This window comes from Coregonus lavaretus (assembly GCF_964263955.1).
Source record: "Coregonus lavaretus genome assembly, contig: HAP1_SCAFFOLD_200, whole genome shotgun sequence".
Taxonomy (NCBI): Eukaryota; Metazoa; Chordata; class Actinopteri; order Salmoniformes; family Salmonidae; genus Coregonus; species Coregonus lavaretus.
This window is the reverse complement of record NW_028166063.1, coordinates 112,965-257,143: the sequence shown is the minus strand read 5'-3', so window position 1 is coordinate 257,143 and position 144,179 is coordinate 112,965. Positions and strand designations below refer to the sequence as shown.

Below are 144,179 nucleotides of genomic sequence, written 5' to 3'. Positions count from 1 at the left end.
GTAAGAAGGGCTATATAAAATAAAATTGATTGATTGATTGATTGACCAATGCATTAGCAACTAGGTCTGGTCTGCTAAAATCATTAACCATGTATGAACCAGAAATAAAACAGGTAGTGGGATGTCTCGCTTCCTCTTCTGTCTCTGCTGAGGCGACAATGCAGAACACTGCAGCCTATCTTGTAGTGCTGTTTGAGTCAAATCAGAGACGGTTAGGGAGCTGATCCGTCATCAGTATTGTGGAATAATTCTAAAATGTTAAGTAGGCGGCAGCATGCACATAAAATGTTTGAATGCCAATATATCAAAGAAGACGTTTTCCTATCAGATGTAATGACTTATTGAACCGACTGTTTCCCCACCCCAAAGTCTAGTAAAGCAGGGTTTCAACTGGAGTTTGGGAAACCCTGTAGTAAAGGATGGCCTCCTCTCTTCTACCTCTTCCTACCATCCTCCCCTCCCAGACTTCCTCTGTACTTGGAATAGATGCTGCCCTGGTTCTCTATTCCACTGCTCCTGTCATCTCTGTACCACTACTGCCCATATCAGTCCCTATGGCCTCTGCCTTGCTTATTGAAATCTCCACATCCACCTCCCCTCAGGCCGTGTTTAGCCAGCACATCAACTACCTCATTTCCCTCCACCCCCACATGGGCTGGGACCCAAGCAAATCTCACCTGTATACCCATCGGTCTCTCTTCCTAGAGCTGGCCGCCCCAGCCAGAGCCTGGACTTGAACCCGATCGAACATGTCTGGAGAGACCTGAAAATAGGTGTGCAGCGACGCTCCCCATCCAACCTGACAAAGCTTGAGAGGATCTGCAGAGAATAATTTATTTATTTATTTATTTTATTTCACCTTTATTTAACCAGGTAAACCAGTTGAGAACAAGTTCTCATTTACAACTGCGACCTGGCCAAGATAAAGCAAAGCAGTGCGATAAAAACAACAACACAGAGTTACATATGGGGTAAAACAAAACAAAGTCAAAAATACAACAGAAATACATATATATACAGTGTGTGCAAATGTAGCAAGTTATGGAGGTAAGGCAATAAATAGGCTATAGTGCAAAATAATTACAATTTGTATTAACACTGGAATGATAGATGTGCAAGAGATGATGTGCAAATAGAAATACTGGGGTACAAATGAGCAAAATAAATAACAATATGGGGATGAGGTAGTTGGATGGGCTAATTTCAGATGGGCTGTGTACAGGTGCAGTGATCGGTAAGGTGCTCTGACAACTGATGGTTAAAGTTAGTGAGGGAGATAAGTGTCTCCAGCTTCAGAGATTTTTGCAATTTGTTCCAGTCATTGGCAGCAGAGAACGGGAGAAACTCGCCAAATACAGGTGTGCCAAGCTTGTAGCGTCATACCCAAGAAGACTTGAGGCTGTAATCGAGTAAAGGGTCTGAATTTTTATGTTAATGTGATATTTCAGTTTTTAATTTTTAATACATTTGCAAACATTTCTAAAAATCCGTTTTTGCTTTGTCATTATGGGGTATTGTGTGTAGATTGATGATCATTTCTTTTTTAAAATACATTTGAGAATAAGGCTGTAACTTAACAAAATGTGGAAATGCGCCACTCATGTACTCCTGAGTGGCGCAGTGGTCTAAGGCACTGCATCGCAGTGCTAACTGTGCCACTAGAGATCCTGGTTCGAATCCAGGCTCTGTCGCAGCCGGCCGCGACCGGGAGACTCATGGGCGGCGCACAATTGGTCCAGGGTAGGGGAGGGAATGGCCGGCAGGGATGTAGCTCAGTTGATAGAGCATGGCGTTTGCAACGCCAGGGTTGTGGGTTTGATTCCCACGGGGGGCCAGTATAAAAAATATATGTATTCACTAACTGTAAGTTGCTCTGGATAAGAGCGTCTGCTAAATGACAAAAAATGTAAAAAGTCAAGGGGTCTGAAAACTTTCAGAAAGCAGTGAATATCTTTCTTTAAAGGAACTCAGTCCGGCTTTAAATTTGCTCTTGAAGGTTGTAATAGTAGGATGCACAAGGTGCAATTTCGAAATTGAGTAGCGCATCTTGTCATGTTAGTCATTGCATACCTTAGAGAGCTTTTTTTATGTCCAGATCAACTATCCCATGTCAGCTAATGTGTTTTTTTATTTTGTTTTTTTAGCCCATAGATATTGTTGTAATTTTTTAGTCACTCAAATATCACATGAATACATATTAGACATGGCAAAATGTGTAGAATTGCAAGAAAATGTGCTTTAGAACAGCAACATTTTCTTTCACCCCATGACAAAATGTGTAGAATTGCAGGAAAAACAGAAAGGAAAACGCTGCACACTGCTGCTCATGCTCCCAGGTGATATTTATTTATAACAACGTTTCCACCCTTAGGTCTTCATCAGGCATCCATATCCCAGGTGCGGGTGGAAGGTCCTATATATAGGAGCAGTACTCAGTGACATCACTTCCTGAAACAAGAGGTAAAAAATGCATAACATAGGTTCACAATATTAACGTTCAATGTATCAAAATATATGATCATATACAAGGAATGCAATCAATATTTACTGTAATATACATACAATATTCATACAATGTTGAATTAGGATTTATCATTTTTTTACACACAATTTGGACATAATGAAACTATAAAAACGGTTTCAAGTCAAACTCCTCGTCAAGGCCAAGAGGAGACAGTGTGTTGAGCCTGTGGATTCAGAAAGATTCCCTTTGAAGAAGTTTCCTCTCAACAGTTAAATGTTGATCTACAAAAGCAAGATCACCGATAAGGACAAAAGAGAGAACATTTTGACCAATGTGGAAAACATTCGTGATAAAGTTGCAGAGGAGACAAAGAGAAACAAGCGGAAGAAGTTTGAGCGTGACACTGCGGACTACAAGGAGCAGAAGGTATATTTCTGGAGGGATGGCCGGGGACAGCTAATTGGCTAATTTCCCTCACGACTAAACTGGAAGGTTAAACGCCAGCCCAGCCGTAATCCTAGAGGTCCGCTAATGTGGCGATCAACCAACTCCCTCACATCTGACTCCAGTGACCAATCCAGAGCCGGAGCGTCTTCTTTTTTGGGGGAGAATCCCAATGGACGACGTCATCGACCACCGCCCACCCTGCTTCCTGGCAAGAAATGCAGGAGAGGATTACGTAGGAAAACGGCAACACCCGAAGTCTCCGCCACATACACGGAGCAAGACACGGTAATTAACTTGTCCAACAGGTCTGACACATGTTCGTCCGCCCTAGGGAAGGGACTATCATTTGTCCCAACATCACAGGCCAATGACTTTGATACAGTTATAGAGAATTTCAAAAGTTTTTCCACAGTTTGAGATTGACTGAGTTTTTTTGGAAATGGGTTTGCTCCCTATACACCTGCCAATGTTAATCTATTGAACGATATTAGTAACCAGACAGGTAACGGTGCGAACGTTTTTCCCCATTGATAACCTGATTGACAATGAACCTGACTCTCGGCCTGAGGACATGACTCAACACCTAAAATAAATCCCTCTCTTGAAACATATTGCCGCCTAGTTGAGAAAGATTTGCACAATCTCCTGGCTAAGAAAAAAGAATACAAGGTATTCCACAATATGTCCAAAGCAGAGAAATAATCTCTTATGGAACTCTAAAATAACCCCAGTATCATTATAAAACCTGCCGACAAAGGAAGTGCAATAGTGATGGTAAATGCAGCAGACTATGAAAAGGAAATTCTGAGACAACTTAGTGATGATGAATTTTACAACAGACTCCCTAAGGACCCTACTAATCAATTCAAGTCTCTGATCCATGATAAATTGTCCCAAAAAAAAATCGAATGAAGGGGAAATTACAAAGACAGAATATGAGTATATGAAAGTTAACTGCCCAACCACACCTGTCATATACGCTGTCCCCAAAATCGACAAGAGCATGACACCACCTATACCAGGCAGGCCCATTGTGAGTAGTTACGGATCTCTGACAGAGAATATCTCTACCTTTTGTAGACTATGTTGTGAAACCCTGGGCGATCTTCCTCCCCAAGTATACAAGAAACTCCATTGTTATATATATATATATATATATATACAGTGGGGAAAAAAAATATTTAGTCAGCCACCAATTGTGCAAGTTCTCCCACTTAAAAAGATGAGAGAGGCCTGTAATTTTCATCATAGGTACACGTCAACTATGACAGACAAAATGAGGAAAAAAAATCCAGAAAATCACATTGCAGGATTTTTAATGAATTTATTTGCAAATGATGGTGGAAAATAAGTATTTGGTCAATAACAAAAGTTTCTCAATACTTTGTTATATACCCTTTGTTGGCAATGACACAGGTCAAACGTTTTCTGTAAGTCTTCACAAGGTTTTCACACACTGTTGCTGGTATTTTGGCCCATTCCTCCATGCAGATCTCCTCTAGAGCAGTGATGTTTTGGGGCTATCGCTGGGCAACACGGACTTTCAACTCCCTCCAAAGATTTTCTATGGGGTTGAGATCTGGAGACTCCAGGACCTTGAAATGCTTCTTACGAAGCCACTCCTTCGTTGCCCGGGCGGTGTGTTTGGGATCATTGTCATGCTGAAAGACCCAGCCACGTTTCATCTTCAATGCCCTTGCTGATGGAAGGAGGTTTTCACTCAAAATCTCACGATACATGGCCCCATTCATTCTTTCCTTTACACGGATCAGTCGTCCTGGTCCCTTTGCAGAAAAACAGCCCCAAAGTATGATGTTTTCATTCCCATGCTTCACAGTAGGTATGGTGTTCTTTGGATGCAACTCAGCATTCTTTGTCCTCCAAACACGACGAGTTGAGTTTTTACCAAAAAGTTATATTTTGGTTTCATCTGACCATATGACATTCTCCCAATCCTCTTCTGGATGCACTCTAGCAAACTTCAGACGGGCCTGGACATGTACTGGCTTAAGCAGGGGGACACGTCTAGCACTGCAGGATTTGAGTCCCTGGCGGCGTAGTGTGTTACTGATGGTAGGCTTTGTTACTTTGGTCCCAGCTCTCTGCAGGTCATTCACTAGGTCCCCCCATGTGGTTCTGGGATTTTTGCTCACCGTTCTTGTGATCATTTTGACCCCACGGGGTGAGATCTTGCATGGAGCCCCAGTATCGAGGGAGATTATCAGTGGTCTTGTATGTCTTCCATTTCCTAATAATTGCTCCCACAGTTGATTTCTTCAAACCCAGCTGCTTACCTATTGCAGATTCAGTCTTCCCAGCATGGTGCAGGTCTACAATTTTGTTTCTGGTGTCCTTTGACAGCTCTTTGGTCTTGGCCATAGTGGAGTTTGGAGTGTGACTGTTTGAGGTTGTGGACAGGTGTCTTTTATACTGATAACAAGTTCAAATAGGTGCCATTAATACAGGTAACGAGTGGAGGACAGAGGAGCCTCTTAAAGAAGAAGTTACAGGTCTGTGAGAGCCAGAAATCTTGCTTGTTTGTAGGTGACCAAATACTTATTTTCCACCATAATTTGCAAATAAATTCATTAAAAATCCTACAATGTGATTTTCTGGATTTTTTTTCCTCTCTTTGTCTGTCATAGTTGACGTGTACCTATGATGGAAATTACAGGCCTCTATCATCTTTTTAAGTGGGAGAACTTGCACAATTGGCGGCTGACTAAATACTTTTTTCCCCCACTGTATATATATATATATATATATATTTATATTTTTAATCTGTGGACCATATACCTGAGAATTCTATTCTGTGTACTTCTGATGTTACCAGTCTATATACTAACATGCCCCATCAGGGTCTCCTAGAGGCCCTCAAGTTCTACCTCAATGAACGTCCCCCTAATGCTCTTCACAGCACCAGTTGTATTGTGGACTTGGGCTGAACTGGTACTTACCTCCAACTATGTCCTCTTCAGAGGATACTTTTTCCTCCAGACCAAAGGCACAGCGACGGAGAGCACTATGGCTCCTAATTATGCTAACCTATATCTAGGAATGTTTGAAAAACAGGTGGTGCTGAATCCAGACCTGAACCCTTTTCTCTCCAATATTCTCCTAATTCTGAGATATTTGGATGACATTTTCGTGATCTATACAGGGACCCCAGGAAGAACTTTTGGAATTCCATGCTTATCTAAACTCTATGAATGAACACCTTCATTTCACCGTTAACTATGACCCATCACAAATCAGTTTTCTTGATGTGATGGTTATTAAGGACAAAACCTCCCTCTCTACAGATCTCTATAGGAAACATACAGTCAGGAACACCCTCCTTAGAGGCGACAGCTTTCATCCACGTACACTTATTAAAAGTCTCCCTATAAGTCAATTCAGTCGCATCAGAAGAATATGCAGCTCGGATGCTTCTTATCAGAAACAGACCACGGACCTCACACGGAGGTTTAAGGAAAGGGGGTACAAAGACAATTGGGTAAAACATGCCAATGATCGTTCTGAAGGACTAACACAGCTGGAAAGCCTTCAACCAGAAGTTAAAGAAAAAGCAGAACATGTCCCCTCATGCTTTACCCAATACTCACCATTGGGGAAAGCATTTAAGGACATTATCAAGAAGCACTGGTACATAATTGATACTGACTCACAATAGAAAGCCATTTTTAAATATCCCCCACGTATGGTCTTTAAAAGACCCCTCAAACGTGAGAGACGTGGTGGATGAATCGGATTACCCACCAGAGAAAAGGGAAACGTCCTTGGACAAGGTTCCGGAGGGTGATTACAAATGTGGCCAATGTGCTCGATGCTGCTTCACGGACAAATGTAGCTGATTTACCCATCCAGGACAAAGACTTAAGATCAAAGGCCTGGTTACCTGCATGTCCCCCAATGTTGTTTACATGTTGAAATGTCCTTGTGGTCTGTCTTACATAGGGAAAACCCGCAGAAGCCTTAAGACACGGATCTGTGAGCACCGCAGCAATTTACGGACAAGTGAGATAAAACAAAAATCAGGTTGCTGTTCATTTTGTACAAGCTGGACATCCTATTAGTTCTCTGAGATACATTGGAATAGAACTGGTCAAGATGTCACGCAGGGGAGGGGACATTGAGAGGAAACTTCTTCTAAGGGAATCTTTCTGGATCCACAGGCTCAACACACTTTCTCCTCTTGGCCTTCACGAGGAGTATGACTTGAAACCGGTTTTATAGTTTTATCGTCCAAATTGTGTGTTTAAAAAAAAATCCTAATTGAACATTGTATGTACACTGCTCAAAAAAATAAAGGGAACACTAAAATAACACATCCTAGATCTGAATGAATGAAATAATCTTATTAAATACTTTTTTCTTTACATAGTTGAATGTGCTGACAATAAAATCACACAAAAATGATCAATGGAAATCAAATTTATCAACCCATGGAGGTCTGGATTTGGAGTCACCCTCAAAATTAAAGTGGAAAACCACACTACAGGCTGATCCAACTTTGATGTAATGTCCTTAAAACAAGTCAAAATGAGGCTCAGTAGTGTGTGTGGCCTCCACGTGCCTGTATGACCTCCCTACAACCCCTGGGCATGCTCCTGATGAGGTGGCGGATGGTCTCCTGAGGGATCTCCTCCCAGACCTGGACTAAAGCATCCGCCAACTCCTGGACAGTCTGTGGTGCAACGTGGCGTTGGTGGATGGAGCGAGACATGATGTCCCAGATGTGCTCAATTGGATTCAGGTCTGGGGAACGGGCGGGCCAGTCCATAGCATCAATGCCTTCCTCTTGCAGGAACTGCTGACACACTCCAGCCACATGAGGTCTAGCATAGTCTTGCATTAGGAGGAACCCAGGGCCAACCGCACCAGCATATGGTCTCACAAGGGGTCTGAGGATCTCATCTCGGTACCTAATGGCAGTCAGGCTACCTCTGGCGAGCACAGGGAGGGCTGTGCGGCCCCCCAAAGAAATGCCACCCCACACCATGACTGACTGACCGCCAAACCGGTCATGCTGGAGGATGTTGCAGGCAGCAGAACGTTCTCCACGGCGTCTCCAGACTCTGTCACGTCTGTCACGTGCTCAGTGTGAACCTGCTTTCATCTGTGAAGAGCACAGGGCGCCAGTGGCGAATTTGCCAATCTTGGTGTTCTCTGGCAAATGCCAAACGTCCTGCACGGTGTTGGGCTGTAAGCACAACCCCCACCTGTGGACGTCGGGCCCTCATACCACCCTCATGGAGTCTGTTTCTGACCATTTGAGCAGACACATGCACATTTGTGGCCTGCTGGAGGTCATTTTGCAGGGCTCTGGTAATGCTCCTCCTGCTCCTCCTTGCACAAAGGCGGAGGTAGCAGTCCTGCTGCTGGGTTGTTGCCCTCCTACGACCTCCTCCACGTCTCCTGATGTACTGGCCTGTCTCCTGGTAGCACCTCCATGCTCTGGACACTACGCTGACAGACACAGCAAACCTTCTTGCCACAGCTCGCATTGATGTGCCATCCTGGATGAGCTGCACTACCTGAGCCACTTGTGTGGGTTGTAGACTCCGTCTCATGCTACCACTAGAGTGAAAGCACCGCCAGCATTCAAAAGTGACCAAAACATCAGCCAGGAAGCATAGGAACTGAGAAGTGGTCTGTGGTCACCACTTGCAAAACCAGTCCTTTATTGGGGGTGTCTTGCTAATTGCCTATAATTTCCACCTGTTGTCTATTCCATTTGCACAACAGCATGTGACATTTATTGTCAATCAGTGTTGCTTCCTAAGTGGACAGTTTGATTTCACAGAAGTGTGATTGACTTGGAGTTACATTGTGTTGTTTAAGTGTTCCCTTTATTTTTTTGAGCAGTGTATATTACAGTAAATATTGATTGCATTCCTTGTATATGATCATACATTTTGATACATTGAACGTTAATATTGTGAACCTATGTTATAAATTTTTTACCTCCTGTTTCAGGAAGTGATGTCACTGAGTACTGCTCCTATATATAGGACCTTCCACCCCCACCTGGGATATGGATGCCTGATGAAGACCTAAGGGTGGAAACGTTGTTATACATAAATATCACCTGGGAGCATGAGTAGCAGTTTTTCATGAGTTCAGCTACAACTCCAGCACCCGCGGAAAGTACCTGGACGGGCCTATGTTCTTCAGCTTTTGTACAATTGCAGGAAATAAGATTTCAAGCTGCAAAATTCTCTCCACCAACAAGAGGGGTGTGAACGGTGTGTGTCATGAACAGTGCTCATAGAAATAGACGTGGCGGGGGTTTATGTGTAAACCATGTATCTGATGTTGTCTGGACAAAAAGTAGTGTGGCATGTCATACATACATATAGTAAGACAGAGGGGCGCTGTTTCGCTGGCTAGTTTCAGCAGAGAGGAATAGGTGAAGGGAGAGGGCTCACTCGCCAAAATCTGTCCTGAATAAGTCCAATGCGTTTCTATATGCATAATATGCAGACCTAAGCTTGTCGCTTGCATTCCCGCATTTGAGACAACGATTCACATTGTTAGGGTGGAGACATGAGCATCTCGTCATTATTTACAGATCTCTGGTTTCAGCCACTTGCTAATTAGAAAGGTAAATTGGCAGGTGCACAGTTTGGATGCTGGCTTCCCCTAAAGTAATTAATTAATTAATTAATATTAATTAATATGCCATTTAGCAGACGCTTTTATCCAAAGCGACTTACAGTCATGCGTGCATACATTTTTGTGTATGGGTGGTCCCAGGGATCGAACCCACTACCTTGGCGTTACAAGCGCCATGCTCTACCAGCTGAGCTACAGAGGACCACGTAAATGTATATTTTGTCAAAATTATATAATTACTCCTGTCTAAATAAAACCATTCAAAAGACTTTACCAGAGAGCTTGACTTAGCCACAGAAGGTTGTAGCTTCTTTAAAAAAATAGCTGTGGATTGTTTCAAATCACACGTGCATAGGCCGGAAGCCAGCAATATGGGCAACACGCGTGGCAATGGGCCTTGCCGAGTATTGAGTTGCGGCTGTCAGTGAAAAGCATCTCAAAATGTGTGAAGATGATGCGTCTTGAGTATCATTTAACATGTTGAGTAAAAGAAAAAGGGGAGGGGGTGTGTGGGGAAAATATGGACGTCTCTCTACAGAATGTGCTCGGTGGTCTCCTGCCAATTCTTGCACATTAATTTTATTCACTGTGTCAATTGTTTGCCCTTTGATTCTGTTTCTATCTATTTCCCAATTGCATCAAATCAAATGTAACCAGTAGGCCTAGTAAATGTACAACTAATCCCCGTCATTTGGTTACATCCATTTCTGTTAATGCACTCATTACAGTCATTTACTGTTCTCATTCTAGGAGTGGAAACGTTGTTTGCAGAGTTCACAACCTGCTACACTTGTGAGAAACAAGTTTTGGTTTAGTTCATAACCATCATTTAAGAGTTTAGTCCATTTTTTCCATTGTCTTTTGTTTGGAGTGCTCCATGTGAGCAATGGGCATGTGTGCGGTTTCTCTGCCCTGATAATGCAATGAGCATGTGTACGGTTTCTCTGCCCTGATAATGCGGAGGGAGCGTGCAAACCTGCTGAGTTGATACAATGTTGCACTTCACTAGCAATAGCTCAAGTCAAGACAGCAGTGGCGATTTTAGCATGTCAATCTTGGTGGGGCAAAATGTGTATTTATTTATTGGGGATGCATGCCAGCAAAGCCACTACACAACACAACACAATACTAAACAAGAAATGAATTGCACTATAACGGTGACAAACTGCCCACAAACTGTTAGGGCCTACATAAAGCTGTCCCAACAGCAGAGGTTTCTTTTCAGCTCCATGGAGTGAATCCTTACCACTGCTACACCTGGCTATCAGCGGAGCCTTGTCTGGCAGCGAAACAGTTCATTCAGCCTCATTTACTGCCTTTAAAAAAAAACATCGCTGATATGGCTGACTTGCTTAAACAAATGTGGTTTCTACTGACAATTGAGATGTACAAACTATGACATAAGGGGACGACAAGCGGATAAGAGGCTATCCGTAATTTCGATTAAGACATTGATGAGCGAGCTAGGACGGACATGGTCAATATAACTATTTATTCAGCACTTTTGAAATGTACAGCGACAGAATTCAGAACATGGGCCGTTCTTACAGTGTTCTCCCTGTACACCAAGTCAGAACCGTAGGATAAATAAAGAGGGCATATAAGCAGACAATGAAGGCTCTTACAATATTCGATGATGACATTTCTCTAAAACAGGTTATAGGCTACATGGGCACCACCAAGTCAGAACAGTAGGCGAAATTAAGACCAAATTAGACCAAATTATTAGGGTGAGGCACATGGGCTTGTAGTATCTAAACAGTTTATGATTTTGCTGACGTTTGCAAATGGTGTGTTAGAGGAAGTTGGCTCTGCTTGCGGAAACATCTGGAAAGCATTACTATAGGGGCCCCCTAAAACAGAGGAGAGTCTGTTATGTGTAAAGGCCAGGGATTGGTCAAATGAAAAACCACCCATATTATATTACATATTATAAATACCATGGTTGGAACAAAGGACGGGGAGAAATAACATATTTGAGATTGGGTTGGTTGTTCTCCGGATTTTCTGCAGAACTCTGTAAATTGACGCTGAAATCTTTGATGTAATAAACCATTATAATCAAGGACAGTATCAGCGGATTTCTTGTCATCACAGCATAATCAGCATCGTTGTCTCGGACAGCTTACTACACAACATACACTTAGTATTACTTTCTTAGCTACAGTATACATATCTCCCTGACATATTACATAATTTATGCAGCAGCATACAATACATTTTTGGACTCACCTTGTTGTGCTGTGCTCACTTGAACAGGAAGGTGGCGCGGCGGTCCTTCGTGGGCAAATTTTGTCATCAAACTTTGACATCAAAAGTCTGGCATTCTCTAGATTTATGGTGCTTTCAAGACAACTGGGAACTCGGAAAAAAAACAAGGACGAATCATGATGACGTCAGTGATCTTCAGGTCGTAGCTCAAGAAAGAGGCCCAAGTTCCCGACAATACCGAGTTGGATGACCGCTCAAAACGTATTTTCCCAGTTGGAGCTCGTTTTTTCCTGAGTTCCCAGTAGTCTTGAACTCACTGAAGTCAGATTTCCCAGTTCTGAGTTGTTTTGAGTGCGGCAGAAATCATGCTGGATTGACAGCATGGCCAATGTTGAATGTTTATAATTTTAAACTTGGAAAAGATAACCTTAAACCGAGAATTGGGACCACAAACCCACTCCAATGAATAGCAGGCTAGTGATTGCTTTGCAATGCTTGCAGTTAGCCACTTGTTCCTTCCAAACCACTCATTGTTGAATTTGCGATTTCCAACTTGTTGTGTAATGTTTATGTCCAATGGCCAATGAGCACAGATACGTTTTTATCTATAATTTCTCTTCATTATTTTTCTTCATATGGTAAAGGATTTGCCAGTAGATTGAAGACTTGATTCATGATGACTGTTAGCTAAGATTTTGAAAGTATGACGTTGACATGATCAGTCCAATCAAAGCTACTGTAGATATAACTTGATTTGATGTCATTTTATCTGTGGCCAATGACATCTAGCCTTCTTGGATGGGCACTTCTAATGTAACTCTATGGTAGCACACAAGGCGCTTCAATTTTCGAGCTCTACCCTTAGATTAGGCAGTGACGTAGTGTCCCCATAAGTGACAGAACACTGAGCCATCACGGCACTACTAGAGAACATTACCAACCCTTACGCTCTGTATTTCCGCTGGCTGCCCCACCACCACAGAAAGCACTGAGCTAGGCTGAAACACCTGCATTTTGGAGCTGCCTTATTCAAGAAAGCAAAAAAGAGACCAACTTAATTTAACTCTATTATATTTTCTTTTACATTGTTTGCAAACTGATGTCACACGTATTAATGCCAAAATAACATGCAAAACAGGCAACCCCCCCCAAAAAGGAAATATATTTTACAAAAATGCTAAAAATGTGGGGCTTAAAACAGATGGGGCTCTGCCACACCTTCCCTGAATGTCGGGTCGCCACTGCAAGACAGAAAGAAAGGGAGGCTGACAGGCAGAAAGAAAGGGAGGCTGACAGGCAGAAAGAAAGGGAGGCTGACAGGCAGAAAGAAAGGGAGGCTGACAGGCAGAAAGAAAGGGAGGCTGACAGGCAGAGTACAGTAGAGATTGTGACTGAAAGAACCTGAATTTATCAGGATAATTTTTTTTTTTACTGTTGTTTGTCTGCTTTAAGGCCGATGTATTTTACTCAGTTGACGATGGAAGTTATAGGCCTACTGCTGCATTGGCCTATAGAGGCCATCTATGAGTTCCATGCACTCATTTCTTTAGCCGCCAATGGATCACGGTGTATCAATGTGTCCATATGGCAAAGGCTGGTGCTCTAGCATTAGTTTAATTTTAACTTTTAGATTTTTATAATTTGAATTCCGATTAACCACGTGACAATTATTTTGAGAAACGAAAAACATATTGAAATAGAACTGTCCCACGGAAAGGAGCATCTAAAATAACCATAAGTGGCAGGCAGACACACTGAACAAAAATATAAAATGCAACATGCAACAATTTCAAAGATTTCACTGAGTTAAAAGTTAATATAAGCAAATCACTTAATTGAAATAAATTCACGAGGCCCTAATCAAAGGATTTCACATGACTGGGAATACAAATATGCATCTGTTGGTCACAGATAGCTTAAAAAAAAAAAGTAGGGGTGTGGATCAGAAAACCAGTCAGTATGTGGTGTGACCACCATTTGCCCTAATGCATTGTGACACATCTCCTTCGCATAGAGTGAGTTCAGGTGTGGTGAGTTGGCGGGAAAGGGGGTAATGATCGGAGTGAGTTAAGCAAGCAAACTGTTTATACCGGGGCAGAGCAAGTAGGTCAAGCACGTGCAGCCAGTCCGGATGAGCTACTTTGTTTTGCCCGCGATATTTAATACGGCTTCTACTTTTAACATGATGTGCTTTGGCACCCTCATTGCCACAATATGTCTCTGTCAAAAAAGAGAAAAGTGGACGCAGAGTGCAGAGTGTTCCAAGAAAAATGGTCATCCTCCTATTTATTCACAGAATTGAATGGGAAAGCTGTATGTTTGGTGTGTTCACAGCATGTTGCAGTGCTGAAAGAATATAACCTTCGTTGCCACAATGTGAGTCTTCATGCCGACAAATATGACAACTTTCAAGGACAGCGGAGAAGAGAGAAGGTGAATGAACTGTTGCCGGGTCTGATGAAACAGCAGTCTGTGTTTACTCACAACCGAGACATCAGTGACGCTGCAGTGAAAGCTAGCTACCTCATTGCTAATGAAATCGCAGTGGCTTCAAAACCATTTAGTGAGGGTGAATTTGTAAAAACATGCATGATGAAGGCAGCCGAGATTGTGTGCCCTGAAAAGCGTCAGGCTTTTGTAAATATCAGCCTGACAAGAAACACAGTTGCAGACAGGATTTCCGATCTTTCAGTGGATTTGGACACCAGTTGAAGCAAAAAGTAAAGTCATTTATTGCGTTTTCGGTTGCAATTGATGAAAGCACGGACATTACAGATGTTGCACAACTGGCCATTTTCATCCGCGGAGTTGATGACACATTGACCGTCACCGAGGAGTTCGTGCCGATGACAGATACAACGACAGCAGCTGATATTTTCACCGCACTCGTTGGCGCGCTGGACAGGGTCGGAGTGGACTGGTCCCGCGCTGTCAGCCTGGCTACAGATGGTGCGCCCTCAATGATCGGGAAAAAAGCAGGCGTTGTGACAAAGTTCAGAGAGAAAGTGCAATCTGTAAATGGAGGACGTGATTTTTTGACTTTTCACTGTATTTTGCACCAGGAGGCTTTGTGTTGCAAGTCATTAAAGATGGATAACGTCATGAAGGTGGTCATCCAAACTGTTAATTTCATCCGATCCAGAAGCCTGAATCACCGTCAGTTTGACAGCCTTCTCAGGGAGAAAGACCACATCTATGGCCTGCCATACCACACTGAGGTAAGATGGTTAAGCCGAGGTGCTGTGCTGAGGCGTTTCTTTGATTTACGAGAAGAAATTGAACAGTTCATGGAAGAAAAGGGCAAACCAGTGTTAGAATTTCATTCCGCAGAATGGATGCAGGACCTTGCATTTAATGGTGGATGTTACAGAGCACCTGAATAACTTGAACAAACAGCTGCAAGGGCGCAACAAAGTTGTCACGCAGTATTATGACAGCATACGTTCTTTCAAGTTGAAGCTGTCATTGTGGGAGACGCAACTCGCCGGTGGTGATGCAGCTCACTTCCCCTGTCTGAAAAATTTGTGCGCGACCCAACATGTGGCAGACATGAAGCGGTTCAAAGATAAAATAACGGGACTGTTACGGGAGTTTGAGCAACGCTTTCAGATTTTTGGTGAACTGGAGAAAGACTTAAACGTTTTTTGCTCGCCATTCACAGTGAATCCCTCTGATCTGCCAGTCAGCATCCAACTTGAAATAATAGACTTGCAGTGTGACTCGGATTTGAAGGGCAAATTTGCCGCAGCTGGCTTGGACACATTTTATCAGAATCTCTTGCCAGGTTACCCCAACTTGACAGCCCTCGCTGCAAAACTGTTGTGCATGTTTGGAACCACATATCTTTGTGAGCAAGTTCTCTGTAATGAGCATAAATAAAACAAAGCTGTGCTCAAGGCTCACGCACAAGCACTTGAATCACATCCTGAAGTTGGCTGCCACTCAGGATGTAACGCCTGATATTGATGCGCTGGTGAAAGCTAAAAGATGCCAGGTATCAGGAGTCAAATAAACTATGCTACCCCACTTAAAGTGCTGCATGAGACACCCTGATATAGTTCTGTGATCTGTGATATACTTCTGTGAATCACTGAGGTATTGTGTGTTCTTTGTCCTCAGAACTTTCAAATAACTTGGTGTTTTATGATTAATAGTGATGTTGTGCTTTTGGACACACTGTCCTCAGGCTCCAGCTTTATGTTTTTATGTTGATGTGCTATTGTTTTTAATTGTTTTTATTTTATTTGTATATTTAACCTATTCTTGACTCTGTGGTTCTTGCACTTGTTTGGGGAACAGGATTTCATTATTTGTATCTACATTTCTGCCTGAGAAATGACCCCCTGATATAGTTCTGTGATCTGTGAAACAGTTCTGTTAATCACTGAGGCATTGTGTGTTTGTGTGTTCCTTTTCTTTAGAATTTTCAAATAAACTTGGTGTTTTATGATCAATAGAGTGATGTTGTGCTTGTACTATTTTGGACACACTGTCCTCAGGCTCCAGCTTTATGTTTTATGTTGATCGTATTAAAACATAGAAAACAATCTGAAGTTGTTGTTTTTAAGTTATATATACCATGATTTTACCGGTCCGGCCCACATGGGAATAGATTTTCCTCCATGTGGCCCCTGAGCTAAAATGAGTTTGACACCCCTGGTCTAGAGGGTAATGATCCTTCAGAACAGCCATAGTTTATTACAGATCGAATCAGTGCTACATACATATTCCTCAGTGAGGAACAGCCAGCCCCTACACTGCTAGCCTTGTACAGTGGGGAAAAAAAGTATTTAGTCAGCCACCAATTGTGCAAGTACTCCCACTTAAAAAGATGAGGGAGGCCTGTAATTTTCATCATAGGTACACGTCAACTATGACAGACAAACGGAGGGAAAAAAAATCCAGAAAATCACATTGTAGGATTTAATGATTTTATTTGCAAATTATGGTGGAAAATAAGTATTTGGTCACCTACAAACAAGCAAGATTTCTGGCTCTCACAGACCTGTAACTTCTTCTTTAAGAGGCTCCTCTGTCCTCCACTTGTTATCAGTATAAAAGACACCTGTCCACAACATCGAACAGTCACACTCCAAACTCCACTATGGCCAAGACCAAAGAGCTGTCAAAGGACACCAGAAACAAAATTGTAGACCTGCACCAGGCTGGGAAGACTGAATCTGCAATAGGTAAGCAGCTTGGTTTGAAGAAATCAACTGTGGGAGCAATTATTAGGAAATGGAAGACATACAAGACCACTGATAATCTCCCTCGATCTGGGGCTCCACACAAGATCTCACCCCGTGGGGTCAAAATGATCACAAGAACGGTGAGCAAAAATCCCAGAACCACACGGGGGGACCTAGTGAATGACCTGCAGAGAGCTGGGACCAAAGTAACAAAGCCTACCATCAGTAACACACTACGCCGCCAGGGACTCAAATCCTGCAGTGCCAGACGTGTCCCCCTGCTTAAGCCAGGACATGTCCAGGCCCGTCTGAAGTTTGCTAGAGTGCATTTGGATGATCCAGAAGTGGATTGGGAGAATATCATATGGTCAGATGAAACCAAAATATAACTTTTTGGTAAAAACTCAACTCGCCGTGTTTGGAGGACAAAGAATGCTGAGTTGCATCCAAAGAACACCATACCTACTGTGAAGCATGGGGGTGGAAACATCATGCTTTGGGGCTGTTTTTCTGCAAAGGGACCAGGACGACTGATCCGTGTAAAGGAAAGAATGAATGGGGCCATGTATCGTGAGAGTTTGAGTGAAAACCTCCTTCCATCAGCAAGGCATTGAAGATGAAACGTGGCTGGGTCTTTCAGCATGACAATGATCCCAAACACACCGCCCGGGCAACGAAGGAGTGGCTTCGTAAGAAGCATTTCAAGGTCCTGGAGTGGCCTAGCCAGTCTCCAGATCTCAACCCCATAGAAAATCTTTGGAGGGAGTTGAAAGTCTGTGTTGCCCAGCGACAGCCCCAAAACATCACTGCTCTAGAGGAGATCTGCATGGAGGAATGGGCCAAAATACCAGCAACAGTGTGTGAAAACCTTGTGAAGACTTACAGAAAACGTTTGACCTGTGTCATTGCCAACAAAGGGTATATAACAAAGTATTGAGAAACTTTTGTTATCATTTGTTATCATTTGCAAATAAATTCATAAAAAATCCTACAATGTGATTTTCTGGATTTTTTCCCTCATTTTGTCTGTCATAGTTGACGTGTACCTATGATGAAAATTACAGGCCTCTCTCATCTTTTTAAGTGGGAGAACTTGCACAATTGGTGGCTGACTAAATACTTATTTTCCCCACTGTATATGGTATGAAAGTGACCCGTCGTTTTCCGGGAAGTAGTCTTATAGTCTATGAACTTTTGTAGGCGTTTGGAATGGTCTTCAGTGTAAAAACCTCATAAAAGGCATCTGGGAGAAGTAAATTCATCCACAAAACAAGAATGTAATCTATCTGAATGCTGATTAGCTGACAGCCTTGATATATTAAAGCAATAAGGCCCGAGGGGGTGTGGTTTACGGTCAATATACCACCCAGGTTATTTGTGGTCCTCTGTAGCTCAATTGGTAGAGCACGGCGCTTTTAACACCAGGGTAGTGGGTTCGATCCCCGGGACCACCCATACGTAAAAATGTATGCACACATGACTGTAAGTCGCTTTGGATAAAAGTGTCTGCTAAATGGCATATTATATTTATTATTACAATCTTAAATGACCGTGTTTTCACAAATTTGATGATATAATTTGTCAAGCCCATTCAAAAGATTAGGGGACAGGACCCCGGAAGTATGACGTCACAGGCACATGGTACTACCAGACTGATTACTGCTGTAGCGAATCAGAACGCAAGCTCACGAGACTGATTACCGCTGTAGCGAATCAGAACGCAAGCTCACAGACTGATTACTGCTGTAGCGAATCAGAACGCAAGCTCACGAGACTGATTACTGCTGTAGCGAATCAGAACGCAAGCTCACAGACTGATTACTGCTGTAGCGAATCAGAACGCAAGCTCACGAGACTGATTACCGCTGCAGCGAATCAGAACGCAAGCTCACGAGACTGATTACCGCTGTAGCGAATCAGAACGCAAGCTCACAGACTGATTACTGCTGTAGCGAATCAGAACGCAAGCTCACGAGACTGATTACTGCTGTAGCGAATCAGAACGCAAGCTCACGAGACTGATTACTGCTGTAGCGAATCAGAACGCAAGCTCACGAGACTGATTACTGCTGTAGCGAATCAGAACGCAAGCTCACGAGACTTCTGGATGAACAGAAACCACAATATGTCGAGAGGTGTTGTAATGGTGACGTGCCATGGTGTAAATGTTATCAACGACACGTGCCGACTCTTGACAATGAAAGTACTACTAGTTCGTACACTATCTTCACTTTTATTTCTATTGTTCACTTAACAAAGATTACATTCTATCCATATCAATATTCCACAAACACCTCATTCTGAAATGATTGTCCACACACAGACACACTTCTTTCAGCAATATCTGAACTATCTTGACTTTCTAAAATAACTAACAGAATTTGCTAAGATAATGAACAATGGATATTAAAGACAAGTTACTATAAGTGTTTAAAAACCAGGAAGAAGGGTTATTCTATTGACTACAAACCTAATATGGATTGGATTGTTGCATAATTAGCATTTTATCACATTAATAGAAATAACATTGATAACTTTATTAAGATGTTTATAGATACCACTAGCTAGTTTGCTCATTTCATTTCTTACCTTGGATTGATTGTGTATGTTAGGTAGTTTGCCTGCTTTATATTGTTCAGTCTGCTGTCTTTTTGCACCTTTTCATAATTTTTTATATTGGGGGCGCTTCTAATAGTTTGAATGTATTTGATACAAACTGCAACAACCTTGAAACCATTAACCTTTCACAAAAACACAATTCTTGGAAACATGCATCAGTGTGCAGATATAGTTTTTACATTATGAAGTCATCATTGTTCATTGTTCCCAGTCTAAACCGACACCTCGTTTTGGAGACCAACAGTCATCAGGTGGCACTCTTTTTCAATCATCACGATTATCCAACCTACTAGCTAGCATCCACTAACTGCAGAGACTCCTCTTCACCCTACTAGCATCCACTAACTGCAGAGGCAGGCTCCTCTTCTTCATCATCAATACTCATGGAATCCTCTTCACTCTTCACATCTTTAGTCAGAGCCTCTTCAGTGTTTGTGCTCGGATGGATCTTCCTGTGTCGTCCCAGCTTCATAGAACTGGCGAAGCACTTACCACATTCAGCGCAGCTGTACGGTCTCTCTCCTGTATGAGATCTGATGTGTATCGTCAGTTCAGAAGCTCTTCTGAAGGTCTTCTCGCAGACTGAGCAGGGGAAAGGTCTCTCTCCCGAGTGCGTCCGGAGGTGTTCTTTCAGGCGCCCTGCTTGAGAGAAACCATTCCCACACACAAAGCAGCAGTGGGGTTTCTCTCCTGTGTGTAACTGCTGGTGTCTTTTCAAGGCTGAGGAGAAGCTGAACCGCTTGTCACATTCGGGACAGGGGTATGGTTTCTCTCCAGTGTGTACTTTCTGGTGGTCTTGCAGATGTCTTTTCTGAGTGAACTGCTTCTCGCACACAGAGCAACTGAAGGGCTTCTCTCCTGTGTGGATCCTCATGTGTAACTTGAATGCCGACAACTTCTGGCAAGGTCTCCCACATATGTTACAGGTATAAGGACTCTCCCCCAGGTGGACTTTGCTGTGGGTTTTGAGGTACGACGCAGTAGTGAAGCGCTTCCCACACACAGAGCAGGAGTGCGGTTTCTCTCCTGAGTGCGTCGGGAAGTGTTCCTTCAAACGTGACAGTTGAACAAAACCTTTCCCACACACAGTGCAAATGTGAGGTTTCTCTTCTCTGTGTAACTTCTTGTGTCTATTCAGGGCTATGTTGGAACCAAACATCTTGTCGCAGTCTGAGCAACCGTATGGTTTTTCAACTGAATGTACACTCTCGTGTCTTCGCAGATGGCCTTTGCGATTGAACTGCTTCCCACACACAGAGCAGCTGTACCTCAGAGTTGTAGTGTGGTTCACCTGGTGTTGTTGTTCAGGTTCTCTTGATGTTGACGGACTCTCTTCTTCCTCAGAACCCGGAGGATCGAAGTCCAATCCAACTTCTTCTCCGTCAGAATTGATCAGAACACCAAATACCTCCTCCTCCTCATCTTCCTCCTCCTTCAGTGCTTCATTTGTAGCGTTCATCTCAGGTGTTTGGTTGTGGTTGTCAAACTCAACAGGTGGGAGTAGTCCAGGCAGTAGATGTGTCTTCTGATGTTTCCATAGGTTGTGGGAACTGGTGAAGCTCTGGCCACATTCAGCGCAGCTGTAAGGTTTCTCTCCTGTGTGCTCTCTGTGGTGTACTTTAAGGTCTGCAGGTCTTGCAAAACTCTTCCCGCATACAGAGCAGGGGTAAGGTTTCTCACCTGTGTGCGTCCGGAAATGTTGCTTCAAACGTGACGATTGGGTAAAACGCTTCCCACACACAGAGCAGGGGTAAGGTTTCTCTCCAGTGTGTGTCAGCAGGTGTATTTTCATGGCTCCCAAATGGGCGAACTTCATCCCACAGGTGGGGCAGGGGTAAGGTTTCTCTCCAGTGTGCGTTTTCAGATGTGCTTTCAGGTGTCCCTTCTCACGGAATTGCTTTCCACACAAAGTACAGGGGTAAGGCTTCTCTCCTGTGTGAATTCTTATGTGTTTTTGTAGCGCCGATAACTTTTGGCAGTCTTTTCCACACACTGAACAGTAGTGAGAGCTCTTAGTAGCTGTGTGATTCTCCTGGTGTTGTTCAAGTTCTCCTGATGTAGAGGGACGCTCTTCACTGTCAGAACTCTGACTGGGATTATATCCTGTGTGAAAAATATGGAATGGGTTAAACAAAGCAGCAGACAAGTCAAGACAATGGTTGAAAAATTCCAGAAGCTTTAACAAAATTCCCAGGTTTTCCAGAGATCCTGACTGAAGGGTTCCGGATGCTTATTCCCTCCTGATTCCAGGAATCTTCCAACCAGGCTTTCAGGAAAATCTGGGCATTATGGAAAGTTACATGAATTCACAAACTCATCTATTCCACCTCAATTTACCAAGAAGAGAAGGATCCCAGTCCATTTCTTCTCCATCAGAATTAATCAGCCCAACAACTTCCTCCTCTTCATCCTCTTCATCTTCTTCTTCATCATCTTCCTCTTCTTCTTCTTCATCTTCTTCATCCTCTTCTTCATCATCCTCTTCTTCTTCTTCTAGTTCTTCAGTTTTAATCTTCAGTCCAAGTGTTCGATCCTCCTCCTCCTCCTCCTTAACAGTGATCCCAGCAGTTTGAGTGGAGGCTTCACCATGGCTCTGATCAGAAGGCAGGGACTCTGTGGGTTTGGGCTCAGCCTGGTGAGAAAATAATATAAATGTTTTTTTTTTAGGATGGAGAACTTTATTTTCAAACAAATACTTTACTCGCTGCTTCTAAAAACAAATATTTTGCGCACAGCACCCAGCCAGGCAGTGTTGCAGCACGAGGTGGGATAGGCTATAGGATTCGTAGTTCTTTGACTTGTTCCAGTTATGAAACAAAACGGCAGAAATACCTTGAAAACAGCTACGGCAGCATTTATTTTGCTATAAATGTGATCATACTTGACTATTTCTATTCACAAATGCGAGTGAAATGCTGGCACAGTGGAGCCCTTGCCACCCGCCAACGTGGCTTGTGAAATAGACATCTTACCCGCGAATTTCCAAATCTACCGGCGTTTGGCAGATGGCGGGTGTTAAGTTCAGGCCCTGGCCACCAGAATGATCAGACCAGTCACTTTCCCAGACACAGATTAAACTTCTGTGTTCTCAATGTCTAGAGGGTCGGGCAACGAGGCTCATACTGTCTAGGGGGTCGGGCGTCGGGCAACGAGGCTCAAACTGTCTAGGGGGGTCGGGCATAGAGGCAACGAGGCTCAAACTGTCTAGGGGGGTCGGGCATAGAGGCAATGAAGCTCAAATTGTCTAGGGGGTCGGGCATAGAGGCAATGAGACTCAAACTGTCTAGGGGGTCGGGCATAGAGGCAACGAGGCTCAAACTGTTTAGGGGGTCGGGCATAGAGGCAACGAGACTCAAACTGTCTAGGGGGGTCGGGCATAGAGGCAACGAGACTCAAACTGTCTGGGGGGGTCGGGCATAGAGGCAACGAGACTCAAACTGTCTAGGGGGTCGGGCAACGAGGCTCAAACTGTCTAGGGGGTCGGGCATAGAGGCAACGAGACTCAAACTGTCTAGGGGGTCGGGCATAGAGGCAACGAGACTCAAACTGTCTAGGGGGTCGGGCATAGAGGCAACGAGACTCAAACTGTCTAGGGGGTCGGGCATAGAGGCAACGAGACTCAAACTGTCTAGGGGGTCGGGCATAGAGGCAACGAGACTCAAACTGTCTAGGGGGTCGGGCAATGAGGCTCAAACTGTCTGGGGGGATCCGGAATATAGGCTCAAACTGTCTAGGGGGTCGGGCAACGAGGCTCAAACTGTCTAGGGGGTCGGGCATAGAGGCAACGAGGCTCAAACTGTCTAGGGGGTCGGGCAACGAGGCTCAAACTGTTTAGGGGGTCGGGCATAGAGGCTCAAACTGTCTAGGGGGTCGGGCATAGAGGCAACGAGTCTCAAACTGTCTAGGGGGTCGGGCAATGAGGCTCAAACTGTCTAGGGGGTCGGGCATAGGGGCAACGAGTCTCAAACTGTCTAGGGGGTCGGGCATAGAGGCAACGAGGCTCAAACTGTCTAGGGGGTCGGGCAATGAGGCTCAAACTGTCTAGGGGGTCGGGCATAGAGGCTCAAACTGTTTAGGGGGTCGGGCATAGAGGCAACGAGGCTCAAACTGTCTAGGGGGTCGGGCATAGAGGCAACGAGACTCACAACTGTCTAGGGGGTCGGGCAATGAGGCTCAAACTGTCTAGGGGGTCGGGCATAGAGGCTTAAACTGTCTAGGGGGTCGGGCATAGGGGCAACGAGACTCAAACTGTCTAGGGGGTCGGGCATAGAGGCAACGAGACTCAAACTGTCTAGGGGATCGGGCATAGAGGCAACGAGACTCAAACTGTCTGGGGGGGGTCCGGAATATAGGCTCAAACTGTCTAGGGGGTCGGGCATAGAGGCTCAAACTGTTTAGGGGGTCGGGCATAGAGGCAACAAGACTCAAACTGTCTAGGGGGTCGGGCAATGAGACTCAAACTGTGTAGGGGGTCGGGCATAGCGGCAACGAGACTCAAACTGTCTAGGGGGTCGGGCAACGAGGCTCAAACTGTCTAGGGGGTCGGGCATAGAGGCAACGAGACTCAAACTGTCTGGGGGGATCCGGAATATAGGCTCAAACTGTCTAGGGGGTCGGGCAACGAGGCTCAAACTGTCTAGGGGGTCGGGCATAGAGGCAACGAGGCTCAAACTGTCTAGGGGGTCGGGCAACGAGGCTCAAACTGTCTAGGGGGTCGGGCATAGAGGCTCAAACTGTCTAGGGGGTCGGGCATAGAGGCAACGAGACTCAAACTGTCTAGGGGGTCGGGCAACGAGGCTCAAACTGTCTAGGGGATCGGGCATAGAGGCAACGAGGCTCAAACTGTCTAGGGGGTCGGGCAACGAGGCTCAAACTGTCTAGGGGGTCGGGCATAGAGGCTCAAACTGTCTAGGGGGTCGGGCATAGAGGCAACGAGACTCAAACTGTCTAGGGGGTCGGGCAACGAGGCTCAAACTGTCTAGGGGATCGGGCATAGAGGCAACGAGACTCAAACTGTCTGGGGGGTCGGGCATAGAGGCAACGAGACTCAAACTGTCTAGGGGGTCGGGCATAGAGGCAACGAGACTCAAACTGTCTAGGGGGTCCGGAATAGAGACTAACTGTCTAGGGGGTCGGGCATAGAGGCTCTAACTGTCTAGGGTATCGAGCATAGAGGCAACGAGACTCAAACTGTCTGGGGGGTCGGGCATAGAGGCAACGAGACTCAAACTGTCTAGGGGGTCGGGCATAGAGGCAACGAGACTCAAACTGTCTAGGGGGTCGGGCAATGAGGCTCAAACTGTCTAGGGGGTCGGGCATAGAGGCTCAAACTGTTTAGGGGGTCGGGCATAGAGGCAACGAGGCTCAAACTGTCTAGGGGGTCGGGCATAGAGGCAACGAGGCTCAAACTGTCTAGGGGATCGGGCATAGAGGCAATGAGACTCAAACTGTCTAGGGGGTCGGGCATAGGGGCAATGAGACTCAAACTGTCTAGGGGGTCGGGCATAGGGGCAACGAGACTCACAACTGTCTAGGGGATCGGGCATAGAGGCAACGAGACTCAAACTGTCTAGGGGGTCGGGCAACGAGGCTCAAACTGTCTAGGGGGTCGGGCATAGAGGCTTAAACTGTCTAGGGGGTCGGGCATAGGGGCAACGAGACTCAAACTGTCTAGGGGGTCGGGCAACGAGGCTCAAACTGTCTAGGGGATCGGGCATAGAGGCAACGAGACTCAAACTGTCTGGGGGGTCGGGCATAGAGGCAACGAGACTCAAACTGTCTAGGGGGTCGGGCATAGAGGCTCAAACTGTCTAGGGGGTCGGGCATAGAGGCTCAAACTGTCTAGGGGGTCGGGCATAGAGGCAACGAGGCTCAAACTGTCTAGGGGGTCGGGCAACGAGGCTCAAGCTGTCTAGGGGATCGGGCATAGAGGCAACGAGGCTCAAGCTGTCTAGGGGATCGGGCATAGAGGCAACGAGACTCAAACTGTCTGGGGGGTCGGGCATAGAGGCAACGAGACTCAAACTGTCTAGGGGGTCCGGAATAGAGACTAACTGTCTAGGGGGTCGGGCATAGAGGCTCTAACTGTCTAGGGTATCGAGCATAGAGGCAACGAGACTCAAACTGTCTGGGGGGTCGGGCATAGAGGCAACGAGACTCAAACTGTCTAGGGGGTCGGGCATAGAGGCAACGAGACTCAAACTGTCTAGGGGGTCGGGCAATGAGGCTCAAACTGTTTAGGGGGTCGGGCATAGAGGCAACGAGGCTCAAACTGTCTAGGGGGTCGGGCATAGAGGCAACGAGGCTCAAACTGTCTAGGGGATCGGGCATAGAGGCAATGAGACTCAAACTGTCTAGGGGGTCGGGCATAGGGGCAATGAGACTCAAACTGTCTAGGGGGTCGGGCATAGGGGCAATGAGACTCAAACTGTCTAGGGGATCGGGCATAGAGGCAACGAGACTCAAACTGTCTAGGGGGTCGGGCAACGAGGCTCAAACTGTCTAGGGGGTCGGGCATAGAGGCTTAAACTGTCTAGGGGGTCGGGCATAGGGGCAACGAGACTCAAACTGTCTAGGGGGTCGGGCATAGAGGCAACGAGACTCAAACTGTCTGGGGGGGTCCGGAATATAGGCTCAAACTGTCTAGGGGGTCGGGCATAGAGGCTCAAACTGTCTAGGGGGTCGGGCATAGAGGCTTAAACTGTCTAGGGGGTCGGGCATAGGGGCAACGAGACTCAAACTGTCTAGGGGGTCGGGCATAGAGGCAACGAGACTCAAACTGTCTAGGGGGTCGGGCATAGAGGCAACGAGACTCAAACTGTCTAGGGGGTCCGGAATAGAGACTAACTGTCTAGGGGGTCGGGCATAGAGGCTCTAACTGTCTAGGGGGTCGGGCATAGAGGCAACGAGACTCAAACTGTCTAGGGTATCGGGCATAGAGGCAACGAGACTCAAACTGTCTGGGGGGGTCCGGAATATAGGCTCAAACTGTCTAGGGGGTCGGGCAATGAGGCTCAAACTGTCTAGGGGGTCGGGCAATGAGGCTCAAACTGTCTAGGGGGTCGGGCAATGAGACTCAAACTGTCTGGGGGGGTCCGGAATATAGGCTCTAACTGTCTAGGGGGTCGGGCAACGAGTCTCAAACTGTCTAGGGGGTCGGGCAATGAGGCTCAAACTGTCTAGGGGGTCGCGCATAGAGGCAACGAGGCTCAAACTGTCTAGGGGGTCGGGCATAGAGGCAACGAGGCTCAAACTGTCTAGGGGGTCGGGCAACGAGACTCAAACTGTCTAGGGGGTCGGGGCATAGAGGCTCAAACTGTCTAGGGGGTCGGGGCATAGAGGCTCAAAATGTCTAGGGGGTCGGGGCATAGAGGCTCAAAATGTCTAGGGGGTCGGGGCATAGAGGCTCAAAATGTCTAGGGGGTCGGGCTTAGAGGCAACAAGACTCAAAGGTGAAGGCGTGGAGCAAATAGAGGCTTTCATTAATAAAAAGGAGAATGAAATCCTGGCTCTTCCAGAGCTCTACAGGGTCACACTTAACATTTAGGAAAACAAAAGCAGCAAGTCGACAGGACGAGCCAAAAGCTGCAAATCATATCCGTCCCTAGCCACACCTCAAGTGATGTGTGCTCTCCAGAGTGCGTGCTGCAGACATTGAAGTTTATAGGCATTCCATTAGAGGGCTGCCACACCCCCGTTAAGGGAACCGTGCTCAGCTGGAGCTTGTTCTCCTAACCAGCATTCCTCATGCTATCTAGGCTTGCCTGCTGCACCACAGTTCAGACTAAAATGCATGCTCAATGGGGAATCTCCCAATGTAGATTTTATCAATCTCTCAATGGAGAAAATGCTTAGTGCAGGACTAGTCTTAATCTGCGTCTGGGATATGGGCCTTTAGAATCAATTGAGAGGACCACTGCAACTTTAACAAATGTTTGGTTGACAGGATAATAATTTCCACCTACATTGATATTCTGGAAGGCAGCAGCATCTTGTAGTTGTAGCATCCCACTCCCAGTAGCCTGATGAAGGCTCACAACACTACAGATCCCTGAAGAGTTACGCTGGTGTCTCAGTAGGTTCTCAGAGAGCGAGAACCTCATTCCACAACCGGAGCACTGGTACGGTTTCTCTCCAGTGTGAACTCTCTGGTGTTTCAGCAGCTTTGACTCAATGGTGAAACTCTTCCCACACTCGGTGCATTGGTATAGGTTCTCCCCAGTGTGGATTCTCTGGTGTTCCTTCAGCTTGGTTGAAGTGGAGAAGCTCTGGTCACATTGGGAACAGGTGTAGAAGTTCACTCCAGTGTGTGATTGGGCGTGTATCTTCAAGGACACCAGTTGAGCAAATCCCTTACCGCATTCCCCACATTGGTACGGTGTTTCTCCGGTGTGAAGTCGTTCATGCTTCACAAGTGTCCCAGATAGTGCGAAGCGCTTGGGGCAGTAGGAACAGCGGTAAGGTCTCTCTCCGGTGTGCACTCTCTCGTGGTTCTTCAGCTTGGCCGCGGTGGAGAAAGTCTTCTCACAGTGAGCGCAGAGGAAAGGTTTCACCCCTGTGTGTGTCTGCTGGTGAGATTTCAGGTGCGCCAACTGAGAGAAACTCTTACCGCACTCGGGGCAGCTATGAGGTTTCTCCCCTGAGTGCAACAACTGGTGTCTCTTCAGGTCTCCCATGTGAGTAAACCTGCTCCCGCAGTCAGAGCAGGGGTACGGTTTCTCTCCACTGTGCACTTTCTGGTGCGTCTTGAGGTTTGCGGCTTGGGAGAAGCCCTTCCCACACACCATACACTCGTAAGGCTTCTCTCCTGTGTGTGTTCTCTGGTGTAGCATTAGTTTATAGGAGCTGGAGAGTTCTTTTCCACACGTTGAACAGATGTGAGGGCCCAGAGCTTTGTTCTCCTGGTGTTGGTCAGGTTCTACTGATGTAGAGGGACTCTTCTCACTGTCAGAGCAATGTTGAGGTCTCTCTGCTGTGGTAAAGCGGTAGTATGGATTAACAGGCAAATAAGTAAACTCCTTAAATATGTGAAGATCTGAGACTGAGCCAATAATATAACCCACACCTTACCAAAGTAACCTTTGAACTCACCAAAAGCAGGATCTTCTTCCTCTTCTTTGACTTTGACATCCAGTACCAGACTGAGCCCAGACTCCTCTACAGCTGTGGGTTCAACCTGCCCAGACTCCTCTACAGCTGTGGGTTCAACCTGCTCGTTTTGGTCAACACAAGCCTAGGATGAATAAATCAGACAACTTCATTCAATATAACACGTCAATAGCGGAATCAATCTTAGTTATATTGATGTTCTTGAAAGATTCCCAGGTTTTCCAGAAATCCAGGTTTGAAAATTCCTGGACTCAGAAGGAAATAAGCAGGACATCTGGAATCTTCCAACACGGATTTCTGGAAAACCTTTTAAAGAAAATAAATACAAAGAATAATTTCCACCCTAAACTGGATACTTGAAAGAAGCATGACCAGATACACCTACCCTATTGGTGGTACCATCCACAGAGGTAGCCTCTTGCTGCTGTGACCCACCCTGTATACCTTCATGGATACGACGACGGTGACTAGTTCTATTCGCTGACGAGGAGAAACTCTTCCCGCAGTCGGAGCACTGGAATGGTTTCTCTCCAGTGTGAACCCTCTGGTGTCTTTTAAGGAGTGATGAAGATGAGAACATCTTCTCACACTGAGAGCAGTGGTACGGTCTCTCTCCGGTGTGCTGGCGCATGTGTATCTTTAAGGTCCAGGGCTGAGTGAATTCCTTCCCACATTCTGAGCAGCTGTACGGCTTGGCGGTGCTATTCTCTTCGCTAATATGGGATTGTTCATGTCTTGTTAGAGAGCTTGGGAAAACGAAGGTCTTTTTGCAGGTGGAGCACTGGTAAGGTCTCTCCCCAGTGTGCATCCTCTGGTGCATCTTGAGCTCTGCTGCCGAGTTGCAGCCCCTGTCACACTCAGAGCATGGGAAAGGTTTCTTCATGCTGAGTCTCTGCTTCTCTCCGGCGTGCGTCATCATGTGGACCTTCAAGTGCCACATACGTGAGAAACTCTTCCCACACACAGAGCAGTGGCAAGTTTTCACTCCGGTGTGTGTCTGATGGTGTAGTTTTAACTCTCCTTGGCTGACAAACCTCTTCCCACAGTCCTTTTCTGGGCAGGCGTATGGTTTCTCCCCTGTGTGCAACCTCTCGTGTGTTTTGAGGACCCCTGTATCACTGAATCTCTTCCCGCACACAGAGCAAGGATACGGTTTCTCTCCTGTGTGCGTTCTCAGATGTCTCCGTAGTTTTGAGGGGTGAGGAAACTCTTTCCCACACTCTGAGCAGCAGTAAGACGACTTCTTAGCTGTGTGATTCTCCTGGTGTTGTTCAGGTACTCCTGATGCCTCATCACTAGAGCTGGGGTTCGGACTCTCTCCTGTTACAATCGTAAGGATAAAACAAGTTATGGTACGTCCCAGATGCCACCCTATTTCCTATATAGGGCACTACTTTTGACCTGGACCCTGGTAGTGCACTATATAGGAAATAGGGTATCATAATCTACTGTAACTCTCTATGTCCATATATTAAACTAATAAATCATCTCCTCAGGTGGCATTAAAGTATTGTCCATCTGTGGGTAGGGGCGGTGATGGTAATTGAATAACCGTGTAACTGACCCGTTATGGATGAAGACCATCATGAAAATAAAATAACCGTCAAAACCATTTAAATAGGCCTAGAATTCATTTTAGGAATTTTTTATTTGTTATTATGAACTATATTTTCATGTTTACTTAATAGCAGGGGTGTTTACTAAAGATAATAAGTGATTGATTTGCTAACTTAGTCAGCCTATTAAACATTCTAAATCTCCTCCTCTTTCCAACTGGCCTTTGATGCCCCAGAAGCTAATCTTCTAGATGCGCTACGGCACTTCAGGAAACTAATGTTTTCATGTGTGGACTTTCTTTTATACAATGTTTTCATTGCTTGCTAGTAAATAAATACATCGGTCTACTTTAAAAAAAGGTGAATCCTTAATGGTGAAACTACCCCCGCCCCTTTGATATTACAACAACAAAGACGTTACTGTAAACAACCAACACTGTTCTTTTCCCCCTCAGACATCATTACAACCAACACTGTTCATTTCCCCTTCAGACATCATTACAGCCAACACTTTTCTTTCCCCCCTCAGACATCATTACAAACACTGTTATTTTCATAATTACAGCCAACACTGTTATCCCCCCCCCCAGACATCATTACAAACACTGTTTTATTTTCATCATTACAACCAACTGTTCTTTTCCCCCTCAGACATCATTCCATGTGTGATAGAACAGCAGATACTGCAACAACAAAAACACCACGCTACTCACCTCCGTTTCATCTAGAAAACATACAAAAATAACAAAGTGTCTGGGGCAAACAGTGGAGCTGTTTCCCCTAATGACGATTCCATCTTTAAAGATTCATCAAATTGAACTGCTGGTTTAAATCCCTTGCGAGAACCATTTTATTTCCAGTGAGCATTTTCAGTCGGCTACTTACCTGTATAATTAAAACTCCACTCCTCTAAATCTTCTTCCTCCTCTTTGACTACGATGTTAAATCTAGGTGTTTCACTGAAGCTGTCAAGGCCCCCAGGGTAGTCAATCTCCTGCCCCTGGTCACCATGGTTACCACCAGGACCTAGTGACAGTGTTGGTTGGGGTTCAGTGGAGCAGGATGGGGAAGGGCCACCCAAGTCCTAAAATACACAATCAAATCAAACTGTATTTAAAGCGCATTTAAAATCGCAACGCACTTTAATAGTCAAGCATAACAGTCAGTGCCATTGGTCAGTTAAAAAACGACATCATTTAACGACCACCTTCTTCTGACACATTAGCCTTCTGTTGGGTAAAACAGGGACAAGCCAGTCTGAAAGGTATTCTACTGTGACCCTTGACCCCATTCGCTGAGGTCTCAGGGAGAGTTGGAATATGCAAAAAAAAAAAAAAAAAAAAATCAAATTCACACGTGTATTAATACAGACTTGTACATGTGTGAAACAGGAGAAATATAAGCACCCACCACATTATTATTAGTAGCTTGGTACAATGACAGATGTGCATTGATGCAAGTGAGCTGCCAGAAGCTCTTCTGTCCAGTTCAGTCTCTTATTGTCTTCCTGCTGCTGCCCGTATTCATAAAGCCTCTCAGAGTGGCTGATCTAGGATCAGTTTGGTCTTTCAGATTATAATGAATGGACAGAGGGACCTGATCCTAGAACAGCCACTACTCTTAAAGACACTTTAGGAATACAGGCCCTGGGCCCGGTTTGAAGACGCAGTCTGTGATCTTAAGACACTTTAGGAATACAGGCCCTGGGCCCGGTTTGAAGACACAGTCTGTGATCTTAAGACACTTTAGGAATACAGGCCCTGGGCCCGGTTTGAAGACGCAGCCTGTGATCTTAAGACACTTTAGGAATACAGGCCCTGGGCCCGGTTTGAAGACACAGTCTGTGATCTTAAGACACTTTAGGAATACAGGCCCTGGGCCCGGTTTGAAGACACAGTCTGTGATCTTAAGACACTTTAGGAATACAGGCCCTGGGCCCGGTTTGAAGACACAGCCTGTGATCTTAAGACACTTTAGGAATACTGGGCCTGGGCCCGGTTTGAAGACGCAGTCTGTGATCTTAAGACACTTTAGGAATACAGGCCCTGGGCCCGGTTTGAAGACGCAGCCTGTGATCTTAAGACACTTTAGGAATACAGGCCCTGGGCCTGGTTTGAAGACGCAGCCTGTGATCTTAAGACACTTTAGGAATACAGGCCCTGGGCCTGGTTTGAAGACGCAGCCTGTGATCTTAAGACACTTTAGGAATACAGGCCCTGGGCCTGGTTTGAAGACGCAGCCTGTGATCTTAAGACACTTTAGGAATACAGGCCCTGGGCCCGGTTTGAAGACGCAGTCTGTGATCTTAAGACACTTTAGGAATACAGGCCCTGGGCCCGGTTTGAAGACGCAGTCTGTGATCTTAAGACACTTTAGGAATACAGGCCCTGGGCCCGGTTTGAAGACGCAGTCTGTGATCTTAAGACACTTTAGGAATACAGGCCCTGGGCCCGGTTTGAAGACACAGTCTGTGATCTTAAGACACTTTAGGAATACAGGCCTTGGGCCCGGTTTGAAGACACAGTCTGTGATCTTAAGACACTTTAGGAATACAGGCCCTGGGCCCGGTTTGAAGACACAGTCTGTGATCTTAAGACACTTTAGGAATACAGGCCCTGGGCCCGGTTTGAAGACACAGTCTGTGATCTTAAGACACTTTAGGAATACAGGCCCTGGGCCCAGTTTGAAGACACAGTCTGTGATCTTAAGACACTTTAGGAATACAGGCCCTGGGCCCGGTTTGAAGACACAGTCTGTGATCTTAAGACACTTTAGGAATACAGGCCCTGGGCCCGGTTTGAAGACAGTCTGTGATCTTAAGACACTTTAGGAATACAGGCCCTGGGCCCGGTTTGAAGACACAGTCTGTGATCTTAAGACACTTTAGGAATACAGGCCCTGGGCCCGGTTTGAAGACACAGTCTGTGATCTTAAGACACTTTAGGAATACAGGCCCTGGGCCCGGTTTGAAGACACAGTCTGTGATCTTAAGACACTTTAGGAATACAGGCCCTGGGCCCGGTTTGAAGACACAGTCTGTGATCTTAAGTCACTTTAGGAATACAGGCCCTGGGCCCGGTTTGAAGATACAGTATGATCTTAAGCACTTCCAAATTAGTAACACATTGAACAAATTGGAATTCGTATCATATCATGAATTGCAAAAACTACAAAAAAGGATGACGTATTAGTTCAGGGACTCATTTTGTCTTGTGGCTCGACATTCAAAACTACTGGCTGAAATTATACAAGAGCTCTGGAGCATCACTTTAAGACTAAGTTCATCGTTAAAACCTTTGTAGGAGCATCGTTAAATCTCTGCACTATTTCTCAGTTGCACTTGAAAATGCTTGTTATTTACTAACTGCCTCAGACCACTCATAGAACAGCTAAGTGCGTCGGTTAGATGCTTTTTTTTTTACACAGAAGATCTCTGTTAAATATAGAATCAAGATGTTTATCTGTCTTCTGTGACCTCCGATAACGTCGGAACAACGTTGACTACAAACAGGCCTACAAAGTTTCCATTGTCTTTGCAACTATTACAAACAAGTGAAGAATAAATGATGGTTCAAATTAAAAACCGAGACGACTACATTAAAAAGATACATACAGTCTAGGCTAAATAGGCTTATATATTTAAGTCATATTGAAATGTAGATTCAATTTCTATTTTGCTAATTGTAGGCTACTGTCTGATGTGTAACATGTACAATGATGTGCCAAATCTATGATTTAGTGCATTCTATGGTAGGCCAAATGCTTCCCAGCCGAAACAGTTCGGAAGAGTTTGTCGTGCATATATTATGACGAGAGTTTGTGACGTTATGGACTTCGTTAAATGTACAGTGCATTCAGAATGGATTCAGACCCATTGCCTTTTCCCACATTTTGTTACGTTACAGCGTTCTTTTTTAAAAAGGAGAAAGTTGTTTTTTCCTCTCAATCTACACACAATACCCCCTAACGACAAAACAAAACAGGTTTAAATTTTTTCAAGCCAATAAAAATAAAACCCGAAATATCACATTTACGTAAGTATTCAGACCCTTTGTCTCAGTACTTTGTTGAAGCACCTTTGGCAGCGATTACAGCCTCGAATCTTCTTGGGTATGACGCTACAAGCTTGGCACACCTGTATTTGGGGAGTTTCTCCCATTGTTCTGTGCAGAGCCTCTCAAGCTCTGTCAGGTTGGATGGGGAGCGTCGCTGCACAGATGTTCGATCGGGTTCAAGTCCAGACTCTGGCTGGGCCACTCAAGGACATTCAGAGACTTGTCCCGAAGCCACTCCTGCGTTGTCTTGGCTGTGTGCTTAGGGTCGTTGTCCTGTTGGAAGGTGAACCTTCGCCCCAGTCTGAGGTCCTGAGCAGGTTTTCATCAAGGCTCTCCCTGTACCTGCTCCGTTCATCTTTGCCTTGATCTTGACTAGTCTCCCAGTCCCTGCTGCTGAAAAACATGCCACCGCCACCATTCTTCACCGTAGGGATGGTGCCAGGTTTCCTCCAGACATGACGCTTGGCATTCAGGCCAAAGAGTTCAATCTTGGTTTCATCAGACCAGTGAATTTTGTTTCTCATGGTCAGAGTCCTTTAGGTGCCTTTTGGCAAACTCCAAGCGGGCTGTCATGTGCCTTTTACTGAGGAGTGGCTTCCATCTGGCCACTCTACCATAAAGGCCTGACTGGTTGAGTGCTGCAGAGATTGTTGTCCTTCTGCAAGGTTCTTCCATCTCCACAGAGGAACACTTCCGTCTCATAGCAAAGGGTCTGAATACTTATGTAAATAAGGTTTCTGTTTTTTTAATTTTAATAAATTTGCAACAATTTCTAAAAACCAGTTTTTGCTTTGTCTTTATGGGGTATTGTGTGTAGATTGCTGAGGATTTTTTATCTGCCTTTGCCATCGATACTATTGGCCAACCTACAATCGCTTGATAATAAAGTGGACAAACTACAGGCACGAATATCCTACCAACGGGACATTAAAAACTGTAATATCTTACGTTTCACCGAGTCGTGGCTGAATGAAGACTCGAATAACATACAGCTGGCGGGTTATACATATATATGTAAAATATATGTATCGGCAGGATTGAACAGCAGCCTCTGGTAAGACAAGGGGTAAACAACAGCTGGTGCACGATATCTAAGGAAGTCTCAATGTTTTGCTCGCCTGAGATAGTGTGGTCTACAGCTTATCATGAGATACTCTATCTACCAAGAGAGTTTTCATCTATATTCTTCGTAGCTGTCTATTTACCACCACAAACCGATGCTGGCACTAAGACTGCACTCAATGAACTGTATACGGCCATAAGCAAACAGGAAAACGCTCATCCAGAGGCGGCGCTCCTAGTGGTCGGGGACTTTAATGCAGGGAAACTTAAATTGGTTTTACCTCATTTCTACCAGCATGTTAAATGTGTAACCAGAGGGAAAAAAACTCTAGACCACCTTTACTCCACACACAGACGCGTACAAAGCTCTCCCTCACCCTCCATTACAAGCAAAAACTAAAGCAGGAAGCACCAGTGACTCGGTCAATAAAAAAGTGGTCAGATGAAGCAGATGCTAAGCTACAGGACTGTTTTGCTAGCACAGACTAGAATATGTTCCGGGATTCTTCCGATGGCATTGAGGAGTACACCACATCAGTCACTGGCTTCATCAATAAGTGCATCGATGACGTCGTCCCCACAGTGACTGTACGTACATACCCCAAACAGAAGCCATGGATTACAGGCAACATCCGCACTGAGCTAATGGGTAGAGTTGCCGCTTTCAAGAAGCGGGACTAACCCGGAAGCTTATAAGAAATCCCGTTATGCCCTCCGACGAACCATCAAACAGGCAAAGCGTCAACACAGGACTAAGATCGAATCGTACTACACCGGCTCCGACGCTCGTCGGATGTGGCAGGGCTTGCAAACTATCATAGACTACAAAGGGAAGCACAGCCGTGAGCTGCCCAGTGACACGAGCCTACCAGACGAGCTAAATTACTTCTACACTCACTTCGAGGCAAGTAACACTGAAACATGCATGAGAGCATCAGCTGTTCCGGACGACTGTGTGATCACGCTCACCGTAGCCGATGTGAGTAAGACCTTTAAACAGGTCAACATTCACAAGGCCGCAGGGCCAGACGGATTACCAGGACGTGTACTCTGAGCACGCGCTGACCAACTGGCAAGTGTCTTCACTGACATTTTCAACCTCTCCCTGTCTAAGTCTGTAATACTAACATGTTTCAAGCAGACCACCATAGTCCCTGTGCCCAAGAACACTAAGGTAACCTACCTAAATGACTACCGACCGGTAGCACTCACGTCTGTAGCCATGAAGTGCTTTGAAAGGCTGGTCATGGCTCACATCAACACCATTAACCCAGAAACCCTAGACCCCACTCCAATTGACATACCGCCCCAACAGATCCACAGATGATGCACTCTCTATTGCGCTCCACACTGCCCTTTCACACCTGGACAAAAGGAACACCTATGTGAGAATGCTATTCATTGACTACAGCTCAGCGTTCAACACCATAGTGCCCTCAAAGCTCATCACTAAGCTAAGGACCCTGGGAATAAACACCTCCCTCTGCAACTGGATCCTGGACTTTCTGACGGGCCGCCCCCAGGTGGTAAGGGTAGGTAACAACACATCCGTCACACTGATCCTCAACACGGGGGCCCGTCAGGGGTACGTGCTCAGTCCCCTCCTGTACTCCCTGTTCACTCATGACTGCATGGCCAGGCACGACTCCAACACCATCATTAAGTTTGCCGATGACAGAACAGTGGTAGGCCTGATCACCGACAAAATATTTGGCATGGGTCCTCAGATCCTCAAAAGGTTCTACAGCTGCACCATCGACAGTATCCTGACTGGTTGCATCACTGCCGGGTATGGCAACTGCTCGGCCTCCGACCGCAAGGCATTACAGAGGGTAGTGCGTCCCGCCCAGTACATCACTGGGGCCAAGCTTCCAGCCATCCAGGACCTCTATACCAGGCAGTGTCAGAGGAAGGCCATAAAAATGGTCAAAGACTCCAGCCACCCTCGTCAGACTGTTCTCTCTGCCACCGCACGGCAAGCGGTACCGGAGCGCCAAGTCTAGGTCCAAGAGCTTTCTAAACAGATTCTACCCCCAAGCCATAAGACTCCTGAACATCTAATCAAATGGCTACCCAGACTATTTGCGGTGGATATTGCTCGTCCGCCTGCCGCTAACTCCAGCAGGCTTGTAAATGCATTTGGCTAGAAGAACTCTTCACTGAGACATTAATTATTTTACATTGACATTTTAGTAATTTAGCAGACGTCTTATCCAGAGAGACTTACAATTAGGGCATTCATCTTAAGATAGCTAGGTGAGACAACATATTACAGTCGTATATAAGTAACAACAACAGGGCTGGGCGATATATCAAATGTATTAGATTAATTATAGTGCGTGTTTTTGCGTGATATTCCAAATGTTTGTTTCGCAAGAATCAATTTTTATTTTTACATCTTTTTGTTTTTCCGAGCGTTTATGTTGTATTTTTGGTCTCATCTCCTTCACTCCTGTGACACCAAGCCCCTCCTCCTGACACCAAGCCCCTCCTGTGTGCACTTCCCCATTTACACCAGAGATCTATATAATATAATATAATGACGAGATGCTCATGTCTCCGCCATAACAATGGGAGTCGTTGTCCCAAAGGAGGGAAGGCAGGCGACAAGCTTAGGTTCAACATAAGGGCATAGAAACGTATTGGGCTTACAGTGCATTCGAAAAGTATTCAGACCCCTTGACTTTTTCCACATTTTGTTACGTTACAGCTTTATTCTAAAATGGATTAAATAAATAAAAATCCTCAGCAATCTACACACAAAACCCCATAATGACAAAGCGAAAACAGTTTTTTAAAAATGTTTGCTAATTTATTAAAAATAAAAAACTGATACCTTATTTACATACAGTGGGGAGAACAAGTATTTAAAAATTACAGACCTCTACATGCTTTGTAAGTAGGAAAACCTGCAAAATCGGCAGTGTATCAAATACTTGTTCTCCCCACTGTACGTATTCAGACCCTTTGCTATGAGACTCGAAATTGAGCTCAGGTGCATCCTGTTTCCATTGATCATCCTTTGGATGTTTCTACAACTTGATTGGAGTCCACCTGTGGTAAATTCAATTGATTGGATATGATTTGGAAAGGCACACACCTGTCTATATAAGGTCCCACAGTTGACAGTGCATGTCAGAGCAAAAACCAAGCCACGAGGCTGAAGGAATTGTCCGTAGAGCTCAGAGACAGTATTGTGTCAAAGGCACCGATCTAGGGAAGGGTACCAAAAAGCATTGAAGGTCCCCAAGAACACAGTGGCCTCCATCATTCATAAATGGAATTAGTTTGGAACTACCAAGACTCTTCCTAGAGCTGGCCGCCCGGCCAAACTGAGCAATCGGGGAAGAAGGGCCTTGGTCAGGGAGGTGACCAAGAACCCGATGGTCACTGACAGAGCTCCAGAGTTCCTCTGTGGAGATAGGAGAACCTTCCAGAAGGACAACCATATCTGCAGCACTCCACCAATCAGGCCTTTATGGTAGAGTGGCCAGACGGATGCCACTCCTCAGTAAAAGGCACATGCAGCCCACTTGGAGTTTGCCAAAAGGCACCTAAAGACTCTCAGACCATGAGAAACAAGATTCTCTGGTCTGATGAAACCATGATTGAACTCTTTGGCCTGAATGCCAAACGTCACGTCTGGAGGAAACCTGGCACCATCCCTACGGTGAAGCATGGTGGTGGCAGCATCATGCTGTGGGGATGTTTTTCAGTGGCAGAGACTGGGAGACTAGTCAGGATCCTTGAGTGGCCCAGCCAGAGCCTGGACTTGAACCTGATCAAACATGAGAGGATCTGCAGAGAAGAATGGGAGAAACTCCCCAAATACAGGTGTAACAAGCTTGTAACATCATACCCAAGAAAACTCAAGGCTGTAATCGCTGCCCAGGGTGCTTCAACAATGTACTGAGTCCAGGGTGTGAATACTTATATAAATGTGATATTTCCTGTTTTTTTTAATTATAAATTAGCAAAAATGTCTAAAAACCTGTTTTTGCTTTGTCATTACTGTGTTGATGAGGGAAAAAAATAATTTAATCAATTTTATAATAACATTTTTTTTTTTTATTCAAGGGGTCTGAATACGTTTCAAAGGCACTGTATTTTGGACAGATTTGGGCGAGAGTGAAACTTCTCGCTTCACCTCTTCCTCTCTGTTTACACACACACACAAGCCCCTCCCCCTGCCGCTCACAAGAGATCACTTCTTCCTCTCTGACAAGCGGTTTCAACTCGCTCTTTGCATTTAGGTTTGGTCCAACAGAATCGGTCATATGGACACCGAAAGCATTGAGACATTATTTTACTGTAAACGAGAAGTTAATCTCAAATTGCACGCAGAGCAGACACTACTAAAACAGGAGTATCAATGAACGTTGATTCTGTAAAAGTATTTTTCAGTTTGACCACTAGCAGCATTTTAGCCAAAGACCGTTATACTAGCTGTCTAGTCTGTGTTTTATAAATGTGCAATAAGAATAAAACACAATTATATAAGGAACTGGCAGCTCGTTCTCATTCTGAGAAATAAGGTAGGCCACTTGATTTCAACATCTGAACAAAGTGGACAGGCTAGCATGTTGTTCAAACAGTTGGCGATGGACAGAAGGGTGTGTTCATATCAATTCAACTGTTCAACCTTGTTCTAGCAAATAGATTCAAATTGGCTAAACTTGGCTAAACTTGAAATATAAAGATTACAATGAGGGAAAAAAGTATTTGTTCCCCTGCTGATTTTGTACGTTTGCCCACTGACAAAGAAATGATCAGTCTATAATTTTAATGGTAGGTTTATTTGAACAGTGAGAGACAGAATAACAACAAAAATCCAGAAAAACGCATGTCAAAAATGTTATAAATTGATTTGCATTTTAATGAGGGAAATAAGTATTTGACCCCCTCTCAATCAGAAAGACTTCTGGCTCCCAGGTGTCTTTTATACAGGTAATGAGCTGAGATTAGGAGCACACTCTTAAAGGGAGTGCTCCTAATCTCAGCTTGTTACCTGTATAAAAGACACCTGTCCACAGAAGCAATCAATCAGATTCCAAACTCTCCACCATGGCCAAGACCAAAGAGCTCTCCAAGGATGTCAGGGACAAGATTGTAGACATACACAAGGCTGGAATGGGCTACAAGACCATCGCCAAGCAGCTTGGTGAGAAGGTGACAACAGTTGGTGCGATTATTCGCAAATGGAAGAAACACAAAATAACTGTCAATCTCCCTCGGCCTGGGGCTCCATGCAAGGCCTCACCTCGTGGAGTTGCAATGATCATGAGAACGGTGAGGAATCAGCCCAGAACTACACGGGAGGATCTTGTCAATGATCTCAAGGCAGCTGGGACCATAGTCACCAAGAAAACAATTGGTAACACACTACGCCGTGAAGGACTGAAATCCTGCAGCGCCCGCAAGGTCCCCCTGCTCAAGAAAGCACATATACAGACCCGTCTGAAGTTTGCCAATGAACACCTGAATGATTCAGAGGAGAACTGGGTGAAAGTGTTGTGGTCAGATGAGACCAAAATCGAGCTCTTTGGCATCAACTCAACTCGCCGTGTTTGGAGGAGGAGGAATGCTGCCTATGACCCCAAGAACACCATTCCCACCGTCAAACATGGAGGTGGAAACATTATGCTTTGGGTGTGTTTTTCTGCTAAGGGGACAGGACAACTTCACCGCATCAAAGGGACGATGGACGGGGCCATGTACCGTCAAATCTTGGGTGAGAACCTCCTTCCCTCAGCCAGGGCATTGAAAATGGGTCGTGGATGGGTATTCCAGCATGACAATGACCCAAAACACACGGCCAAGGCCACAAAGGAGTGGCTCAAGAAGAAGCACATTAAGGTCCTGGAGTGGCCTAGCCAGTCTCCAGACCTTAATCCCATAGAAAATATGTGGAGGGAGCTGAAGGTTCGAGTTGCCAAACGTCAGCCTCGAAACCTTAATGACTTGGAGAAGACCTGCAAAGAGGAGTGGGACAAACCTGGTGGCCAACTACAAGAAACGTCTGACCTCTGTGATTGCCAACAAGGGTTTTGCCACCAAGTACTAAGTCATGTTTTGCAGAGGGGTCAAATACTTAGTGGGGGAAATAAGTATTTAGTCAGCCACCAATTGTGCAAGTTCTCCCCCTTTAAAAGTTGAAAGAGGCCTGTAATTGTCATCATAGGTACACGTCAACTATGACAGACAAAATGAGAAAAGAAAATCCAGAAAATCACATTGTAGGATTTTTAATGAATTTATTTGCAAATGATGGTGGAAAATAAGTATTTGGTCAATAACAAAAGTTTCTCAATACTTTGTTATATACCCTTTGTTGGCAATGACACAGGACAAACGTTTTCTGTAAGTCTTCACAAGGTTTTCACACACTGTTCCTGGTATTTTGGCCCATTCCTCCATGCAGATCTCCTCTAGAGCAGTGATGTTTTGGGGCTGTCGCTGGGCAACACAGACTTTCAACTCCCTCCAAAGATTTTCTATGGGGTTGAGATCTGGAGACTGGCTAGGCCACTCCAGGACCTTGAAATGCTTCTTACGAAGCCACTCCTTCGTTGCCCGGGCGGTGTGTTTGGGATCATTGTCATGCTGAAAGACCCAGCCATGTTTCATCTTCAATGCCCTTGCTGATGGAAGGAGGTTTTCACTCAAAATCTCACGATACATGGCCCCATTCATTCTTTCCTTTACACGGATCAGTCGTCCTGGTCCCTTTGCAGAAAAACAGCTCCAAAGCATGATGTTTCCACCGCCATGCTTCACAGTAGGTATGGTGTTCTTTGGATGCAAATCGGCATTCTTTGTCCTCCAAACACGACGAGTTGAGTTTTTACCAAAAAGTTATATTTTGGTTTCATCTGACCATATGACATTCTCCCAATCCTCTTCTGGATCATCCAAATGCACTCTAGCAAACTTCAGACGGGCCTGGACATGTACTGGCTTAAGCAGAGGGACACGTCTGGCACTGCAGGATTTGAGTCCCTGGCGGCGTAGTGTGTTACTGATGGTAGGCTTTGTTACTTTGGTCCCAGCTCTCTGCAGGTCATTCACTAGGTCCCCCCGTGTGGTTCTGGGATTTTTGCTCACCGTTCTTGTGATCATTTTGACCCCACGGGGTGAGATCTTGCGTGGAGCCCCAGATCGAGGGAGATTATCAGTGGTCTTGTATGTCTTCCATTTCCTAATAATTGCTCCCACAGTTGATTTCTTCAAACCAAGCTGCTTACCTATTGCAGATTCAGTCTTCCCAGCCTGGTGCAGGTCTACAATTTTGTTTCTGGTGTCCTTTGACAGCTCTTTGGTCTTGGCCATAGTGGAGTTTGGAGTGTGCCTGTTTGAGGTTGTGGACAGGTGTCTTTTATACTGATAACAAGTTCAAACAGGTGCCATTAATACAGGTAATGAGTGGAGGACAGAGGAGCCTCAAAGAAGAAGTTACAGATCTGTGAGAGCCAAAAAAATCTCAATTTGTCTGTCATAGTTGACGTGTACCTATGATGGAAATTACAGGCCTCTCTCATCTTTTTAAGTGGGAGAACTTGCACAATTGGTGGCTGACTAAATACTTTTTTCCCCCACTGTATTTTCCTCATTAAAATGGAAATCCATTTATAACATTTTTGACATACGTTTTTCAGGATTTTTTTGTTGTTATTCTGTCGCTCACTGTTCAAATAAACCTACCATTAAAATTATAGACTGATCATTTCTTTGTCAGTGGGCAAACGTACAAAATCAGCAGGGGATCAAATACTTTTTTCCCTCACTGTAGCTGGATACTCACTAGCACATGGGCTTGTGCGTTCATTTTCTATAATGCCTGCTACAAGAAGTTAGTCATTTAGAAGTGCAGTATTTATTTTATTAGGCTACTTATCGTTAATACAGTCTTTGGTGTGCTTATCAATGCATGATCACCTTTTCTCCCACTCCTATCGATAAGAGAATGACTAAGTCATACAAAAGTGTTACTGTGGTGGTTTCAAATGCATTCTGTCATTACTAAATGTGTAATGTGATAGGTATTTTATAATTGATGCCATGCATTATACTGTACATGTTTTTGTGTTCTATGTGACTATGTGTTGCTATGGGTCTTGTATCTATCAACCCGCCATGAAGTTCCCTCTCAGGAAATACAAGTGATTTGAATTTAAGCTAAAGATTGGAAATTAATTGAACGACGGCGGGGTCTCATTTCAAACACTTTAGCCGTTTGTCAGTGACAACAACAAACTTTGAAGTTTGCGATACAACACAAACAGATCTGTGATAAAGCTACCGCAGGCGAATGTATTGCTACATGTAACTGCCAGAATAAAGGAAACACCAACATGAAGTGTTTCAATAGAGATAAAGCTACTACAGGCAAATGTAATGCTCCATGTAACTGCCAGAATAAAGGAAACACCAACATGAAGTGTCTTAGAGATAAAGCTACTACAGGCAAATGTAATGCTACATGTAACTGCCAGAATAAAGAAAACACCAACATGAAGTGTCTTAGAGATAAAGCTACCACAGGCAAATGTAATGCTACATGTAACTGCCAGAATAAAGGAAACACCACCATAAGGTGTCTTAATAGGGTGCTGGGCCACCACGGGCCTTCAGAACAGCTTCAATGCGCCTTGGCATAGATTCTACAAGTGTCTGAAACTATTGCAGGGATGAGACACCATTCTTCCACGAGAAATTTCATCATTTATTGTTTTGTAGACGGTGGTGGAAAACAGCTGTCAAGTGATAAAAAAAACGAATAAAGTTAACTCGCAGGATTTGCTGTGATTAATTGCAAATTATTAATTTGTTCAAACTGAGCAATAATTTAATTATTTATTTATTTTTATACAAAAAACATTACAAGATGTCTAAAAACGCTGACTCCGGCGCCGCTCCAGAATCTCCCATAAGTGTTCAACAGGGTTGAGATCTGGTGACTGAGACGGCCATGGTATATGGCTTACATCGTTTTCATGCTCATCAAACCATTTTATTAGGATCTCCTTTAGTCCTCATTTGGACTAATCTTCCAAGAGTCCTTAAACATTAAAATAAAATGTATAATACAATCCCATGTCCACATTTAACACACTGTTACAAACAGACATAATACACTGCCATATTGACCAGATAAATACTCTCTGAACAGTTAGGCTGGTTCCTTCATCTACCATAGTCCTGCACAACCTTCACATGTATTATATAAAGTGGTACTAAAGTCTTGTATGAATATATATATTTAAAAGGTTTCTGGTTTGCTCAGATAAATTATTCAATTTCTGAATCTAAATGTGAAAGGAAATAAACATGTTGTTTTTTTCTTCAATTATCTTGTTGATTGATGACCACCTGAGAGCATTGTGAATGACAACATCTCCACCTTAAAATAACCCTTGCTGCTTTGTTTGGTGCAATCTGCAGCCTCCTCATCTCACTTTTTCATTCAGTGACCACTCGCGCACCGTGGATGGGGGCATTGTCATCCTGGAAGAGACCACTCCCATCGGGACAGAAATTATTCACCATAGGTTGAAGGTCATCACTCAGAATGTCTGTGTATTTATTGGCGTTTACCTTGGTCTCTAAGGGGTTGAGTGGACCTAAACCATGCCAGGAAAATGCACCCCACACCATAACAGAGCAGCCAGAATGCTAATTTACTCAAGTGTTTCCTTTATTTTGGCAGTTACCTATAGGTCTATGTAGGCTTATTAGTTTAGTGGTTCTTAATCCTGGCCCTGGGGACCCCAAGGGCTGCACATTTTTGTTTTTGCCTTAGCACTAAACACCTGATTCAAATCACCAAAGCTTGATGATGAATTGATCATTTGAATCAGCTGTGTAGTGCCAGGGGTTAGCGTTAACTTTCACAAATCTGCATTTTAAAAACACAGACCAAAAATGTGCGTTTTTAAACCATTTCACCTGCGTTTTTTATTGAAAGGCAGCAGTGGGTTTTGCTTCAATAGAGTGATCAGGGGACGTTCAACTATATTATTTCATCACACAAAATAAATGAATGCAAAACAACCGGCAGAAAGTAGCTTCATTTAAATCAGACAACAGAAGTGCAACGCTATTTGGCTATCAGCCACATTTAGTAAATTAACTTACAATGAAAGAGCAAGTTATTTTCTGCAAAGACGATGCATGGCCATAGAAAGAATGTAGCCAGCTACATTTCCTAATGTTTTGCTTGAAGTTAATCTTGCATTGTAACTTGCTACCGGAGAGAAACGTCACAGGCGAGAAGTACACGGTCAGAGTTAAGTCTGCTGATCGAATGCACAATGCCCCATTTGTGAATGCTGGAATTTGATTGGTCTAAAGATGAGAGCAAAGATTTCTCCTCATATTGGAGAAGTGCAACTGAAGCAAATAATTAGTATGAAGCCGAGCAGAAAATACAAATATGCGCTTTTTAGATCTGCATTTACAAAAACGCAGCAAGATATTTTCTATACGGTATCTGTTCTCTTTTCAGCGTGAAAAATGCAGAATTCTGCGTTAACGCAACCTCTGAGTGCTAAGGCAAAAACAAAAGATGTGCACCCCGCACCAGGATTAAGAACCACTGGTTTAGTTTCTTGGTATTTCAGCATTATTACAGTCTCTTAACAACAGTTGTAATTAAAAACACTGAATTACTTTGCCGTTACAATATAATGTTAAATAAATATAACACATTAGAAGTGAATGAAGGGTTGAATGAAGCGCTCCAGAATGGGATAATTTTGTTATATTCCAATCTGCAGTCATTCCCTACATGACCTGCGTCAAGATTAGCTACCTACCATGTAGAGGTCTCTAGTGCCCAAAAGCCTGTTTTAGCATGGGCATCACCATTGAGACTTTTACAATTTGAAAGTAGTCAACTACAGTGGGGAGAACAAGTATTTGATACACTGCCGACTTTGCAGGTTTTCCTACTTACAAAGCATGTAGAGGTCTGTAATTTTTATCATAGGTACACTTCAACTGTGAGAGACGGAATCTAAAACAAAAATCCAGAAAATCACATTGTATGATTTTTAAGTAATTAATTTGCATTTTATTGCATGACATAAGTATTTGATCACCTACCAACCAGTAAGAATTCCGTCTCTCACAGACCTGTTAGTTTTTCTTTAAGAAGCCCTCCTGTTCTCCACTCATTACCTGTATTAACTGCACCTGTTTGAACTCGTTACCTGTATAAAAGACACCTGTCCACACACTCAATCAAACAGACTCCAACCTCTCCACAATGGCCAAGACCAGAGAGCTGTGTAAGGACATCAGGGATAAAATTGTAGACCTGCACAAGGCTGGGATGGGCTACAGGACAATAGGCAAGCAGCTTGGTGAGAAGGCAACAACTGTTGGCGCAATTATTAGAAAATGGAAGAAGTTCAAGATGAAGGTCAATCACCCTCGGTCTGGGGCTCCATGCAAGATCTCACCTCGTGGGGCATCAATGATCATGAGGAAGGTGAGGGATCAGCCCAGAACTACACGGCAGGACCTGGTCAATGAGCTGAAGAGAGCTGGGACCACAGTCTCAAAGAAAACCATTAGTAACACACTACGCCGTCATGGATTAAAATCCTGCAGCGCACGCAAGGTCCCCCTGCTCAAGCCAGCGCATGTCCAGGCCCGTCTGAAGTTTGCCAATGACCATCTGGATGATCCAGAGGAGGAGTGGAAGAAGGTAATGTGGTCTGATGAGACAAAAATAGAGCTTTTTGGTCTAAACTCCACTCGCCGTGTTTGGAGGAAGAAGAAGGATGAGTACAACCCCAATAATACCATCCTAACCGTGAAGCATGGAGGTGGAAACATCATTCTTTGGGGATGCTTTTCTGCAAAGGGGACAGGACGACTGCACCGTATTGAGGGGAGGATGGATGTGGCCATGTATCGCGAGATCTTGGCCAACAACCTCCTTCCCTCAGTAAGAGCATTGAAGATGGGTCGTGGCTGGGTCTTCCAGCATGACAACGACACGAAACACACAGCCAGGACAACTAAGGAGTGGCTCCGTAAGAAGCATCTCAAGGTCCTGGAGTGGCCTAGCAAGTCTCCAGACCTGAACCCAATAGAACATCTTTGGAGGGAGCTGAAAGTCCGTATTGCCCAGAGACAGCCCCGAAACCTGAAGGATCTGGAGAAGGTCTGTATGGAGGGCCAAAATCCCTGCTGCAGTGTGTGCAAACCTGGTCAATACCTACAGGAAACGTATGATCTCTGTAATTGCAAACAAAGGTTTCTGTACCAAATATTAAGTTCTGCTTTTCTGATGTATCAAATACTTATGTCATGCAATAAAATGCAAATTAATTACTTAAAAATCATACAATGTGATTTTCTGGATTTTTGTTTTAGATTCCGTCTCTCACAGTTGAAGTGTACCTATGATAAAAATGGCAGACCTCTACACGCTTTGTAAGTAGGAAAACCTGCAAAATCGGCAGTGTATCAAATACTTCCTATAATTCCGCCCAGGTCATCAGGAAGAATCAGCCAATTAATTATACTCATGAGCAAACGTTCCATAACTGCAGGCTAACCTTGGCTTTATTCCTGTTCAAACAACACACTCCAGGTGGCAGTAAGCCCCCTTTCAGTTTGTTTACCAACTCATAGAAGTAGTAGAAATAAACAGACAAATTCAAAATGGAGATGGCCTCAATGGTGTTGCCTGTGCGCTCACAGATGCTTTAATGAGACGTCTACAGATCACAAAGTTGTATCTATCTCTATACTCCCACCAACACAATCAGAGACTGGTTAGATCTGGTTCAGGGCATCAGAGCTGAATTCCACAAAGCCTGGTCTCTGCTCAACTCCGTTGGTGGAGTTCATCAGAAACTTCCTTCACCATGGAGTTGAGTTTAGTAACCTAGCTAGGTCAGGGAGAGATCTGTAGACCAGCCAACAGCAATAACAAGGCATTCCACTAGCGCTGAGCAATTCACCGTAATGTCTGTTATTTTTCGTTTTTTAAACAACTAATTGACCAACATTTAGTTCCATATTTTTTCTGTGAGCACAATGCACACATTCCGTCAGTAGAGGATGCCTGGTTGTTCTTTAAAAGTAATTTCCTCTCAATCTTAAATAAACATGCCCCATTAAAAAAATACAGAACTAAGAACAGATATAGCCCCTGGTTCTCCTCAGACTTGACTGCCCTTGACCAGCACAAAAACATCCTGTGGCGTACTGCATTAGCATCGAATAGCCCCCGCGATATGCAACTTTTCAGGGAAGTTAGGAACCAATATACACAAGCAGTTAGGAAAGCAAAGGCTAGCTTTTTCAAACAGAAATGTGCATCCTGTAGCACTAACTCCAAAAAGTTTTGGGACACTAAAGTCCATGGAGAATAAGAGCACCTCCTCCCAGCTGCCCACTGCACTGAGGCTAGGAAACACTATCACCACCGATAAATCTACAATAATCGAGAATTTCAACAAGCATTTTGCTACAGCTGGCCATGCTTTCCACCTGGCTACCACTACCCCGGCCACCAGCTCTGCACCCTCCGCTGCAACTTGCCCATGCCCCCCCCCCCGCTTCTCCTTCACACAAATTCAGACAGCTGATGTTCTGAAAGAGCTGCAAAATCTGGACCCCTACAAATCATCTGGGCTAAACAATCTGGACCCTTTCATTCTAAAACTAGTCGCCTAAATTGTCGCAACCCCTATTACTAGCCTGTTCAACCTCTTTCGTAACGTCTGAGATCCCCAGAGATTGGAAAGCTGCCGCGGTCATCCCCCTCTTCAAAGGGGGTGACACTCTAGATCCAAACTGTTACAGACCTATATCCATCCTGCCCTGCCTTTCGAATGTTTTTGAAAGCCAAGTTAACAAACAGATCACCGACCATTTCGAACCCCACCGTACCTTCTCCGCTATGCAATCCGGTTTCCGAGCTGGTCATGGGTGCACCTCAGCCACGCTCAAGGTCCTAAACGATATTATAACCGCGATCAATAATAGACAGTACTGTGCAGCCGTCTTCATCAACCTGGCCAAGGCTTTCGACTGTCAACCACAGCATTCTTATTGGCAGACTAAATAGCCTTGGTTTCTCAAATGACTGCCTCGCCTGGTTCACCAACTACTTCTCAGATAGAGTTCAATGTGTCAAATCGGAGGGCCTGTTGTCTGGACCTATGGCAGTCTCTATGGGGGTGCCACAGGGTTCAATTCTTGGGCCGACTCTTTTCTCTGTGTATATCAATGATGTCGCTCTTGCTGCTGGTGACTCTCAGATCCACCTCTACGCAGACGACACCATTTTGTATACATCTGGCCCTTCATTGGACACTGTATTAACAAACCTCCAAACAAGCTTCAATGCCATACAACACTCCTTCAGTAGCCTCCAACTGCTCTTAAACACTAGTAAAACTAAATGCATGCTCTTCAATCGAACGCTGCTGGCACCCACTAGGTGTCTGGTTAGACTGTAAACTCTCCTTCCAGACTCACATTAAGCATCTCCAATCCAAAGTTAAATCTAGAATTGGCTTCCTATTTCGCAACAAAGCCTCCTTCACTCATGCTGCCAAACATGCCCTCGTAAAACTGACTATCCTACCGATCCTTGACTTCGGCGATGTCATTTACAAAATAGCCTCCAACACTCTACTCAGCAAATTGGATGTAGTCTATCACAGTGCCATCCGTTTTGTCACCGTTTATACTACCCACCACTGTGACCTGTACGCTCGTTGGCTGGTCCTCGCCATCTATAAATCACTGCTAGGCAAATCCCTGCCTTATCTTAGCTCATTGGTCACCATAGCAACACCTACTCGTAGTATGCGCTCCAGCAGGTATATCTCACTGGTCATCCCCAAAGCCAACACCTCCTTTTGCTGCCATTCCTTCCAGTTCTCTGCTGCCAATGACTGGAAGGAACTGCAAAAATCTCTGAAGCTGGAGACTCTTATCTCCCTCACTAACTTTAAGCATCAGTTGTCAGAGCACCTTACTGATCACTGCACCTGTACACTGCCCATCTAAAATTAGCCCACCCAACTACCTCATTCCCATATTGTTATTTATTTTGCTCATTTGCACCCCAGTATCTCTATTTGCACATCATCTCTTACACATCTATCATTCCAGTGTTAATACTAATTGTAATTATTTTGCACTATGGCCTATTTATTGCCTTACCTCCATAACTTGCTACATTTGCACACACTGTATATATATTTTCTGTTGTATTTTTGACTTTATGTTTTGTTTTACCCCATATGTAACTCTGTGTTGTTGTTTTTATCGCACTGCTTTGCTTTATCTTGGCCAGGTCGCAGTTGTAAATGAGAACTTGTTCTCAACTGGCTTACCTGGTTAAATAAAGGTGAGAAAAAAATAAAAAAGAGAATAATATGCCATTTAGCAGACGCTTTTATCCAAAGCGACTTACAGTCATGTGTGCATACATTTTTACATATGGGTGGTCCCGGGGATCGAACCCACTACCCTGGCGTTACAAGCGCCATGCTCTACCAATTGAGCTACAGAGGACCACGTGGTAATGAACTACAATGACCATAATCTATTGGGCATCTACTTGTCTGGTCTGTGTTTATTTTATGCCTGCTGCAGTTGATCATGAGGGGACATAGAGTGATTGATAGTTGCTAAATGACTAAACTGTAAATGTATTCAGCAGTCATAAAAGTATGCCTTATTTACTTTGAAGAACTACAAAATAGTGATTTTGTCAGACAGCATAGGCAGCAGCTCTATAGAGATGAGATGACTTGGAATGAAATAAAGTCATAAAATAAAACAAATGTAATATACACAACTGAAATATTTTATTAGAGTAATGTGAATAAATTATGGTTAATAGGTGATAAGCAGTAATGGGAAGTCACTACCATCATGGGACATTCAACCCAAATAATCGAAACTGTGAATATTTTTTAAATAATCGAACCGACCTCGAAAAGCACTAATCGCTCAGTAGTAGCGGGGATTTATTGTGTGTAAGCCATGTACATGTCCGGAGAAGGGTGGAGAATGCTAAAAGCTAGCTACTAGCCACTCTTCTCCCGACGTGTACTTTCCTTAAACACGATTAATTACCGCTACTGATAGCTAACGCTAGCTAGCTATCTCCATCCAGCCGCTAATATTGTGGTAACACCAATCCGATGCTTGTTTTAAATCTGGGAGTGCACACTACGGGAAAGGGCTGGATAACCGGGACCCAACTAGTTAGCTAGAGAACGTTGCGTTTGCTAGCAACCAAAGTCTTGGTTCTCACCTCATCCATCTTGAATCCTTCAGGAATTGTTGAAGCAGCTAGCTAAATGCTGTAGCGGAAAATGAATTTCTGAAATCGTCCACGTTCTTCCCCTGAAATGAAATGTTCACCACGAGGTCACGTTAGCTAGTTAGCTATCGAATTAGTAGCCTCGCTACTAGTAGCACTTGCCATTACAATTTGACAAAGGTTAGCTAACTAGGCTAACGGCAGCCATGAAGCTAGCTAACTGCTTTGCTAAACCCGATTACAAAACTATAAAAATAGTAGTTGGAAATATTGCCCGCTCCGTGTTTACAGTTCGAGTTTGTTTACATCACGGTATATTTTTCAACCGTATAATTGTGATATTTGACGATTTTTTCTCAAACATTTCGTGGCCAGCTAATCCAGACAACGGTCTAGCAACGTCAGTGTTTCCGGCCTAACTTCCAGTCCGGATTAGCTTCTACTGTGGACCCCGCTATACCGCCACCACCAGTTCAGGAGCACATTGCAGTGGTGTTTTACTAAATGTATATTTTCATTTCTTAATCCAAATAATGTTATTACAATAATACTGATTTGATTGTTATGCTGATATTTCATATTTCATATACAGAGCTCCTGAGGCATCACCTAAGTGGGTGCTACACAGAGTGGAAGAGAAGAAAAAAAAATGTATGTAAGTTGCTCTGGATAAGAGCATCTGCTAAATTACTAAAATGTAAAATGTAATAAGTCCAGTGACTACATGACTCAGGCTGCTTCCCTGACTTGCCCTCTACAAGATTATAAGCAGACTCCATCACCATCATCTACCATCCTCTGACCACTCCCTCCGCTCAAGCCATGAACTGACCATCTCCTCTTCGGAGGATGCAGCGTTCAAAGACTTGGCCACTTTTGGTCGACCATTCATGATATGTTGCTTGTTCTTTTTCTTTTCTTTTTTTGCGTTTGAAGCGTTTTGAGATTCTATGAAAAGCGCTATAGAAGTTTAATAAATTATTATTATTATTATTAGCATATTGTAAATCCCAGTCATATACTCCTACGAGGGGTAGCCAACCCTTCTCCTGCAATGCTAGTGGAGAAAAGCAATGAGTAGCAAAACTTTTACAAGTTGTAGATCACAAATTCTTAATCTTAATACATTTTACATTTTAGTCATTTAGTAGACGCTCTTATCCAGAGCGATTTACAGTTAGTGAGTGCAGACATTTTCATGATGAATGATCTACATTTTTCGGTTCCGCTTCCTGGACCATGAAACACATTTTCTGAAGCCTGTTTTGGTGGGTGGGCATTGTAATTCACTTCCTGAATTGAACACGCTGTGAAAGTGACGGCAAAGATTATGGAAATACTGACAAGATACAACAACGCCGATTTAAAGTGTTTTTTCTCAAAGTTTCCGGGATGTCACGTGTCCTTCTTATATCAGTACACTAGTAACAACTTAAACATTACGAAACATCTATTAGATCAAATAAACCTCATGTAGCAAATAAGCCATTCATTTTTTTGTTGAACAAATCCGACACTCTCATTGGCCTCCATACAAAAACTCCTTGCTTGGTAGGCGAAACAACGGCACCTGGTGGAGGGAGAAAGATTTTCCGCCGGATTGGGCCGCTCTCTTCTTCCTTTTCCTCTGGTGATGGCCACTTCCACGTTACTTCCGGGTCGTGTCCCATAATCTCTTGAATAGACTTCAAGATGATTTAATCAAATTCATGAAAACAATTTTTTTCTTAAAACTGCATTGTTGGTTAAGGGCTTGTCAGTAAGCATTTCACTGTAAGGTCTACACCTGTTGTATTCGGCGCATGTGGCAAATACAATTTGATTTGATTCATATAAAATATATAAATTTGCTCATAACCGTTGACTTTTATCAAAATATTTGACGCTCAGAAAGTAAGACCCATCTCCTAAAGTTAGAAAAGTCTCATTTGAACTACAACTCCTGCAGCCTTGTTAGCGTTCTGGAGCGTGCCTGCTTGAGCTGAGTACTCACAGGATATTAAGAAGATTATGCTGGGTTTTTTGACTGAACTTTGCCACCCAGTAGTTTTTTTGTAGACCTGCAAACCATAGACTGTATAAAATAACGACGAAGCCATCGATGACGTCACCCCATTGTTTCCTATGTGAAGCCTTAGTGGCGATTTTGAAGATCAGGAAGTGTCGTTTCAGCATGTCGCTATTTTGCTACATGGAGGAGTTTTTGGAAACATCACATGCAGTTTGAGCTACTCCAGGAAGTGACATTGCAGGGTAGCTCAGTGCTGCTCCCTTTCATTGAATATCTCAAGGTGTGAAGGGCGACTGGGTTACTGCAGGCTGCAAATTACCCTTATAACTTCTAATGTGTGTTATTTTAAAATAATCGGTTCAAGGCAGTGGTGTAAAGTACTGAAGTAAAAATACTTTCAAGTACTACTTAAGTAGTTTTTTTTGGTATCTGTACTTTACTATTTATATTTTGGACAACTTTTACTTTTACTTCACTACATTCCTAAAGAAAATAATGTACTTTTTACCCCATACATTTCCCTGACACCCAAAAGTACTTGTTACATTTTGAATGCATAGCAGGACAGGAAAATGGTCCAATTCACGCACTTATTACGTTTACATTTTAGTCATTTAGCAGACGCTCTTATCCAGAGCGACTTACAGTTAGTGAATGCCTACATGTTTTATTTTTATTTTTTTCATACTGGCCCCCCGTGGGAAACGAACCCACATCCCTGCCGGCCAAACCCTCCCCTACCTTGGACGACGCTGGACCAATTGTGCGCCGCCCATGGGTCTCCCGGTCGCGGCCGGCTGCGACAGAGCCTGGACTCGAACCAGGATCTCTAGTGGCACAGACCACTGCGCCACTCGGGAGTAAAGAGAATCCCTGGTCATCCACTGCCTCTGATCTGGCAGACTCACTAAACACAAATGCTTGTTTGTCAATTATGTCTGAGTGTTGGAGTGTGCCTCTGGCTATCCGTAATTAAAAACAACAAGAAAATGGTGCCGTCTGGTATGCTTACTATAAGGAATTTGAAATGATTTATACTTTTACTTTTACTTTTGATACTTAAGTACATTGTTATCAATTACATATACTTTTGATACTTAAGTATATTTTTAACCAAATACTTTTAGACACCTACTCATTCCAGGGTTTTTCATTATTTTTACTATTTGCTACATTGTAGAATAACAGTGAAGACATCAAAACGATGAAATAACACATATGGAATCATGTAATAATAATAATAAAAAAGTGTTAAACAAATCAAAATAGATGTTATATTTGAGATTCTTCAAAGTAGCCACCCTTTGCCTTGATGACAGTTTTGCACACTCTTGGCATTCTCTCAACCAGCTTCATAAGGTAGTCACCTGGAATGCATTTCAATTAACAGGTGTGCCTTGTTAAAAGTTAATTTGTGGAATTTCTTTCCTTCTTAATGCATTTGAGCCAATCAGTTGTGTTGTGACAAGGTAGGGGGGGGGTATACAGAAAATAGCCATATTATGGCAAGAACAGCTCAAATAAGCAAAGAGAAATGGCAGTCCATCATTACTTTAAGACATGAAAGTCAGTCAATCCGGAACATTTCAAGAACTTTGAAAATTTCTTCAGTCGCAAAAACCATCAAGCGCTATGATGAAACTGGCTCTCATGAGGACCACCACAGGAAAGGAAGACCCAGAGTTACCTCTTCTGCAGAGGATAAATTCATTAGAGTAAATTGCACCTCAGATTGTGAAGCATTTATTTGGGCTGCAGAGTTCAAGTAACAGACACATCTCAACATCAACTGTTCAGAGGAGACTGCGTGAATTAGGCCTTCATTGTCGAATTGCTGCAAAGAAACCACTACTAAAGGAATGCCAAAAAGAAGAAGAGACTTGCTTGGGCCAAGAAACACGAGCAATGGACATTAGACCGGTGGAAATCTGTCCTTTGGTCTGATGAGTCCAAATGTGAGATTGTTGGTTCCAACCGCCGTGTCTTTGTAAGAGTAGGTGAATGGATGATCTCCACATGTGTGGTTCCCATCGTGAAGCATGGAGGAGGAGGTGTGATTGAGTGGGGGTGCTTTGCTAGTGACACTGTCTGTGATTAATTTAGAATTCAAGGCATGGTTTGCTGATGAGGATAATTTATTTCTGCAGAGAGAGCAGGGGTAAGGTTTCACCCTAGTGTGAACTCTCTGGTGTCTTCTGAGGAGTGCCGAAGCTGAGAAACTCTTGTCACACTGACAGCAGTGGTACGGTTTCTCTCCGGTGTGCTGTTGCATGTGTATCTTGAAGGTCCACGATTGGCTGAATTTCTTCCCACATTCTGAGCGGTATGTGGGACACTAGTGTGGGATTGTTTGTGTCTTGCTAGAGAGCTAGGGTGAACGAAGCTCTTCTGACAGGTGGTGCACTGATAAGGTTTCTCTCTATCAGCATTGACGAAAACACCAATTTCCTCCTCCTCCTCTTTGACATTAATTGGCAGCTCCTCATCTTCGATCTTGTTATTCAGTCTGATAGTTTGACTGCCTGACGACGCCGTATCTGGACTTTCCAGTGTTCCTTGGTTACTAGGGTTACTGGCATGGCTGCATTGGTATTTTCGAAGACCTTCGGTCCAAGCGAAACCCTTCCGGCAATCAGAGCACTCGTAAGGTTTCTCTCCAGTGTGCATAGTCTGATGCTGCCTGAGCCTCGATGGTGACTCGTATCTCTTCCCACACTGTGAGCATTGGTACGGTTTTGGTGTGGGTGCTCCTGTATGGCGTCGTACGTGTCTCGATAGAGTTCCCTTACAGCCGAAGCTCATCTCGCAGTAGGAGCACTGGTGAGGTCTCTCCCCTGTGTGCTTTCTCATGTGCATCTTCAGTTCATATGCAGAGAAACATTCCTTTCCGCAATCGGAGCATGGATGCTTCTTTGTCGCGTCTGGCTGCTTCTCTGCAGGGTGGGTCATCTAATGTCTTTCCAGGTGGGGCTTCAGTGTGAATCGCTTCCCGCACACAGAGCACTGGTAAGGCTTCTCTCCTGTATGTGTTCGGAGGTGTCTCTTCAGTTTGGAGGGGTGAACAAAGTATTTTCCACATACTGGACAGACGGAAGACTCCTTAGCAGGATTTGTGTGTGTTCTCAGGTGTCTGTTGATATTAGATGGGTGAACGATCTCTATTCCACATTCTGGGCATCGCTAAGGCTTCTTAGCTGTAGGATTCTCCTGGTGTTGTTCAGGTTCTGCTGATGCCTCATCACTAGAGCTGGAGTTAGGACTCTCACCTGTTTCAACAGGAAAATAAGAGGGGTCATTCAACCTAAAAAAAAACACAAGAAAGAGGCTTTGAACACCCGCCCTCTCAGATTGTGCTGAAATCGTTTCTGTAGTTAGAAACAGATAAGATTAGCATTCCTGAAACATTATTTTGTTCAAATGTAATTTGAGCTCTGAGAAATTAAGCTAATTGATTGCACCCAAATTGGCCATTTCATTTAAGGGATTCATATGATCTTCAATAAATATAGTACCGAATATCCAATAAAATTGTCAAAAGCCACCCACAGACCCCCATGCCAATCTCACCCAAACAACCAGTGTACAGTATCAGTTCTCTGTCTGACAAGAACTGCGGCTTGGAGTATTGCTTCTTTATCCTTTGTAATGCATTCCCTGTGAATCTGATGATGTTATTTTATTCGCTGTTCAGAAAATGTTGCCATTGAAGTTGCTTGCATTATTTACCATAGATTGTGGAAGTACCCGGTTTTGCCCACTAGATGCCGCTGTGCCTGCTACTGCCACACCCGTTCATCAATTTTTCTGGTCTCTTGTGTTTATGTAATGGATCACAACATTTTCTTTGCAACTTTGGGTAGAAAACCAATACCTTTTGCCAATACCCTTTTAAATGTTATGACTGCCATGGAATGGTTTATAATTCTACTATTTTATTAGAGTTGTCACAGTATTTCAGTCACTAGCCCATTTCTCCATCAATGTTTTGGGCTTGTAGGAAAAGTCTTCATATGAGAATTGCCAATGTATGGTAAATAATGCAAGCTATTTCAATGGCTAATTTCTCTGAAATGGGGAAAAAAAACATCACCAGATTCACAGGGAATTCATTACATAGTACGGAGAAGCAATACTCCAAGCCATAGCTTCGTACTACTTGTCAGACATAGAGAACTAATACTGTACACTGGTTGTTAGGGCGAGATTGGCGTGGGGTGTGGGCGGGTCGGTTTGGTGTCTTTTGATAATTTTATTGGATTTCTCATACACTACATGGCCAAAAGTATGTGGACACCTGCTCGTCGAACATCTCATTCCAAAATCATGGGCATTAATATGGCCTCACTTTGTGCATGGGGCAATGTCATGCTGAAACAGGAAAGGGCCTTCCCCAAACTGTTGCCAAAAGTTGGAAGCACAGAATCGTCTAGAATGTCATTGTAAGCTGTAGCACTAAGATTTCCCTTCACTGGAACTATGGGGCCCGAACCATTATTCCTCCACCACCAAACTTTCCAGTTGGCACTATGTATTTGGGCAGGTAGTGTTCTCCTCGCATCCGCCAAACCCAGATTCGTCTGTCGGACTGCCAGATGGTGTAGGGTGATTCATCACTCCAGAAAATGCATTTCCACTGCTCCAATGGCGGCAAGCTTTACACCACTCCAACCAACACTTGGCATTGTGCATGGTGATCTTAGGCTTGTGTGCAGCTGCTCGGCCATGGAAACCCATTTCATGAAGCTCCCGACGAACAGTTGTGCTGATGTTACTTTCAGAGGCAGTTTGGAACTCAGTAATGAGTGTTGCAACTGAGGACAGACGATTTCTACGCGCTACAGCACTCGGCAGTCCCTTTCTGTGAGCTTGTGTGGCCTACCACTTCGCGGCTGAGCTGTTGTTGCTCCTAGACGTTGCCACTACACAATAACAGCACTTACAGTTGACCGGGGCAGTTGAGCTCTTCAGTACGGGCCATTCTACTACCAATGTTTGTCTATGGAGATTAGATTAGAGCTTAGTTCAACTGTGGTGCCCCATTAGAAACAAAAAATATAAACTTGTTTTACTCTGATGTTTGTAAACAAAGTAAATGTAAACAAACACTATATAGCCTCAAAACATGGTTAAAACTATCATTAGGATATCATGGATGGTCAGTCCTTGCATCCATAGCTCTGTCTATGAATTTGAGAGTGGTTACATTTCTTCAGCCCCGTCCCTCAGCTTTTTATCAGCTTTTATGAGGGGAGGCACGACGCATTTGTGATTGATCAACTGCTGTTTGCCGCTTTAATAAATAGCTAACTGAATTAGCTAACTAGCTAATACTTTAGGCATAGCCATCCCGACTGGTTTAGCATTAGCTACAGTCATTCTCACCTCATCCATCGTGAATTCTTGAGAAATAGTTTCCTATGAACGATTTGGGTTCCCGAATTAAACTAAAGCAGATTCTTCTCAAATCCCAGAATCACCACGAGGCCACATTAGCTAGCGGATTACTTTCCATACAAAGCTATTCGACAACTCAGTTAGAAACCTGTGCTAGTATTGACAATATTTACCTGTACAATAAATCATATATGCATGGTTAGATACCAGCTAGCTACATTAGTGTCTTCCTGCTTCCGGTCTAACTTCCGGTCCGTACTAGATTCTGCTGCCGCCTAATGCTACATTACCGCCACCACCACCACACCAGTTCATCTCCTTCTATGGTATCATGGCGGTCAGCAAACAAACCTTTAAGTGCATGGTAATCATGTTCCCCTCAACGTAATCATGTTCCCCTCCACACTTGGCACATCTTTTCCTTCCTTTACATTGAACAGCTACATGTCCCTTTCTTTGGCATTTAAAACACCACAATGGGGGATGGGACAAATTCTCTGACATTGAAACTAAGGAATCCTATCTGTACTTTTCCAGGCAAAACCTTCTCAAACCTCAGCAGCACTGATAAGCTTTAACTTATTTGAGCCTCTTTCCTACTGATCAACATTTTGGCCTCAATCACTCTTCCTCCCTTCACATTATCTTTAATATCATCTATGGACATAGATATTGGGACCCCAGTGATGACTCCCCTCAATCTAGCATAAGCACCTGGGACACGACTTTTAATCTTCTTCCCATCACCACTTTTCACTCCAACACATTATTACTCTTGCTTCCTACCTTCACGACCAGTTCAGGAGCACATTAATGTGACCCGTTACAGAAAGCTGGGCGTATGACGCAGATTGTGACAGCCGGTTAAATGGCGTCCCTTGAGAAGGCAAGAACATGATGTATGTCAGGAGGAGTGCAGTATTATCATAAGGAAACGTATACTTGGAATACGGAGGAGCAATGGAAGGGAAAAAGAGAGGCAGAGGAGGTCTGAGAGAGAGAGGGAGGAAGAGGGTGAGATTGAATCGGTTTAGAAATGGCGGAAAAAAGGGAGATGGTTTGTTAAAGAAGAGTGGTAGAAAGTGTTAGCAGAGTGAACTGAAGACAGGAGGAGAAATGGAAGTGAATGAGGGTGAAGTATCGGAGGTGGTAGGTGTGGTGAAATTCTTAGAGCCCGAGGCTTGCACCGAGGGTCAGGATAAAGATGAGTCTGTGACAGTAGGATATACGTTTTTGGAAAAAGTGGACCCTTGCCTTTTGGCTGATCCATTAGTGGTTTCAGGGTGGGTGAAAACAGAGTTGGGTGCTGTGGAATCAGTGAAGGTAACCAGAAGTGGTCTTGTGATAATTGTTTGTGTTTCTGCTGGTTAGAGGGAGCAGGCACTCCGTGCTAAACGAATGGGGACAAGAGATATGAATTGTTTTGCTCTCAAGAAAAGGGCGCCATTGAAAGGAGTGTTTACTGGGGTAGCGGTAAATGTGAAAGCTGACCAACTGAAGGAGAAGATTCCCGGTGTTTGTGATGCTCGTCGTTTGGTGCGACGCAGACAGGGTGGTGTGAGTGGTGAAACAGAAGAGTCGTTGTCTGTTCTTTTGAGTTTTGATGTTGAGTCTTTGCCCAACAAAGTGATGTTAGGATATACAGTGAGGGAAAAAAGTATTTGATCCCCTGCTGATTTTGTACATTTGCCCACTGACAAAGACATGATCAGTCTATAATTTTAATGGTAGATTTATTTGAACAGTGAGAGACAGAATAACAACAAAAAAATCCAGAAAAATGCATGTCAAAAATGTTATAAATTGGATTTGCATTTTAATGAGGGAAATAAGTATTTGACCCCTCTGCAAAACATGACTTAGTACTTGGTGGCAAAACCCTTGTTGGCAATCACAGAGGTCAGATGTTCCTTGTAGTTGACCACCAGGTTTGCACACATCTCAGGAGGGATTTTGTCCCACTCCTCTTTGCAGATCTTCTCCAAGTCATTAAGGTTTCGAGGCTGACGTTTGGCAACTCGAACCTTCAGCTCCCTCCACAGATTTTCTATGGGATTAAGGTCTGGAGACTGGCTAGGCCACTCCAGGACCTTAATGTGCTTCTTCTTGAGCCACTCCTTTGTTGCCTTGGCTGTGTGTTTTGGGTCATTGTCATGCTGGAATACCCATCCACGACCCATTTTCAATGCCCTGGCTGAGGGAAGGAGGTTCTCACCCATGATTTGACGGTACATGGCCCCGTCCATCGTCCCTTTGATGCGGTGAAGTTGTCCTGTCCCCTTAGCAGAAAAACACCACCAAAGCATAATGTTTCCACCTCCATGTTTGACGGTGGGGATGGTGTTCTTGGGGTCATAGGCAGCATTCGTCCTCCTCCAAACACGGCGAGTTGAGTTGATGCCAAAGAGCTCGATTTTGGTCTCATCTGACCACAACACTTTCACCCAGTTCTCCTCTGAATCATTCAGATGTTCATTTGCAAACTTCAGACGGGCCTGTATATGTGCTTTCTTGAGCAGGGGGACCTTGCGGGCGCTGCAGGATTTCAGTCCTTCACGGCGTAGTGTGTTACCAATTGTTTTCTTGGTGACTATGGTCCCAGCTGCCTTGAGATCATTAACAAGATCCTCCCGTGTAGTTCTGGGCTGATTCCTCTCCGTTCTCATGATCATTGCAACTCCACGAGGTGAGATCTTGAATGGAGCCCCAGGCCGAGGGAGATTGACAGTTATTTTGTGTTTCTTCCATTTGCGAATAATTGCACCAACTGTTGTCACCTTCTCACCAAGCTGCTTGGCGATGGTCTTGTAGCCCATTCCAGCCTTTTGTAGGTCTACAATCTTGTCCCTGACATCCTTGGAGAGCTCTTTGGTCTTGGCCATGGTGGAGAGTTTGGAATCTGATTGATTGATTGCTTCTGTGGACAGGTGTCTTTTATACAGGTAACAAACTGAGATTAGGAGCACTCCCTTTAAGAGTGTGCTCCTAATCTCAGCTCGTTACCTGGGAGCCAGAAATCTTTCTGATTGAGAGGGGGTCAAATACTTATTTCCCTCATTAAAATGCAAATCAATTTATAACATTTTTTAAATGAGTTTTTCTGGATTTATTTGTTGTTATTCTGTCTCTCACTGTTCAAATACACCTACCATTAAAATTATAGACTGATAATTTCTTTGTCAAAACAAACTTACAAAATCAGCAGGGGATCAAATACTTTTTTCCCTCACTGTATATAATGTGTAGCATTGGGGAAAGTAGTGGTATGTGTTAATTGTAGGGGTGTCCATGGGGCTGGGGATCAGAAATGTCCGGTGGGAGAGAGGCAGGTTGAGGTTTCCAGGGTTAGAGTAGTGCAGAAGGTGTTGTATGCTGAGGCAGTGAAGAAAGTAGAAGAAGATGGGTCAAGAGTGAGGGATCCTGAGAGGAGTGGTGTGAGTAGTAGATCTGTACCAGTACAGATGGATAAGCCAACAAGTGATATATGTTTCAGTAAGATTGGACTTTTAGCATTTATAGCAATGGTTATCAACTGTACTGCAGGGATGGAACGTAAGTCGCAGAAGATTGAGGTTGTGGTGGCAGCTGCAGAGAGGTAATTGGGTGTGCGAGACTTGTTAAATAGATACAAATAGAGTAGGGTGGTGTTTTATTTTTTATTTTCTTTAGTGAGTGTTAGATGGTAGGGTATTTGTGTATTTTGTTTATTTTTTCAAGCAAAGTATAAGGGAGTTATACTCCAGTCTAGTAGGGGACGGTAATGCAACATTTATTGGATGCCAACCGCCGTTAAACCTCATCGAAGAAGAAGCAATTATTGGTTGAGATAATAAGGGGGCTGGGACATTCACGAGAAAGAGTCCATTATGCTAGTGAAGTGGAAGGCTTCTCTGTCAAATGGCACATCCTCCTCTCTGCTACCGCGGATATTTGAAAGATCCATTGGTTTTACTCATATTTTCATCATGGACTACATGCAAAGTGTAGCGATTTTAACATGTCAATCTTGGTGGGGCAAACAACATTTATTTTTAGATGCATGCCAGCGAAGCCACTACACAACTCTAAACAATACATTAAATGCACCATAACGGTGACAAACGGTGCCCACAAACGTTTAGGGTCTACATAAAGCTGTCCCGAGAGTGGAGTTTATGGCGGACTTGTGTAGTATATCGCGTCGATGCTGGTGCTCATTGCTGTCAAACAAAGGAGTCCGCTCATACTGAACCTTTGATCATAAGTTTATTCATATCACAAGCTTTCAGCATGAGTTACAGGTGTCAAGATCACCCGGAGAGCAGTGTCCTCGAATTGTAGTCTGCTCTAACCCCCTCTGCCTCCAGCATATACTTATAAACAATGCAAAAATATGGGTTGCTCCCTCTGCTGTCCAATCACCTGTCTCCCCTGGGGCGTCACCCTACAAATGGCTACTTTTGAACTAAAATAAACATCCGTTCAGTTCCACATGAAAAACATTAACAAAGACATAATCCTAATACACTACACTTGCTTAAATAAATATGGTTTCTACTGACTCCTTGTGGATTTGTGTAACTGGTTAAGAAACGCATTCTCCTTCAACAATAGTGAATGTCGACATGAGTTTTGACTTTTGAACCACACAACAAACATTATTACATTTATTTTCAGTAAATTCACAATGTTTGTTCTTATATAATTAACACTTAGCTCTTTAGTATAAGCAAGTGCAAGCAAACGAGCTGCGATGACGTAGGCCCTATTCGTTCAGCAATTTCGAAATGGACAGCGACAATATACTGGATACTATCAGTGGCGGCTCCTGAAAAAATTCTCAGGAGGGGCAATTTTTCTGATGATTTAGGTGACCTACACACATTTTAAAAAAGATATGTCCAGCAACAACATGAAGACAGGGGCAGCATATAAGTCAATACCAGAAGCATTTATTGACTGATCTGGGGAGATGGATTCCAGTTTCTGTGACAGATTATAAATAATCTCTGATGCCTTTGTTATATTAGCTTTTGGTTGAATGTACTGTCGTAGTAAATATATAATGTTATAGCTTGGTCTGACTAAAATCTTGTGCATGACCCATTTTGTGTTGGGCCTTTGTATTCAATACAATGAACAAGAGTCCTATCTTGTCAGCCTTGTCAGCAGGTGGCTAAGGATAACACCCACGCCATAGGTCTCTCAGTTCTTCCAACTCACGAGTTCTTGCCCTGAGGACACACACACACACACCCACACACACACACACACACACACACACATCATCACTGATAAACACACACACACACACACACACATCATCACTGATAAACACACACACACACACACACACATCATCACTGATAACAAACACACACACACACACACACACACTGATAACAAACACACACACACACACACAAATCCTCTTCTCTTAGGCTGAACATCTGAAGACAGAGAACCCGACTCAGAGCCAATGCAACAGTGACACTAGCCTGGAGGTGACATCGCCCAACTCATCAGGACCAATCAGAAGATCAGAACTACTAGATTCAACCTACTTCATTTTATTGTATAAAATGTCAGCACACAATGTTTAGGGGCTCTTCTGATAAACTCCCTACGAGTTTGACGAACGGGTCCGTGCACGCGATTCCAGATATCTTTACCTCTGAATAAACTGCCTTATATTATACAATTATCCACCTTGTCCAAAAGTCTCTACTTTTTCTCCGTTCTCCAGTAAACTTGTTTTATCAACAATAGTAAGGTTCAATGACACAGAAAGCAGTTCAATGTCGGGGTACAGAGTCGCTCTCTTACCAGGATCGCGGTCCGCTCTGACCAGGGTGAAGGTGGCCGGCTCCACCTCTCTGTCCGGGACTCTGTCATCCAGCCAAGTCTCCCAGCTGTATTGGGATTCCGCTGCCAGCAGCGTTTTCATTATTTAGTCCGTTCGTAGCGGGTATGTACACGATCAACAAGATCAGTCCAAAACCGAAGATCAGTCCAAAGCAGAATGTTTGCAGAATGTTTGTAAACTAAGTCTACAAATTAAAAACATAAAATAACGCCACACTGCAGGTCGCAACATAGACGCTGCTAGCTGCCATTGTCTTAGTTACGTTCAACGTTACGTCACGTATGACGAAAGCGCGTAAGTGCATGCCCACAGACACCCATAGAGAATGTATTGAAAGCTTTGAAATGTGAAAAAAATAGATTTTACATGACAGGCTATGAGAGACTTCTGGGCGATTTTCAACCTGACTGAAATCGCCCAAAAAACGGGCGGGGCCATTTGAAGCACGACTTTAGCCTGATTTGACATTTAGTGGCTGGCAGATCAGACGTGAACACTGATAACTGCTGTTGCCGTGATATAATTGATTAGAAAAAAAATCCCTTCCTTTTCCCGTTTGGCAGTGCGTCGCCCATATCGCCCTATTGGACAAGCCGTCCCTGGATACTATAATATAATGTTGTTGGGTCTGTAACTCACCACCCTCTTCTAAAGCACCAGAACTAATTATAACACACAAAGTAAGAAAAATAATTAAATGCATCATTCTAACGTTGCCTAAAAGTATTAATAAGCTACTAATGAGATAGACCTATGTAAGCAATTGAACAATGCAGATGTACAAACTATGGCATATGTGACGATAAGCCGTTAAGAGGGCCTCCTGTAGCTCAGTTGGTAGAGCATGGCGCTTGCAACGCCAGGGTTGTGGGTTCGATTCCCACGGGGGGCCAGTATGAAAAAATTTATGCACTCACTAACTGTAAGTTAGTCTGGATAAGAGCGTCTGCTAAATGACTAAAATGTAAATGTTAAGAGGCAAGCCGTAATTTCGATGAAGATATGAGACGGATGTGGCCTATTTGTTCAGCACTTTAAAAAAAACATTTTTTACATAATTCAGAACATGGGCCATTCTTACAGTATTCTCCCTGTACACCAAGTCAGAACCATATGATAAATAAAGAGGGCATATAAGCAGACAATGAAAGCTCTTACAATATTCGATGATGACATTTCTCTAAAACAGGCTATAGGTTACACGTTCACTACCAAGTCAGAACAGTAGGCTATATGCCTATTCGTTCAGCACTTTGGAAATGGACAGCGACATAATTCAGAACATGGGCCGTTCTTACAGTATTCTCCCTGTACACCAACTCCGAACAGTAGGCTAAATTAACAGGGGCACGTAAGCAGACGATGAAAGCTGTTACAATATTCGAAGATGAGATTTCTCTAAAACAGGCTATAGGCTAAATGTGCACCACCAAGTCAGAACAGTAGGCTAAGTTCTAATGGGGGAAAGGGACCACATTCTTAGGGTGAGGCACATGGACTACTAACTGCTTACTACACAACATAAACGTAGTGTTACTTTCTTAGCTACAGTATACACATCTCCCTGGCATATTACATCATTTATGCAGCAGCACACTAGACATATTTATGGACTCACAATTGTTGTGCTGTGCTCACTTGAACAGGAAGTTGGCACGGCGGTCCTTCTTGTGGGAAAACTTCTACATTTCTTTGTCATCAAAGTCTGGCATTCTCTGGATGAAGTCGTGCTGGATTGACAGCATGGCCAATGCATTTAACATTTTCTGGCCCATGGAGTTGCATATGAAGGTTTATATCCTTTTCAAAACTGTGAAGGACCTCGGCGTTACTCTTGACCCTGATCTCTCTTTTGACGAACATATCAAGACTGTCTTTTGACGAACATATCAAGACTGTCTTTTGACGAACATATCAAGACTGTTTCAAGGACAGCTTTTTTCCATCTACGTAACATTGCAAAAATCAGAAATGTTCTGTCCAAAAATGATGCAGAAAAATTAATCCATGCATTTGTTACTTCTAGGTTAGACTACTGCAATGCTCTACTTTCCGGCTACCCGGATAAAGCACTAAATAAACTTCAGTTAGTGCTAAATACGGCTGCTAGAATCCTGACTAGAACCAAGAAATTTGATCATATTACTCCAGTGCTAGCTTCCCTACACTGGCTTCCTGTTAAGGCAAGGGCTGATTTCAAGGTTTTACTGTTAACCTATAAAGCGTTACATGGGCTTGCTCCTACATATCTTTCCGAGTTGGTCCTGCCGTACATACCAATACGTACGCTACGGTCACAAGACGCAGGCCTCCTAATTGTCCCTAGAATTTCTAAGCAAACAGCGGGAGGCAGGGCTTTCTCCTATAGATCTCCATTTTTATGGAACAGTTTGCCTACCCATGTGAGAGACGCAGACTCGGTCTCAACCTTTAAGTCTTTACTGAAGATTTATCTCTTCAGTAGGTCTTATGATTGAGTGTAGTCTGGCCCAGGAGTGTGAAGGTGAACGGAAAGGCTCTGGAGCAACGAACAGCCTTTGCTGTCTCTGCCAGGCCGGTTCCCCTCTCTCCACTGGGGTTCTCTGCCTCTAACCCTGTTACAGGGGCTGAGTCACTGGCTTGCTGGTGCTCTTTCATGCCGTCCCTGGGAGGGGTGCGTCACTTGAGTGGGTTGAGTTACTGACGTGATCTTCCTGTCTGGGTTGGCGCCCCCCCTTGGTTTGTGCTGTGGTGGAGACCTCTGTGGGCTATACTCGGCCTTGTCTCAGGATTGTAAGTTGGTGGTTGAGGATATCCCTCTAGTGGTGCGGGGGCTGTGCTTTGGCAGAGTGGGTGGGGTTATATCCTTCCTGTTTGGCCCTGTCCGGGGGTTTCTTCGGATGGGGCCACAGTGTCTCCGGACCGCTCCTGTCTCAGCCTCCAGTATTTATGCTGCAGTAGTTTATGTGTCGGGGGGCTGGGGTTAGTTGGTTATACCTGGAGTACTTCTCCTGTCTTATCCAGTGTCCTGTGTGAATTTAAGTATGCTCTCTCTAATTCTCTCGTTCTCTCTTTCTCTCTGAGAACCTGAGCCCTAGGACCATACGTCAGGACTACCGGGCATGCTGACACCTTGCTGTCCCCAGTCCGCCTGGCCTTGCTGCTATTCCAGTTTCAACTGTTCTGCCTGCGGTTACGAAACCCCTACCTGTCCCAGACCTGCTGTTTTCAACTCTTAATGATCGGCTATGAAAAGCCAACTGAGAGACCTGAGCCCTAGGACCATACGTTGGGACTACCGGCCGTGGTGACTCCTTGCTGTCCCCAGTCCGCCTGGCCTTGCTGCTATTCCAGTTTCAACTGTTCTGCCTGCGGTTATGGAACCCCTACCTGTCCCAGACCTGCTGTTTTCAACTCTTAATGATCGGCTATGAAAAGCCAACTGAGATTTATTCCTGATTATTATTTGACCATGCTTGTCACTTATGAACATTTTTGAACATCTTAGCATGGTTCTGTTATAATCTCCACCCGGCACAGCCAGAAGAGGACTGGCCACCCCTCATAGCCTGGTTCCTCTCTAGGTTTCTTCCTAGGTTTTGGCCTTTCTAGGGAGTTTTTCCTAGCCACCGTGCTTCTACACCTGCATTACTAGCTGTTTGGGGTTTTAGGCTGGGTTTCTGTACAGCACTTCGAGATATCAGCTGATGTACGAAGGGCTATATAAAATAAAATTGATTGAAAATTGATTGAAGGGTGGAACGGTTTCTCTCTGACTCGGCGGTTGTCATCGGAGTGGTGATGATGATTTTGAGAAGAGAGACGTCTCAGACAAGGCCTCCTGCAGATTGTTCTCGTGGAGTGATTTCAACAGAGAAAGTGCTGTCTTTCCCAGTGTGCAGCTCAGGATGCCGGTAGACAGTGAACAGCTCCCTTTTCAACTTCTCCTGGTTGCCCACAGGCCATAGCCGGAGTACTGCGGTCAGAAAGGAATCCTTCAGTAGCGTTTGCACACCACGTACATTACCACTCATCCCCGCTGCCCTGTCGTAGGTTTGTGCAACCAGCTTCTCCTTGACATTCAGTGGCGCTAGGACTTGTTTGATGGTGTTGGAGAGGCCAACACCAGTGTTGTCCTTCACCTCTACAAAAACCTCTCACACACACTGTTGTCTGGTGACATGTAGCGCAGCACTATTACCATCTGTGATTTACAGGAGACGTCAGTGGTCTCGTCTGCAAAAGGAGTCTCAGACACCTCCTTAGCTATAGCTTCTCTGTACACTTCATACATACAATCCAAAGGTTCGTTTTGGATCGTGCTTGATGTACCCTTAGAAATTGGTCGGTGGTCATAATGCCTTTGTAGCCTGTAATCTTCACGCATGGCCTCAAAAATCCACCTGAAAACGCCTAGGTTCAAGGAGTCGGCCGACTGGTCATGGCCCCGCAGTGCTGTCTCACAATTGCCACACAATTTAATGCATGCTATAATTCTGGCAAGCACATACCTATTCTCCTCCGTTTGCTGGTTGTGAAGGTTGATGTCTAGCTGAGCCACAACGTTTGATTCCCCCAGTAATCCGAGTTTAACAGCGTTGTCTATATGTGATGCACAATTCTCATGTTTTGAGACCCTTTCAGACAGATGTTTTAAATCCTTAAACCCAGACTTGGACCACACACCCTCTCCACCGAATAGCAGGCAGGGGAAGCAAAATGGTGATTGCTTTCAGATGCTTGCAGTTAGCCACTGCTTCCTTCCAAACCACTCATTGTTGAATTTGCAATTTCCGACTTGTTGTGTAATGTTTATGTCCAATGGCTGATTAGCACCGATACATTTTATCTCTAATTTCTCTTCATATGACAAGGATTGAAAAGGATTTGCCAGTAGATTGTTGACTTGATTCATGATGATGCTTGCTAGCTAAGATTTTGAAAGTATGATGTTGACCTGATCAATCCAATCAAAGCTACTGTAGATATAATGTGATTTGATGTGATTATATCTGTGGCCAATGACCTTGAGCCTTCTTGGATGGGCACTTCTAATGTAACCCAAGGGGCTTGAATTTTCGAGCTCTCCCTGTAGATTTTGCTGCAACATAGTGTCCCCATGAGTGACAGAACACTGAGCCAATCACGGCGCAACTAGAGAACATTACTAACCCCTACGCTCCGTATTTCCGCTGGCTGCCCCACCACCACAGAAAGCACTGAGCTAGGCTGAAACACCTGCATTTTGGAGCTGCCTTACTCAAGAAAGCAAAAAAGAGGCCATGTTTGTATGCAGCTTTATTAACTCACTTCTTGTTTTTTTTTTTTTTTTTTACATTGTTTGCAAACTGATACAGTGGGGGGAAAAAGTATTTATTCAGCCACCAATTGTGCAAGTTCTCCCACTTAAAAAGATGAGAGAGGCCTGTAATTTTCATCATAGGTACACGTCAACTATGACAGACAAAATGAGGAAAAGAAATCCAGAAAAACACATTGTAGGATTTTTAATGAATTTATTTGCAAATTATGGTGGAAAATAAGTATTTGGTCAATAACAAAAGTTTCTCAATACTTTGTTATATACCCTTTGTTGGCAATGACACAGGTCAAACGTTTTCTGTAAGTCTTCACAAGGTTTTCACACACTGTTGCTGGTATTTTGGCCCATTCCTCCATGCAGATCTCCTCTAGAGCAGTGATGTTTTGGGGCTGTCGCTGGGCAACACAGACTTTCAACTCCCTCCAAAGATTTTCTATGGGGTTGAGATCTGGAGACTGGCTAGGCCACTCCAGGACCTTGAAATGCTTCTTACGAAGCCACTCCTTTGTTGCCCGGGCGGTGTGTTTGGGATCATTGTCATGCTGAAAGACCCAGCCACGTTTCGTCTTCATTGCCCTTGCTGATGGAAGGAGGTTTTCACTCAAAATCTCACGATACATGGCCCCATTCATTATTTCCTTTACACGGATCAGTCGTCCTGGTCCCTTTGCAGAAAAACAGCCCCAAAGCATGATGTTTCCACCCCCATGCTTCACAGTAGGTATGGTGTTCTTTGGATGCAACTCAGCATTCTTTGTCCTCCAAACACGACGAGTTGAGTTTTTACCAAAAAGTTATATTTTGGTTTCATCTGACCATATGACATTCTCCCAATCCTCTTCTGGATCATCCAAATGCACTCTAGCAAACTTCAGACGGGCCTGGATATGTACTGGCTTAAGCAGGGGGACACGTCTGGCACTGCAGGATTTGAGTCCCTGGTGGCGTAGTGTGTTACTGATGGTAGGCTTTGTTACTTTGGTCCCAGCTCTCTGCAGGTCATTCACTAGGTCCCCCCGTGTGGTTCTGGGATTTTTGCTCACCGTTCTTGTGATCATTTTGACCCCACGGGGTGAGATCTTGCGTGGAGCCCCAGATCGAGGGAGATTATCAGTGGTCTTGTATGTCTTCCATTTCCTAATAATTGCTCCCACAGTTGATTTCTTCAAACCAAGCTGCTTACCTATTGCAGATTCAGTCTTCCCAGCCTGGTGCAGGTCTACAATTTTGTTTCTGGTGTCCTTTGACAGCTCTTTGGTCTTGGCCATAGTAAAGTTTGGAGTGTGACTGTTTGAGGTTGTGGACATGTGTCTTTTATACTGATAACAAGTTCAAACAGGTGCCATTAATACAGGTAACGAGTGGAGGACAAAGGAGCCTCTTAAAGAAGAAGTTACAGGTCTGTGAGAGCCAGAAATCTTGCTTGTTTGTAGGTGACCAAATACTTATTTTCCACCATAATTTGCAAATAAATTCATTAAAAATCCTACAATGTGATTTTCTGGAATTTTTTTCTCTCATTTTTGTCTGTCATAGTTGACGTGTACCTATGATGAAAATTACAGGCCTCTCTCATCTTTTAAGTAGGAGAACTTGCACAATTGGTGGCTGACTAAATACTTTTTTCCCCACTGTATGTGACACGTATTAATGCCGGAATAACAGGCAAATAAAGCAAACCCTAACCCTGAATGACGCTTCGCCACTGATGTTGTCCTAAATACAGCTGCTGGTATCGACACAGCTCTGTCTTTTGTGGCTAAAGCAGTCTGGACTGCTTGAAGCCGAGTGGGAAGGACTATTTTGAAAGTGTTTCAGTCTGCCCTGAATCATCATAATCCATACACCGGTAAGAGTCTACATTTAAAATGCCAAGATAGTTACATGTACATACGTTATTGTCTCAACTGCATCAAAAATTGTTTTCATTGCTAGCTATTGTTAGCTATATAGCTAGCTAGCTAGACAGTTACATACAGGTACGGTTATAGCTTGCTTCATCCCGCAACGAGACAGTTGCATTCTGCTGTTAATGTTGATTGCTGATGTGCTAAGCCATGCATGACATGATGATAATCTTTTTCATGTTTGCCAGTTTGTCATGTTTAACTAGCTAGCTACCAAAAACAGCCACTGTGGTGGGAATGCTAATCGATAAGCAAGCAAATCAAACCCCATGTTACGTTGTTATATACAGTTTGTAATGATGTCATGTCATAGTATTGTGTGGACCAGGGGAGAGTTAGTAGATAAGTGGTTTGCTGCCACAGAGTCTACATTCCGTTATGTCAAAGGAGATTACTGATGTTGATCTTAGAAATGATTGATGGACAGGATATATGACTTGGGGGTAAAGAGTAATAACATCAAAGAATGGGAGTGCCCATGAAGGTTTACCAGATGTTTGTGGAAAGACTTGTAACAGAGTGTATATATAGAGAGAGTGGAGCTTTGTTCTGGAGTTAGGAAGTTGGGAAGAGGCAGGGCTATGTCTGTTATAACTAACCATGGTACCATATTAAATATCTTATATGAACTCCCCATCAAAAGTGTCTAAGTGCATCCTTACATTCGTAATCACTTGATACCCTAGAAACTCATCGTAACAGATTGGCGTCTAAACGAACAGGATGCAGTTTACAGCCAAACTAACAGGTAAGCAGACTTTCATTTTTTTTTGATTATGTCAAATGCTGCTTATCTGTGGTAAGGCTTAGCTGTAACGGACGTTTGAAATTCAATATTTTAAAGGGGGACGATGAGTGGTGTTGAGTTCTGTAAGGGATGTAAGGGGAATATCAATAGGACTATGACATGGTGCTATGATTCAAAAATAGGGCATGTTCAGATAAATGAGTAGAAGAAGGATATAGGATATGGTTTGAGGCCAGTAATGTTTAAGAGATATGGTTTGAGGCCAGTAATGTTTAAGAGATATGGTTTGGGGCCAGTAATGTTTAAGAGATATGGTTTGAGGCCAGTAATGTTTAAGAGATATGGTTTGAGGCCAGTAATGTTTAAGAGATATGGTTTGAGGCCAGTAATGTTTAAGAGATATGGTTTGGGGCCAGTAATGTTTAAGAGATATGGTTTGAGGCCAGTAATGTTTAAGAGATATGGTGTGAGGCCAGTAATGTTTAAGAGATATGGTGTGAGGCCATGAATGTTTAAAAAGACAGGGCATTTTTACTAGGATTAAATGTCAGGAATTGTGAGAAACTGAGTTTAAATGTATTTGGCTAAGGTGTATGTAAACTTCCGACTTCAACTGTAAATGGCAAATTATAGCACAAAATAATGCTAATAAGATAAATAATGTCTCGTTAATCGTTAGGACAGGTCAAAATATACATAGGTGATATTTTGGGTGTCTGTGAAACCAGAGACACAGAGATCCCAAAAAAATCAAGGCAACAACATTATAGAAACTAGGACAGTAAAAATAGTTTAGCCTCTTAGGATCCACAGTGTCTAAGGAGTACTGCCAGAATGCCTCTCCTGGTTTTAGTTTATGTACGATGTGACCTCCTCTTGGTGAAATGTGGACGTTTTCTATGGCTACAAAGTGCTCTCACTATCTCAACACTAGAGAGGAGTGTATTTCACCTCCATCTAACTTTATCCTGTCTCTCACTGAAAAACCACTCACATCAAATTACTTCCAATATGCGGGCAGTTTCAACCAACAGATTCGGGGTACAGCGATGGGAGCTGCATTCACTCCTAACTATGCAAATGTATTTATAGAACACTGGGAGGAGACTTTCATTTATGATCTCCACAAAAACCCATATTTCCAGAATGTGGCCCTTTGGAAAAGATTACATCCTACTTTTATGGAACGGTACTGACGCTACTTATGGAACGGTACTGACGCTACTTATGGAACGGTACTGACGCTACTCTACTCATCTGACCACAATATCAAATTGGAGTCTACTATCTTCCGCAAGTCGCAGAGTAGGAATACACTTTTACTCGCAGACAATTACCAACCGGGACACTTTAAGCAGAACATACCGGTGGTTCAATTCCCAAGACTTCGACGTAACTCTAGTACATTTGACATTTTAGTCATTCAGCATACGCTCTTATCCAGTTGGTAGAGCATGGTGCTTGCAACGCCAGGGTTGTGGGTTCGATTCCCACGGGGGGGGCCAGTATGAAAAATGTATGCACTCACTAACTGTAAGTCGCTCTGGATAAGATGTAATAAATGTAAAGAATGACACTTGGCTCCCAGGCCACTGTGTGTGGCCACTGTGTGTGGCCACTGTGTGTGCACATTGTGACATAATCAATTTATATCGGTCAAACTAAACGAGCATTGAAACTCGGCATCACAGAGCACAAGGCTGCTATTTGTAAAAGACACACTGTGCTATTGCTCACCACCACTGCATAGAAGCCAAACATGGCTCACCTTCCTCCCTGCACTTTGTAGCCATAGAACACGTCCACATTTCACCAAGAGGAGGTGACATCGTAGGTAAACTTAAAAACAAAGAGAGGTATTCTGGCAGTACTCCTTAGACACTGTGGATCCTAAGGGGCTAAACAATGATTTCTCACTGTCCTAGTTTCTTTAATGTTGTTGCCTTGATTTTTTTTGGGGGGGGGTCTCTGTGTCTCCAGTTTCACAGACACCCAAATATAATATAATGTATATTTTGAAATGGCCTATTGATTAATGAGATACATTACTTACATTTTTATTAGTATTATTGTTGTGTTATAATTTGCCATTTACCTTGAAACATATGATTATTATTTTCTTACATGGTTGTGTCTCAATGGGCCACTAGGCTATAAATAGCAGTTAAGTGCAATGTTCAGGTCACTCTGAGGAAGAGGTCAGCTTGACATCAAACTGTTCTCATCCTGTACAATGGATTAAAGTGAGCTAAAATAAATACATCTCTGCTTTTTTTGTTGATTGCTACAACTCCTTTCTGCCTCAAATTAGTCATTTTGGACATTTTTCTTGTTAAGCCCTTCCCATGATTTTTACATTTGACATTTTAACCATTTAGCAGACGCTCTTATCAGAGCGACTTACAGTTAGTGAGTGCATACATTTTCATACTGGCCCCCCGTGGGAATCGAACCCACAACCTGGCGTTGCAAGCGCCATGCTCTATCAACTGGGCTACAGGAGGCATTTTGTCATTGTTGTTGAGGACCTTAGTTTGCTGAAATGCAAATACATTTATAACATTTTTGACATGCGTTTTTTTCTGGATTATTTTGTTGTTGTTCTGTCTCTCACTGTTCAAATAAACCTACCATTACAATTATAGACTGATCATTTCTTTGTCAGTGGGCAAACGTACAAAATCAGCAGGGGATCAAATACTTTTTTCCCTCACTATATATATATACACTGCTCAAAAAAATAAAGGGAACACTAAAATAACACATCCTAGATCTGAATGAATGAAATAATCTCATTAAATACTTTTTTCTTTACATAGTTGAATGTGCTGACAACAAAATCACACAAAAATTATCAATGGAAATCAAATTTATCAACCCATGTAGGTCTGGATTTGGAGTCACACTCAAAATTAAAGTGGAAAACCACACTAAAGGCTGAACCAACTTTGATGTAATGTCCTTAAAACAAGTCAAAATGAGGCTCAGTAGTGTGTGTGGCCTCCACGTGCCTGTATGACCTCCCTGCAACGCCTGGGCATGCTCCTGATGAGGTGGCGGATGGTCTCCTGAGGGATCTCCTCCCAGACCTGGACTAAAGCATCCGCCAACTCCTGGACAGTCTGTGGTGCAACGTGGCGTTGGTGGATGGAGCGAGACATGATGTCCCAGATGTGCTCAATTGGATTCAGGTCTGGGGAACGGGCGGGCCAGTCCATAGCATCAATGCCTTCCTCTTGCAGGAACTGCTGACACACTACAGCCACATGAGGTCTAGCATTGTCTTGCATTAGGAGGAACCCAGGGCCAACCGCACCAGCATATGGTCTCACAAGGGGTCTGAGGATCTCATCTCGGTACCTAATGGCAGTCAGGCTACCTCTGGCAAGCACATGGAGGGCTGTGCGGCCCCCCAAAGAAATGCCACCCCACACCATGACTGACCCATGAAGCACCGCCAGCATTCAAAAGTGACCAAAACATCAGCCAGGAAGCATAGGAACTGAGAAGTGGTCTGTGGTCACCACCTGCAAAACCAGTCCTTTATTGGGGGTGTCTTGCTAATTGCCTATAATTTCCACCTGTTGTCTATTCCATTTGCACAACAGCATGTGAAATGTATTGTCAATCAGTGTTGACAATGGACAGTTTGATTTCACAGAAGTGTGATTGACTTGGAGCTACATTGTGTTGTTTAAGTGTTCCCTTTATTTTTTATAGCAGTGTATATACATACATACATACATACAGGGCCCACCTGAACTCTTAACTATTTTAATAAACTTTCATATTTTCATTCTGTCTCTGTTGTTCATTCATTAAGCTGTCCTCAATTGAACTTCCTGAATGGATCCAAACCCTGCTGTACAGTAGCTTTTACATCTTGATATGTAAGGCTAGTCCTTGTTTCCCCCTTCCACAGCAGAGGTTTCCTCCTCCTCCTCTTCATCACTGATACTAGTGAAGTCCTCCTCACTCTTTACCTCTGCAGCTAGGTCCTCCTCAGGAAGTGAGCTGTGGCGTTTATTGTGTATTTTAAGGTCTGATGATCTTGTGAAACCCTTCCCACAGACATGACAGGGGTAAGGTTTCTCCCCTGCGTCTCCTTTGTGTGTCCGGAAGTGTTGTTTCAAGAGGTCTGCTCGTCTAAAACTCTTCCCACACACAGAACAGCTGTACGGTTTCTCTCCCGTGTGTGTTGTCATGTGTCTTTTCAGATCAAATAACCGCTTCCAGTCTTTCCCACACACAGAGCAACTGTATCTCTGAGCTTTGAGATTCCCCTTGGTTTCGTTAGGTACTCTTGATGTAGAGGCTCTCCCATCCTTGTCAGAACTCCTGTCTGTGTGAATGAGAAAACATAGGTTAAAGGTCCATTGCAGTCAAAAACGTGATTTTCCTGTCTTTTATACATACAGTGGGGAGAACAAGTATTTGATACACTGCCGGTTTTGCAGGTTTTCCTACTTACAAAGCATGTAGAGGTCTGTAATTTTGATCATAGGTACACTTCAACTGTGAGAGACGGAATCTAAAACAAAAATCCAGAAAATCACATTGTATGATTTTTAAGTAATTAATTTGCATTTTATTGCATGACATAAGTATTTGATCACCTACCAACCAGTAAGAATTCCGGCTCTCACAGACCTGTTAGTTTTTCTTTAAGAAGCCCTCCTGTTCTCCACTCATTACCTGTATTAACTGCACCTGTTTGAACTCGTTACCTGTATAAAAGACACCTGTCCACACACTCAATCAAACAGACTCCAACCTCTCCACAATGGCCAAGACCAGAGAGCTGTGTAAGGACATCAGGGATAGATTTGTAGACATGCACAAGGCTGGGATGGGCTACAGGACAATAAGCAAGCAGCTTGGTGAGAAGGCAACAACTGTTGGCGCAATTAATAGAAAATGGAAGAAGTTCAAGATGACGGTCAATCACCCTCGGTCTGGGGCTCCATGCAAGATCTCACCTCGTGGGGCATCAATGATCATGAGGAAGGTGAGGGATCAGCCCAGAACTACACGGCAGGACCTGGTCAATGACCTGAAGAGAGCTGGGACCATAGTCTCAAAGAAAACCATTAGTAACACACTACGCCGTCATGGATTAAAATCCTGCAGCGCACGCAAGGTCCCCCTGCTCAAGCCAGCGCATGTCCAGGCCCATCTGAAGTTTGCCAATGACCATCTGGATGATGGTGTGGTCTGATGAGACAAAAATTGAGCTTTTTGGTTTAAACTCCACTCGCCGTGTTTGGAGGAAGAAGAAGGATGAGTACAACCCCAAGAACACCATCCCAACCGTGAAGCATGGAGGTGGAAACATCATTCTTTGGGGATGCTTTTCTGCAAAGGGGACAGGACGACTGCACCGTATTGAGGGGAGGATGGATGGGGCCATGTATCGCGAGATCTTGGCCAACAACCTCCTTCCCTCAGTAAGAACATTGAAGATGGGTCGTGGCTGGGTCTTCCAGCATGACAACGACCCGAAACACACAGCCAGGGCAACTAAGGAGTGGCTCCGTAAGCATCTCAAGGTCCTGGAGTGGCCTAGCCAGTCTCCAGACCTGAACCCAATAGAAAATCTTTGGAGGGAGCTGAAAGTCTGTATTGCCGAGCAACAGCCCCGAAACCTGAAGGATCTGGAGAAGGTCTGTATGGAGGAGTGGGCCAAAATCCCTGCTGCAGTGTGTGCAAACCTGGTCAAGACCTACAGGAAACGTATGATCTCTGTAATTGCAAACAAAGGTTTCTGTACCAAATATTAAGTTCTGCTTTTCTGATTTATCAAATACTTATGTCATGCAATAAAATGCAAATTAATTACTTAAAAATCATACAATGTGATTTTCTGGAGAATTTTTTTTTGATTCCGTCTCTCACAGTTGGATAAAAATTACAGACCTCTACATGCTTTGTAAGTAGGAAAACCTGCAAAATCGGCAGTGTATCAAATACTTGTTCTCCCCACTGTATTTCCACACTATGAGGTTGGAATAATACTGTGAAATTGTGAAAAGTATGATAATACCCTTTTAGTGTAGGAGCTGTTTGATTTTTGAAATTTCAGCCTGTTTTGGTGGGATGGAGTTTTGGCCTGTCTGGTGACATCACCAGGCGGTAAAGTAGTTTACAGACCAATAAGAAAGAGAATTCCAAACCTCTCTGCTAATAACAGCTAGTTTTCAGTTTTCCCCTCCCAACTCAGGCAACTCCCAGACAGTCCTAGCAAAAGTCTTGCTTGAGAAGTTGCTGTTATCTAAGAAGCTATTTTTGACCATTTTAATTGAAAATGATCACTGTAAGGTACTTAATTGTTACCCAGAAATGATTTCATATTGAGTTAAAAACGGCTGCATTGGATCTTTAAATAAAAGAGCGATGTTCATTCAATGTCAATATTGTATTAATGTAATTCATGGCTGTTCTGCTTCCACTTACTGAGACGATGAAGATCCCAACCAACTTCTTCTCCACCTGAATGAATCAGACCACCAACTTCCTCCTCCTCATCTTCTCCCTCCCTCCCTCCTTCAATTGTAACAGGGATTTGAAACTCTACAGGTGGTAAACCAACATGAGTTTTCTGGTGTCTCTGAAGTTTTTGAGAACTGATGAAGCTCTGTCCGCATTTAGCGCAGCTGTAAGGTTTCTCTCCTGTATGATCTTTGTGGTGGACTTTAAGGTCTGCTGATCTGGCAAAACTCTTCCCACACACAGAGCAGGAGTGGGATTTCCCTTCTATGTGTAACAGTCTGTGTTTACGTAGGGACAAAGCACATCCAAACCTCTTGTCACAATCAGGGCAGGGGTGTCGTTTCTCTCCAGTGTGCACTGACTGGTGGTCTTCAAGATATGCCTTCTCGCTGAAACTCTTCCCACACACAGAGCAACTGTAAGGTCTCTCTCCTGTGTGAGTCTTCTCATGCTTCAGGAGTTGTTTAGACAAGGCAAAGCTTTTCCCACACACAGAACAGTAGTGGGGTTTCCCTGCGTGTTGCATAGAGTGGTCCTTTAACTGATCTGGACGGCTGAAACTCTTCCCACAGACAGAGCAGGAGTGGGGTTTCTCTCCTGAGTGTGTCAGGAAGTGTTCCTTCATGCGTGACTGTAAGGTAAAACCCTTCCCACACACAGAGCATGAGTAAGGTTTCTCTTCTGTGTGTAACCACTGGTGCCTTTTCAAGGCTGAGGCGAAACCAAACCTCTTGTCACATTTGGAGCAGACGAAAGGTTTCTCTCCAGTGTGCACTTTCTGGTGGTCTTGAAGATGTCTTTTTTCACGGAACTGCTTTCCACACACAGAGCAAGGGTAAGGCTTTTCTCCTGTGTGTATTCTCATATGTATTAGCAGTTTTGATAACTTTAGGCAATCTCTTCTGCACACTGAACAGCAGTGAGAGCTCTTAGCTGTGTGACTCTCCTGGTGTTGTTCAGGTTCTCTTGATGTAGAGGGACTCTCCTCCTGGTCTGAACTCTTTCCTATGGGAATAAGCAAAGCAGCAAACTAGTTACTGTTGGATCGTTCATAGAAATAGAATCCATAGAACGGGCCTCTTCATTCAAGTCAATGATGGCAAAATGGGTGGACTGAAGATACCCAGGTTAGGACAAGAGGATTCTAATATCCCATAAATGTTTTGCATAAATGCAGACGAATTCTAATATCCGGGACCAGCAATGCGAGCGAAAATGGCTGAGAGCGAATGTTAGCAGTGCAATCCAGCATCAGTTGATAGAACATTCCAAAATGGAAACGATTGCATCACAATACCAGGCAGCCATTGCGAGAGTACCCATGAGTTTATCTGTCAAATTGCCAGGGTTAGAGGTTCCAAGCCCTTTCTATGAATTCTATTTCTATGGTGTTGTTGTTTGACTGCAGTCTGATTCCACACCATTTTACCCAAACTGTAAAACTGCTCACTCCCCCTCATGGATTTAAAATGAATACAAAATACTGGGTGAGTGTAAGAGGGAGTTTCTTACATCACTCCATTCCATTTGAATCCATGAGGGGGAGTGAACGAGGAGTGCACCCTTAGTGGAGAAAAGGAGAGAATGAGACCTCCACTTACCACGTTGAGTAGGATCCAATCCAACTTCTTCTCCATCAGAATTGATCAGACCACCACCAACTTCTTCTTCTTTTACCTGCAGTTCCACTAAGGCAGCACTAATCCCAGGTATCTGACGGAGGTGCTCACGTAACATCCCCCGACCATGCATTGACACATGCTCGTTGGAGGTACAGTCAGTAGGTGGATCAAGAGCATCACCATCAGCAGGGACCAGGCCAGCACCAGGGACCAGGCCGGCATCTCTAGAGTGGATCTGCTGGTGTCTTCTCAAACTTCCTGATTGGGAGAAGCCCCTCCCACAGTCAGAGCACTGGTAGGGTTTCTCTCCAGTGTGCGTCCTCTGATGGGCCCTCAGGTGTGTGGATTCAGAGAACCCTTTCCCACAGATGTCACAGACGTGACCCCTCTCTCCTGAGTGTCTTTTCTGGTGTTTAGTGAGATTCCACGATGTAGAAAAAGTCATTCCACATATAGAGCAAGGGTGAGGTTTCTCTTCTGTGTGCATCTGCTTGCGTTTCTGGAGTACTGTGTGCTTCAGCAGGTGTATTTTCATGGCTCCTGTGTGAGCAAACCTCTTCCCACAGTCAGGGCAGGGGTAAGATTTCTCTCCTGTGTGTATTTTCTGGTGTTTGTTAAGGTTACCGCTCTCACTGAATTGCTTCCCACACACAGAGCAGGAGTATGGTTTTTCTCCTGTGTGTGTTCTCATGTGTTTGTGAAGGTCTGATAACCTTTGCCAATCTTTTCCACACACAGAGCAGGGGTAAGGCTTCTCTCCTGTGTGTATCCTCATATGTATTTGCAGTTTTGATAACTTTTTGCAGTCTTGTCCGCACACTGAACAGCAGTGAGCGCTCTTAGCTGTGTGATTCTCCTGGTTTTGTTCAGGTTCTCCTGATGTAGAGAGACTTTCTTCACTGTCAGAGCAGTGGTCAGGTCTCTCTGCTGTGGGAAAAGATGGGACGATAAACTATGTGAAAATGTCGAATTGTAACTATATATTTTTTACCTTTGAATAACTGTAAGTAATACAAAGATTGATAAAACGTTTTTTCAAGTCCCTTTAACTTACCAAAAGCAGGATCCTCTTCCTCTTCTTTCACTTTGATAACCAGTACTGGTGTAAGACCACATTCCTCTACAGCTACAGACACTTGATTCTCTTCTGTGTGTGTTCTCTGGTGTTTGGTGAGAATTGACGATGAAGAGAAACTCTTCCCACACACGGAGCAGGAGTAAGGTTTCTCTCCTATGTGTAATCGCTCGTGATCTCTCATGCTTATTTGGAAAGCAAAACTATTGCCACATACAGAGCAACTGTACAGCTTCTCTCCTGTGTGCACTGTCTGGTGTCTTTTCAGGTTACCTTTCTCACCTAAATGCTTCCCACAGACAGAGCAGGAGTGCGATTTTTCTCCTGTGTGTGTTCTCATATGTATATGTAGTTTTGATAACTTGTGACAGTTTTTTCCACACACTGAACAGCAGTGAATATTCTTAGCTGTGTGATTCTCCTGGTGTTGTTCAGGTAGTCCTGATGTAGAGGGACTCCCTTCACTGTCCGAGCAGTGGTCAGGTCTCTCTGCTGTGGGAAAGCGATAGTATGAATGAACTCAAATAACTCAAAACCCAGACTAATTAACTATGTTTTTCCTACTTTGAATAACCCAAAGGAAATAAATGGATTGTAAAAATAAAAATAGTACAAAAGCAACCTTTGAACTCACCAAAAGCAGGATCTTCCTCCTCTTCTTTTACTTTTACATCCAGTCCCAGACTGAGACCAGATTCCTCTACAGCTACAGACACCTGCTGTTGTGATCCCTGTCCAGGAGTTTGGTTCAGGTAAGAAGCAGCTACATTTCTGGCATGGACATGATGTCTTTGATTGGATCGGTTTGCTGACGAGGAGAATCTCTTCCTACAGAGAGAGCAGGGGTAAGGTTTCACCCTAGTGTGAACTATCTGGTGTCTTCTGAGGCGTGCCGAAGCTGAGAAACTCTTGTCACACTGAGAGTGGTGCGGTTTCTCTCCGGTGTGCTGTTGCATGTGTATCTTGAAAGTCCACGATTGGCTGAATTCCTTCCCACATTCTGAGCAGCGGTACTTCGTTGCACTAGTGTGGGATTGTTTGTGTCTTGCTAGAGAGCTAGGGTGAACGAAGCTCTTCTGACAGGTGGTGCACTGATAAGGTTTCTCTCTATCAGCATTGACGAAAACACCAATTTCCTCCTCCTCCTCTTTGACATTAATTGGCAGCTCCTGTTCCTCGTCTTCGATCTTGATATTCAGCCTGATAGTTTGACTGCCTGATGACGCCGAATCTGGACTTTCCAGTGTACGCTGGTTGCTATGGTTACTGGCATGGCTGCATTTGTGTTTGCGAAGACCTTCGGTCCAAGCGAAACCCCTCCCGCAATCAGAGCACTCGTACGGTTTCTCTCCAGTGTGCATAGTCTGATGCTGCCTGAGCCTCGATGGTGACTCGTATCTCTTCCCACACTGTGAGCATTGGTAAGGTTTTGGTGTGGGTGCTCCCGTATGGCGTCGTACGTGTCTCGATAGAGTTCCCTTACAGCCAAAGCTCATCTCGCAGTAGGAGCACTGGTGAGGTCTCTCCCCTGTGTGCTTTCTCATGTGCATCTTCAGTTCGTATGCAGAGAAACACTCCTTTCCACAATCGGAGCACGGATGCTTCTTTGTCGCGTCTGGCTGCTTCTCTCCAGGGTGGGTCATCTGATGTCTTTCCAGGTGGGGCTTCAGTGTGAATCGCTTCCCGCACACAGAGCACTGGTAAGGCTTCTCTCCTGTATGTGTTCGGAGGTGTCTCTTCAGTTTGGAGGGGTGAACAAAGTCTTTTCCACATTCTGGACAGACGGAAGACTCCTTAGCAGGATTTGTGTGTGTTCTCAGGTGTCTGTTGATATTAGATGGGTGAGCGATCTCTATTCCACATTCTGGGCAGCGCCAAGGCTTCTTAGCTGTAGGATTCTCCTGGTGTTGTTCAGGTTCTGCTGATGCCTCATCACTAGAGCTGGAGTTAGGACTCTCTCCTGTTACAACAGGACAAGAAAGGTTAAATGACAAATAAATTATTCTACTCTTTGTAATTTGTAATTGTCCTGTGTTTTTATTCTGCAAATGATTCACCTTTTATTGAATTAAACTGCTATATATGGCAGTGTTTTCACTATATTCATTTAAAAGCGTGTCTCGGGCAGAAATATTTGTATGCTGCTAAATCGTTTCCGCCAATCCAAAATATATGTCGCCATTACCAGCTGTTGTCTTAGCTCTCTCAAATTACACCTGTGATTGCTTTATGCCTCTCTCCCATGTCAATATGGTTTGCTTATTGCTGTTTCGGTTATTTCTAATTGTACTATTTCACTGTATATCCCCCAGCCCAGCTAAACCTGCCTTAGATAGCTCCTTTGTCCCACCCCCCATACACGCGGAGACCGACTCAATCGGTGCCTCCAGTGATGCTATCTCTTTCATTGTTACCCAACGCTTAGGTTTACCTCCACTTTACTCATATCCTTCCATATCCTTGTCTGTACATAATGCCCTGAATCTTTTCTACAAAGCCCGGAAATCTGCCCCCTTTATTCTATGTACCCAACGCACTAGAAGACCAGTTCTTAAAGCCTTTAGCTGTATCCTTATTCTAGTCCTCCTCTGTTCCTCTGGTGATGAAGAGGCTAACCCAGGCCCTGCAGCCCTCAGTATCACTCCTACTCCCCAGGTGCTATCATTTGTTGAATTCTGTAATCGTAAAAGCCTTGGTTTCTTGCATGTTAATATCAGAAGTCTCCTTCCTAAGTTTGAGTTATTCACTGCATTAGCACACTCCGCCAACCCTGATGTTCTAGCAGTGTCTGAATCATGGCTTAGGAAGGCCACCAAAAATTCTGAAATGTCCGTGTCTGAAACTGTAGAGATAGCCTGCAGAGCTCTATCATACTATCCAGGTCTGTGCCCAAACAGTTTGAGCTTCTACTTCTAAAAATCCATCTTTCCAGAAATAAGTCTCTCACTGTTGCCGCTTGCTACAGACCCCCCTCAGCCCCCAGCTGTGCCCTGGACACCATATGTGAATTGATTGCCCCCCATTTATCCTCAGAGTTCGTACTGCTTGGTGACCTAAATTGGGATATGCTTAACACCCCAGCCATCCTACAATCCAAACTAGATGCCCTCAATCTCACACAAATTATCAACGAACCTACCAGGTACAACCCTAAATCCGTAAACATGGGTACACTCATAGCTATCATCCTGACTAACTTACCCTCTAAATACACCTCCGCTGTCTTCAACCAGGATCTCAGCGATCACTGCCTTATTGCCTGCGTCCGTAACGGGTCCGCGGTCAAACGACCACCCCTCATCACTGTCAAATGCTCCCTAAAACACTTTAGCGAGCAAGCCTTCCTAATTGACCTGGCCCAGGTATCCTGGATGGATATAGATCTCATTCCGTCAGTAGAGGATGCCTGGTTGTTCTTTAAAAGTAATTTCCTCTCAATCTTAAATAAACATGCCCCATTCAAAAAATACAGAACTAAGAACAGATATAGCCTCTGGTTCTCCTTAGACTTGACTGCCCTTGACCAGCACAAAAACATCCTGTGGCGTACTGCATTAGCATCAAATAGCCCCCGCGATATGCAACTTTTCAGGGAAGTTAGGAACCAATATACACAAGCAGTTAGGAAAGCAAAGGCTAACTTTTTCAAACAGAAATTTGCATCCTGTAGCACTAACTCCAAAAAGTTTTGGGACACTGTAAAGTCCATGGAGAATAAGAGCACTTCCTCCCAGCTGCCCACTGCACTGAGGCTAGGAAACACTATCACCACCGATAAATCTACAATATTCGAGAATTTCAACAAGCATTTTGCTACGGCTGGCCATGCTTTCCACCTGGCTACCACTACCCCGGCCACCAACTCTGCACCCTCTGCTGCAACTTGCCCATGCGACTCTTTTCTCTGTGTATATCAATGATGTCGCTCTTGCTGCTGGTGACTCTCAGATCCACCTCTACGCAGACGACACCATTTTGTATACATCTGGCCCTTCATTGGACACTGTGTTAACAAACCTCCAAACAAGCTTCAATGCCATACAACACTCCTTCAGTAGCCTCCAACTGCTCTTAAACACTAGTAAAACTAAATGCATGCTCTTCAATCGAACGCTGCTGGCACCCGCCCACCCGACTAGAATCACTACTCTCGACGGGTCTGACCTAGAGTATGTGGACAACTACAAATACCTAGGTGTCTGGTTAGACTGTAAACTCTCCTTCCAGACTCACATTAAGAATCTCCAATCCAAAGTTAAATCTAGAATCAGCTTCCTATTTCGCAACAAAGCCTCCTTCACTCATGCTGCCAAACATGCCCTCGTAAAACTGACTATCCTACCGATCCTTGACTTCGGCGATGTCATTTACAAAATAGCCTCCAACACTCTACTCAGCAAATTGGATGTAGTCTATCACAGTGCCATCCGTTTTGTCTCCAAAGCCCCATACACTACCCACCACTGTGACCTGTACGCTCTTGTTGGCTGGTCCTCACTACATGTTCGTCGTCAAACCCACTGTCTCCAGGCCATCTATAAATCACTGCTAGGCAAATCCCCGCCTTATCTTAGCTCATTGGTCACCATAGCAGCACCCACCCGTAGTCTGCGCTCCAGCAGGTATATCTCACTGGTCATCCCCAAAGCCAACACCTGCTTTGGCCGCCATTCCTTCCAGTTCTCTGCTGCCAATGACTGGAACGAATTGCAAAAATTTCTGAAGCTGGAGACTCTTATCTCCCTCACTAACTTTAAGCATCAGTTGTCAGAGCACCTTACCGATCACTGCACCTGCCCATCTGAAATTAGCCCACCCAACTACCTCATCCCTATATTGTTATTTATTTTGCTCTTTTGCACCCCAGTATCTCTATTTGCACATAATCTCTTGCACATCTAGCATTCCAGTGTTAATACTAATTGTAATTATTTTGCACTATAGCCTATTTATTGCCTTACCTCCATAACTTGCTACATTTGCACACACTGTATATATATTTTCTGTTTTATTTTTTGACTTTATGTTTTGTTTTACCCCATATGTAACTCTGTGTTGTTGTTTTTATCGCACTGCTTTTGCTTTATCTTGGCCAGGTCGCAGTTGTAAATGAGAACTTGTTCTCAACTGGCTTACCTGGTTAAATAAAGGTTAAATAAATAAAATAAAATTTAAAAATGATACTTTTTATTTATTTATTTTTTATTCAAATATTTATACCAATTAAGCCGTTTTCTTCTCACCCAGAGTCAGATGAACTGGTTGATACCGTGTTTATGTCTCTGCATGCAGTTTGAAGGAAGTTGCTAACTGGGGTTAGCGCAATTACTAACTAGCGTTAGCGCAATGAAACTTCCTTCAAACTGCACACAGAAACATAAAAATGGTCTCCATGAGTTCACCTGACTCTGGGTAAGTAGATTGCCAAAATTTCTCACTTTCCCTTGTAGTGTCTAAACAGTTTATGACTTTGCTGACGTTTGCAAATGGCGTGTTAGAGGAAGTTGACTCAGCTTGCGGAAGCATCTGGAAAGCATTTCTATAGGGGCCCCCTAAAACAGAGGGAGTCTGTTATGTGGAGTCCTGGGATTGGTTTAGGGGAAAACCACCCATATCATGTTACAGATTATAAATACCATGGTTGAAACAAAGGATGGAGAGGAACAACATATTAGAGATTGGGTTGGTTGTTCTCCAGATTTTCTGCAGAAATCTGTAAATTGACGCTAAAATCTTTGATGTAATAAACCATTATAATCAAGGACAGCGTCAGCGGATTTCTTGTCATCACAGCATCGTTATCTCGACACTACATTAATGGCGACGAAGAATTTGGACCGTGTTGCGTCTTTTCTCAGCGTTCCATTCATGGGCGCCGAGCTGACTCCCGCTCAAGAGGCATGCAGATACGGTGAGCTTTCTCACAAACTTTGGGCGCTGGTCAGTTTGTGTGCTTGTGTGTGTGTGTGTGCGTTGAAAGACTGCACCGTCAAAGGACTTATGTGTGCGCTTTGCTGTTATTTGCTGTGTGATGAGAATCCGTTCTAAATTTCTACATTTGTTTGCGTTGGAAGCAACGCAAACAGGGGGGGGGAGTGTCTATAGGAATTGATAACACTTGGCACAGGGATATTTGGCTTAAATAAAATTTAAAAAAGAATAGAATGAAGGAATAAGGCCAGGAACTAAGGAAAATGTATACTAATTAGGACGTCGTTGATCTATGGAAGCCCTCAAATGAGGCGATCATTAGGATGGGCCGAAAATCCAGAAAACTCACTTGGTTGATTTTTAAGGTCAGTTCCGGGGACTGCGGTTTGTGGTAGATACATTCGGTTGCAAGTTACCGCTCGACTTATAGTTGACGAGGTATATGTTCGAAGTAACCTCTCATTGAATATCTGCAAACTCAAGGTAGCATACATTTAGGAAGGAACTATGAAAAATAAGGAACGACGGTAGCATGCTTTAGAGGACCGTAGGAACGGATACATTCCTTTTGAATTGTGTGTGTGTGTGGAAAAAGGGGAGGTCTCTGCTGTGTGTCGACTAAAGCTATGACAACAGGGGTTTTAGTTTTTTGTAAGGAAATATGTTAGTTAAGGTTAAAATCTTATGCGTCTCTATACAAAGAGAACGTTTAATAACTGTTAAAAGATTAGGAGCCTACAGGGAGGATTTTAAGAGTGTATAGAGATGTTTTGTAATGGATAAGAAAATAACTATACATCTGCAGATTAGGATAAGTGAAGTTAAGAAACTTCAAAGTAGAATTTGTGTTCTATGTTTTGTGTTGGTTTGTGAGTTCTGTTAAGTGTTACTGTTTGTCTGTGTTGGGGGAAATAACGGAGGGACAGCTGGTCTGTCTACTTTCTGTTGTTTAGCTTGGAGAGAGCTGCTTGGGAGCTCTTCTCACTCTGAAATCGCACTGGTGAATGAACTGCGCATGTGTGGGATTTTATGAGTTTAGAGTTACGTAGAGCAAATATGCCACTCCCCTGCCTGCACTGAGCTGCTGGGAGACGCAGACTCAGAGCAGAAAGAGAAGGAGGGGGAGACTTACACACGAATAAAGTATTCTGTTTGTTAAATCATCTGTTGCTTAATGATGAAACTATTTGATTGAGATCTATTGAATTTATAAATGAGAGATATGGTGACGGATAAAAAAATAAATAAAAAAAACATTTAAAAAAAAACGTTATTGAGCTATTTATAATATTCCTGAGTTAAGCTGTTTGCTTATTTCTTAGCGCGAATGTGAACATAGGTATTTCTAAAAGGGTATTATATGGTTGAAATAACATAGGAATGCATAAAATACTAAATTATTGTCTGTGTTCTTTGTTCTTCTGTGATATGAGAGACGAGAAGGAGGAGACAGAGAGAGAGAGAAAAGGTGCTGACGAGTGAGTCACGCGACAGTGTGTGCTGCAACGGATCAAGTCCAATCAAGGCCAGTACTGTTCTGTTCACAAAACGTACCTTCCCATAGAGGATATTGTGTGTGCCTAGCATATTTCATGTTGTGACAATTTGGCAGGGACTTGGCAACAGACTGATCAATTGATGTAATTAAGAATTGCACATTGGAGTTTTTTGTGCATGAGTTGGTTTGATTAGAGTTGTGTTGGAAATCCAGCACTGACATTATTCTGTAAAATTAAGGTAATTGGGTGCTTATTAAGCAATTGGTTTGTGAGTGCTGTAGTGTTGCTGGATTACAGGTCTTTCATTTTTGGATTGGTCTGAAGTTGACTACTTTCAGTTACTTTTCCTGATCGGATGTGGTAAGATTGCCACTAATCAATCATTTGGTAAAATAAAATAAAATAAAAATTCATTCATTCATTAATTGATTAGTTAATTCATTAATTTGAGAAAGAAAAAAAAAGGAGGGAAACATAAGCTATATAGTCTAAAATAATAAAATAATTCACAATAAAGGAATATAGAAGAGTTGTTACAATGGGGAAAAAGGACATAAAAACTATGAAAGTAATTACTCCTGTTGATGTAGTAGAAAATAGTAATCCTCTAGTTAATGGTATTGCAAGGTTATCTGGAAAATGGAATAAACGTTGGCCTGACATTGAACAACCATGGCCAGTGGAAGGGACTCTTAACCCAGACGTCATCAACATAATGAAAGTGCTTCTGTCGATTTATAAGGCAGATCAAAAGAAGGGGAAAAAAAGGGAACAACGTAAAGAAAAGAGACAGAGAGCTGGGTGTTCTTAAGCTGTTTGAAAATGAAGGACAACAACTGATAAAAGATACCAACGATAAAAGAAACAGAGGTATAGAGAAAATGGCAAAAGAGGTGAAGGTGACAGAAAAACTAATGGCAGAAGTCAATACACCTTTCTCACATACGGATTCAGCAAAAAGACCCCCACCTTACGAGAAAGAAGTAGAGTTTAAGGACGTCTATCCTCAGCTTCCAATGATCATTCAGGAGGGTGATTATTGCATCAGAGGTTAAGATGAATGAATAATAGAGAGAGGAAAAGCAGAAATGACCATAAAGATGAATCCAAAACTCCAAAAGTAAGAAGAAAACGAGATGTCTGGAAACTAAGGGTGGAGTGAGGTTCAGGAGGATGGAACTTGAAGAAGATGATGATGATGATGATCAGAGTGATTCAGAAGAGATCATGGGTGGATATGACCCTGTGATCAGATGGAGGTTGGCAAGAGAGGAAAGAAGGGGTGATGGAAGTTGGGAGATGAAAGATACAAGAGATTCGATCTCTGATGAAAGTGAAGATGGAGAAAGCGATGAAGATTTGGAGATTAAAGGTGCTTCATGTTCAAGAGGATTTTATTCTACAATGACTAGCCCATCAAGTGGATCTGTACAGGAAAAAGGAACACAACCAGAAAGAACAGGACCAAGAAACTCTCAGAAAACTCAATCAAATACAACTGGTGGAGAATAAGAAGGAGATGAAACAAGCTTTGGTTATGTAGAATCAGTGTGCACCAAATCAACAATCACTGCCACAGCTTCAACCGGACCAGGTCAAATGCAATTGTACCAGCCACAACTAGTGGTACAAGTTGTTTCATATCCATAGCCAGTTTCTGGACAGACACAGAATTGGAGAGGAAGAGGACGAGAAGGCTTAGGAAGAGGAAGAGGAGGAAGATTTAAGCCATACTTCCAGCAATCTTCAGAAGTGTGTTATAATTGTGGACAGGTTGGTGACTTTGCTGTGAGTGTAATGGGCCAGGAGGAAACATCAGAGGGAATTTCAGAGGAAGATACAGGGGCAAGTCAAGATCATCTGGAGGACAGGTGAACCCTTATAGGGGCCAGGAGCAAGGATTCTAGGGGTGCCGAGAAGATCCGAAAGGGGGGTGTCAGCTGGTAGCATCAGGACCGGAAAAAGATCCAACAATTGAGGTGAAAATAAACAACTGACCATTGGAAGTGATGGCGGATAGCGGAGCTGCTTTTATCTGTGTTGGGCCTGAAGATGTTACACATCTCACTATGTCAAATCAACTAATTAGGACAGGGATTTGAGGGAGTGAAACAGTTGATTCCTCTTACGGAACCAATTGAGCTCTGCTATGAAAATCAGAAAATTACAATACCCATACTGGTATCAGAACATACACATTTTGCATTGTTGGGAAGAGATGCATTGTGGAAATTGAACTTTACAATAAAATGTACACCAGACGTCCGTTTGGTAGAAGTGCCAAAGGAAAAGGTTTACCAATTGTTGGTGATGACAGAGATGGATTCTTCTACAGTATTCTGGATTGGAAATCTCAGTGAAGATTTTTTGAAGCAGGCTAAGATATTGGAGAAATTTATTGGGGGAAAATATGCCAGATGCGAGGCTTCTGCAATATCCATTTCATTGTACGCTGAAGTATTTCAAGAATGCTGCCCAATCGAACTCAGAGGAATGGTTGAGTCATCAACCAAAGAAAGTTCAACTCAGCTCATGTTGAATAATTTTAGGACCACAAGGAGCAGCTATGAAGATAAACATAGACGATTATCTGGATAAAGAATTGGAGATTGAGAAGAGTGTGCCACATGTGACCTTGTTGGTTTCTGAAGGCTATGAGCAGAAGCAAATAGGAGAAATGATGACAGAAGCAGAGAAAGCTGTTTTCGTACTGATGAAAGAGAATTTGGGGATTTGGAGGAGTGAAGATCAGCGATTTCTCAAAATAATGATTTTGGCTCAAGGACAAGGAGAGCCACAAGCTGTACGGATGACACATGAATCTATTTGCAGTGTGAAGATGGATTCAGACCCTATGAAAGAGGAGATGTTGCAACAAGTTCAAGAATGTTTGTGGTCTCAACACAGTACCGATATTGGACTTGTGAAATCAGCCCAATTAAGGTGAAAGTTGAACTTCGACCAGGAGTCAGACCTCCTTGGAAGAATCAGTATCCATTGAAAGATGAAGCAATCCAAGGGATTGAACCATAAATTGAAGGACTTTCGAAAGCAGGTGTTTTGAAGAAATTTAAAAAATCCTCAGAGTAGCCTTTGTTGTCTTTGGAGAAACCATGAGGGGTTGATAGTAGCGCCTCTAGACCTATTAGGTCTGATGATTTAGGAAACACATGGGTTAGCTAATGTTGCAAGGGGGGAGGTTAGGAGAAAGATCACAAAGGAGTATGGTTTTTGGGAACCATATTTGCTTGAACAGGTTGACTATGTCATAGGCAGGTGCACAATCTGTCTGAAAAATCATGTTTACAGGGGTGTGACTGTTATTCTTGGTTACATTCCTACACCAAGAGGTGCATAGGATGTCCAACTATGCGAAAATATGCTCAATCGGTTGCCAGGTTTTTGTGTAAAGAAGTCATAAGCAGGTGGGGACTTCCCGATCGAAATATCCTCAAATTAGTGGGAAAGGAATTTGTGGATAAATCAGTGAAATGGTTTTGAAAGAAATTGAGGAAAAAAGTCAGACTAAAAGGTTATGGAAAACTAGGGTTGAAGTAACTCTAGGAAAGTCAGCTCAGCTTCAATGTTAGTGCACGAGAGAGAGAACAGTGGTGAAGGGAAATGTAGAGTTCAGTGGGAAGATAGATATGGCAGGAGTTTAGATCTGTTAGGAGCAGTTGCATTGAGAAAGTATGCATTGCTGAATGATAAGAGAAGACTGAAGATTGAGGGTGATTGCAGTCTCTATGTGTACAATTCCCAGCAGGAGGATCAAGGTGATTATAAATGTATTTTTTATAATCCACAGTTTGAAAGTGAGGGATTAGAGTTGGGACTGAGAGTTAATGTAGTGAGACTAGTGGTGATAGATGGAAATATAAGTAAAGAGCTCAAAGCTGTAGGGAAAATAGATGAATCAACAACAATGACATCAACACTTCTGCCTATTACAACAACAGTGAGAAGCAATTCAACTCTTTCAACATTGACAGTTATTAAAGCTACAAATGTATCACATTTGATTACAATGGAGCCTCAGAAAATCGCTCCAACACCAATTTTAGAAGAAAAGACTGTCATTAGGGTTAGGATGGGTGGTACAGCTCATCTTCCTTGTAGATGTGAGAGAATGAGTGGGGGTGGTGACATTCCTCCCACGCGGAGAGATAATTATGGAGAAGAAGTGTTGTTATCAGGACCAGAAGTAGAAGCTGTTTCATCTAGTCAAAGGAAGTATATTTTGTACAACGATATGAAGTGGAAGAGGGTTATGAGTGATTGCTCACTTATTTTGCTTAATGTTACATGGGAAGATCAGGGAGAATATATGTCTATCAAAGTATGTGTCAATCTTATGCTTTATCATGGCTGTTGTATCAGCAACAATCATTAACAGATATAATGATGTCGTTGTTGAAGCATTTGTTTAGGCCTAGGTTTAAGTGTTCTTGGTTAAATGAATTAACCTATGTGAATTTGTTAGATGGGAAGGAAAATCAGTTAACAGCGATTCCTGAAGCATTGGAGGTGAAACCCGTGAGGGCTAAAAGCTGTTTTTGTTAAAATAAAACATATGATGGACAGGGTAATGTTTATGGGAATATCAGATTGTGATGATTATATGATGACTTTGGGTAAGCATGAACGTAAGGTTAGTAATGAGAAATATAATGTAACTTTTTATGTTCCAGTTAGTAAGAAGAGCAGGACTTTGATGGTGAAAGATCAGCTTTTGCATGGCAATGTGACTATTGGGAATTTTAGAGATATTTGGTGGGGTTTGTGGTGAGAAAGCATATATATTCTTACCCTATGGATGGATAGGATGTTGTTACATGTCGACGTTGAAGCTTCCATATGAGGTTTTTACCATTAAAAGAGGGGAAGCACCGGATACAGATAAATCAGATTCTAGGTTTGGAAATAGGGTGAAAAGGGACATGGATAAATTTCATAGTCTGGAAGCCTACCATTGGAGGGAAGTGGGGACTTGGACTTTTTCCATGGTATGGTGTAACATTTTTGGCAGATCACATTGATAATATTACCTATACTTTGCAGGGTTTTGCAAATGAAACGATAAGAGGGTTTAACCTTCTGTCAAATACTCAAAGAAGTCACAGACTGACGCTGTTGAAACATGACATGGCTCTTGACTATATTTTAGCAAAACAAGGTGGATTATGTTTGGCTATGAACTTGAAGGGGGATGATTGTTATACTTTGATCACTGATAGTTCCGATAATATCACTAGTGTTATAGATGAATTGAAGAATATAAGGGATGCGTTTGGTAGATCTGAAGGAGCTGGATGGTCAGCGAAGGCTTGGTTGCAAGATCAGTTAGGCCCAGTGGGAGCAGTGATGGTTCAGATTTTAGTTGCAGCTCTGATAGCGCTGTGTGTGATGTTTTGCTTTTGTACTTTGTTATTGACTTTTGCGAAGGCTATGATATTGAGATGGGTTGGAGTAGTGATGCCTGGAGACAACACTCAGATGCCGTTGTTGACTGTTACTGATCTAGATGGAGATAAACAAGTGGGACTGGATGGAGTATTGATGGATAGATATCCATTTTGAATATCCGATCATTTTTCACATGGCTTTACATATTATTGTGATATTTAGTATTTTGTTATGAATCAAAGGGGGGAAATGGAATGTGATTCATTTTATATATCAATTTTTATATTATTGTTGATATTGATGTTTTAATTTGAATGTGTTGTTTTGCAAAAGATACTGGTTGGTGTTTTCTTTTCTTCCAGAAGCATATGGGGGAATGTGTAGAGGGGATTCAAATACTCAAACATGGACAATATGAATGGACTGGAGGAAGTGGAACAAGGAAGGTGTGGAAATGTTCAGATTCCATCATCGACGTTGCATTGAAAGTCGAAACTGCTGAGGAGATGCAGTGTAGTGGACTACATTCCAGTGTCTGCAATGATATATAGACATATTTGCATGTGTAATACATAATTTGTGTCATATTCTTTCTGTATTAATTTTTGAAGAATTATATTTTCTGTTGTTGGGTACATGTGGGGATCTCAGATGTTTTTGTTTATTTCGTGGATGCTTAGGGATATTGGGTCTAGGCAGGGACAGAGAGAATCCACAGGAGGGTCCGATGGGTCGACCAGCCTGAATGTGGACATTTTTTTATTGTATTTTGTTTTCTGAGGCTTTCATGTGTATTTAATTGCATCTTAGTTGAAAATGCATTGATAAAGATTTATGAATTGATCTGGAGTACTTAGGTGGTCGCCTGGGGCAGAGGGGCCGTAAGAGAATTTTACTGTCTTGATTGATTGATGGATATTTGGAAAGAAAGCTGCCAGACAGGTTTTTCGCTCTCACACTCCATAAAGATTTGTTCATATTTCATAGACATTTATTTACACTCCATAGAAAAATGTGTTTGCTCTCCATACATTTTGGTTTATTGCTAAAGTTACTCAATAAGAAAAATGGTTATTTGTCATAATCCTATTCTTTTTGTTTTCGAGACTTAATTAGTCTCGAAGGGGGGAAATATGTAGTGCCTAAACAGTTTATGACTTTGCTGACGTTTGCAAATGGTGTGTTAGAGGAAGTTGACTCAGCTTGCGGAAGCATCTGGAAAGCATTTCTATAGGGGCCCCCTAAAACAGAGGGAGTCTGTTATGTGGAGTCCTGGGATTGGTTTAGGGGAAAACCACCCATATCATGTTACAGATTATAAATACCATGGTTGAAACAAAGGACGGAGAGGAACAACATATTAGAGATTAGGTTGGTTGTTCACCGGATTTTCTGCAGAAATCTGTAAATTGACGCTAAAATCTTTGATGTAATAAACCATTATAATCAAGGACAGTGTCAGCGGATTTCTTGTCATCACAGCATCTCAGCATCGTTATCTCGACACTACACCCTTAAAGATCAGAGTGAGAAGTTACAAGGTATATTTGAGCAGGAAAGAGCCCCCCCCTGCTACCTTTGCCACCACTGCTGAAAATAATCCTGGGGAATGTAACTGTATAATCTCTGAGACGTAATTAATGAAGCATGTTTAGTTACTTACCGGTATGATCCACATCCCAGTCTTCATCTTCCTCCTCTTTGACTACAATGTTAAATCTGGGTATTTCACTGCAGTTGTCAATGCCACTATGGTTAGAGTCAGGAACCAGTGACTCTGGGGGGTTGGGTTCAGTGGAGCAGGAGAGAGGCGGGTTGGATGGGTCAACAGAATCCTAAAATAAAGAATGACCTGTTATAAATAGCTACCTTCATCAGCTACCACTTGCGCTTATCAGAGTCCAAAACGTGTACGCGTACACACTGCAGTGTTCTAGAATGTTGGACTGTTTGCTTTAATACTTTTCGAATTGCATCCCAATGTGTTGAAATTGTGGGAAGGTGTGCGTTCGGGCTGTGTCCCCCGCTGTGCGTCAGAGCCGCGTAGCTGTGTCACAATGGGATGTCGCGTCTCAGCGTCTTTGGACTATGATTTACACTTAAAGGCGTCCGCATACATAGGTTTGGTTTGCTCCTAGCAGAACTTGGCTAGGTGAAGTGAATGTCTGTGTTCACATACTCCATAAAGACCTTTGCTTGAAAAACGAGAGAAAGGCAATGTTGTTTGTCCCTCTTGAGCCACTGTAGCAACAACATAGCCAAAAACACTTCCACAAAATAGTCCGAATTAATCTAAGATAAATCAAGAAATCTGTAATTAATTTAGATGTTTTTACCGAGGAGGTCTAAGTTGCACAATTTTACATCAAACTAAGATGTTTGGTGCAGTATTTCTCAAGTGAAAAAATGTGCACGAAAACTACTCGTCTCTCGTTGAATGACAACAAACACTTCATTGAAGAATCCCGTTCCCACTCCTACTAGGAGATAGAACAATGAGCCAGGATGTATCAAATGTGCAGTGGTATACAATACTTTAGTAAAAATACATTAAAGTACTACTTAAGTAGTCTTTTTTGGTATCTGTACTTTACTATTTGTATCTTTGACAACTTTTACTTTTACGCCACTACATTGCTAAAGAAAATTATGTACTTTTTACTACATACATTATCCCTGACACCTAAAAGTACTTGTTACATTTCGAATGCTTAGCAGGACAGGAAAATTGTCCAATTCATGCACTTTCCAATTCATCCCTGGTCATGTCTACTGCCTCTGATCTGGCGGACTCACTAAAAACAAATGCTTTGTTTGTAAATTATGTCTGAGTGTTGGAGTGTGCCCCTGGCTATCCGTTAAAATTAAAAAAATAACAAAAATTGTGCCGTCTGGTTTGCTTAATATATACACTTACTTTTGATACTTAAGTATATTTAAAACCAAATACTTTTAGACTTTTACTCAAGGAGTATTTTGCCTGGTGACTTTCACTTGAGTCAATTTCTATTAAGGTATCTTTACTTTTACTCAAGTATGACAATTGGGTACTTTTTCCACCACTGTAAATGTGAAGCATCCGGTTGGCGTTTCGAATCACTACCAAATATGGTGATGAGGAAGCCCAGTGGCTGACAGTGGGAGAAGACTGAGCAAGATGGATTTTGGCCGACATTCTGCTAATTTTCTCATGGATGAAATATTTGATCACCATACAGTATTCTGTTTCCCAAACTAGAATATGTAACAAACAGAGTGGACTGCGTTTTGTAGACTTTACCCTTTCCAAAGTAAAAAAAAAATAGCGTTGTTTAGGAGTGCAAGGGCGTACTGAGCACGCGCGCATTTCACAGAATAGACGTTCCCTAACGCAAATATGCAGATAAATGCTACAACGCGCCAATAGGATCTCACTAGCTCGTGTATGGTTCTGCCCACTTCCTTGCTTGTTCTGCCAAATATTATTAATTTTCTCCCATTGGAAACGACAGGCTCTGGTCTATATAGGGGTTAGTTATACAAAATATTTGGTAGTACAGTTGACCAATTACCGACGAAGGAGCGTAGACTTCGGCTACCGAATTTCGATTTGACTCACTAAAAAAAATGTGTGCTCGAACAAACGAAAAAAACGTCACAAATGTTCATCATAATACATGCACAAACTGTTGAGACCCTTTCCAACGTTTCAAAAAAATAGCGTTGTTTTAGAAGAAGCATGCGACAGGCTTTAGGCATAGACATCCAGAATGGTTTAGCATTAGCTACAGTCATTCCATAGAGATAGTTAGAAGACGCGTCATTGTATCTGTCCTATTATGACGTTTCTGAGAGCATGGGTAGTGCCATTGAGGCTATCTCCATTTTGAAGTAGTCCATTTTCCTCTTCTACTACTTCTATGAGTTGGTAAACAAATTGAAAGGGGTGCATACTGCCACCCGGAGTGTGTTTGAACAGATATAAAGCCAAGGTTGGCAATTTACTGTCTCCTGCAGTTTTGGAACGTTTGCTCACAAGTATAATTTATTGGCTGATCCCTCCTGATGACCTGCATGGAATTATGAGATCCTTCCTTTACCCATAGAAAGTCCCACCCAGTTGATTACTTCAAAATGGTGGACGTCCTCAATGGCACTAGAGTCCTCCATCTATCTCTATGAGTCTTTCTCACCTCATCCATCATGAAATCTTCTATAGCTTCCTAGGAATTATGTAGTTAGCTCACTGAATTACAGCGGATTATTCTGAAATCACCTTCATCATACCACTGACTGTTCACCACGAGGCCACATTAGCTAGATAGCTAATTACTTTCTATGCAGAACTATTTCAAAACTAGCTAAATTAGCGAGCTAGCAAGCTAGGCTTTAGCTAGCAAGCTAACTTACTCTCCTATACCCGATAGCAAAACGATATGAAATTGTGGTTGGTAACATCGTTGGTTCTACGTTTATAGTCCGTGTTTGGCAATATCAAAGTCTACTTTAAACAGTATCATATGATATCGGACACATTTTCACACCCAACTAGCTAACTATCAACGTTAGTTTCTTTCTTCTTCCGGGCCAGCTTCCGGGTTAGATTCCTCAGTCAATCCGCGTTAGCGCCACCATCTGTTCTGGAGTTCAAACAGCAAACGGCTGTATGGGACTTTATGTCTACAGTACAGTGGTGTACATGCAGCAGTTTGATATAAACAGGTTTGGGTATAATATAATATATAATATGCCATTTAGCAGACGCTTTTATCCAAAGCGACTTACAGTCATAGGTTCCTTTCTAAATGTAATCAGTTACTAGTTACCTGTCCAAAATTGTAATCAGTAGTATAATTTTTTGATTACCCAAACTCAGTAATGTAATCTGATTACTTCCCCTTAAGAGGCATAGATGGGTTGGTTGTTTAGTAACAAAACCGACACATGCGTAGCTATGGGGCAAAACAGACAGGGTTGGCTGATGCCGCGTTCACATGCTAGTCGGAGCTAGGAGGACATTTCCGACTTGCTGAAATCGTTGAACGCAGCATTAGACTGTTGACAACATGTTAACTATATTTCTTCTCCAAATGTTTATTGAAAACATAAATACATTTGCACAATGAGCACTTGTTGTCTCTCAAATACATCGTTACAGTTGTTAGTTAGCTAGCTAGTGAATTTTTCGACATATCAGCATACATTTTACATTTTTACATTTTAGTCATTTTAGCAGACGCTCTTATCCAGAGCGACTTACAGTTAGTCAGTGCATACTTTTTTTCCCATAGACGTGACATCAGTCAAAACACCTCAAAACAAGACATGGTATCAATAACAAGATACAACGAGCTGAAATGCGCCACCTACGATTCCCCACATGGCAACTTCTTGTTTGTTTATCTGTCCCGGGTTACCCCGGTGGGAGGAGTTTGAACCAGGTGAAAAGTGATTGCATTCGTTTTGGATCCGGACTGCACTCCCTGCATTGAATCAGGTGCCCCGCTCTGGCTGACATGTAGTCGCCTCAAAACAAAAGTGACATAATAGAGTACCACAGTATGAGTCATAATACCCATAAAACCTAGCAGTCAAACAGGGAAATGGTTACACTAGTTTCTAAAATCCCTTATTGGAAAGATGAATGGTGGAAACATGATTGGAACCATTTCCCTGTTTGACCGCTAGGTTTTGGGGTATTATGACTCATACAGTGGTACTTTATTATGTCACTTTTGTTTTGAGGCGACTTCCTGTCAGCCAGAGCGGGGCACCTCCACTGTGGGGCTCTATAAAGCACGTGGAATGATGAGTAGGATTCTGGGTTTTCACATTAAAATGTAATTGCTTTTGATATTGTGGTGGCCGAACAACGATGCTGTGATGATGTGTCAAGAAATCCGCTGACACTGTACTTGATTATAACGGTTTATTATATCAAAGATTTCAGCATCAATTTACAGACTTCTGCAGAATCTGGAGAGCAACAAACCCAATCTCAAATATGATCACTCTCTCCTTCCTTTGTTCAAACATGGTATATATCCTATGTAACATAAGATGGCGTGTTTTGAATAGACCAATCCCTGGCCTCCACATATCCCAATGTCCACTGTTTTAGGGGGCCCCTATAGTAACACTCTCCAGATGTTTCAGCACAGCAGAGCAAAGTTCATTTAACCAACAATATGAAAACCTCAGCCAAAGCTATAAATGTTCAGATACTACAATATGAATGATTTATCTGCTTTCCCAATGAAAACTAGTGGGCCAGCGTAATATAACGCCCTCATTGTTGCTATCGACCTGACCATTCAGAATCATGACAATGCATGTCTTCTGTCCACATCATCGTTGCTATCGACCTGACCATTCAGAATCATGACAATGCATGTCTTCTGGCCACATCATCGTTGCTATCGACCTGACCATTCAGAATCATGACAATGCATGTCTTCTGGCCACATCATCGTTGCTATCGACCTGACCATTCAGAATCATGACAATGCATGTCTTCTGGCCACATCATCGTTGCTATCGACCTGACCATTCAGAATCATGACAATGCATGTCTTCTGGCCACATCATTGTTGCTATCGACCTGACCATTCAGAATCATGACAATGCATGTCTTCTGGCCACATCATCGTTGCTATCGACCTGACCATTCAGAATCATGACAATGCATGTCTTCTGGCCACATCATCGTTGCTATCGACCTGACCATTCAGAATCATGACAATGCATGTCTTCTGGCCACATCATCGTTGCTATCGACCTGACCATTCAGAATCATGACAATGCATGTCTTCTGGCCACATCATTGTTGCTATCGACCTGACCATTCAGAATCATGACAATGCATGTCTTCTGGCCACATCATTGTTGCTATCGACCTGACCATTCAGAATCATGACAATGCATGTCTTCTGGCCACATCATTGTTGCTATCGACCTGACCATTCAGAATCATGACAATGCATGTCTTCTGGCCACATCAATGTGTGCCATCATTTTCTTGGCGCTGTCAGCCAACCTGTCTATTATGGTGCTTTCAAGACAACTGGGAACTCTGGAAAAATAAGAGGTCAAATCATGATGTCAGTGATCTTCAGGTCGGAAAGTGGGAGCTCTAGAAAGAGGCCAGAGTTCCCGACTTGGAATTCCAAGTTGGATGACCATTCAAAAATATTTTTCCCAGTCGGAGCTAGTTTTTTCCCGAGTTCCCAGTTGTCTTGAACGCATTGAAGTCGGAATTCATCAAGTTGCAAGGTGTTTTGAACACGGCATACGATTAGAAAACACAAAAGGAGCCACCAACCGCATTTGGTGTGTCGTCATAACGGTCTCTGACTTGTGCATTTGGTGTGTCGTCATAACGGTCTCAGACTTGTGCATTTAGTGTGTCGTCATAACGGTCTCTGACTTGTGCATTTGGTGTGTCGTCATAACGGTCTCTGACTTGTGCATTTGGTGTGTCGTCATAACGGTCTCTGACTTGTGCATTTGGTGTGTCGTCATAACGGTCTCTGACTTGTGCATTTGGTGTGTCGTCATAACGGTCTCTGACTTGTGCATTTGGTGTGTCGTCATAACGGTCTCTGACTTGTGCATTTGGTGTGTCGTCATAATGGTCTCTGACTTGTGCATTTGGTGTGTCGTCATAACGGTCTCTGACTTGTGCATTTGGTGTGTCGTCATAACGGTCTCTGACTTGTGCATTTGGTGTGTCGTCATAACAGTCTCTGACTTGTGGTCAGACTCACTCAGGTGGAACAAACTTAAAATTGCCCTTGTTTCAATGCTGGTTTGAATGTCATTGAGAAAACAGAAAGGTGTCATCATCTATTTATTCCGCAAGTAATCCAAGAAGTAATCATTCCGTTTTTCAAAAGTATCTGTAATCTCATAAAATAAAATAAAATTCTGGTAAAGTAACTGATTAGTTCGTTTATTTGTAATCAGATGACACGTAATCCATTACTCCTCAACCCTGGATATAAACCTGTAGCATAATATTTACTTGTACAATTCATTAATCATTTTCCATGAGTGTACAAAACATTATGAACACCTGCTATTTCCATGACATAGACTGACCAGGTGAATCCAGGTGAAAGCTATGATCCCTTATTGATGTCACTTGTTAAATCCACTTCAATCAGTGTAGATGAAGGGGAGGAGACAGGTTAAAGAAGGATGTTTAAGCCTTGAGCCAATACAGTGGGGGAAAAAAGTATTTAGTCAGCCACCAATTGTGCAAGTTCTCCCACTTAAAAAGATGAGAGAGGCCTGTAATTTTCATCATAGGTACACGTCAACTATGACAGACAAAATGAGAATTTTTTTTCCAGAAAATCACATTGTAGGATTTTTAATGAATTTATTTGCAAATTATGGTGGAAAATAAGTATTTGGTCAATAACAAAAGTTTCTCAATACTTTGTTATATACCCTTTGTTGGCAATGACACAGGTCAAAGGTTTTCTGTACGTCTTCACAAGGTTTTCACACACTGTTGCTGGTATTTTGGCCCATTCCGCCATGCAGATCTCCTCTAGAGCAGTGATGTTTTGGGGCTGTCGCTGGGCAACACGGACTTTCAACTCCCTCCAAAGATTTTCTATGGGGTTGAGATCTGGAGACTGGCTAGGCCACTCCAGGACCTTGAAATGCTTCTTACGAAGCCACTCCTTCGTTGCCCGGGCGGTGTGTTTGGGATCATTGTCATGCTGAAAGACCCAGCCACGTTTCATCTTCAATGCCCTTGCTGATGGAAGGAGGTTTTCACTCAAAATCTCACGATACATGGCCCCATTCATTCTTTCCTTTACACGGATCAGTCGTCCTGGTCCCTTTGCAGAAAAACAGCCCCAAAGCATGATGTTTCCACCCCCATGCTTCACAGTAGGTATGGTGTTCTTTGGATGCAACTCAGCATTCTTTGTCCTCCAAACACGACGAGTTGAGTTTTTACCAAAAAGTTCTATTTTGGTTTCATCTGACCATATGACATTCTCCCAATCCTCTTCTGGATCATCCAAATGCACTCTAGCAAACTTCAGACGGGCCTGGACATGTACTGGCTTAAGCAGGGGGACACGTCTGGCACTGCAGGATTTGAGTCCCTGGCGGCGTAGTGTGTTACTGATGGTAGGCTTTGTTACTTTGGTCCCAGCTCTCTGCAGGTCATTCACTAGGTCCCCCCGTGTGGTTCTGGGATTTTTGCTCACCGTTCTTGTGATCATTTTGACCCCACAGGGTGAGATCTTGCGTGGAGCCCCAGATCGAGGGAGATTATCAGTGGTCTTGTATGTCTTCCATTTCCTAATAATTGCTCCCACAGTTGATTTCTTCAAACCAAGCTGCTTACCTATTGCAGATTCAGTCTTCCCAGCCTGGTGCAGGTCTACAATTTTGTTTCTGGTGTCCTTTGACAGCTCTTTGGTCTTGGCCATAGTGGAGTTTGGAGTGTGACTGTTTGAGGTTGTGGACAGGTGTCTTTTATACTGATAACAAGTTCAAACAGGTGCCATTAATACAGGTAACGAGTGGCGGACAGAGGAGCCTCTTAAAGAAGAAGTTACAGGTCTGTGAGAGCCAGAAATCTTGCTTGTTTGTAGGTGACCAAATACTTATTTTCCTTATAAATTCATTAAAAATCCTACAATGTGATTTTCTGGATTTTTTTCTTCTCAATTTGTCTGTCATAGTTGACGTGTACCTATGATGAAAATTACAGGCCTCTCTCATCTTTTTAAGTGGGAGAACTTGCACAATTGGTGGCTGACTAAATAGTTTTTTCCCCCACTGTAGATACATGGATTGTGTAAGTGTGCCATTCAGAGATGCCTTTGAACGGGGTATGGTAGTAGGTGTCAGGTGCACCGGTTTGTGTCAAGAACAGCAACGCTGCTTGGTTTTTCACACTCGACAGTTTCCCGTGTGTATCAAGAATGGTCCACCACCCAAAGGACATCCAGCCAACTTGACATAACTGTAGGAAGCATTGGAGTCAACATGGGCCAGCATCCCTGTGGAACGCTTTCTACACCTTGTAGAGTCCATGACCCGACTAACTGAGGCTGTTCTGAGGGCAAAAGGGAGGAGAGGTGCAACTCAATATTAGGAAGGTATTCTTAATGTTTTGTACACTCAGTGTATATGAATGTTTAATGAGAACCAAAACCTGAGATTCATAGAACGACTAGCGACTTGACTCAAGTGGGACTCGAGTGATGGTTCGTTCGGTGTAACAATTTCATTAGTCAATACTCATTGCTGCTTAAAAACAGAGCTCAGCAGTTTCATAGATTATATTTTTTTTAAATGGAGATTGTTTTTTGAAATCATTTCAATGATTTATTTAATCATGACACGACTACTATGCACAGGTACTGTTGAATCAGGTGGTGACATTCCACACAGACACAGAGAACGTCAGCGATGAACTTCAGAGAAAAAAAATTAAGTGCTTATGAATGAGAGACATAATAATATGACATACAATAATACAAATAAAAAGTTATTCAAATAGTATATTTAGTGTAAAAACAACAAGCGTCCCAACTCAACAGATTGACATAAAAAAGGGCGTTGATCACAATCTTACATTTACATCATTTAGCAGACGCTCTTATCCAGAGCGACTTACAAATTAACACTTAGCTTAGCTTTTCTCCCCCTCCCAGAACCTGAACGTAAAGGACTAATGCACTTCTATGTGTGACTCCCACTGATGATGGCCTGACAGTCTAAACCTTTGTTTTTGGCCCTCCTCAGTCTAAATGAAGAAAACAGAATACACATCTTTTTTTAAAATCTTTGTTGTTGTTGTTGTTGTTGTTGTTGTTGTTGTTGTTGTTGTGCAGACCCTCTACAAAAGGAAACTCTCAAGGCAAACAGCACCTAGTTAGCATCCATCTTCCATAACTGTGGTGGGGATCAGAGAAGAGGAACATAGAGAAATTACACTATGCTAGCAAGCACAGGAATCCCCTTTTAACAGTAGAGACAGAAGTAGAGCGAGTAACCATAGAAATAATAATCTCTCTGGTTTCCAGGATATAGATTAAGTCTAGTCCAAAGGCCATATGTGTGAAGCGTTTTAAGGTAGGAGTGCTGATTTATGGTTAGCTTTGCCTTTTAGATCCCAATAAATAAGGTTACATGGACAGGGACCTTAATCTGTGTCCGGGAAACTGGCCCTAAATGTTGTACGCGACATAGCGGTGGTTAAAGGTGCAATCTGCAGTTCAAACAACAACAAAAATGGCAGATTGCCATTTTAAAGGTGCCAGTAATGCCAGTGAGGCCTCTCCAGATCACTCTCAACTCTAGGTAGGGCTAGAGGCATGGGTCTCTCCACTCTGGGTAGAGGCATGGGTCTCTCCACTCTGGGTAGAGGCATGGGTCTCTCCACTCTAGGATCTGGCCTGGGCCTTCCCGTCCTGGGTGATTGGTTTGGTCTGTCCAAGCTGTCCGTGCTGGATGACTGCTTAGGTCTGCCTAGCTGGCGGGTCGGTCCGATGGGCTTAGGAGCGTGGGTCCTCTGGTGCTGCCGGAGCCCCTGTAGATAATAGAAGCTCTTCCCACACTCCTCACACTGATGGGGCTTCTCTCCCGTGTGGACTCTGAGGTGAACCTTGAGGTCAAATTCCCTGAAGTAACTCTTCCCACAGACGGCGCAGAGGTGGCTCTTCTGTCCGGTGTGCATACGGAAGTGGCATGTCAGTTGGGATTGTTGCTTGAATCTCTTTCCGCACTCGGGGCAGAGGTGGGGTCTCTCTCCCCGGTGCGCGCTCTCGTGCTTCTTTAGCCCTTCTTCTGTGATGAAGCCCTTCCCACACTCAGAGCATTGGTAAGGCCTTTCCCCGGTGTGCATTCGCATGTGGATCTTAACGTAGTAGTTACTGCGGAACCTCTTCCCACAGTCAGGGCAGGGGAAAGGCTTCTTGTTATTGTGAGCCAACTGGTGTTCTTCTAACTGAGTCTTCTCAGAGAACTCCTCCCCACACAGAGAACAGAAGAAAGAGGTGTCCTGAGATGTCACGTGTTTCTGTAGTGATGACAGATCTGGACAGTTGAAGTTCTCCTGAGCTGCGGTGACGATGTGTTCAGGACCTCTTGATGTAGAGGGAGCTAACCCACCAGCAGACAACAAACTGGGGTTCCCATCTGCAGGGAAGATCAAGATTAAGTTAGAGATTCCCGATATCAGGGCTCTCCAAACCTGTTCCTCTGAGAGCCACCGTCCTGTAGGTTATCGTTCCAACCCTAATCTAGCGCACCTGATTCTAATAATTACCTGGTTGATAAGATGAATCAGGTTAGTTACAACTGGGGTTGGAGTTAAAACCTCCAGGAGGGTAGCTCTCGAGGAACACGGTTGGAGTTAAAACCTCCAGGAGGATAGCTCTCCAGGAACAGGGTTGGAGTTAAAACCTCCAGGAGGATAGCTCTCCAGGAACAGGGTTGGAGTTAAAACCTCCAGGAGGGTAGCTCTCGAGGAACAGGGTTGGAGTTAAAACCTCCAGGAGGGTAGCTCTCCAGGAACAGGGTTGGAGTATAAACCTCCAGGAGGGTAGTTCTCCAGGAACAATGTTGGGGAACCCTCCCCTATATTGTGCACTACTTTTGAACAGGGCCCTTAGAGCACTAAAAAAAAGTTGTGCACTTTGTAGGGAATGGGGTGCCATTTGGGATGCACACAAATGTTAAGTCAAGTCAAGTAATTCAGACCAACTAAGCTCTTCATAGCCTGGTTCCAGATCTATCTGTGCTCTTGCTAACTCCACTGCGGTCATTGTTTGGCGTGACAGGGAGTTGGCATGTTAGCACCAACAGACTGGCACCCAGGCTGCTTTTACAACAGCATACATATACAAAACAAATGTACTGAGAAAATATCAACGTTAAGCTGTATTTTCACATAAATCTTATAGGGAAATTTCACAAAAATGTCAACCTCATATTCATCATCCCAAGCACCACCCCAACATCAACATACAGTGCCTTCAGAAAGTATTCACACCCCTTGACTTTTCCCACATTTTATTGTGTTACAGGCTGAATTTAAAATGGATTAAATTTAGATTTTCTGTCACTGGCCTACACACAATAACCCTTAATGTCAAAGTGGAATTATGTCTTTAGACATTTTTAGAAATTCATTAAAAATGAAACTGAAATGTCTTGAGTCAATAAGTATACAACCCCTTTGTTATGGCAAGCCTAAATAAGTTCAGGGGTAAAAATGTGCTTAATAAGTCACATAATAAGTTGCATGGACTCACTCTGTGTGCAATAATAGTGTTTAACATGATTTTTGAATGCCTAACTCATCTCTGTACCCCACACATACAATTATCTGTAAGGTCCCTCAGTCGAGCAGTGAATTTCAAACACAGATTCAACCACAAAGACCAGGGAGGTTTTCCAATGCCTCACAATGAAGGGCACCTATTGGTAGATGGGGTACACAAAAAAGAGCAGACATTGAATATCCCTTAGAGCTGATCATGATGAAGTTATTAATTACACTTTAAATTCTTCTCCCACTTTGACTAGAGGATTATGTTTAGATCGTGACAATTAAACCCATTTTAATCCCACCTTGTAACACAACAAAATGTGAAAACATTCAAGGGGTGTGAATTCTTTCTGAAGGCACTGTAATGCGGACCACAACATGTCGCTGAACGTCTTACCCAAAAGTCTCTCTCACCTCTGTGTGTTTTCATGTGTGTTTTCAGGTTCCCTGGCTGAGTGAAACCCTTCCCGCACAGGGAGCAACAGTAAGGCTTCTCTCCGGTGTGTATTCTCATGTGTAACTTCAGTTTGGACGCGTCGGACAGTTCTTTCCCACAGGTCGGACATCGGTGAATCCTCTTCCCTCGCCCCCGGCGCTGTCCTGTAGCCGGACCTCCTGCCTCACCAGAGAACACACCCAGACTCTCCTCTGGGGAAGAAAGACACAGTTGGTGGGTCTCTCAAACGGCACCTTATATTCCCTGTAATAATAGTGCACTACTTTCGGACAAGAGCCTAAAGGGTGCACTATCTAGGGAACAGGGGTGCCGTTTGAGACACAGTCACTCACAGTGAATTCACTAATAACCCGTCAAAAGGGTAATAACAGTATTCCAGTCGTGATGTAGCCATCGTGAGTCTGTCATAGGCTGTCTTACCGGTGTGCTCTGTCTGATGTCTCTGCAGCAGTTCTTTGTTGTTGAACGGCGCTCCACACACGTAGCAGTTGTAATCTAGATGTGTCTGCAGGTGTAGCAACAGCTCATATTCCCGGGGGAATCCCTCTCCACATTTAAAGCAGCGGCGGTTGTTAAACCTCTTGGTTTTGGGCCGCTTCCGTTGGCCTTCTCCTTTGACTCTGGTTCTCTGTTTGGCCCGTCGTTTCTTCCGGTGTTTTCTAGGTGCTCCTACTGTAGAGGGACCGCCGGCACCAGTCTTGGCTGTGTGACAAAGAGAATGGGTTAAAGAATTGGCCCGATAGATTGTCCGTGTCCCAAATGGTAACGCTAATCCCTATTTAGGGTGCTACTTTTGAACAGAGCCCTATATAAGGGACAGGGTGCCATTTTGAACAGCAGCCAAGTTAACAGGTTATACCGTAATTTTCGGACTATAAGCCGCGCCTTTTTTCCAATTTTTCGACCCTGCGGCTTATATAACGGTGCGGCTAATCTATGGATTTTTACAGCTAACGGCCACTAGAATACCTCCTAAATCTATGGATTTTACAGATTACAGTCCACCAACTTTAACTCTATGGACTCTATGACCGGTCCGCGCCCCCCACCTTTAAGCGGCGGGCTCCAGCAGGAAAAGCTGGAGGCCGGAAAAGAGTGAGACAGGTAGCGCGCAAAAGTAAAAGTGGAACCGAGAGTGGTACGAGAGACAGAACGAGAGACAGAACGAGAGCAAGACAGACAGACATTATGAGAGCGAGACAGTTTGTCTCTTTCCCGACAATCCCCTCTGTGCACGAACCCTTACATATGGTAATTAAACATTAAAACACCTGCAGCTTATAGTCCAGTGCGGCTTATATATGTACGCATCATTAAATATCATTCAATTTAGCTGCTGCGGCTTATACTCCGGTGCGCCTTATAGTGCGGAAAATCCGGTAGTTGAATGATTTTCTGTTGACAGGGTGCCATTTTGAACGCAGCCAAATTAACAGGTTATAGTTGAATGATTGTCTGTTGACAGGGTGCCATTTTGAACGCAGCCAAATTAACAGGTTATATTTGAATGATTGTCTGTTGACAGGGTGCAATTTTGAATGCAGCCAAGTTAACAGATTATAGTTGAATGATTTTCTGTTGACAGGGTGCCATTTTGAACGCAGCCAAATTAACAGGTTATATTTGAATGATTGTCTGTTGACAGGGTGCAATTTTGAATGCAGCCAAGTTAACAGATTATAGTTGAATGATTTTCTGTTGACAGGGTGCCATTTTGAACGCAGCCAAGTTAACAGGTTATAGTTGAATGATTTTCTGTTGACAGGGTGCCATTTTGAACGCAGCCAAGTTAACAGGTTATAGTTGAATGATTGTCTGTTGACAGGGTGCCATTTTGAACGCAGCCAAGTTAACAGGTTATAGTTGAATGATTTTCTGTTGACAGGGTGCCATTTTGAACGCAGCCAAGTTAACAGGTTATAGTTGAATGATTTTCTGTTGACAGGGTGCCATTTTGATATAGTTGAATGATTTTCTGTTGACAGGGTGCCATTTTGAACGCAGCCAAATTAACAGGGTATATTTGAATGATTTTCTGTTGACAGGGTGCCATTTTGAACGCAGCCAAATTAACAGGCTATAGTTGAATGATTTTCTGTTGACAGGGTGCCATTTTGAACGCAGCCAAATTAACAGGCTATAGTTGAATGATTTTCTGTTGACAGGGTGCCATTTTGAACGCAGCCAAATTAACAGGGTATATTTGAATGATTTTCTGTTGACAGGGTGCCATTTTGAACGCAGCCAAATTAACAGGTTATAGTTGATTGATTTTCTGTTGACAGGGTGCCATTTTGAACGCAGCCAAATTAACAGGTTATAGTTGAATGATTTTCTGTTGACGTTCTACCTCCACTTACCAAGACGAGGAGCAGGATTCCAACTGGCGTCGTCGTCTTCAGAATTACCCGAACCATCAACGTTCACATCTTCTTCTTCTTCTTCTTCCTCCTCCTCCTCTTCTTCTTCAGCGCTGGCCTTCAACCGAGGTGTCTGAGTGGACGCCTTGCTGCCATGGTTTGGATCAGGTCCCTGGGACTCTCTAGCTTTGGGGCTGGATTGGTCACCAGGATCCTACAGTGAAAACACAACAGTCATTAGTAAAGTGAGAATAGAATGTTTGTGGTAAGGTTCCCCAGGGTAGCGTCCTCCTCGGCCCCCTTCTGTTCAAACAGGAAGTGTATATGTAGCAGATTTTGAGTGGCGGTTCGCTAAATCTATGCCTAACTTTAACCTCACCCTAGCTAACCATAAACACAAACCTGAACCAATTCCAGAAGCGTTTAGATAGCGATAGCATTAGCCTACAGCAAACCAAACCACAGCATTAGCCTACAGCAAACCAAACCACAGCATTAGCCTACAGCAAACCAAACCACAGCATTAGCCTACAGCAAACCAAACCACAGCATTAGCCTACAGCAAACCAAACCAAACCACAGCATTAGCCTACAGCAAACCAAACCACAGCATTAGCCTACAGCAAACCAAACCACAGCATTAGCCTACAACAAACCAAACCACAGCATTAGCCTACAGCAAACCAAACCACAGCATTAGCCTACAGCAAACCATACCACAGCATTAGCCTACAGCAAAGCAAACCAAACCACAGCATTAGCCTACAGCAAACCAAACCACAGCATTAGCCTACAGCAAACCAAACCACAGCATTAGCCTACAGCAAACCAAACCACAGCATTAGCCTACAGCAAACCAAACCACAGCATTAGCCTACAGCAAACCAAACCACAGCATTAGCCTACAGCAAACCAAACCACAGCATTAGCCTACAGCAAACCAAACCACAGCATTAGCCTACAGCAAACCAAACCACAGCACTAGCCTACAGCAAACCAAACCACAGCATTAGCCTACAGCAAACCAAACCACAGCATTAGCCTACAGCAAACCAAACCACGTACCTTTCTGATAAGGGATGTTGGAAGACCACTTCTTCCACTGTAGCGAGGGCCTGTGGGGATGGGTGGGGTTGGTTCCACTATGGGCTTCCCAGGGTGCATCTGCTGCATGTGTGACCGGATGCCTGCTCTGTACCTGTAGCTCTTGCCACACTCATGGCACTGGTAGGGTTTCTCTCCGGAGTGGACTCTGAGATGCACCCGGAGGTCAAACTCTCTGGCGAAACTCTTCCCACACAGGAAGCAGAGATGGCTCCTCTCTCCAGTGTGGATCTTGAAGTGACAGGTCAGCTGGGATTGTTGTTTGAAACACTTGCCACACGCAGGGCATCGGTACGGCCTCTCTCCTCGGTGAGCGCTCTCGTGCTTCTTGAGCCCCTCCGCTGACATGAAACTCTTATCACACTGGGCGCAGTGGTAAGAGATCTTCCCACTGTGGATCTTCTGGTGGATCTTGATGTAACTCTTGCTGGAGAATCTCTTCCCACAGTCTGGACAGGGGTAAGGTTTCTCTGGTTTCTCATGGGAGTGGGCGATCACCAGGTGATCATCGAGAAGGCCTTTCTGAGAGAACTCTGCCCCGCAGAGAGGGCACTGCGGGTTAGACTGGTTCTCTCCAGTGTGAGTTCTCATGTGTATCTGTAGAGCTGATGGAGTTTGGCATTCCTCGCCACACTCTAGGCAGTGGTGGTTCTCCTTAGCTGTGTGGTTGTCATGGTATTGGTCCGGGACTCCTATTGGCTTAACTGTGTGGTTGTCATGGTATTGGTCCGGGACTCCTGTTGGCTTAACTGTGTGGTTGTCATGGTATTGGTCAGGGACTCCTGTTGGCTTAGCTGTGTGGTTGTCATAGTATTGGTCAGGGAATCCTGTTGGCTTAACTGTGTGGTTGTCATAGTATTGGTCAGGGACTCCTATTGGCTTAGCTGTGTGGTTGTCATGGTATTGGTCAGGGACTCCTGTTGGCTTAGCTGTGTGGTTGTCATGGTATTGGTCAGGGACTCCTATTGTAGGAAGCCTCTCCACGATGTCAGGCCAGAAACTGGGATTCCTGACTTCTCCTGCATGGGGGAAGATAAAGTGTTAGTTGATGTTAAGTCTAACCAGACAATGACTGGGGCCAGGACGATACCAGTATCGCCCTACTCATTAGTATCAAGGAAATAAAACACCAAGCGGATTTAAAGACCAATGTGTAATTCATGCTTTAGTCACATCTTCTGCCTGAACTGACACCTCTTTAGTCACACCATCTGTCTACACTGACACCTCTTTAGTCACACCATCAGTCTACACTGACACCTCTTTAGTCTCACCATCTGTCTACACTGACACCTCTTTAGTCACACCATCTGTCTACACTGACACCTCTTTAGTCACACCATCAGTCTACACTGACACCTCTTTAGTCACACCATCTGTCTACACTGACACCTCTTTAGTCACACCATCTGTCTAAACTGACACCTCTTTAGTCACACCATCTGTCTTACTGACACCTCTTTAGTCACACCATCTGTCTACACTGACACCTCTTTAGTCACACCATCTGTCTTACTGACACCTCTTTAGTCACACCATCTGTCTACACTGACACCTCTTTAGTCACACCATCTGTCTTACTGACACCTCTTTAGTCACACCATCAGTCTACACTGACACCTCTTTAGTCACACCATCTGTCTACACTGACACCTCTTTAGTCACACCATCTATCTCTACTGACACCTCTTTAGTCACACCATCTGTCTACACTGACACCTCTTCAGTCACACCATCTGTCTACATTGACACCTCTTTAGTCACACCATCTGTCTACACTGACACCTCTTTAGTCACACCATCTGTCTACACTGACACCTCTTTAGTCACACCATCTGTCTACACTGACACCTCTTTAGTCACACCATCTACAGAGGGGAGATTTGATACACTGCCGATTTTGAGGTTTTCCTACTTACAAAGCATGTAGAGGTCTGTAATTTTTTATCATAGGTACACTTCAACTGTGAGAGATGGAATCTAAAACAAAAATCCAGAAAATCACATTGTATGATTTTTAAGTAATTAATTTGCATTTTATTGCATGACATAAGTATTTGATACATCAGAAAAGCAGAACTTAATATTTGGTACAGAAACCTTTGTTTCAAATTACAGAGATCATACGTTTCCTGTAGGTCTTGAACAGGTTTGCACACACTGCAGCAAGGATTTTGGCCCACTCCTCCATACAGACCTTCTCCAGATCCTTCAGGTTTCAGGGCTGTCGCTGGGCAATACGGACTTTCAGCTCCCTTCAAAGATGTTCTATTGGGTTCAGGTCTGGAGACTGGCTAGGCCACTCCAGGACCTTGAGATGCTTCTTACGGAGCCACTTCTTAGTTGCCCTGGCTGTGTGTTTCGGGTCGTTGTCATGCTGGAAGACCCAGCCACGACCCATCTACAATGCTCTTACTGAGGGAAGGAGGTTGTTGGCCAAGATCTTGCGATACATGGCCCCATCCATCCTCCCCTCAATACGGTGCAGTCGTCCTGTCCCCTTTGCAGAAAAGCATCCCCAAAGAATGATGTTTCCACCTCCATGCTTCACGGTTGGGATGGTGTTCTTGGGGTTGTACTCATCCTTCTTCTTCCTCCAAACACGCGAGTGGAGTTTAGACCAAAAAGCTTTATTTTTGTCTCATCAGACCACATGCCCTTCTCCCATTCCTCCTCTGGATCATCCAGATGGTCATTGGCAAACTTCAGACGGGCCTGGACATGCGCTGGCTTGAGCAGGGGGACCTTGCGTGCACTGCAGGATTTTAATCCATGACGGCGTAGTGTATTACTAATGGTTTTCTTTGAGACTGTGGTCCCAGCTCTCTTCAGGTCATTGACCAGGTCCTGCCGTGTAGTTCTGGGCTGATCCCTCACCTTCCTCATGATCATTGATGCCCCACGAGGTGAGATCTTGCATGGAGCCCCAGACCGAGGGTGATTGACCGTCATCTTGAACTTCTTCCATTTTCTAATAATTGCACCAACAGTTGTTGCCTTCTCACCAAGCTGCTTGCCTATTGTCCTGTAGCCCATCCCAGCCTTGTGCAGGTCTACAATTTTATCCCTGATGTCCTTACACAGCTCTCTGGTCTTGGCCATTGTGGAGAGGTTGGAGTCTGTTTGATTGAGTGTGTGGACAGGTGTCTTTTATACAGGTAACGAGTTGAAACAGGTGCAGTTAATACATGTAATGAGTGGAGAACAGGAGGGCTTCTTAAAGAAAAACTAACAGGTCTGTGAGAGCCGGAATTCTTACTGGTTGGTAGGTGATCAAATACTTATGTCATGCAATAAAATGCAAATGAATTACTTAAAAATCATACAATGTGATTTTCTGGATTTTTGATTCCGTCTCTCACAGTTGAAGTGTACATATGATAAAAATTACAGACCTCTACATGCTTTGTAAGTAGGAAAACCTGCAAAATCGCCAGTGTATCAAATACTTGTTCTCCCCACTGTATCTACACGGACACCTCTTTAGTCACACCATCTGTCTACACTGACACCTCTTTAGTCACACCATCTGTCTCTACTGACACCTCTTTAGTCACACCATCTGTCTCTACTGACACCTCTTTAGTCACACCATCTGTCTACACTGACACCTCTTTAGTCACACCATCTGTCTCTACTGACACCTCTTTAGTCACACCATCTGTCTCTACTGACACCTCTTTAGTCACACCATCTGTCTCTACTGACACCTCTTTAGTCACACCATCTGTCTCTACTGACACCTCTTTAGTCACACCATCTGTCTACACTGACACCTCTTTAGTCACACCATCTGTCTACACTGACACCTCTTTAGTCACACCATCTGTCTCTACTTACACCTCTTTAGTCACACCATCTGTCTCTACTGACACCTCTTTAGTCACACCATCTATCTCTACTGACACCTCTTTAGTCACACCATCTGTCTACACCTCTTTTACTTCTATCAGAACTACAAGCATTTATCGGTGTGTAATATCTGACATTTTGTTTTTACAACAGTGAAATTATCAGTTTGAAATATCTAAAGTTTTATTTTTTACTAAAGCTTAAAGGGATACTTTGGGATTTTGGCAATGAGGCCCTTTATCTACTCGTGGATACCATCTGTATGTCTCTGTGTCCAGTATGAAGGAAGTTAGAAGTAGTTTTGTGAGCCAATGCTAACTAGCGTTAGCGCTACGCTAGTTAGCAACTTCCTTCAAACTGCACGCAGAGACATAAACATGGTATCCACAAGTTTATCTGACTGGGGAAGTAGATAAAGGGCCTCATTGCCAAATCCCGAAGTATCCCTTTAAGAGGACAAATGTATTTCCACAGTTCGGTCACTGGGAAGAGGTACGAGTTCTCACCTTTGTGCACACTCTGGTGTATTTTCAGATTTCCTTTCTGAGCGAATCTCTTCCCACACAAAGAGCAGTGGAAAGGCTTCTCTCCTGTGTGTACCCGCTCGTGCATCATCAGTTTATGTGCATCGGATGCTTCGTATCCACACGTTAAGCAGCGGTGAACCTTCTTGGTTTTCAACATGGCCGTTCCATCTATATGAATGGTTTGGTGTAAGAGCATGTCGTAGATACGGGAGAATCCCTCTCCACATTTAAAGCAGCGATGGGTCACCTTAGCTTTCTTCTGCTTCGGTTTCTTTTCCTTCTTTGGTTTCTCTTCTTTCTTCGGCTGCTTTTGTTCTGGACCCTTCTTCCGTTTGCTCCCCTGTTTCTTCTGTTTCTCCTGGTGGTGTTGTTCCAGCGCTCCTGAGGGAGTTCCCTCACTACCGTGGCAGGAGTTAGGACTCATTCCTGTGGAGAGAAGAGAGTTCAGTGGGTCAAATAGGTCCATCACTAATGGTATGTAGCGTACATGCTATTGTGTGGAACCAGTGGCCAGGTATTCCCTATATGGTGCACTACTTTTGACCAGAGCCCTATGTCCGGAGTCTGGTGTAGCAGTCTAAGCTCCTGACTCCAGCCTACATACGTTTACCCCCGGGGGACGGACAGATTGGTTAGATAAATCTGTCTCCCTCTCTACATTACACTATATAGGGAATAGGGTGCCATTTGGGACGTCCCAAGTTATTTTAACCTCACCTTTCTGTCACCACTTACCGAGATGAGGAGTATCCCAGGTAGCTTCTTCTACTACAGAATTCAACAGATCACCAACTTCCTCTTCCTCCTCTTCTTCATCTTCACCCTCTTCTTCCTCTTCCTCCTCCCACTCTTCTTCTTTCTCCTCCTCCTCCTCCTCCTCCTCCTCTTCCTCATCCTCCTCCTCCTCCTCCTCCTCCTCCTCCTCTACAATATGAGCGTTCATCCCAGGTGTTTGAGTGCTGTCCTCCTCATGGTTTGGATCAGGACCCTGAGACACTGTAGACCCCGATTGATCACCGGGATCCTAGAATAAAAACATCCCAGTTTGTAATAAAGTTAGAACGGAATGCAAACCATGTTTATTTGCTCATTACAAAGGAACAAAAAAAAGGGTTCAATGGAATGGTAAAAAATAAAAGATATATGTTTATAATGTTAACAATGGTATCTCATATGAAATGTTTATCATCATTTTCTCCCACCTTGTTGATGTGTGATGTAGGGGGACTTCCTTCACTACCAGAGCCATGGACAGGACTCTCTCCTGTGGAGATAGGTTGGTATTACTGGTTATAATGACACTACCAGAGCCATGGACAGGACTCTCTCCTGTGGAGATAGGTTGGTATTACTGGTTATAATGACACTACCAGAGCCATGGACAGGACTCTCTCCTGTGGAGATAGGTTGGTATTACTGGTTATAATGACACTACCAGAGCCATGGACAGGACTCTCTCCTGTGGAGATAGGTTGGTATTACTGGTTATATATAATGACACTACCAGAGCCATGGACAGGACTCTCTCCTGTGGAGATAGGTTGGTATTACTGGTTATAATGACACTACCAGAGCCATGGACAGGACTCTCTCCTGTGGAGATAGGTTGGTATTACTGGTTATAATGACACTACCAGAGCCATGGACAGGACTCTCTCCTGTGGAGATAGGTTGGTATTACTGGTTATAATGACACTACCAGAGCCATGGACAGGACTCTCTCCTGTGGAGATAGGTTGGTATTACTGGTTATAATGACACTACCAGAGCCATGGACAGGACTCTCTCCTGTGGAGATAGGTTGGTATTACTGGTTATAATGACACTACCAGAGCCATGGACAGGACTCTCTCCTGTGGAGATAGGTTGGTATTACTGGTTATATATAATGACACTACCAGAGCCATGGACAGGACTCTCTCCTGTGGAGATAGGTTGGTATTACTGGTTATAATGACACTACCAGAGCCATGGACAGGACTCTCTCCTGTGGAGATAGGTTGGTATTACTGGTTATAATGACACTACCAGAGCCATGGACAGGACTCTCTCCTGTGGAGATAGGTTGGTATTACTGGTTATAATGACACTACCAGAGCCATGGACAGGACTCTCTCCTGTGGAGATTATGGGATAGATCAGGGGTTCTCAAACCTTTGCACCTGCCACATCTATCTCTATGGGAACAAGCACTGTTCATGACACAAACTGTTCACACCCCTCTTGTTTGGCGGAGAGAACATGTTGCAGGTTTAAAGCTTATTTCCTGCAATTCTACACATTCTGTCATGGGGTGCAGAGAAAAATGTTGCAGTTTTGTCTAATGTGTATTCATGTGATATTTGAGTGACACAAACTTTACAACAAAATATATGAGCTAAAAAAAACTATCTAAAAAACGTTAGCTGACATGGGCTAGTTGATCTGGACATTTCTGACAAGTGACAAATACAGTGGGGGAAAAAAGTATTTAGTCAGCCACCAATTGTGCAAGTTCTCCCACTTAAAAAGATGATAGAGGCCTGTAATTTTCATCATAGGTACACGTCAACTATGACAGACAAAATGAGATTTTTTCTTCTCCTGAAAATCACATTGTAGGATTTTTTATGAATTTATTTGCAAATTATGGTGGAAAATAAGTATTTGGTCACCTACAAACAAGCAAGATTTCTGGCTCTCACGGACCTGTAACTTCTTCTTTAAGAGGCTCCTCTGTCCTCCACTCATTACCTGTATTAATGGCACCTGTTTGAACTTGTTATCAGTATAAAAGACACCTGTCCACAACCTCAAACAGTCACACTCCAAACTCCACTACGGCCAAGACCAAAGAGCTGTCAAAGGACACCAGAAACAAAATTGTAGACCTGCACCAGGCTGGGAAGACTGAATCTGCAATAGGTAAGCAGCTTGGTTTGAAGAAATCAACTGTGGGAGCAATTATTAGGAAATGGAAGACACACTGATAATCTCCTTCGATCTGGGGCTCCACGCAAGATCTCACCCCGTGGGGTCAAAATGATCACAAGAACGGTGAGCAAAAATCCCAGAACCACACGGGGGGACCTAGTGAATGACCTGCAGAGAGCTGGGACCAAAGTAGCAAAGCTTACCATCAGTAACAGACTACGCCGCCAGGGACTCAAATCCTGCAGTGCCAGACGTGTCCCCCTGCTTAAGCCTGTACATGTCCAGGCCCGTCTGAAGTTTGCTAGAGTGCATTTGGATGATCCAGAAGAGGATTGGGAGAATGTTATATGGTCAGATGAAACCAAAATATAACTTTTTGGTAAAAACTCAACTCGTCGTGTTTGGAGGACAAAGAATGCTGAGTTGCATCCAAAGAACACCATACCTACTGTGAAGCATGGGGGTGGAAACATCATGCTTTGGGGCTGTTTTTCTGCAAAGGGACCAGTACGACTGATCCGTGTAAAGGAAAGAATGAATGGGGCCATGTATCGTGAGATTTTGAGTGAAAACCTGCTTCCATCAGCAAGGGCATTGAAGATGAAATGTGGCTGGGTCTTTCAGCTTGACAATGACCCCAAACACACCGCCCGGGCAACGAAGGAGTGGCTTCGTAAGAAGCATTTCAAGGTCCTGGAGTGGCCTAGCCAGTCTCCAGATCTCAACCCCATAGAAAATCTTTGGAGGGAGTTGAAAGTCCGTGTCGCCCAGCGACAGCCCCAAAACATCACTGCTCTAGAGGAGATCTGCATGGAGGAATGGGCCAAAATACCAGCAACAGTGTGTGAAAACCTTGTGAAGACTTACAGAAAACGTTTGACCTGTGTCATTGCCAACAAAGGGTATATAACAAAGTATTGAGAAACTTTTGTTATTGACCAAATACTTATTTTCCACCATAATTTGCAAATAAATTCATAAAAAATCCTACAATGTGATTTTCTGGATTTTTTTTCTCATTTTGTCTGTCATAGTTGACGTGTACCTATGATGAAAATTACAGGCCTCTCTCATCTTTTTAAGTGGGAGAACATGCACAATTGGTGGCTGACTAAATACTTTCCCCCCCCACTGTAGCTCTCTAAGGTCTGCAATGACTGACATGACAAGAGGAACTGATGATGCGCTACTCAATTTCGAAATTGCAGCTTGAGCATTCTACTATTACAACTTTCAAGAGTAAGTTGAAAGCCGGACTGAGTTCCAGTTTGGGAACCACTGGGTTAGATAATGAGACATAGTATTCACTCTATTACTGTGTAACTAAAGAACAGTCAGCGATCAGCCTCCACTTACCATGTTGAACAGAATCCCAGTCAACTTCTTCTCCATCAGAATTAATCAGCCCTCCAACTTCCTCTGCATCATCTGTCGCTCCCTCTTCATCCTCCTCCTCCTCTTCCTTCTCCTCTTCCACTTTAGCCTTCAGCCCCAGTGTTTGACAGAGGTCCTGTAGGTTATCAGATACCATCTCCTGCCCCTGTGACGTGTTCTCCTCCTCACAGTGGATGGGTTTCTCTGCTTCTGTTGTGTGTGACCGCTGGTGCACATTCAAACGTCCTTTTGTAGCAAACTTCTTCCCACAGTCGGGGCAGGGGTATGGCTTCTTTCCTGTGTGGATTGTCATGTGGATCTGTAGAGATGATGATGTTTTGAAATGCTTCCCACATTCTGAGCAGCAGTGAGACGACGTCTTAGTTTTCGGATTCTCCTGGTGTTGTTCAGGTTCTGCGGCTGACGCAGAGAGACTCTCCTCAACTTTTTTGCGGTGTGATTGCTGGTGTACTTCTTTCAAACTTTGAGAGTCCGGTTTCTCTCCTGTGTGTTGCAGCTGGTGTCTTTTCAAGGATGTACAGAAGGTAAACCTCTTGTCACACTCGGAGCAGGCGTAAGGCTTCTCTCCAGTGTGCAGTTTCTGGTGTTGTTTAAGATATGCTTTCTGAGTGAAGCCCTTCTTACAGATGGGGCAGGAGAAAGGCTTCTCTCCTGTGTGGGAGAGCTGGTGGGCAGTCAGGTTGGCTTTCTGGGTGAAGCACTTGCCACAGACAGAGCAGGAGAAAGGTTTCTCACCAGTGTGCACTAGCATGTGTTGGTTCAAATTTCCCTTTTGGTTGAAGCTCTTCTCACACACGGAACATTTGTAAGACTTCTCCCCGGTGTGTTTCAGCTCATGTGATTTCAAGGTGTGTAGATAGGTATAACTCTTACCACACACGGAGCAGGAGTGAGGCTTTTCCCCCGTGTGTGTCAGCAGGTGTCTGCGTAGTTTGTAGGCGCTAGAGAACTCTCTTCCACACTCCAGGCAGCAGTTCTTTGCCTGTTCAGGATCTCCCGATATAGAGGGACTGCCCTCCCCATTAGAACAGTGGAACCGCTGGTGTGTCTTCAGATGTTCCTCCCGAGTGAAACTCTTCCCACAGTCAGAACAGAAGCAGGGCCTCTCTCCTGTGTGAGTCAGAAGGTGTCGTTGTAGTTTAGATGGACAGGGGAACTCCTTCCCACAGTCCAGGCAGCTGTAGCTCTTCCTGGGTTTGGGACTGGTCTTCTTCTCTCCTGTGTGTGTTGTGTTACGATGTTTTCTTAGATAATGCTGGGTAGGGAACTCCTCTCCACACTCTCTGCAACTGTGTGTGTTCTTAGCTGTGTGATTCTCCTCCTGTTGTTCAGGTTCTCCTGACGTAGAACTTGCCCCCTCACTTTCAGAATGATGGCTGGAACTCTCTCCTGTGGGGATATAGGAAGAGTCTGATCAGTATTGTTCGAGTGGAAACCAAGGGGTGTATTCATTAGTGTACCCCGTAACAAACGAAAACAAGTGTTTCTTATAGTCCCTTCCCTGTTTCGGACATTTGCTTCCTAATGAATACACCCCAGTTTGTGTAATTGTTGCACTGTTTTGTTACGCTGTACCCAACAACACAGTCAGATCGTTTAACATTCAGTCTGCCTCAGCCTCCACCTACTAAAGTCAACGGAAATGTCTCAACCAACTTACCTCTCAATCTTAGAAAGTCACTGAAGTAGTCAAGGCTCCTAGGAACCATCTCTGGAATGCTTGTGCTCTGGTTACCATGGATACAGTCAGGAACCAGTGGATTTGACTGGTTTGGCTGGGGTTCATCAAAATCCTGAGAAAAAGTGAAAGTACAGTCAGAGATAGGCCTAGAAGACAATGACATGTAATTGGCTTTGGTCTTAATAACGAACTGACTTGATAAAGAAAGTCCTTACTACTTGACAAATGCATATCAACTTCTACAAATGACAAGCTAGCCTTGAACAAGACAATGACAATGGAGTTGGCTAAAGCAGAGCCATGTATTTACGTATCTAGCTAACCAGCTATATCTATACCTACTGTATCTATGGCTTTGGGCTCAAGCACAAACAGGTCTTAGTTTCAGGGCAACTAGCTAGCTATAGCTGACTTCTCACCTCATACATTGCCGACGCAACAACAAAATAAACTGCCGAGAAAATGTTGTTCTCTGGCTGTAGCAAGCATTTAGTTCAAATTATGCATTGCTAAGAGAAATCACAGCTATTTCGCAAAAATAGATAGCAGGCTAAGTTAGCATAGCATACAGAGCTAGCTAACGGTACCTAGCTAGCTAATAATGTTAGCTTAACTTGTCGTTTATAACTTTATGTCTGTCTGGTTTAATAGTTTAATATCTACGTTATCACTGGATGGAAATAATCTACGACAATTATAGTTTAGATATATTTGTAAATAACTCTAGCTACAATGCTTTGGAGTAAGGTTTATCTAAACAGGTTAGCTATGTTGACAGAACTGCCTGGAACTACTTCCGGGGCAGCAACTAACCCGGAAGAAGAAAGTTGATGTCATCACTGGACGCCATTCCGCATAGTTGGATTTGGCCATTCTTTGATTTTATTAACGGTGAGGGGAGAATGGAAATATGTTAAAAGAAAGCTGGTCAGTAAAGCATTAGGTAGCGAGGTTGTCCAAACAATGTAGTTTGCTAGTCCTTACGGTTGCATAACTGTTAGCTAGGTACCTGCTCATCAGACCGCTAACGTTATATTTTTAGCTTGGTACTGTTAGCTAACTAATTTGAAGCTCTGCTTAAACAGAGTCGATGTAGGAGTAAAACGACGATTGTTTTCTATCTGGTAAGTACAGGCAGAGCGATTGTACATAGAATCAACGAGTTACTGTTGTACCTAATGTTCGTGTTACATTAGTTAGCTTCAAAATACAAGCCCTGATCGTGGGAAACCTTGACATTTAATATATATCGTAAACAAATGTTTTTATGATCACTAATATTGTTTTATTATATCGTTCTATTAAGTAAAAATGAAATAGTGAGAGTAAAATATTTAAAAATGTAAACGTTTGACGGACTTGACCAAAATAGTATGCCACTATACATATTGGACGCCTGTATAAAATGTTTTTGTCTTACACCATGTCGTCCTATTTACACAGGTGACCTCACAAGAATTTCCGCTGTTCTGGTGACAGGAAGAAGATCGGACCCTGAAATAACTTGTCTTTGACATAGACTCATAATGCAGCACTTCCTGAAGCTCCCAGTGTGGAGGGAGATCTAGGAGACCTGTGAATACACAGGAGAGACACCTCACCCTAGTGACAGCTCCATTCAATCATTTTATTATTTAGAAATAAACATTCTAAGTGCTGAGACAAAATGAGTTCTGAGAAGGAAACGTTGATGGATGAAATCGAAAAGAGTTTATGGAATTTAACTGAGGACAATTTACGCCACCTGTGTGAACGTCATGGACCAGATGGCAAAGACGGCTCCGAAGTTAGAGAGATGAATCATCGCTTATTACGGCGTAAAATCATGGAGGAAATGTGGGACAATACGGATTCAATGAAATCAGAGGAGCAGGGAATGTCTTGGTTACTCCAACTGAAAGAGGACATCAGGAGGATACTGGAGGATGCTAGCAGCGCACTAATGAGTCCCAGCCAAGCCGATGATGCTGAAGACTGTGACGAAGAATGGAACGAAGAGGGAGGAACTAGGTTGCTTAGCAACACACCAGAAAAGAGACCCATCAGATCTCACACTGTTAAACAACACACAGTGAAAACTCACCACTGCTCGGATTGTGGGAAGCAATTCATTGTAAAATCAAGCCTTAAACATCACCGGCTAGTTTTTCACACAGACCACCCTCACCGCTGTGGTCAATGTAAGAAAAGCTTCATAACTGCAGCAAGACTGGAATCGCACATTAAAACACGACACCCGCCAAGTGATCCTCTGAAGAACCCACATGTGTGCTCTAAATGCGGAAGGGCATTCCCTGTGGCTGCCAGTCTTAAGAGACACCTGAGAACTCATACTGGGGAGAAACCGTACGTCTGCCCTCAGTGTGGAAAGGACTACAGTGACTGTGGAAACTTGAGGAAACACATGAGAAGAACTCACCCAGGAGAGGAGACGGTTGTGGAGAGTTTCGCCACTCAGAGGAGCATCCCTACAGGAAATGTGGAGGGAATGCGTGACAATACGGATTCAATTAAATCGGAGGAGCAGGGAACGTCTTGGTCACTCCAACTGAAAGAGGACATTAGAGGGATACAGGAGGATGGTAGCGTTGTACCAATGAGTCCCAGCCAAGCCTATGATGATGGTGCTGATGATGATGATGATGATGCTGTAGCTGTAGACTGCAACGTTGAGGACCGGGATTGGTTGCCTAGCAACGGACTGAAGGCGGAGCCCATGAGTCCCAGCCAATCCGATGACGCTGCAGACTGGGACGAGGAGGACAGGGGTTGGATGGCTAGCGATGGGCTGGAGGTGGAGTTATCTCCAGAGAGGGACACACCAGAGCAGAGCGTAAGAGGAGTGAGTGCTGAATTTCCCAGTGTTAAACAGGGGTCGCATTAGCTTTTACAAATCTGCCTTTTCAAAACACAGACCATAAAAATGTGTTTTAAACCATTTCACCTGCGTTTTTATATTGAAAGTCAACAACGTTTTAAACCATTTCACCTGCGTTTTATATTGAAAGTCAAGTGTTTTAAACCATTTCACCTGCGTTTTTATATTGAAAGTCAACAGTGTTTTAAACCATTTCACCTGCGTTTTATATTGAATGTCAAGTGTTTTAAACCATTTCACCTGCGTTTTTATATTGAAAGTCAACAGTGTTTTAAACCATTTCACCTGCGTTTTTATATTGAAAGTCAACAGTGTTTTAAACCATTTCACCTGCGTTTTATATTGAAAGTCAACAGTGTTTTTTGCTTCAATGGAGTGATCAATAGGCATGCAACTATAGTTTTTCTTCAGATGTAATACATTAATGCAACACATTCTGCAGAAAATAGCTTTGTTTTAGCACTTTGTGACATCTTCTGATGTTAAAAGGGCTTTATAAATACATTTGATTGAATTTGATTGATTTTCATCAGATGACAACGGGAGTGCAACGCTATTTGGCTAGCAGCCACACAAGTAAATGAGCTTACAATAAAAACACAAGGTATATTTTACCAAAACGATGCATGGCCATCATATTTCTAATGTTTATCATTGAAAGAATGGAGCCAGCTACATTTCCTTATGTTTTGCTTGAAGTTCATCTTTAAGCATTGTAACTGAACTAAAGTACACAGCAGTCAGAGTGTTGGAATGTGATTGGTCAAGACGAAAGCAAAGATATTTCATCCGAGTGGAGAAGTGCAACTGAAGCACAAAATTAGTCCTTTTAAATTCATGATTTGGCGTGAACCCGACTGAAGTTTTACAAAACACATTTTAATGCGTTTTATCTTTCCTTTTTATGCATGAAAAACTCAGAATCCTGCGTTAATGAGACCTCCTGCTTGAAGTGTGTTTCTCAAGTCTTTCCATGATACCTCTCATCCTCGATTCCTTGACCTCTTTCTATAAATGGATTGGAGGAGAAGTTTCTAGGTTCTTCCCCTCAGACTTTTCCTCCAGTGTACTTTAAGAAGGATGCCGGGTAATAATAATATAATATCCCATTTAGCAGACGCTTTTTATCCAAAGCCACTTACAGTCATGCGTGCATAACATTTTATTTTGTGTATGGGTGGTCCCGGGGATCGAACCCACTACCTTGACGTTACAAGCGCCGTGCTCTACCAGCTGAGCTACAGAAGATGAGAGGAATCAAGGAAAGACTCGATTTTCCCTGCAAAGGTTTTAAAATTCCTTGACCGGTAGGAAAGTGTTTCCCACCCTGATTCATTCCATCTCTATTTTTATGATTTTCTAGGAAAGGCCTCCCCCGCCCCCCTCTGCCCTCCCAGAGTCCCCTTGTCGTACCTCTCCCGGTAGTGCCTTACTGTGGGGTCTGAAGAAGGTGTCTGTGCGGCTGGTCGACTGCAGGAAAACACCGGGGCAGAGTGGCCATATAATACACAAGACAACACAGACAGGAGAGAAACCCCACAGCTCGTCTAATGCTGGACAACACAAAACCCTCTCAGGAGACAGGCCTAGCTCCCATATCTGTGATCACTGTGGGAAGAATTTTGTCACAGCAACCAATCTGAAAACACACTTACTGTATCTGTCTGGAGAGAAACCACACGTGTGCTCTGAATGCGGAAAGAGATTCACACAGGCCGGCTGTCTTAAGAGACACCTGAGAATGCATACTGGGGAGAAACCGTACGTCTGCCCTCATTGTGGGAAGGCTTGTACTGATTCTGGAAACTTAAAGAGACACATCAGAAAAACTCACCCAGGAGAGGAGGTAATTGTGAAGAGACTTGCCTATCAGAAGAGCGTTTGTAATGCTAAAGAACGCAAGCAAACCCACTCCGGAGATGGCTTCCATATCTGTGATCACTGTGGTAAGAATTTCACCACAGCAAGAAGTCTAAAACTACACATACAGTCCCTGCAGAGAAGGAGAGAGAACTTGAATGCAGAGAAAGCTCACGTGTGCTCTGAATGTGGAAAGGGCTTCCATCAGGCTGGAAGTCTTAAGAGACACCTGAGAACTCATACTGGGGAGAAACCGTACGTCTGCCATCATTGTGGGAAGGCTTGCAGTGATTCTGGAAACTTACAGAAACACATCAAAAGTCACATGGGGAAACAACACACAGTGAAACCTTACCTCTGCTCTGAATGTGGGAAACAATTCATTGGAAAACAAGGCCTTGAACATCACCGGGAGGTTTTTCACACAGAACACCCTCACCGCTGTGGTCAATGTAAGAAGAGCTTCATAACTGCAGCAAGACTGGAATCACACACAAAAACACGACACCCGCCAAGTGATCCTCTGAAGAATCCACACGTGTGCTTGGAATGTGGAAGGGGATTCCCTGTGGCCGCCAGTCTTAAAAGACACCTGAGAATCCATACTGGGGAGAAACCGTACGCTTGCCCTCAGTGTGGAAACAGTTACAATGATCGTGGAAACTTAAAGAAACACATGAGAACTCACACAGAAGAAAAACCTTACCACTGCTCGGTGTGCGGGATGAAGTTTCGTCATACGAAAACGTTACAACGGCATCACCAGGAGAACCACAAGGGGGAGACACTGGGTCCCATCCGCAGGCATCAAGACCCTCTTCCATGCGCCCACTGCGGGGAGAAGTTCTCTACCAAGGCTCTTCTAAAGGATCACCTACGGACCCACTCTAGCCGGGTCCACTGCTCCCAATGCGACAAGACCTTCTCCACTAAAAGTAACTTACTGGTTCATCAGAGGATACACACTGGAGAGAGGCCTTACCTTTGCCCTCAGTGTGGAAAGAGTTTTTCTCTGGCAGGGAGTTTAAAACTTCATCTCCGGATTCATGCGGGTGAGAAACCTTACTGCTGTACTTACTGTGACAAGAGATTCACAAGTAAGAGCCACTGCAATCTACACCTGCGAATCCACACCGGAGAGAAGCCGTACCAGTGCCCTGACTGCGGGAGGCATTTCGCTGACGGGAATGTCCTGAAAAACCACCGGCGGACCCACACAGGAGAGAAACCGTTCCAGTGCCGCTTGTGCGATAAAGCTTTTGCCCAGTTGAGCAGTCTGAAGAAACATCAGGAGACACACAGGCTAACTCAGCCTGTCTCTGTCCCAAGACTCCCTAATCCCTATCTACCACACAATCAGCATGTACCTTATCCCTACCCACCACAGACTCAATGGTAACCTGGTTTACACCAGTCCAAGATAGGATGATGCATTTCTAACATATTGGGACAGGACCCTAGACTCAGTCCATCCCAAAACCCTACCTACCACGCACTCAATAAATGGTAAGTTTCTTAAACCTGTCCCAATCCCTTTTAGTTAACTAGATGGAAGGATCCATTTATTTTATTTTTATTTGTTATGATTTTATTGAGACGGGTTAGCAGTCGATGAGGATTGATATACTGTATATAGATATTGGAATAGAATGGTATTTTGTCCATCTGTCTCAAACTAATTATATATTTTAGCCCCAAGAGTTTTTGTGTTAACCGTTGATTTTTGGATATGTTGTCCATTTTTAAAAGGTGTTTAAAATTCATGGCCGAACCTCAACTGGTAGAAATAAAATGGTGACAAGGATGTGTTGTTGAAGTAATTATTTTTTTCTAATTCTTTGAGTAAGAAGTGCTTTAATAAGGGTCCTAGGCAAGAGTCAAAGTAAGCCAGTACGTTCCCGTGCCGCGTCCCTGAAAAATAAATAGCAGGGGGTACGCCGTGTACAGGTAAAATGTGAACCTATCACAATAATTAAAAATGAAATGCCAAGGAAACTATAGGCAATTACACCATTATTTAACATTACCACATGTCAGCTGCATGAAAATGAGCTATTTGACTTGAAAACTGGCCGTATATTACATTGTAGTTCCATGAGAACACTAAAACGTTGCCAAAGGGGAGATAAGTGGTCGAGACGTACAGCAGTGGATGCATCAATTCAGGCTACAAGTGTACTGGGCCTAATGACTACAATTTAGTAACAGATGTCTCTTTCCAGTCATCAAATTGTGGGTGCACAGTGCACTGTTTGGATGCTGGAATTATTTTGTGAAAATCAAATACAATTTTTATTTGTCACATGCGCCGAATACAACTGGTGTAGACTTCACAGTGAAACGCGTGCTTACAAACCCTTTCCCAACGATGCAGAATGTTTAAAAATAATAAAATAAAATAAAATAGTGACTAACACAAGAGGAATAAAATACACAATACTTAAGCTATATACAGGGAGTACCAGTACCACATCAATGTGCAGAGGTACAAGGTACTTGAGGTAGATACAGTATGTACATGAAGGCAGGGTAAAGTGACTAGTATGTGTGCGTATGTAGTGTTTGTGAATGTGTGGGAGTGACAGTGTAGTGTGTGTGTATATGCTGTGTATATATAGTCTAGTGAGTGTGTATATGCTGTGTATATATAGTCTAGTGAGTGTGTATATGCTGTGTATATATAGTCTAGTGAGTGTGCAAAGGGTCAGTGCGAGATAGAATTAGTGCATTGTCGTGACTTGACTTTAACATTAATCCGAAGACTGTTATTTCTCTAATTAACTAAGTATGTTTAATTGTTACCCGATTTTAAATTAATCATGTAAAAATTAACTCATTAGGATCTGGGGCACCACGAGAGCGATTCTTTAAAGAGTCACCATCTCCTGAATTAAACTCTAAAAGGGCTTTACCTATCACATCTATAAACAGTCAACTTATTAATCATAACCTCGTATCATATCATCATTCTGAACAGTCGTATCCTCCTTGCATCTGCAAAAAACCGAGCCTTACTTATGATTCAGTACTACACAAATTGGTTTAATTATTTATTTACTAGCTGATTAAATGGGAACACAGGATAAACACACACTCTGCACCGGTTATTGACTGGTGACTTAATACGTTGAAAACAGGTCCCTAGCGGAATGACAACAACATGGACGTAGTTAAAGAAGAGATGGAGAGGGAGAGAGAGGGACCGAGACACTTAACGTTGCCACATTCAGAAAACTACTCTCACCTACAGTAACCATATACTTTGTATACGAACCGCCTCCCGCTTTGTTCAAGAAATCATGAATGTATTTACGTGGGGATCTCTCTGTGAACGGGGCAGCCTTGGAAAGGGGTTTGGGCCCTTTCGCGGCACGCTTGTAAGGCTCTGATTGTCCGAAATGGTTCCAACAACTCTTCTCCCGTTGTCCTTCTTCCTAGTTGTCCGGTATCCGGTGACTTGTCGTGTAGTCCTGAACAGAACTACAGAGTTGATTTTCCTTCCATTCGGTCTTGAAGATGCTTCTTTGAAAATAGGCTAGCCAGCCGTATCCATGGTTCCCCAGTGGGGTGATGAGAGTAGCGTAATATGATATTTTGAGCAGAGTAGCAGGATGATCCAACTTAAATTCGCTTTCAAAGATACTTTACTTACGACAGCTAACCAGCCGTACCAGTGATTGTCCAGGAGGTGAGTTTATCGATTCAAAGTTCAAACCATTTTAAACGCGCAGCTGCAGCTTCATGTTTTTCTGGTCTAATGTGTTAATTCGTAACCCATCATTTATACCCTTTGCTCGAAAGGGGCGGTTCCAGCAGGCTGGCACACTCCCTGACCTCCCTGCGGGGCGGTGATTACTCGCTGTGCAAAGTTTTGGAAAACAATCATCTCTTATAACTTCTCAAATCACATCCCTCTCTTAACAAAAACACTTTCATCATTTTTCATATTACAACCAATAGTATGGAAACTTCATCTATGTAGTGGGTATACTTTCCAAGTTACAGTATTTCCTTTATAAAAATTTTAATGACATCACAAAATAACAAACAAAATAACATTCTCGTGGACATGACAGCATATAGTTCAGGTACCATTAATTGACTATTTATCAGTCTGGCTATTTATCAGTCTTATTGCTTGGGGGTAGAAGCTGTCTCAGAGCCTGCTGATCCGAGAGCCGATGCTACGGTACCGTTTGCCGGATGGTAGCAGAGTGAAAAGTCTATGAATTAGGTGGCTGGATTCTTTGGCAATTCTTTGGGCCTTCCTCTGACAACGCCTGGTATAGAGGTCCTGGATGGCAGGTAGCTCGGCCCCAGTGATGTACTGGGCTCTCTGCACCACCCTTTGTAGCGCTTTGTGGTCAAGGAGCGGTGCAGTTGCCATATCAAGCGGTGATGCAGCCAGTCAAGATGCTCTCGATGATGCAGCTGTAGAACTTTTTTTGGGATCTGAGGGCCCATGACAAATCTTTTCAGCCTCCTGACGGGGGAAAGGCGTTGCCGTGTCCTCTTCACGACTGAGCGGGTGTGTGTGGACCATGTTAAGTCCTTAGTGATGTGGACGCTAAGGAACTTGAAGCTCTCGACCCGCTCCACAACAGCCCCGTCGATGTGGATGGGGGCGTGCTCTCCTCTCTCCTATAGTCCTTGATCAGCTCCTTGGTCTTACTGATGTTGAGGGAGAGGTTGTTGTCCTGGCAACACACTGCTAACATTTTGTTGTGTTACAGCCTGAATAAAAAAATGTATTCAACTGAGATTGTTTGTAACTGGCCTACACACAATACCCCAATAATGTCGAAATGGAATGATGTTTTTTGAAATGTTTACAAATTAATTAAATTAAACATTAGCTTAACAAGTCACATAATAAGTTGCATGGACTCACTCTGTGTGCAATAATAAGTGTTCAACATGATTTTTGAATGACTACCTCATCTCTGTACCCTAAACATACAATTATCTTTAAGGTCCCTCAGTCGAGCAGTGAATTTCAACCACAAAGACCAGGGAGGTTTTCCAATGCCTGGCAAAGGAGGGCACCTATTGGTAGATTGGTAAAAAATATAAAAAAGCAGACAGAAAGACTCACAGCTGTAATCACTGCCAAAGGTGCTTCTACAAATTATTGACTCAGGGGTGTGAATACTTATGTAAATGAGATATTTCTGTATTTCATTTTCAATAAATGTGCACACATTTCTAAAAACATGTTTTCACTATGCCATTATAGGGTAGCTGGGTGAGAAATATTTGTTTTAATCCATTTTGAATTCAGGCTGTAACACAACAAAATGTGGAATAAGTTATGGGGTATGAATACTTTCTGAAGGCTCTATGTACTCTATGCATCTATATGTAATGATATGAATAGACAAGTAAAAAGACATGGTAGGTCTCATACCGGTAAGAAATGGAATATCCTTTCACCACTGGTCCTAGGTACAGCTTCTGGCAGTGCACTAGTGTTGACTGTAATCACATGCCTTGTGTTGTCTTTATCATGGAACAGCGGGGACTGTGAAGCAACACAAACATAGACACATGCATACAAACACACAATAACATACGCACTATACTGTACACACAGGTACACATGGATTTTGTGTTATCGATATGTGGTAGTAGAGTAGAGGCCTGAGGGCACACCCTTAATATGTTGTGAAATCTGTTATGAATGTATTGTAATGTTTTTAAAATGTATAACTGCCTTAATTTTGCTTGACCCCAGGAAGAGTAGCTGCTGCCTTGGTTGCAGCTAATAGGGATCCATAATAAATGCAAATACAAATGTCCACCTAATAAACAGGGGATTGTTGTTAAATTGGTTCGGTCATTTAATGGGGAGCTTCTACTGTCTGGTAGTACATTTATAACTCCCTATATCATTCCTCGGAAGAGAGAGAAGGGATGGAGTTGGTGTGAAGGTTTGAGGAAATGTCTAGTCTTGAAATAAGGGCTTTTATTTTGAAGGTTTTCTTATTGCCATACCGGAAGTGACACCATCGACATGTTGCCGGAGGTCAAATGGTATAGGTTAGAACACATCGGAAGGAAAGTCACAGACGATATAATAAAAGTTATTAAGAGTAATCAGGTATTTCGTATGCGTATATAGCGAAATTTTATTCGCTTTGTAGATAGGTATAGCCAGAACCATGTAGTCGTTAGCTAGCTAGTTCCACATGGATAGCTAGCTACATTAGCACACGCTGATCTAGCTAGCTACGCTAACGTTAGCTGCTTTGTACACCGCTATCTAGCTATAGTTGTTGTAGTGTGGACTGTAAGGTTTATTATGCTTGCTAGTTACGTCCCAAACATTGGTGCAAGTTCAAGTTGAAAATGATTATAGGTGCTGTAAATTGATTTAACTGATTTGGGTCCCTTACAGAACATGACTAGAATAGCTAAGGAACTAGCTAGCCAGCTAATTCGAGATAACAGAGCATTTGGCCACGTTCCAGGCTGATCTCACAACTAATAATGACATTTAATTACAGATGCGAGTGTTTTTTTATGTATATGTCTTTTTTTTTTACAGGTACTCTAAAGTCCTGCCATTGACTGCATTGTTGTTGTTGCTACGCAAACAGGACAATATGAATCCACTCAGTTCAGAGAAGGAAACGCTGATGGATAAAATCGAAAAGAGTTTATGGAATTTAACTGAGGACAATTTACGCTACATGTGTGAACGTTGTGGAATAGAAGGCTCCGAAGTTAAAGGGATGAATCATCGCTTATTAAGGCGTAAAATCATGGAGGAAATGTGGGACAATACGGAGGCAATGAAATCAGAGGAGCAGGGAATGTCTTGGTTACTCCATCTGAAAGAGGACATCAGGAGGATACAGGAGGATGCTAGCAGTGCACCCATGAGTCCCAGCCAGTCTGATGATGATGATGATGATGATGACTGCGATGAAGAATGCGACAAGGGGGACAGGGATTGGTTACCTAGCAACAGACTGACAGCAGAGCCCTTGCATCCCAGCCAATGTGATGATGAAGAATGGAATGAAGAGGGAGGAGCTAGGTTGCCTGGCAATGGACTGGAGGTGGAGTCAGCTCCAGAGAGGCACACACCAGAGGAGAGGGAGAGTTGCGTGAGTATTTCCCAGTCAGAAATGGTTTTGTTTCTCAACAGTCTTTCCTTGATTCCTCAACCTCTTTTTATAAATGCATTGAAGGAGAATATCCGAGGTTCCTCCTCTTGGACTTTATCCTCCAATTTATTTTAAGAAGGCCAAGTAATCAAAGATGATAGGAAATAAGGAAAGAGCTTTGAGATCACCTTTTTAAAAGTTTACATTTTAGTCATTTAGCAGAATGCTCTTATCCAGAGCGACTTACATGAGCAATTAGAGTTAAGTGCCTTGCTTAAGGGCACATTGACAGATTTTTCACCTAGTTGGCTCAGGGATTCGAATCAGCGACCTTTCGGTTACTGGCCCAACGCTCTTATCTGCTAGGCTACCTTTTGAGACTTCAAAATTCCTTGACAAGTATGAGAGTGTTGCTCACCTTGATTCTTTATTTTTATGATTTCCAGGACAAGCCTCCACCACCCCCCTCCCCTCTTCCAGAGTCCACAGGTCATGCCTCTCCTGGCAGGGCCTTATTGGGCGGTCTGAAGAGGGTGTCTGTTCGGTTGGTCAACTGCAGGAAAACACTGGCGCACAGTGGCCGTATAAAACACAAGACAACACACACAGGAGAGAAATCCTACAGCTCGTCTAATGCTGAACAACACAAAACCCTCTCAGGAGACAGTCCTAGCTCCCATATCTGTGATCACTGTGGGAAGAATTTTGTCAAAGCTTCCAATCTGAAAACACACTTACTGTGTCTGTCTGGAGAGAAACCATACATGTGCTCTGAATGCGGAAAGAGATTCACACAGGCCGGCAATCTTAAGAGACACCAGAGAACTCATACTGGGGAGAAACCGTTTGTTTGCCTTCATTGTGGGAAAGACTACAATGATACTGGAAACTTAAAGAAACACATGAGATCTCACACTGTTAAACAACACACAGCGACCCCCACAGTGAAACCTTACCTCTGCTCAGATTGTGGGAAGCAATTCATTGGAAAACAAAGCCTTGAATATCACCGGGAAGTTTTTCACACAGACCACCCTCACTGCTGTGGTCAATGTAAGAAGAGCTTCATAACTGCAGCAAGATTGGAATCACACATAAAAACACGACACCCGCCAAGTGATCCTCTGAAGAATCCACACGTGTGCTTGGAATGTGGAAGGGGATTCTCTGTGGCCGCCAGTCTTAAAAGACACCTGAGAATTCATTCTGAGGAGAAACCGTACGTTTGCCCTCAGTGTGGAAACCGTTACAATGATCGTGGAAATTTAAAGAAACACATCAGAACTCACACAGAAGAAAAACCTTACCACTGCTTGGTGTGCGGGATGAAGTTTCGTCATACAAAAACGTTACAACGGCATCACCAGGAGAACCACAAGGGGGAGACACTGGGTCCCATCCGCAGGCATCAAGACCCTCTTCCATGCGCCCACTGCGGGGAGAAGTTCTCTACCAAGGCTCTTCTAAAGGATCACCTACGGACCCACTCTAGCCGGGTCCACTGCTCCCAATGCGACAAGACCTTCTCCAATAAAGGTAACTTAATTGTTCATCAGAGGAAACACACTGGAGAGAGGCCTTACCTTTGCCCTCAGTGTGGGAAGAGTTTCTCTCTGGCAGGGAGTTTAAAACTTCATCTCCGGATTCATGCGGGTGAGAAGCCTTACCGCTGTACTTACTGTGACAAGAGATTCACAAGTAAGAGCCACTGCAATAGCCACATGCGAATCCACACTGGAGAGAAGCCGTACCAATGCCCTGACTGCGGGAGGAGGTTTGCTGACGGGAATGTCCTGAAAAACCACCAGCGGACCCACACAGGAGAGAAACCGTTCCAGTGCCGCATGTGCAATAAAGCCTTTGCCCAGTTGAGCAGTCTGAAGAAACATCAGGAGACACATAGTACTAATCATCCTGTGCGATAAAGCCCAGTTGAGCAGTCTGAAGAAACATCCGGAGACACAAACTCAGCCTGTCTCTGTCAGGGAATCCCTATGTACCACACAATCAGTCCGTCCCAAATACTTACCAACACACGCCCCTTTGGCCGTCTCCTTTCCATGTTGGCAGTTCTAGGGAGGGATTTGGGACCAGGTGACTGAAGTTACCGAAGACAAACAGCTGGAAATAGAACTCTATATAGCCGAACTTCCTCTCATTGGGGCCATCGGAAGGCATTGGATCAGGCGTGTCTTGATCTCTGGTTTTAAAGACTTGTCAGCAATCTTACCACCATGACCAGTTCAGTCTAAATGACAAATGTGGGTCTGCTGTTAGTATGAAATCCAGACCTGTTTTGTGTTAACATTCTCTATGCCATGTTTGACATATTAGAATTAGAAAAACTGGTACTGTGTACAAGGAGTGGAATGTAAGCATAAGTAGGACTGGTACCCAGGCTAGTATTTTGTATGTATAGCAAATAATATATTTTCTCTCAAACTGAAATTATGCTGCTCGACTCCCCGTTCAAGTTGAGTTCACGTTTTAGCCTGGGAGTTTTTCTATTAACAGTTGATATTTAAATAAGTTGTCCGTTTCAAAGGGTGTTTTGAATATATGTCCGAACCCCAACTGAAGTTAATAAAAAGGGTGACAGCAATGTGTTGTTGGAGTAGAATTTTATGAGTAAGAAGGTTTATGCATAACCTAGGGTCCTAGTGTATATAACCTAGGGTCCTAGTATATATAACCTAGGGACCTAGTATATATAACCTAGGGTCCTAGTATAACCTAGGGTCCTAGTATATATAACCTAGGGTCCTAGTATAACCTAGGGTCCTAGTATATATAACCTAGGGTCCTAGTATAACCTAGGGTCCTAGTATATATAACCTAGGGTCCTAGTATATATAACCTAGGGTCCTAGTATATATAACCTAGGGTCCTAGTATATATAACCTAGGGTCCTAGTATATATAACCTAGGGTCCTAGTATATATAACCTAGGGTCCTAGTATATATAACCTAGGGTCCTAGTATAACCTAGGGTCCTAGTATATATAACCTAGGGTCCTAGTATAACCTAGGGTCCTAGTATATATAACCTAGGGTCCTAGTATATATAACCTAGGGTCCTAGTATATATAACCTAGGGTCCTAGTATATATAACCTAGGGTCCTAGTATAACCTAGGGTCCTAGTATAACCTAGGGTCCTAGTATATATAACCTAGGGTCCTAGTATAACCTAGGGTCCTAGTATATATAACCTAGGGTCCTAGTATAACCTAGGGTCCTAGTATATATAACCTAGGGTCCTAGTATATATAACCTAGGGTCCTAGTATATATAACCTAGGGTCCTAGTATATATAACCTAGGGTTCTAGTATATATAACCTAGGGTCCTAGTATAACCTAGGGTCATAGTATATATAACCTAGGGTCCTAGTATATATAACCTAGGGTCCTAGTATATATAACCTAGGGTCCTAGTATAACCTAGGGTCCTAGTATATATAACCTAGGGTCCTAGTATATATAACCTAGGGTTCTAGTATATATAACCTAGGGTCCTAGTATATATAACCTAGGGTCCTAGTATATATAACCTAGGGTCCTAGTATATATAACCTAGGGTCCTAGTATATATAACCTAGGGTCCTAGTATAACCTAGGGTCCTAGTATATATAACCTAGGGTCCTAGTATAACCTAGGGTCCTAGTATATATAACCTAGGGTCCTAGTATAACCTAGGGTCCTAGTATATATAACCTAGGGTCCTAGTATATATAACCTAGGGTCCTAGTATATATAACCTAGGGTCCTAGTATATATAACCTAGGGTCCTAGTATAACCTAGGGTCCTAGTATATATAACCTAGGGTCCTAGTATAACCTAGGGTTCTAGTATATATAACCTAGGGTCCTAGTATATATAACCTAGGGTCCTAGTATATATAACCTAGGGTCCTAGTATATATAACCTAGGGTCCTAGTATATATAACCTAGGGTCCTAGTATAACCTAGGGTCCTAGTATATATAACCTAGGGTCCTAGTATAACCTAGGGTCCTAGTATATATAACCTAGGGTCCTAGTATAACGGGGATGTAGTGGAACAGGTTGAGAGGGTTGAGAGTTCCTTGGTGTCCACATCACCAACGAACTGTCATGGTCCAAACACACCAAGACAGTCGTGAAGAGGGCACGACAAAACCTATTCCCCCTCAGGAGACTGAAAAGATTTGGCATGGGTCCTCAGATCCTCAAAAAGTTACACAGCTGCACCATCGAGAGCATCCTGACCGGTTGCATCACCGCCTGGTATGGCAACTGCTCGGCCTCCGACCGCAAGGCACTACAGAGGGTAGTGCGTGTACGGCCCAATACATCACTGGGGCCAAGCTTCCTGCCATCCAGGACCTCTATACCAGGCGGTGTCAGAGGAAGGCCCTCAAAATTGTCAAAGACTCCAGCCACCCTAGTCATAGACTGTTCTCTCTGCTACCGCACGGCAAGCGGTACCGGAGCACCAAGTCTAGGTCCAAAAGGCTTCTCAACAGCTTATACCCCCAAGCCATAAGACTCCTGAACAGCTAACCATGGCTACCCAGACTATTTGCACTGCCCCCCCCCCCCCCCCCCCCTCACCCCATCTTATCTTTTTACGCTGATGCTACTCTGTTAATTATTTATGCATAGTCACTTTAACTCTACCCACATGTACATATTACCTCAACAAGCCAGTGCCCCCGCACATTGACTCGGCACCGGTACCCCCTTGTATATAGCCTCCCTACTGTTATTTTATTTTACTTCTGCTCTTTTTTCCTCAACACTTTGTTGTTTTATTCTACTTTTTTATAAAAAAATAAATGCATTGTTGGTTAAGGGCTGTAAGTAAGCATTTCACGGTAATGTCTACACCTGTTGTATTCGGCGCATGTGGCAAATAACATTTGATTTGATTTAAACCAAGGGTCCAAGAATAACCTAGGGTCCTAGCATAGGGTCCAAGCATCACAAGCAAAGTGCATGTATCCTCATGCCATGACACCCACCATCTCAGATTGTTCTGAAATTGTTTCAGCAGTTAGAAACAGGTAAGATAAGCATTCCTGCAACATTTTGTTGAAATATATTTGATCTCTGATAAATTAAGCTAATTGATTGCACCCAACTTGGCCATTTTAATTTATAGGATTCATATAATAATATTCAATAAATATAATACCCAACATCCGATTTGAACCAAACTTTTTTCTACCAATGAGTAAGACATGAGGAATCCCCAAGAAAGTGTGATAAAAACCACCCGCAGACCACCCACGCCCAACAACCAGTATACAGTATCAGTATCAACTGGTTGTTGGGCGGCTTGGAGTATTGTTTCTTCATACTATGTAATGTATCCCCAGTGGATTTGGTGATGGTTATTTTCACCTGTTCAGAGAAATTAGTCATTGAAGTTGTTTGGTTTATGTCTGTTCCTGCTATTAGGTGGAAAAATATTGAATATTAAAGGGATAGTAACTTAATACAGTTCCACAATACATTTTTTGATACTTTAGGATGATTTGGACATGAAGTGTGAAAATGCTCATACAGGTACCATTGACTTGAATTGGATTTATGCTACAAATGCTAAAAAGTTAGCAATTGAAACAGTGGCCAGTTAAACACCACTAAAGCGTGGAGTGCTGTCATATCTTGTCCATAGACTGCTAACAGCGTAAACCAATACGTCATTTTGTAATTAGGGTGAACTATCCCTTTAAAGGGGAACTGCACTCTCTATTTGGCCTCTTTTTTTGGCTTGCGCCTCAAGAAATGAGGCAGAAGCCAAACGTTGGCTTGGGAGTGTGGGTGTTTCTTGGTTGTGTCCTTGCCACCAACATCTGTCAGAACGTTGCCCGCAGCTGTTTCCCCCAGTCAATCACAGCAAACAAACCTCCTGCAGGTTGAGTTCAATAACTACAGGCGGATGTATGGTGAGATGTCGGAGGAAGCTTTGAATAGGTCAGTAGTCTACAGAGTAATATGAGAAGAATGCAATTGCTGAATTTGTAAGTGTTTTGATCACTTTTAAATGTAGTAACAGGTCCATGTAGAATAAACAACCCTTTACATAAAACCATAGAAGATATAATATAACAATGTGCACTTTTCACCTTTCATTGTTATTCCCAGCTGATACAGATACAGTGTCTATCTGCATTATGTCTGGTGGTAATGGGGTTACCTTGGTAACATGTCAGAGTGGTCATACCTTCCTGTCTGGTGGTAATGGGGTTACCTTGGTAACATGTCAGAGTGGTCATACCTTCCTGTCTGGTGGTAATGGGGCTACCTTGGTAACAATGGGGCTACCTTGGTAACATGTCAGAGTGGTCATACCTTCCTGTGTGGTGGTAATGGGGTTACCTTGGTAACATGTCAGAGTGGTCATACCTTCCTGTCTGGTGGTAATGGGGCTACCATGGTAACATGTCAGAGTGGTCATACCTTCCTGTCTGGTGGTAATGGGGTTACCTTGGTAACATGTCAGAGTGGTCATACCTTCCTGTGTGGTGGTAATGGGGTTACCTTGGTAACATGTGGTCCTCTGTAGCTCAGCTGGTAGAGCACGGCGCTTGTAACGCCAAGGTAGTGGGTTCGATCCCCGGGACCACCCATACACAAATGTATGCACGCATGACTGTAAGTCGCTTTGGATAAAAGCGTCTGCTAAATGGCATATATATATATATATATATATATATATATATATATATATATATATATATATATATATATATATATATATGTGTCAGAGTGGTCATACCTTCCTGTCTGGTGGTAATGGGGTTACCTTGGTAACATGTCAGAGTGGTCATACCTTCCTGTCTGGTGGTAATGGGGCTACCTTGGTAACATGTCAGAGTGGTCATACCTTCCTGTCTGGTGGTAATGGGGTTACCTTGGTAACATGTCAGAGTGGTCATACCTTCCTGTGTGGTGGTAATGGGGTTACCTTGGTAACATGTCAGAGTGGCCATACCTTCCTGTGTGGTGGTAATGGGGTTACCTTGGTAACATGTCAGAGTGGTCATACCTTCCTGTGTGGTGGTAATGGGGTTACCTTGGTAACATATCAGAGTGGTCATACCTTCCTGTCTGGTGGTAATGGGGTTACCTTGGTAACATATCAGAGTGGTCATACCTTCCTGTCTGGTGGTAATGGGGTTACCTTGGTAACATGTCAGAGTGGTCATACCTTCCTGTCTGGTGGTAATGGGGTTACCTTGGTAACATGTCAGACTCATTTCTCTCTGCCTCCTTCTTTCCACTCCTCTCCTCTTTTGACCTCACCCTCTCACCGTCCCCCCCTACTCACAAGGCAGGCAATACGCTTGACCTCATCTTCACTAGATGCTGCTCCTCTACTAATCTCACTGCAACTCCCCTCCATGTCTCCGACCACTACTTTGTTTCCTTTTCTCTCTCGCTCTCCTCCCACACTACTCACTCTGCCCCTACACAGATGGTAATGCGCCGCCGCAACCTTCGCTCTCTCTCTCCCACTACTCTCTCCTCTTCCATCCTATCATCTCTTCCCTCTGCTCAATCATTCTCCCTCCAATCTCCTGATTCTGCCTCCTCAACCCTCCTCTCCTCCCTTTCTGCATCCTTTGACTCTCTGTGTCCCCTATCCTCCCGGCCGGCTCGGTCCTCCCCTCCAGCTCCGTGGCTTGATGACTCATTGCGAGCTCACAGAACAGAGCTCCGGGCAGCGGAGCGGAAATGGAAGAAAACTAAACTCCCTGCCGACCTGGCATCTTTTCACTCCCTCCTCTCTACATTTTCTTCATCTGTTTCTGCTGCTAAGGCCACCTTCTACCACTCTAAATTCCAAGCATCTGCCTCTAACCCTAGGAAGCTCTTTGCCACATTTTCCTCCCTCCTGAATCCCCCCCCCCTCCCCCCCCCCTCCTCTCTCTCTGTGGATGACTTCGTCAACCACTTTGAAAAGAAGGTTGACGACATCCGATCCTCGTTTGTTAAGTCTAATGACACTGCTGGTCCTGCTCACACTGCCCTACCCTATGCTTTGACTTCTTTCTCCCCTCTCTCTCCAGATAAAATCCTGCGACTTGTGACTGCAGGCCGCCCAACAACCTGCCCGCTTGACCCCATCCCCTCCTCCCTTCTCCAGACCATCTCCGGTGACCTTCTCCCCTACCTCACCTCGCTGATCAACTCATCCTTGACCGCTGGCCATGTCCCTTCCGTCTTCAAGAGAGCGAGAGTTGCTCCCCTTCTCAAAAAACCAACACTCGACCCCACTGATGTCAACAACTACAGACCAGTATCCCTTCTTTCTTTTCTTTCCAAAACTATTGAGCGTGCCGTCTTTAGCCAACTCTCTTGCTATCTCTCTCAGAATGACCTTCTTGATCCAAACCAATCAGGTTTCAGGACTGGTCATTCAACTGAGACTGCTCTTCTCTGTGTCACGGAGACTCTCCGCACTGCTAAAGCTAACTCTCTCTCCTCTGCTCTTGTCCTTCTAGACCTGTCTGCTGCCTTTGATACTGTGAACCATCAGATCCTCCTCTCCACCCTCTCCGAGCTGGGCATCTCCGGCGCGGCTCACTCCTGGATTGCGTCCTACCTGACCGGTCGCTCCTACCAAGTGGCGTGGCGAGAAGCTATCTCCGCACCACGTGCTCTCACCACTGGTGTCCCCCAGGGCTCAGTTCTAGGCCCTCTCCTTTTCTCCCTATACACCAAGTCACTTGGCTCTGTCATATCCTCACATGGTCTCTCCTATCATTGCTACGCTGACGATACACAACTAATCTTCTCCTTTCCCCCTTCTGATAACCAGGTGGCGAATCGCATCTCTGCATGTCTGGCAGACATATCAGTATGGATGACGGATCACCACCTCAAGCTGAACCCTGGCAAGACGGAGCTGCTCTTCCTCCCGGGGAAGGACTGCCCGTTCCATGATCTCGCCATCACGGTTGACAACTCCGCTGTGTCCTCCTCCCAGAGTGCGAAGAGCCTAGGCGTGACCCTGGACAACACCCTGTCGTTCTCCGCCAACATCAAGGCGGTGACCCGCTCCTGCAGGTTCATGCTCTACAACATTCGGAGAGTACGACCCTGCCTTACACAGGAAGCGGCACAGGTCCTAATCCAGGCACTTGTCATCTCCCGTCTGGACTACTGCAACTCGCTGTTGGCTGGCCTCCCTGCCTGTGCCATTAAACCCCTACAACTCATCCAGAATGCCGCAGCCCGTCTGGTGTTCAACCTTCCCAAGTTCTCTCACGTCACCCCCCTCCTCCGCACACTCCACTGGCTTCCAGTTGAAGCTCGCATCCGCTACAAGACCATGGTGCTTGCCTATGGAGCAGTGAGGGGAACGGCACCTCTGTACCTTCAGGCTCTGATCAGTCCCTACACCCAAACGAGGGCATTGCGTTCATCCACCTCTGGCCTGCTGGCTCCCCTTCCTCTGCGGAAGCATAGTTCCCGCTCAGCCCAGTCAAAACTGTTCGCTGCTCTGGCACCCCAATGGTGGAACAAGCTCCCTCACGACGCCAGGACAGCGGAGTCACTCACCACCTTCCGGAGACATTTGAAACCCCACCTCTTTAAGGAATACCTGGGATAGGATAAAGTAATCCTTCTACCCCCCCCCCCCCCCAAAATTGTAAAGTGGTTATCCCACTGGCTATAGGGTGAACGCACCAATTTGTGAGTCGCTCTGGCTAAGAGCGTCTGCTAAATGACGTTAATGTGCCCTTGAGCAAGGCACTTAACCCTAATTGCTCCTGTAAGTCGCTCTGGATAAGAGCGTCTGCTAAATGACTAAAATGTAAATGTAAATGTAAATGTAAATGTCATACCTTCCTGTCTGGTGGTAATGGGGTTACCATGGTAACATGTCA

The 144,179-nt window shown here is 43.7% G+C and overlaps 5 protein-coding genes across 8 annotated transcripts; 2 read left to right on the top strand and 3 right to left on the bottom strand.

Moving 5' to 3' along the window:
- Positions 1 to 19,144: 19,144 nt before the first annotated feature.
- On the bottom strand, positions 19,145 to 52,064 carry LOC311115150 (uncharacterized protein). 3 transcript variants are annotated; one of them, XM_084190357.1, is made up of 8 exons: positions 51,627 to 52,030; positions 31,098 to 31,296; positions 29,042 to 29,976; positions 28,757 to 28,780; positions 28,639 to 28,723; positions 27,513 to 28,519; positions 21,886 to 22,180; positions 19,145 to 21,651 (listed from the first exon to the last, which is right to left on the bottom strand). In XM_084190357.1, exons 1-8 carry the CDS (start codon positions 51,633 to 51,635, stop codon positions 19,880 to 19,882), a joined length of 4,326 nt encoding a protein of 1,441 aa, XP_084046483.1. In that variant the 5' UTR covers positions 51,636 to 52,030; the 3' UTR covers positions 19,145 to 19,879. The 3 variants fall into 3 exon arrangements, with proteins under 3 accessions (XP_084046483.1, XP_084046481.1, XP_084046482.1); XM_084190355.1 differs by having other exon boundaries at positions 28,639 to 28,780; positions 51,627 to 52,064; XM_084190356.1 differs by having other exon boundaries at positions 27,513 to 28,516; positions 28,639 to 28,780.
- Positions 52,065 to 75,701: 23,637 nt separating this feature from the next.
- On the bottom strand, positions 75,702 to 106,070 carry LOC311115141 (uncharacterized protein; the record flags this gene model as incomplete). Its single annotated transcript, XM_084190347.1, has 4 exons — positions 75,702 to 77,184; positions 79,296 to 80,336; positions 82,663 to 83,988; positions 106,064 to 106,070. 4 exons carry the CDS (start codon positions 106,068 to 106,070, stop codon positions 76,739 to 76,741), a joined length of 2,820 nt encoding a protein of 939 aa, XP_084046473.1. The 3' UTR covers positions 75,702 to 76,738.
- On the bottom strand, positions 105,189 to 123,232 carry LOC311115154 (uncharacterized protein). 2 transcript variants are annotated; one of them, XM_084190360.1, is made up of 8 exons: positions 122,864 to 123,232; positions 122,424 to 122,556; positions 120,725 to 122,152; positions 117,658 to 117,719; positions 110,973 to 111,186; positions 109,033 to 109,314; positions 108,570 to 108,803; positions 105,195 to 107,020 (listed from the first exon to the last, which is right to left on the bottom strand). In XM_084190360.1, exons 1-8 carry the CDS (start codon positions 122,870 to 122,872, stop codon positions 106,131 to 106,133), a joined length of 3,252 nt encoding a protein of 1,083 aa, XP_084046486.1. In that variant the 5' UTR covers positions 122,873 to 123,232; the 3' UTR covers positions 105,195 to 106,130. The 2 variants fall into 2 exon arrangements, with proteins under 2 accessions (XP_084046487.1, XP_084046486.1); XM_084190361.1 differs by lacking the exons at positions 117,658 to 117,719; positions 120,725 to 122,152; positions 122,424 to 122,556; positions 122,864 to 123,232 and adding exons at positions 112,038 to 113,095; positions 116,435 to 116,593 and having other exon boundaries at positions 105,189 to 107,020.
- Positions 123,233 to 127,063: 3,831 nt separating this feature from the next.
- On the top strand, positions 127,064 to 128,967 carry LOC311115139 (uncharacterized protein; the record flags this gene model as incomplete). The annotated part of the gene is made up of 1 exon (XM_084190346.1): positions 127,064 to 128,967. One exon carries the CDS (start codon positions 127,064 to 127,066, stop codon positions 128,579 to 128,581), a length of 1,518 nt encoding a protein of 505 aa, XP_084046472.1. The 3' UTR covers positions 128,582 to 128,967.
- A 4,224-nt stretch (positions 128,968 to 133,191) lies between these two features.
- LOC311115136 (uncharacterized protein) lies at positions 133,192 to 136,894 on the top strand. The gene is made up of 3 exons (XM_084190343.1): positions 133,192 to 133,282; positions 133,730 to 134,294; positions 134,741 to 136,894. Exons 2-3 carry the CDS (start codon positions 133,788 to 133,790, stop codon positions 136,217 to 136,219), a joined length of 1,986 nt encoding a protein of 661 aa, XP_084046469.1. The 5' UTR covers positions 133,192 to 133,282; positions 133,730 to 133,787; the 3' UTR covers positions 136,220 to 136,894.
- Positions 136,895 to 144,179: the final 7,285 nt, after the last annotated feature.

What these genes read in the sequence shown, in the direction of transcription:
- LOC311115150 (XM_084190355.1), bottom strand. An exon ending in GTGGAGTTTTAATTATACAG is followed by an intron (nt 29,977 to 31,097) that starts GTAAGTAGCCGA and finishes CGATTGTAACAG; the next exon opens with GAGAGAGTCCGAACCCCAGC. An exon ending in CTGGGATCCTTCTCTTCTTG is followed by an intron (nt 21,652 to 21,885) that starts GTAAATTGAGGT and finishes TTTTTCACACAG; the next exon opens with GATATAATCCCAGTCAGAGT.
- LOC311115154 (XM_084190360.1), bottom strand. An exon ending in CTACATCACACATCAACAAG is followed by an intron (nt 111,187 to 117,657) that starts GTGGGAGAAAAT and finishes TTTTCACTGTAG; the next exon opens with GATCCTGGTGACCAATCCAG. An exon ending in ACATCAGACAGAGCACACCG is followed by an intron (nt 108,804 to 109,032) that starts GTAAGACAGCCT and finishes TTTCTTCCCCAG; the next exon opens with AGGAGAGTCTGGGTGTGTTC.
- LOC311115136 (XM_084190343.1), top strand. Translation starts at nt 133,788, where the DNA reads ATGAATCCACTCAGTTCAGAGAAGGAAACGCTGATGGATAAAATCGAA. An exon ending in CAGAGGAGAGGGAGAGTTGC is followed by an intron (nt 134,295 to 134,740) that starts GTGAGTATTTCC and finishes TATGATTTCCAG; the next exon opens with GACAAGCCTCCACCACCCCC.